Source organism: Scyliorhinus torazame, chromosome 9, assembly GCF_047496885.1.
Source record: "Scyliorhinus torazame isolate Kashiwa2021f chromosome 9, sScyTor2.1, whole genome shotgun sequence".
Taxonomy (NCBI): Eukaryota; Metazoa; Chordata; class Chondrichthyes; order Carcharhiniformes; family Scyliorhinidae; genus Scyliorhinus; species Scyliorhinus torazame.
In genome coordinates this window covers 267,709,959-267,854,137 of record NC_092715.1, presented here as the reverse complement: position 1 = coordinate 267,854,137, position 144,179 = coordinate 267,709,959, and positions in this window count along the sequence as shown.

Below are 144,179 nucleotides of genomic sequence, written 5' to 3'. Positions count from 1 at the left end.
GTCAGTACTGAGGGAGTGCCGCACTGTCAGAGGGTCAGTACTGAGGGAGTGCCGCACTGTCAGAGGGTCAGTACTGAGAGAGTGCTGCACTGTCAGAGCGTCAGTACTGAGGGAGTGGTGCACTATCAGAGGGTCATTTCTGAGGGAGTGCTACACTGTCAGAATGTCAGTACTGAGGGAGAGCCGCACTGTCAGAGGGTCAGTACTGAGGGAGTGCTGCACTGTCAGAGGGTCAGTACTGAGGGAGTGGTGCACTGTCAGAGCGTAATTTCTGAGGGAGTGCTGCACTGTCAGGCGGTCAGTACTGAGGGAGTGCCGCACTGTCAGAGGGTCAGTACTGAGGGAGTGCCGCACTGTCAGAGGGTCAGTACTGAGAGAGTGCTGCACTGTCAGAGGGTCAGGACTGAGGGAGTGGTGCACTATCAGAGGGTCATTTCTGAGGGAGTGGTGCACTATTAGAGGGTCATTTCTGAGGGAATGCTACACTGTCAGAATGTCAGTACTGTAGGAGTTCTGCACTGTCAGAGGTTCAGGACTGAGGGAGTGCTGCACTGTCCGAGGGTCAGTACTGAGGGAGTGCTGAATTTTCAGCGGATTTTCAGAAGGTCAGATCTGAGGGAGTTCTGCACTGTCCGAGGGTCAGTACTGAGGGAGTGCCGCACTGTCAGAGGGTCAGTACTGATGGAGTGCTGTACTGTCAGAGCGTCAGTACTGAAGGTGTTCTGCACTGTCAGAGGGTCAGTGCTGAGGGAGTGCCGCACTGTGAGAGGGTCAGTACTGATGGAGTGCTGCACTGTCAGAGCGTCAGTACTGAAGGAGTTCTGCACTGTCAGAGGTTCAGGACTGAGGGAGTGATGCACTGTCCGAGGGTCAGTACTGAGCGAGATCTGAATTTTCAGCGGATCAGTACCGAGGGGGTGCTGCACTGTCAGAGGGTCAGGACTGAGGGAGTGCTGCATTGTCAGAGGGTCAGGACTGAGCGAGTTCTGCACTGTCAGAGGGTGAGGACTGAGGGACTGCTGTACTGTCACAGGGTCTGTACTGAGGGAGTGCTGCACTGTGAGAGGGTCAGTACTGAGGGAGTGCTGCACTGTCAGAGCATCAGTGCTGAGGGAGTGCTGCGCCGTCAGAGGGTCAGTACTGAGGGAATGCTACACTGTCAGACCATCAGTACTGAGGGAGTGCTGCACTGTCAGAGGGTCAGTACTGAGGGAGTGCTGCACTGTCAGAGGGTCAGTACTGAGTGAGTGGTGCACAGTCAGAGCGTCATTTCTGAGTGAGTGTTGCACTGTCAGAGGGTCAGTACTGAGGGAGTGCCGCACTGTCAGAGGGTCAGTACTGAGGGAGTGCCGCACTGTCATAGGGTCAGTACTGAGAGAGTGCTGCACTGTCAGAGGGTCAGTACTGAGGGAGTGGTGCACTATTGGAGGGTCATTTCTGAGGGACTGCTACACTGTCAGAATGTCAGTACTGAGGGAGTGCTGCACTGTCAGAGGGTCAGTACTGAGGGAGTGCCGCACTGTCAGAGGGTCAGTACTGAGGGAGTGCTGCACTGTCAGAGGGTCAGTACTGAGGGAGTGGTGCACTGTCAGAGCGTCATTTCTGAGGGAGTGCTGCACTGTCAGAGAGTCAGTACTGAGGGAGTGCCGCACTGTCAGAGGGTCAGTGCTGAGGGAGTGCTGCACTGTCCGAGGGTCAGTACTGAGGGAGTGCCGCACTGTCAGAGGGTCAGTAATGATGGAGTGCTGTCCTGTCAGAGCGTCAGTGCTGAAGGAGTTCTGCACTGTCAGAGGGTCAGTGCTGAGGGAGTGCCGCACTGTCAGAGGGTCAGTACTGATGGAGTGCTGCACTGTCAGAGCGTCAGTACTGAAGGAGTTCTGCACTGTCCGAGGGTCAGTACTGAGGGAGTGCTGAATTTTCAGCGGATCAGTACCGAGGGGGTGCTGCACTGTCAGAGGGTCAGGACTGAGGGAGTGCTGCATTGTCAGAGGGTCAGTACTGAGCGAGTTCTGCACTGTCAGAGTGTGAGGACTGAGGGACTGCTGTACTGTCACAGGGTCTGTACTGAGGGAGTGCTGCACTGTGAGAGGGTCAGTACTGAGGGAGTGCTGCACTGTCAAAGCATCAGTGCTGAGGGAGTGCTGCGCCGTCAGAGGGTCAGTACTGAGGGAATGCTACACTGTCAGACCATCAGTACTGAGGGAGTGCTGCACTGTCAGAGCATCAGTGCTGAGGGAGTGGTGCACTGTCAGAGGGTCAGTTCTGAGGGAATGGTGCACTGTCAGAGAGTCAGTTCTGAGGGAGTGCTGCACTGTCAGAGGGTCAGCACTGAGGGAGTGCTGCACTGTCAGAGGGTCAGTACTGAGTGAGTGGTGCACTGTCAGAGCGTCATTTCTGAGGGAGTGTTGCACTGTCAGAGGGTCAGTACTGAGGGAGTGCCGCCCTGTCAGCGGGTCAGTACTGAGGGAGTGCCGCACTGTCAGAGGGTCAGTACTGAGAGTGTGCTGCACTGTCAGAGGGTCAGTACTGAGGGAGTGGTGCACTATCAGAGGGTCATTTCTGAGGGAGTGCTGCACTGTCAGAATGTCAGTACTGAGGGAGTGCTGCACTGTCAGAGGGCCAGTACTGAGGGAGTGGTGCACTGTCAGAGGGTCAGTACTGAGGGAGTGCTGCACTGTCAGAGGGTCAGTACTGAGGGAGTGGTGCACTGTCAGAGCGTCATTTCTGAGGGAGTGCTGCACTGTCAGAGAGTCAGTACTGAGGGAGTGCCGCACTGTCAGAGGGTCAGTGCTGAGAGTGTGCTGCACTGTCAGAGAGTCAGTAATGAGGGAGTGCTGCACTGTCAGAGGGTCAGTACTGAGGGAGTGCTGCACTGTCAGAGGGTCAATACTGAGGGAGTGCTGCACTGTCAGAGGGTCAGTACTGAGGGAGTGCTGCACTGTCAGAGGGTCAGTACTGAGGGAGTGCCGCACTGTCAGAGGGTCAGTACTGAGGGAGTGGTGCACTGTCAGAGAGTCATTTCTGAGGGAGTGCTGCACTGTCAGAGAGTCAATACTGAGGGAGTGCTGCACTGTCAGAGCATCAGTGCTGAGGGTGTGCTGCACCGTCAGAGGGTCAGTACTGAGGGAATGCTACACTGTCAGACCATCAGTACTGAGGGAGTGCTGCACTGTCAGAGCATCAGTGCTGAGGGAGTGGTGCACTGTCAGAGGGTCAGTTCTGAGTGAGTGGTGCACTGTCAAAGAGTCAGTTCTGAGGGAGTGCTGCACTGTCAGAGGGTCAGGAGTGAGTGAGTGCCGCACTGTCAGAGGGTCAGTACTGAGGGTGTGCTGCACTGTCAGAGGGTCAGTACTGAGGGAGTGGTGCACTATCAGAGGGTCATTTCTGAGGGAGTGCTGCACTGTCAGAATGTCAGTACTGAGGGAGTGCTGCACTGTCAGAGCGTCAGTACTGAAGGAGTTCTGCACTGTCAGAGGGTCAGTACTGAGGGAGTGCTGCACTGTGAGAGGGTCAGTAGTGAGGTAGTGCTGCAGTGTCAGAGCAACAGTACTGAGGGAGTGCTGCACTGTCAGAGTGTCAGTACTGAGGGAGAGGTGCACTGTCAGAAGGTCAGATCTGAGGGAGTTCTGCACTGTAAGAGGGTCAGTACAGAGGGAGTGCTGCACGGTCAGAGGGCCAGTACTGAGGGAGTGCTCTACTGTCAGAGGGTCGGTACTGAGGGAGTGCTGCACTGTCAGAGGGTCGGTACTGAGGGAGTGCTGCACTGTCAGAGGGTCAGTACTGAGGGAGTGCAGCACTGTCACAGGGTCAGTACTGAGGGAGTGTTGCACTGTCAGAGGGTCAGTACTGAGGGATTGCTGCATTGTCAGAGGGGCAGTGCTGAGGGAGTGCTGCAATGTCAGAGGGTGAATACTGAGGGAGTACTGCACTGTCAGAGAGTCAAGACTGAGGGAGCACTGCACTGCCAGAGGATCAGTACTGAGGGAGTGCTGAACTGTCAGAAGGTCAGTACTGAGGGAGTGCTGCACTGTCAGAGCGTCATTACTGAGTGAGTGCTGCACTGTCAGAGGGTCAGTTCTAGAGGAGCGCTGCACTGTGAGAGGGTCAGTACTGAGGGAGCGCTGCACTGTCAGAGGGTCAGTACTGAGGGAGTGCTGCACTGTCAGAGGGTCAGTACTGAGGGAGTGCTGCACAGTCAGCAGATTAGTACTGAGGGGGTGCTGCACTGTCAGCGGATCAGAAATGAGAGGCCGCTGCATTTTCAGAGGGTCAGTACTGAGCGAGCGCTGCACTGTGAGAGGGTTCGTACTGAGGGAGTGCTGCACTGTCTCAGGGTCAGTGCTGCGGGAGTGCTGCACTGACTCAGGGTCTGTGCTGAGGGAGTGCTGCACTGTTAGAGGGGCAGTGCTGAGGGAGTGCTGCACTGTCAGTGGATCCGTATTGAGGGAGTGCTGCACTGTCAGAGGGTCAGTACCGAGGGAGTGCAGCACTGTCAGAGGGTCAGTACTGAGGGAGTGCTGCACTGTTAAAGGGTCAGTACTGAGGGAGAGCCGCACTATCAGAGTCTCAGTACTGAGGGAGTGCTGCACTGTCAGATGCTCAGTACTGAGGGAGTGCAGCACTGTCAGAGGGTCAGTACTGAGGGATTGCTGAATTTTCAGCGGATCAGTACCGAGGGGGTGCTGCACTGTCAGAGGGTCAGTACTGAGGATATGCTGCATTGTCAAAGGGTCAGCACTGAGCGAGCGCTGCACTGTGAGAGGGTTCGTACTGAGGGAGTGCTGCACTGTCTCAGGGTCAGTGCTGGGGGAGTGCTGCACTGACTCAGGGTCAGTGCTGAGGGAGTGCTGCACTGTTAGAGGGGCAGTGCTGAGGGAGTGCTGCACTGTCAGTGGATCCATATTGACGGAGTGCTGAACTGTCAGAGGGTCAGTACCGAGGGAGTGCAGCACTGTCAGAGGATCAGGACTGAGCGAGCGCTGCACTGTCAGAGGGTCCGTACTGAGCGAGTGCTGCACTGTCAGAGGGTCAGTACTGAGGGAGTGCCGCACTGTCAGAGGGTCAGTACAGAGGGAGTGCTGCACTGTCAGATAGTCAGTACTGACGGAGTGCCGGACTGTCAGAGGGTCAGTACTGAGGGAGTGCTGCACTGTCAGAGCGTCATTACTGAGGGAGTGCTGAATTTCCAGCGGATCAGTGCCGAGGGGGTGATGCACTGTCAGAGGGTCAGTTCTGAAGGAGTGCTGCACTGTCAGAGGGTGAGGACAGAGGGAGTGCTGCACTGTAATACGGTCACTTCTGAGGGAGTGCTGCACTGTCAGAGGGTGACGACAGAGGGAGTGCTGCACTGTCAGAGGGTCAGTACTGAGTGAGTGCTGCACTGTCAGAGGGTCAATACTACGCGAGCGCGGCACTGTCACAGGGACAGTACTGAGTGAGTGCCGCACTGTCAGAGGGTCAGTACTGAAGGAGTTCTGCACTATCAGAGGGTCAGTGCTGAGGGAGTGCCGCACTTTGAGAGGGTCAGTACTGATGGAGTGCTGCACTGTCAGAGCGTCAGTACTGAAGGAGTTCTGCACTGTCAGAGGTTCAGGACTGAGGGAGTGCTGCACTGTCCGAGGGTCAGTACTGAGGGAGTGCTGAATTTTCAGCGGATCAGTACCGAGGGGGTGCTGCACTGTCAGAGGGCCAGGACTGAGGGAGTGCTGCATTGTCAGAGGGTCAGTACTGAGCGAGTTCTGCACTGTCAGAGGGTGAGGACTGAGGGACTGCTGCACTGTCACAGGGTCTGTACTGAGGGAGTGCTGCACTGTGAGAGGGTCAGTACTGAGGGAGTGCTGCACTGTCAGAGCATCAGTGCTGAGGGAGTGCTGCACCGTCAGAGGAGTCAGTACTGAGGGAGTGGTGCACTGTCAGAGAGTCAGTTCTGAGGGAGTGCTGCACTGTCAGAAGGTCAGGAGTGAGAGAGTGCCGCACTGTCTGAGGGTCAGTACTGAGGGAGTGCTGCACTGTCAGAGGGTCAGTACTGAGGGAGTGGTGCACTGTCAGAGCGTCATTTCTGAGGGAGTGCTGCACTGTCAGAGGGTCAGTACTGAGGGAGTGCCGCACTGTCAGAGGGTCAGTACTGAGGGAGTGCCGCACTGTCAGAGGGTCAGTACTGAGAGAGTGCTGCACTGTCAGAGCGTCAGTACTGAGGGAGTGGTGCACTATCAGAGGGTCATTTCTGAGGGAGTGCTACACTGTCAGAATGTCAGTACTGAGGGAGAGCCGCACTGTCAGAGGGTCAGTACTGAGGGAGTGCTGCACTGTCAGAGGGTCAGTACTGAGGGAGTGGTGCACTGTCAGAGCGTAATTTCTGAGGGAGTGCTGCACTGTCAGGCGGTCAGTACTGAGGGAGTGCCGCACTGTCAGAGGGTCAGTACTGAGGGAGTGCCGCACTGTCAGAGGGTCAGTACTGAGAGAGTGCTGCACTGTCAGAGGGTCAGGACTGAGGGAGTGGTGCACTATCAGAGGGTCATTTCTGAGGGAGTGGTGCACTATTAGAGGGTCATTTCTGAGGGAATGCTACACTGTCAGAATGTCAGTACTGTAGGAGTTCTGCACTGTCAGAGGTTCAGGACTGAGGGAGTGCTGCACTGTCCGAGGGTCAGTACTGAGGGAGTGCTGAATTTTCAGCGGATTTTCAGAAGGTCAGATCTGAGGGAGTTCTGCACTGTCCGAGGGTCAGTACTGAGGGAGTGCCGCACTGTCAGAGGGTCAGTACTGATGGAGTGCTGTACTGTCAGAGCGTCAGTACTGAAGGTGTTCTGCACTGTCAGAGGGTCAGTGCTGAGGGAGTGCCGCACTGTGAGAGGGTCAGTACTGATGGAGTGCTGCACTGTCAGAGCGTCAGTACTGAAGGAGTTCTGCACTGTCAGAGGTTCAGGACTGAGGGAGTGATGCACTGTCCGAGGGTCAGTACTGAGCGAGATCTGAATTTTCAGCGGATCAGTACCGAGGGGGTGCTGCACTGTCAGAGGGTCAGGACTGAGGGAGTGCTGCATTGTCAGAGGGTCAGGACTGAGCGAGTTCTGCACTGTCAGAGGGTGAGGACTGAGGGACTGCTGTACTGTCACAGGGTCTGTACTGAGGGAGTGCTGCACTGTGAGAGGGTCAGTACTGAGGGAGTGCTGCACTGTCAGAGCATCAGTGCTGAGGGAGTGCTGCGCCGTCAGAGGGTCAGTACTGAGGGAATGCTACACTGTCAGACCATCAGTACTGAGGGAGTGCTGCACTGTCAGAGGGTCAGTACTGAGGGAGTGCTGCACTGTCAGAGGGTCAGTACTGAGTGAGTGGTGCACAGTCAGAGCGTCATTTCTGAGTGAGTGTTGCACTGTCAGAGGGTCAGTACTGAGGGAGTGCCGCACTGTCAGAGGGTCAGTACTGAGGGAGTGCCGCACTGTCATAGGGTCAGTACTGAGAGAGTGCTGCACTGTCAGAGGGTCAGTACTGAGGGAGTGGTGCACTATTGGAGGGTCATTTCTGAGGGACTGCTACACTGTCAGAATGTCAGTACTGAGGGAGTGCTGCACTGTCAGAGGGTCAGTACTGAGGGAGTGCCGCACTGTCAGAGGGTCAGTACTGAGGGAGTGCTGCACTGTCAGAGGGTCAGTATTGAGGGAGTGGTGCACTGTCAGAGCGTCATTTCTGAGGGAGTGCTGCACTGTCAGAGAGTCAGTACTGAGGGAGTGCCGCACTGTCAGAGGGTCAGTGCTGAGGGAGTGCTGCACTGTCCGAGGGTCAGTACTGAGGGAGTGCCGCACTGTCAGAGGGTCAGTAATGATGGAGTGCTGTACTGTCAGAGCGTCAGTGCTGAAGGAGTTCTGCACTGTCAGAGGGTCAGTGCTGAGGGAGTGCCGCACTGTCAGAGGGTCAGTACTGATGGAGTGCTGCACTGTCAGAGCGTCAGTACTGAAGGAGTTCTGCACTGTCCGAGGGTCAGTACTGAGGGAGTGCTGAATTTTCAGCGGATCAGTACCGAGGGGGTGCTGCACTGTCAGAGGGTCAGGACTGAGGGAGTGCTGCATTGTCAGAGGGTCAGTACTGAGCGAGTTCTGCACTGTCAGAGTGTGAGGACTGAGGGACTGCTGTACTGTCACAGGGTCTGTACTGAGGGAGTGCTGCACTGTGAGAGGGTCAGTACTGAGGGAGTGCTGCACTGTCAAAGCATCAGTGCTGAGGGAGTGCTGCGCCGTCAGAGGGTCAGTACTGAGGGAATGCTACACTGTCAGACCATCAGTACTGAGGGAGTGCTGCACTGTCAGAGCATCAGTGCTGAGGGAGTGGTGCACTGTCAGAGGGTCAGTTCTGAGGGAATGGTGCACTGTCAGAGAGTCAGTTCTGAGGGAGTGCTGCACTGTCAGAGGGTCAGCACTGAGGGAGTGCTGCACTGTCAGAGGGTCAGTACTGAGTGAGTGGTGCACTGTCAGAGCGTCATTTCTGAGGGAGTGTTGCACTGTCAGAGGGTCAGTACTGAGGGAGTGCCGCCCTGTCAGCGGGTCAGTACTGAGGGAGTGCCGCACTGTCAGAGGGTCAGTACTGAGAGTGTGCTGCACTGTCAGAGGGTCAGTACTGAGGGAGTGGTGCACTATCAGAGGGTCATTTCTGAGGGAGTGCTGCACTGTCAGAATGTCAGTACTGAGGGAGTGCTGCACTGTCAGAGGGCCAGTACTGAGGGAGTGGTGCACTGTCAGAGGGTCAGTACTGAGGGAGTGCTGCACTGTCAGAGGGTCAGTACTGAGGGAGTGGTGCACTGTCAGAGCGTCATTTCTGAGGGAGTGCTGCACTGTCAGAGAGTCAGTACTGAGGGAGTGCCGCACTGTCAGAGGGTCAGTGCTGAGAGTGTGCTGCACTGTCAGAGAGTCAGTAATGAGGGAGTGCTGCACTGTCAGAGGGTCAGTACTGAGGGAGTGCTGCACTGTCAGAGGGTCAATACTGAGGGAGTGCTGCACTGTCAGAGGGTCAGTACTGAGGGAGTGCTGCACTGTCAGAGGGTCAGTACTGAGGGAGTGCCGCACTGTCAGAGGGTCAGTACTGAGGGAGTGGTGCACTGTCAGAGAGTCATTTCTGAGGGAGTGCTGCACTGTCAGAGAGTCAATACTGAGGGAGTGCTGCACTGTCAGAGCATCAGTGCTGAGGGTGTGCTGCACCGTCAGAGGGTCAGTACTGAGGGAATGCTACACTGTCAGACCATCAGTACTGAGGGAGTGCTGCACTGTCAGAGCATCAGTGCTGAGGGAGTGGTGCACTGTCAGAGGGTCAGTTCTGAGTGAGTGGTGCACTGTCAAAGAGTCAGTTCTGAGGGAGTGCTGCACTGTCAGAGGGTCAGGAGTGAGTGAGTGCCGCACTGTCAGAGGGTCAGTACTGAGGGTGTGCTGCACTGTCAGAGGGTCAGTACTGAGGGAGTGGTGCACTATCAGAGGGTCATTTCTGAGGGAGTGCTGCACTGTCAGAATGTCAGTACTGAGGGAGTGCTGCACTGTCAGAGGGTCAGTACTGAGGGAGTGCTGCACTGTCAGAGGGTCAGTACTGAGGGAGTGGTGCACTGTCAGAGGGTCAGTTCTGAGTGAGTGCTGCACTGTCAGAGGGTCAGTACTGAGGGAGTGCTGCCGTGTCAGAGGGTCAGTACTGAGTGAGTGCCGCACTGTCAGAGGGTCAGTACTGAGGGAGTGCAGCACTGTCAGAGAGTCAGGACTGAGGGAGTTCCGCACTGTCAGAGGGTCAGTACTGAGGGAGTGCCGAACTGTCAGAGGATCAGTGCTTAGGGAGTGCTGCACTGTCTGAGGAGCAGTAATGAGGGAGTGTTGCACTGTCAGAGGGTCAGTACTGAGTGAGTGCTGCACTGTCAGAGGGTCAGTACTGAGGGAGTGCTGCACTGTGAGAGGGTCTGTACTGAGCAAGTGCTGCACTGTCAGAGGGTCAGTACTGAGGGAGCACCGCACTGTCAGAGCGTCAGTACTGATGTAGTGCTGCACTGTCAGAGGGTCAGTACTGAGGGAGTGCTGCACTGTCAGAGGGTCAGTACTGAGGGAGTGCTGCACTGTCAGAGGGTCAGTACTGAGGGAGTGCTGCACTGTCAGAGGGTCAGTACTGAAGGAGTGCCGCACTGTCAGAGGGTCAGTACTGAGGGAGTGCTGCACTGTCAGAGGGTCAGTACTGAGGGAGTGCTGCACTGTCAGAGGGTCAGTACTGAAGGAGTGCTGCACTGCCAGAGGGTCAGTACTGACGGAGTGGCGCACTGTCAGAGGGTCAGTACTGAGGGAGTGCTGCACTGTATGAGGGTCAGTACTGAAGGAGTGCTGCACTGCCAGAGGGTCATTACTGAGGGAGTGTTGCACTGTCAGAGGGTCAGTACTGAAGGAGTGCTGCACTGTCAGAGGGTCAGTGCTGAGGGAGTGCTACACTGTCAGAGGGTCAGTACTGAGGGAGTGGCGCACTGTCAGAGGGTCAGTACTGAGGGAGTGCTGCACTGTATGAGGGTCAGTACTGAAGGAGTGCTGCACTGCCAGAGGGTCAGTACTGAGGGAGTGTTGCACTGTCAGAGGGTCAGTACTGAGTGAGTGCTGCACTGTCAGAGGGTCAGTACTGAGGGAGTGCTGCACTGTGAGAGGGTCTGTACTGAGCAAGTGCTGCACTGTCAGAGGGTCAGTACTGAGGGAGCACCGCACTGTCAGAGCGTCAGTACTGATGTAGTGCTGCACTGTCAGAGGGTCAGTACTGAGGGAGTGCTGCACTGTCAGAGGGTCAGTACTGAGGGAGTGCCGCACTGTCAGAGGGTCAGTACTGAGGGAGTGCTGCACTGTCAGAGGGTCAGTACTGAAGGAGTGCCGCACTGTCAGAGGGTCAGTACTGAGGGAGTGCTGCACTGTCAGAGGGTCAGTACTGAGGGAGTGCTGCACTGTCAGAGGGTCAGTACTGAAGGAGTGCTGCACTGCCAGAGGGTCAGTACTGACGGAGTGGCGCACTGTCAGAGGGTCAGTACTGAGGGAGTGCTGCACTGTATGAGGGTCAGTACTGAAGGAGTGCTGCACTGCCAGAGGGTCAGTACTGAGGGAGTGTTGCACTGTCAGAGGGTCAGTACTGAAGGAGTGCTGCACTGTCAGAGGGTCAGTGCTGAGGGAGTGCTACACTGTCAGAGGGTCAGTACTGAGGGAGTGGCGCACTGTCAGAGGGTCAGTACTGAGGGAGTGCTGCACTGTATGAGGGTCAGTACTGAAGGAGTGCTGCACTGCCAGAGGGTCAGTACTGAGGGAGTGTTGCACTGTCAGAGGGTCAGTACTGAGGGAGTGCTGCACTGTCAGAGGGTCAGTACTGAAGGAGTGCCGCACTGTCAGAGGTTCAGTACTGAGGGAGTGTTGCACTGTCAGAGGGTCAGTACTGAGGGAGTGCTGCACTGTCAGAGGGTCAGTACTGAAGGAGTGCTGCACTGCCAGAGGGTCAGTACTGAGGGAGTGGCGCACTGTCAGAGGGTCAGTACTGAGGGAGTGCTGCACTGTAAGAGGGTCAGTACTGAAGGAGTGCTGCACTGCCAGAGGGTCAGTACTGAGGGAGTGTTGCACTGTCAGAGGGTCAGTACTGAAGGAGTGCTGCACTGTCAGAGGGTCAGTGCTGAGGGAGTGCTACACTGTCAGAATGTCAGTACTGAGGGAGTGCTGCACTGTCAGAGGGTCAGTCCTGAGGGAGTGCCGCACTGTCAGAGGGTCTGTACTGAGGGATTGCTGCACTGTCTGAGGGTCAGTACTGAGGGAGTGGTGCACTGTCAGAGCGTCATTTCTGGGGGAGTGCCGCACTGTCAGAGAGTCAGTGCTGAGAGAGTGCTGCACTGTCAGAGGGTCATTTCTGAGGGAGTGCTACACTGTCAGAATGTCAGTACTGAGGGAGTGCTGCACTGTCAGAGGGTCAGTACTGAGGGAGTGCTGCACTGTCAGAGGGTCAGTACTGAAGGAGTGCCGCACTGTCAGAGGGTCAGTACTGAGGGAGTGCTGCACTGTGAGAGGGTCTGTACTGAGGAAATGCTGCACTGTCAGAGGGTCAGTACTGAGGGAGCACCGCACTGTCAGAGCGTCAGTACTGATGTAGTGCTGCACTGTCAGAGGGTCAGTACTGAGGGAGTGCTGCACTGTCAGAGGGTCAGTACTGAGGGAGTGCCGCACTGTCAGAGAGTCAGTACTGAGGGAGTGCTGCACTGTCAGAGGGTCAATACTACGCGAGCGCGGCACTGTCACAGGGTCAGTACTGAGTGAGTGCCGCACTGTCAGAGGGTCAGTACTGAAGGAGTTCTGCACTATCAGAGGGTCAGTGCTGAGGGAGTGCCGCACTTTGAGAGTGTCAGTACTGATGGAGTGCTGCACTGTCAGAGCGTCAGTACTGAAGGAGTTCTGCACTGTCAGAGGTTCAGGACTGAGGGAGTGCTGCACTGTCCGAGGGTCAGTACTGAGGGAGTGCTGAATTTTCAGCGGATCAGTACCGAGGGGGTGCTGCACTGTCAGAGGGCCAGGACTGAGGGAGTGCTGCATTGTCAGAGGGTCAGTACTGAGCGAGTTCTGCACTGTCAGAGGGTGAGGACTGAGGGACTGCTGCACTGTCACAGGGTCTGTACTGAGGGAGTGCTGCACTGTGAGAGGGTCAGTACTGAGGGAGTGCTGCACTTTCAGAGCATCAGTGCTGAGGGAGTGCTGCACCGTCAGAGGAGTCAGTACTGAGGGAGTGGTGCACTGTCAGAGAGTCAGTTCTGAGGGAGTGCTGCACTGTCAGAGGGTCAGGAGTGAGAGAGTGCCGCACTGTCTGAGGGTCAGTACTGAGGGAGTGCTGCACTGTCAGAGGGTCAGTACTGAGGGAGTGGTGCACTGTCAGAGCGTCATTTCTGAGGGAGTGCTGCACTGTCAGAGGGTCAGTACTGAGGGAGTGCCGCACTGTCAGAGGGTCAGTACTGAGGGAGTGCCGCACTGTCAGAGGGTCAGTACTGAGAGAGTGCTGCACTGTCAGAGCGTCAGTACTGAGGGAGTGGTGCACTATCAGAGGGTCATTTCTGAGGGAGTGCTACACTGTCAGAATGTCAGTACTGAGGGAGAGCCGCACTGTCAGAGGGTCAGTACTGAGGGAGTGCTGCACTGTCAGAGGGTCAGTACTGAGGGAGTGGTGCACTGTCAGAGCGTAATTTCTGAGGGAGTGCTGCACTGTCAGGCGGTCAGTACTGAGGGAGTGCCGCACTGTCAGAGGGTCAGTACTGAGGGAGTGCCGCACTGTCAGAGGGTCAGTACTGAGAGAGTGCTGCACTGTCAGAGGGTCAGGACTGAGGGAGTGGTGCACTATCAGAGGGTCATTTCTGAGGAAGTGGTGCACTATTAGAGGGTCATTTCTGAGGGAATGCTACACTGTCAGAATGTCAGTACTGTAGGAGTTCTGCACTGTCAGAGGTTCAGGACTGAGGGAGTGCTGCACTGTCCGAGGGTCAGTACTGAGGGAGTGCTGAATTTTCAGCGGATTTTCAGAACGTCAGATCTGAGGGAGTTCTGCACTGTCCGAGGGTCAGTACTGAGTGAGTGCCGCACTGTCAGAGGGTCAGTACTGATGGAGTGCTGTACTGTCAGAGCGTCAGTACTGAAGGTGTTCTGCACTGTCAGAGGGTCAGTGCTGAGGGAGTGCCGCACTGTGAGAGGGTCAGTACTGATGGAGTGCTGCACTGTCAGAGCGTCAGTACTGAAGGAGTTCTGCACTGTCAGAGGTTCAGGACTGAGGGAGTGATGCACTGTCCGAGGGTCAGTACTGAGGGAGATCTGAATTTTCAGCGGATCAGTACCGAGGGGGTGCTGCACTGTCAGAGGGTCAGGACTGAGGGAGTGCTGCATTGTCAGAGGGTCAGTACTGAGCGAGTTCTGCACTGTCAGAGGGTGAGGACTGAGGGACTGCTGTACTGTCACAGGGTCTGTACTGAGGGAGTGCTGCAATGTGAGAGGGTCAGTACTGAGGGAGTGCTGCACTGTCAGAGCATCAGTGCTGAGGGAGTGCTGCGCCGTCAGAGGGTCAGTACTGAGGGAATGCTACACTGTCAGACCATCAGTACTGAGGGAGTGCTGCACTGTCAGAGGGTCAGTACTGAGGGAGTGCTGCACTGTCAGAGGGTCAGTACTGAGTGAGTGGTGCACAGTCAGAGCGTCATTTCTGAGTGAGTGTTGCACTGTCAGAGGGTCAGTACTGAGGGAGTGCCGCACTGTCAGAGGGTCAGTACTGAGGGAGTGCCGCACTGTCAGAGGGTCAGTACTGAGAGAGTGCTGCACAGTCAGAGGGTCTGTACTGAGGGAGTGGTGCACTATTGGAGGGTCATTTCTGAGGGACTGCTACACTGTCAGAATGTCAGTACTGAGGGAGTGCTGCACTGTCAGAGGGTCAGTACTGAGGGAGTGCCGCACTGTCAGAGTGTCAGTACTGAGGGAGTGCTGCACTGTCAGAGGGTCAGTACTGAGGGAGTGGTGCACTGTCAGAGCGTCATTTCTGAGGGAGTGCTGCACTGTCAGAGAGTCAGTACTGAGGGAGTGCCGCACTGTCAGAGGGTCAGTGCTGAGGGAGTGCTGCACTGTCCGAGGGTCAGTACTGAGGGAGTGCCGCACTGTCAGAGGGTCAGTAATGATGGAGTGCTGTACTGTCAGAGCGTCAGTGCTGAAGGAGTTCTGCACTGTCAGAGGGTCAGTGCTGAGGGAGTGCCGCACTGTCAGAGGGTCAGTACTGATGGAGTGCTGCACTGTCAGAGCGTCAGTACTGAAGGAGTTCTGCACTGTCCGAGGGTCAGTACTGAGGGAGTGCTGAATTTTCAGCGGATCAGTACCGAGGGGGTGCTGCACTGTCAGAGGGTCAGGACTGAGGGAGTGCTGCATTGTCAGAGGGTCAGTACTGAGCGAGTTCTGCACTGTCAGAGTGTGAGGACTGAGGGACTGCTGTACTGTCACAGGGTCTGTACTGAGGGAGTGCTGCACTGTGAGAGGGTCAGTACTGAGGGAGTGCTGCACTGTCAAAGCATCAGTGCTGAGGGAGTGCTGCGCCGTCAGAGGGTCAGTACTGAGGGAATGCTACACTGTCAGACCATCAGTACTGAGGGAGTGCTGCACTGTCAGAGCATCAGTGCTGAGGGAGTGGTGCACTGTCAGAGGGTCAGTTCTGAGGGAATGGTGCACTGTCAGAGAGTCAGTTCTGAGGGAGTGCTGCACTGTCAGAGGGTCAGTACTGAGGGAGTGCTGCACTGTCAGAGGGTCAGTACTGAGTGAGTGGTGCACTGTCAGAGCGTCATTTCTGAGGGAGTGTTGCACTGTCAGAGGGTCAGTACTGAGGGAGTCCCGCCCTGTCAGCGGGTCAGTACTGAGGGAGTGCCGCACTGTCAGAGGGTCAGTACTGAGAGTGTGCTGCACTGTCAGAGGGTCAGTACTGAGGGAGTGGTGCACTATCAGAGGGTCATTTCTGAGGGAGTGCTGCACTGTCAGAATGTCAGTACTGAGGGAGTGCTGCACTGTCAGAGGGCCAGTACTGAGGGAGTGGTGCACTGTCAGAGGGTCAGTACTGAGGGAGTGCTGCACTGTCAGAGGGTCAGTACTGAGGGAGTGGTGCACTGTCAGAGCGTCATATCTGAGGGAGTGCTGCACTGTCAGAGAGTCAGTACTGAGGGAGTGCCGCACTGTCAGAGGGTCAGTGCTGAGAGTGTGCTGCACTGTCAGAGAGTCAGTAATGAGGGAGTGCTGCACTGTCAGAGGGTCAGTACTGAGGGAGTGGTGCACTATTAGATGTTCATTTGTGAGGGAGTGCTGCACTGTCAGAATGTCAGTACTGAGGGAGTGCTGCACTGTCAGAGGGTCAGTACTGAGGGAGTGCTGCACTGTCAGAAGGTCAATACTGAGGGAGTGCTGCACTGTCAGAGGGTCAGTACTGAGGGAGTGCTGCACTGTCAGAGGGTCAGTACTGAGGGAGTGCCGCACTGTCAGAGGGTCAGTACTGAGGGAGTGGTGCACTGTCAGAGAGTCATTTCTGAGGGAGTGCTGCACTGTCAGAGAGTCAATACTGAGGGAGTGCTGCACTGTCAGAGCATCAGTGCTGAGGGTGTGCTGCACCGTCAGAGGGTCAGTACTGAGGGAATGCTACACTGTCAGACCATCAGTACTGAGGGAGTGCTGCACTGTCAGAGCATCAGTGCTGAGGGAGTGGTGCACTGTCAGAGGGTCAGTTCTGAGTGAGTGGTGCACTGTCAAAGAGTCAGTTCTGAGGGAGTGCTGCACTGTCAGAGGGTCAGGAGTGAGTGAGTGCCGCACTGTCAGAGGGTCAGTACTGAGGGAGTGCTGCACTGTCAGAGGGTCAGTACTGAGGGAGTGGTGCACTATCAGCGGGTCATTTCTGAGGGAGTGCTGCACTGTCAGAATGTCAGTACTGAGGGAGTGCTGCACTGTCAGAAGGTCAGTACTGAGGGAGTGCTGCACTGTCAGAGGGTCAGTACTGAGGGAGTGGTGCACTGTCAGAGGGTCAGTTCTGAGTGAGTGCAGCATTGTCAGAGGGTCAGTACTGAGTGAGTGCCGCACTGTCAGAGGGTCAGTACTGAGGGAGTGCAGCACTGTCAGAGAGTCAGGACTGAGGGAGTTCCGCACTGTCAGATTGTCAGTACTGAGGGAGTGCCGAACTGTCAGAGGATCAGTGCTGAGGGAGTGCTGCACTGTCAGAGGAGCAGTAATGAGGGAGTGTTGCACTGTCAGAGGGTCAGTACTGAGTGAGTGCTGCACTGTCAGAGGGTCAGTACTGAGGGAGTGCTGCACTGTGAGAGGGTCTGTACTGAGCAAGTGCTGCACTGTCAGAGGGTCAGTACTGAGGGAGCACCGCACTGTCAGAGCGTCAGTACTGATGTAGTGCTGCACTGTCAGAGGGTCAGTACTGAGGGAGTGCTGCACTGTCAGAGGGTCAGTACTGAGGGAGTGCCGCACTGTCAGAGGGTCAGTACTGAGGGAGTGCTGCACTGTCAGAGGGTCAGTACTGAAGGATTGCCGCACTGTCAGAGGGTCAGTACTGAGGGAGTGCTGCACTGTCAGAGGGTCAGTACTGAGGGAGTGCTGCACTGTCAGAGGGTCAGTACTGAAGGAGTGCTGCACTGCCAGAGGGTCAGTACTGACGGAGTGGCGCACTGTCAGAGGGTCAGTACTGAGGGAGTGCTGCACTGTATGAGGGTCAGTACTGAAGGAGTGCTGCACTGCCAGAGGGTCAGTACTGAGGGAGTGTTGCACTGTCAGAGGGTCAGTACTGAAGGAGGGCTGCACTGACAGAGGGTCAGTGCTGAGGGAGTGCTACACTGTCAGAGGGTCAGTACTGAGGGAGTGGCGCACTGTCAGAGGGTCAGTACTGAGGGAGTGCTGCACTGTATGAGGGTCAGTACTGAAGGAGTGCTGCACTGCCAGAGGGTCAGTACTGAGGGAGTGTTGCACTGTCAGAGGGTCAGTACTGAGTGAGTGCTGCACTGTCAGAGGGTCAGTACTGAGGGAGTGCTGCACTGTGAGAGGGTCTGTACTGAGCAAGTGCTGCACTGTCAGAGGGTCAGTACTGAGGGAGCACCGCACTGTCAGAGCGTCAGTACTGATGTAGTGCTGCACTGTCAGAGGGTCAGTACTGAGGGAGTGCTGCACTGTCAGAGGGTCAGTACTGAGGGAGTGCCGCACTGTCAGAGGGTCAGTACTGAGGGAGTGCTGCACTGTCAGAGGGTCAGTACTGAAGGAGTGCCGCACTGTCAGAGGGTCAGTACTGAGGGAGTGCTGCACTGTCAGAGGGTCAGTACTGAGGGAGTGCTGCACTGTCAGAGGGTCAGTACTGAAGGAGTGCTGCACTGCCAGAGGGTCAGTACTGACGGAGTGGCGCACTGTCAGAGGGTCAGTACTGAGGGAGTGCTGCACTGTATGAGGGTCAGTACTGAAGGAGTGCTGCACTGCCAGAGGGTCAGTACTGAGGGAGTGTTGCACTGTCAGAGGGTCAGTACTGAAGGAGTGCTGCACTGTCAGAGGGTCAGTGCTGAGGGAGTGCTACACTGTCAGAGGGTCAGTACTGAGGGAGTGGCGCACTGTCAGAGGGTCAGTACTGAGGGAGTGCTGCACTGTATGAGGGTCAGTACTGAAGGAGTGCTGCACTGCCAGAGGGTCAGTACTGAGGGAGTGTTGCACTGTCAGAGGGTCAGTACTGAGGGAGTGCTGCACTGTCAGAGGGTCAGTACTGAAGGAGTGCCGCACTGTCAGAGGTTCAGTACTGAGGGAGTGTTGCACTGTCAGAGGGTCAGTACTGAGGGAGTGCTGTACTGTCAGAGGGTCAGTACTGAAGGAGTGCTGCACTGTCAGAGGGTCAGTACTGAGGGAGTGGCGCACTGTCAGAGGGTCAGTACTGAGGGAGTGCTGCACTGTAAGAGGGTCAGTACTGAAGGAGTGCTGCACTGCCAGAGGGTCAGTACTGAGGGAGTGTTGCACTTTCAGAGGGTCAGTACTGAAGGAGTGCTGCACTGTCAGAGGGTCAGTGCTGAGGGAGTGCTACACTGTCAGAATGTCAGTACTGAGGGAGTGCTGCACTGTCAGAGGGTCAGTCCTGAGGGAGTGCCGCACTGTCAGAGGGTCTGTACTGAGGGATTGCTGCACTGTCTGAGGGTCAGTACTGAGGGAGTGGTGCACTGTCAGAGCGTCATTTCTGGGGGAGTGCCGCACTGTCAGAGAGTCAGTGCTGAGAGAGTGCTGCACTGTCAGAGGGTCATTTCTGAGGGAGTGCTACACTGTCAGAATGTCAGTACTGAGGGAGTGCTGCACTGTCAGAGGGTCAGTACTGAGGGAGTGCCGCACTGTCAGAGGGTCAGTACTGAGGGAGTGCTGCACTGTCAGAGGGTCAGTACTGAGGGAGTGGTGCACTGTCAGAGAGTCAGTACTGAGGGAGTGCCGCACTGTCAGAGGGTCAGTGCTGAGAGAGTGCTGCACTGTCAGAGGATCAGTACTGAGGGAGTGCTGCACTATCAGAGGGTCATTTGTGAGGGAGTGCTGCACTGGCAGAATGTCAGTACTGAGGGAGTGCTGCACTGTCAGAGGGTCAGTACTGAGGGAGTGCTGCACTGTCAGAGGTTCAGTACTGAAGGAGTGCCGCACTGTCAGAGGGTCAGTACTGAGGGAGTGCTGCACTGTGAGAGGGTCTGTACTGAGGAAATGCTGCACTGTCAGAGGGTCAGTACTGAGGGAGCACCGCACTGTCAGAGCGTCAGTACTGATGTAGTGCTGCACTGTCAGAGGGTCAGTACTGAGGGAGTGCTGCACTGTCAGAGGGTCAGTACTGAGGGAGTGCCGCACTGTCAGAGGGTCAGTACTGAGGGAGTGCTGCACTGTCAGAGGGTCAGTACTGAAGGAGTGCCGCACTGTCAGAGGGTCAGTACTGAGGGAGTGCTGCACTGTCAGAGGGTCAGTACTGAGGGAGTGCTGCACTGTCAGAGGGTCAGTACTGAAGGAGTGCTGCACTGCCAGAGGGTCAGTACTGACAGAGTGGCGCACTGTCAGAGGGTCAGTACTGAGGGAGTGCTGCACTGTATGAGGGTCAGTACTGAAGGAGTGCTGCACTGCCAGAGGGTCAGTACTGAGGGAGTGTTGCACTGTCAGAGGGTCAGTACTGAAGGAGTGCTGCACTGTCAGAGGGTCAGTGCTGAGGGAGTGCTACACTGTCAGAGGGTCAGTACTGAGGGAGTGGCGCACTGTCAGAGGGTCAGTACTGAGGGAGTGCTGCACTGTATGAGGGTCAGTACTGAAGGAGTGCTGCACTGCCAGAGGGTCAGTACTGAGGGAGTGTTGCACTGTCAGAGGGTCAGTACTGAGGGAGTGCTGCACTGTCAGAGGGTCAGTACTGAAGGAGTGCCGCACTGTCAGAGGTTCAGTACTGAGGGAGTGTTGCACTGTCAGAGGGTCAGTACTGAGGGAGTGCTGCACTGTCAGAGGGTCAGTACTGAAGGAGTGCTGCACTGCCAGAGGGTCAGTACTGAGGGAGTGGCGCACTGTCAGAGGGTCAGTACTGAGGGAGTGCTGCACTGTAAGAGGGTCAGTACTGAAGGAGTGCTGCACTGTCAGAGGGTCAGTACTGAAGGAGTGCTGCACTGTCAGAGGGTCAGTGCTGAGGGAGTGCTACACTGTCAGAGCGTCATTTCTGGGGGAGTGCCGCACTGTCAGAGAGTCAGTGCTGAGAGAGTGCTGCACTGTCAGAGGGTCATTTCTGAGGGAGTGCTACACTGTCAGAATGTCAGTACTGAGGGAGTGCTGCACTGTCAGAGGGTCAGTACTGAGGGAGTGCCGCACTGTCAGAGGGTCAGTACTGAGGGAGTGCTGCACTGTCAGAGGGTCAGTACTGAGGGAGTGGTGCACTGTCAGAGAGTCAGTACTGAGGGAGTGCCGCATGTCAGAGGGTCAGTGCTGAGAGAGTGCTGCACTGTCAGAGGATCAGTACTGAGGGAGTGCTGCACTATCAGAGGATCATTTGTGAGGGAGTGCTGCACTGTCAGAATGTCAGTACTGAGGGAGTGCTGCACTGTCAGAGGGTCAGTACTGAGGGAGTGCTGCACTGTCAGAGGGTCAGTACTGAAGGAGTGCCGCACTGTCAGAGGGTCAGTACTGAGGGAGTGCTGCACTGTGAGAGGGTCTGTACTGAGGAAATGCTGCACTGTCAGAGGGTCAGTACTGAGGGAGCACCGCACTGTCAGAGCGTCAGTACTGATGTAGTGCTGCACTGTCAGAGGGTCAGTACTGAGGGAGTGCTGCACTGTCAGAGGGTCAGTACTGAGGGAGTGCCGCACTGTCAGAGGGTCAGTACTGAGGGAGTGCTGCACTGTCAGAGGGTCAGTACTGAAGGAGTGCCGCACTGTCAGAGGGTCAGTACTGAGGGAGTGCTGCACTGTCAGAGGGTCAGTACTGAGGGAGTGCTGCACTGTCAGAGGGTCAGTACTGAAGGAGTGCTGCACTGCCAGAGGGTCAGTACTGACGGAGTGGCGCACTGTCAGAGGGTCAGTACTGAGGGAGTGCTGCACTGTATGAGGGTCAGTACTGAAGGAGTGCTGCACTGCCAGAGGGTCAGTACTGAGGGAGTGTTGCACTGTCAGAGGGTCAGTACTGAAGGAGTGCTGCACTGTCAGAGGGTCAGTGCTGAGGGAGTGCTACACTGTCAGAATGTCAGTACTGAGGGAGTGGCGCACTGTCAGAGGGTCAGTACTGAGGGAGTGCTGCACTGTATGAGGGTCAGTACTGAAGGAGTGCTGCACTGCCAGAGGGTCAGTACTGAGGGAGTGTTGCACTGTCAGAGGGTCAGTACTGAGGGAGTGCTGCACTGTCAGAGGGTCAGTACTGAAGGAGTGCCGCACTGTCAGAGGTTCAGTACTGAGGGAGTGTTGCACTGTCAGAGGGTCAGTACTGAGGGAGTGCTGCACTGTCAGAGGGTCAGTACTGAAGGAGTGCTGCACTGCCAGAGGGTCAGTACTGAGGGAGTGGCGCACTGTCAGAGGGTCAGTACTGAGGGAGTGCTGCACTGTAAGAGGGTCAGTACTGAAGGAGTGCTGCACTGCCAGAGGGTCAGTACTGAGGGAGTGTTGCACTGTCAGAGGGTCAGTACTGAAGGAGTGCTGCACTGTCAGAGGGTCAGTGCTGAGGGAGTGCTACACTGTCAGAATGTCAGTACTGAGGGAGTGCTGCACTGTCAGAGGGTCAGTCCTGAGGGAGTGCCGCACTGTCAGAGGGTCTGTACTGAGGGATTGCTGCACTGTCTGAGGGTCAGTACTGAGGGAGTGGTGCACTGTCAGAGCGTCATTTCTGGGGGAGTGCCGCACTGTCAGAGAGTCAGTGCTGAGAGAGTGCTGCACTGTCAGAGGGTCATTTCTGAGGGAGTGCTACACTGTCAGAATGTCAGTACTGAGCGAGTGCTGCACTGTCAGAGGGTCAGTACTGAGGGGGTGCCGCACTGTCAGAGGGTCAGTACTGAGGGAGTGCTGCACTGTCAGAGGGTCAGTACTGAGGGAGTGGTGCACTGTCAGAGAGTCAGTACTGAGGGAGTGCCGCACTGTCAGAGGGTCAGTGCTGAGAGAGTGCTGCACTGTCAGAGGATCAGTACTGAGGGAGTGCTGCACTATCAGAGGATCATTTGTGAGGGAGTGCTGCACTGTCAGAATGTCAGTACTGAGGGAGTGCTGCACTGTCAGAGGGTCAGTACTGAGGGAGTGCTGCACTGTCAGAGGGTCAGTACTGAAGGAGTGCCGCACTGTCAGAGGTTCAGTACTGAGGGAGTGCTGCACTGTCAGAGGGTCAGTACTGAAGGAGTGCTGCACTGCCAGAGGGTCAGTACTGAGGGAGTGTTGCACTGTCAGAGGGTCAGTACTGAGGGAGTGCTGCACTGTATGAGGGTCAGTACTGAAGGAGTGCTGCACTGCCAGAGGGTCAGTACTGAGGGAGTTTTGCACTGTCAGAGGGTCAGTACTGAAGGAGTGCTGCACTGCCAGAGGGTCAGTACTGAGGGAGTGTTGCACTGTCAGAGGGTCAGTACTGAGGGAGTGCTGCACTGTCAGAGGGTCAGTACTGAAGGAGTGCCGCACTGTCAGAGGTTCAGTACTGAGGGAGTGTTGCACTGTCAGAGGGTCAGTACTGAGGGAGTGCTGCACTGTCAGAGGGTCAGTACTGAAGGAGTGCTGCACTGCCAGAGGGTCAGTACTGAGGGAGTGGCGCACTGTCAGAGGGTCAGTACTGAGGGAGTGCTGCACTGTAAGAGGGTCAGTACTGAAGGAGTGCTGCACTGCCAGAGGGTCAGTACTGAGGGAGTGTTGCACTGTCAGAGGGTCAGTACTGAAGGAGTGCTGCACTGTCAGAGGGTCAGTGCTGAGGGAGTGCTACACTGTCAGAATGTCAGTACTGAGGGAGTGCTGCACTGTCAGAGGGTCAGTCCTGAGGGAGTGCCGCACTGTCAGAGGGTCTGTACTGAGGGATTGCTGCACTGTCTGAGGGTCAGTACTGAGGGAGTGGTGCACTGTCAGAGCGTCATTTCTGGGGGAGTGCCGCACTGTCAGAGAGTCAGTGCTGAGAGAGTGCTGCACTGTCAGAGGGTCATTTCTGAGGGAGTGCTACACTGTCAGAATGTCAGTACTGAGCGAGTGCTGCACTGTCAGAGGGTCAGTACTGAGGGAGTGCCGCACTGTCAGAGGGTCAGTACTGAGGGAGTGCTGCACTGTCAGAGGGTCAGTACTGAGGGAGTGGTGCACTGTCAGAGAGTCAGTACTGAGGGAGTGCCGCACTGTCAGAGGGTCAGTGCTGAGAGAGTGCCGCACTGTCAGAGGATCAGTACTGAGGGAGTGCTGCACTATCAGAGGGTCAGTACTGAGGGAGTGGTGCACTGTCAGAGAGTCAGTACTGAGGGAGTGCTGCACTGTCAGAGGATCAGTACTGAGGGAGTGCTGCACTATCAGAGGGTCATTTGTGAGGGAGTGCTGCACTGTCAGAATGTCAGTACTGAGGGAGTGCTGCACTGTCAGAGGGTCAGTACTGAGGGAGTGCTGCACTGTCAGAGGGTCAGTACTGAAGGAGTGCCGCACTGTCAGAGGTTCAGTACTGAGGGAGTGCTGCACTGCCAGAGGGTCAGTACTGAGGGAGTGCCGCACTGCCAGAGGGTCAGTACTGAGGGAGTGCCGCACGGTCAGAGGGTCAGTACTGAAGGAGTGCTGCACTGCCAGAGGGTCAGTACTGAGGGAGTGCTGCACTGTCAGAGGGTCAGTACTGAGGGAGTGCTGCACTGTCAGAGAGTCAGTACTGAGGGAGTGCTGCACTGTCAGAGGGTCAGTACTGAAGGAGTGCTGCACTGCCAGAGGGTCAGTACTGAGGGAGTTTTGCACTGTCAGAGGGTCAGTACTGAAGGAGTGCTGCACTGCCAGAGGGTCAGTACTGAGGGAGTGCCGCACTATCAGAGGGTCAGTACTGAGGGAGTGCTGCACTGTTATCTTTCTGATGGGATGTTAAATTGAGGCCCTATTTGTCTGCCCTCTTATGTGTGTTTAAAATGTTCCATGGCACTATGTCAAAGAAGAGGAGTGTCATCCCTGATATTGTGGCCAATACTTAACCCCCAATTAATATTGATCCCTCAATATCTTTATCCCTCAATCAATATCGGAAAGAAGCTGGATGAAATGGTTGTTAGCACATTGCTATGTTCTCATTGACAATGGCTTCATAGACTGTAAGGTGCTTTGGTCTATCCTGGGAGCATGCAAGGCGCTATGTAAATGCAAGTCTGTTTCTTTTTTTTTCTGTGCAGGGCCCCTGATTAGTAAATATCCTTCGGCACTGTGGTGACGGTAATCGCGTAGCTCGTGGATTTCCTCTTGGTTACATGCAATGTTCCTCCTCAGTTGTTTGGCAGGACCAGATGAATCAAGCAGGGCCAGTTGAATAATGATCCTTGCCCAATCCCATCCCCCTCGCTCCAGATGGATCGTCTTGCTTTACATGTGGCTCTCGCAGGCCAGCTCAGAAATTACTCACTCAAGCGAAAGGGGCTGGTTCAAGTGTCAAGCCGCTTTTGGGACAAGCTTGTGATCTTCTGAGTGCAACGCTCGCGCTGAATGCCTGGAGCTGCTGCATTACATCTGCCCGCAACTTTCCCCCCCCCCCCCACCCCCATCCCTTTGATGACGTTAACTCAACACGAATGTGATCATTCTCAGTGATCTGTAATCGGGTGATTAATTTCCCTGTTCCAAATGTAATTCATCTGGCAGAGAGAAAGGGTGATTTTCAGCACGCCCATCTATAGCATGGTAATATGAGTACTTTGACCTGTTTTTCCTACCTGCTTTTGGTGATTTCAGATGAGGTCAGGGTCTCAATATAAGCTGTTAGGAAGACATTGAGGATTTGACTGACCTCAGACTGGCTAATGTACATTGTATTAACTCACTATTGTGTCAAGAAGCCATGACAGGCCTCACATGCATTCGAGCTGATGATTTTATTTTTCAACTGTTGCACTTCAAGCAAATGAATAACGTAACTCAGATTGCAAGGATTTCAAGGATAATCTTACCGTGCATTAAAGGTAGTGTACTTTGAAGAGATGAATTTGCCTTTGTACTGTCGGCCTGGTGTGCAGACCTGAAGACCTCAGGTTTGATCCAATTGACAGACAGTGAGAAGTCTTCCACCACCAGGTTAAAGTCCAACAGGTTTGTTTCAAATCACTAGCTTTCGGAGCGCTGCTCCTTCGGAATGCCATTCGTCCTCTGTCAGCTCTGCCATTCAATGAGATCATGGATGAATTGACCGTGGCCTTCACTATAATTTCCTGACCACTTCCTCGTAGATCAGCAATCTGTTTAACTCAACCTTGAATATATTCAATGGCCAAGCCCCCTACTGTTCGCTGGAGAAGAGAATCTCAAAGACGAATGACCCCCCGAGAGGAGAAATTCCTCCTCAACTCCATCTTAAATGGGATGCCCCTCATTTTGAATTGGTGCTGCCCCAGTACCACTTTCCCCCAAGAAGATAAATATTTTCACAGCATCCACCCTCTCCAGCCCCCTCAGAATGAAACCACAGAATCCCGACAGTGCAGAAGGAGGCCATTCGGCCCACCGAGTCCGCGCCAACTCTCTGAAAGAGCACCTTACCTAGGGCCACCCTATCCCCGTAGCCCCACCTAACCGGCACATCTTTGGACGGTGGGAGGAAACCGGAGCACCCGGAGGAAACCCACGCAGACGCGGGGAGAACGTGCAGACTCCGCACAGACAGTGACCCAGCGGGGAATCGGATCCAGGTCGCTGGCGCTGTGAGGTAGCAGTGCTAACCACTGTGCCGGTCAACATCTTGTGTGATTCAGTTGGATCACACCGTATTATTTTACATTCTGATGAGATAGGTTCAACCTGTTCAGCTTTTCTTCATAAGACAAGCCTTTCATTCCTGGAATCAACATCGGAACACAGCAAAGAGGTGCAGGAGCAGGCCATTTGGCCCTTCGAGCCTGCACCACCATTCAATATGATCATGGCTGATCGTGCAAATTCAGTATCCCACTCCTGCTTTCTCTCCATACCCCTGGACCCCTTTAGCCGCAAGGGCCACGTCCAGCTCCCTCTTGAACATATTCAACAAACTGACCCCAACAGCTTTCTGTGGGAGAGAATTCCACAACTTCACAACTTTCTGAGAGAAGAAGTTCCTCCTCACCTCCGTCCTGAATGGCTGACCCCTTATTCTTAGGCTGTGACCCCGAGTTCTGGACAGTCCCCAACATCGGAAATATTCTTCCCACATGTAGCCTGTCCAGTCCCATCAGGAATTTAAATGTTTCTATGAGATCCCCTCTCATTCTTCTAAACTCCAGTGAGTACAAGCCCAGTCGATCCAGTCTTTCTTCATATGTCAGTCCTGCCACCCCGGGGATTAGTCTGGTGAACCTTAGCTGGACACCCTCAATAGCAAGAATGTCCCTCTTCAAACTAGGAGATCAAGTCTGCCACAATACTCAAGTTGTGGCCTCACCAAGACCCTGTATAACTGCAGCAAGACATCCCTACTCCTCTACTCAAATCCTCTCGCTGTGAAGGCCAGGATGCCATTAGCTTTCCTCACCGCCTGCTATGCCTGCATCCCAACCTTCAGCGACTGTTCCACCATCACACCCAGGTCTCGTTGCACTTCCCCTTTTCCTAAACTGCCACCATTCAGATAATAATCTGCCTTCCTGTTTTAGCCACCAAAGTGGATAACCTCACATTGACCCACATTATGTTGCATTTGCCAAGTATTTGCCCACCCAGCCAGCCTGTCCAAGTCACCCTGCAGCCTCTCTGCATCCTCCTCACAGCACACACTGCTGCCCAGCTTAGTGTCGTCTGCAAGTTTGGAGATATTGCAATTCCTTTGTCCAAATCATTAATGTATATTGTGAAGAGCTGGGGTCCCAGCACTGAACGCTGCTACCTCACTAGTCGCTGCCTGCCACTCTGAAAAGGACCCGTTTATTCCCACTTTCTGCTTCCTGTCTGCCAACCAGTTCTCTATCTACGTCAATACATTACCCCCAATACCATGAGCTTTATTTTTGCTCATTAATCTCTCGTGCGGGACCTTTTCAAAAGCCCTTTGAAAGTCCAGGTACAGAACATCCACCGGTTCACCCTTGTCCACTCTGCAGGTCACATCCTCAAAAAATTCCAGAAGATTTGTCAAGCATGATTTCCCTTTTGTGACCCCATGCTGACTTGGACCAATCCTGTCCCCACATTCCAAATGAGCACTTATTTCATCCTTAATAATTGACTCCAGCATTTTGCCCACCGCTGATGTCTGGCTCTCTGAACTGCTTCCAATCCAGATATACCCCTCCTTCAGTCAGGAGGCCTCCACAGCACTCCAGGCGTGGTCACACTGATGTCCTGTAGAGTTGTAGCAAGATTTCCCTACTTTTACACTGCATCCTCCTTGTCATAAAGGCCATACCTGACCTCACCTTATTGTCAGAACCAGTTCCACATTCTCTGGGTAAAGGGGTTTCTCCTCACTTCCCGACTGGATTTATCAGTGTCTCTCTTATCTGATGGTCTAATTTTGGAAGGCAAACCTTGAGCACACAGTGCAGTATTGGCGAAGGATTTGCTGATATAAAAGGGCAGAGAAAGTGAATTCAGTCTCCTGTTTAACTACATTTCATTATCCTCGTTCTGATATTCTAGTCCAACAAATTCTACTGCCAATAGTCCACCTTAGTCCCAATTGTTTTGGGCCCAGAATCATTACTGACAATGTATCTTTGCCGTGTGGGTGACGAAGAGCAGAAACTAAGGGTAACAAGATTTCATCGAATTTACAGTGCAGGAAGAGGCCGTTCGGCCCATCGAGTCTGCACCGGCCCTTGGAAAGAGCACCCTATTGAAACCCAGACCTCCACCCTATCCTTTTTTGGACACTAAGGGCAATTTATCATTGGCCAATCCACCTAACCTGCACATCTTTGGACTGTGGGGGGAAACCGGAGCCCCCGGAGGAAACCCACGCAGTCACGGGGAGGACGTGCAGACTCCGCACAGACAGTGACCCAAGCCGGGAATCGAACCTGGTACACTGGAGCTGTGAAGCGACAGTGCTAACCACTGTGCTACTGTGCCGAGGATCTCTGTGCTCATCTCGTGGTAACCTCTGTATCTGGAGGCAGAGGCAACCAGATTTTGTTTTGGAAAATTGGTGCTGCGATGCCATAAGGAGACTGGAATGACCACATCAATAACACTCGGATACGTGAACATAGAACATTACAGCGCAGCACAGGCCCTTCGGCCCTCGATGTTGCGCCGACCTGTGAAACCACTCTAAAGCCCATCTACACTATTCCCTTATCGTCCATATGTCTATCCAATGACCATCTGAATGCTCTTAGTGTTGGCGAGTCCACTACTGTTGCAGGCACGGCATTCCACGCCCTTACTATTCCCTGAGTAAAGAACCTACCTCTGACATCTGTCCTATATCTATCTCCCCTCAATTTAAAGCTATGTCCCCTCGTGCTAGACATCACCATCCAAGGAAAAAGGCTCTCACTGTCCACCCTATCCAATCCTCTGATCATCTTGTATGCCTCAATTAAGTCACCTCTTAACCTTCTTCTCTCTAACGAAAACAGCCTCAGGTCCCTTAGCCTTTCCTCATAAGATCCTCCCTCCATACCAGGCAACATTCTGGTAAATCTCCTCTGCACCCTTTCCAATGCTTCCACATCCTTCCTAGAATGCGGCGACCAGAATTGCACGCAATACTCCAAATGCGGCCGCACCAGAGTTTTGTACAGCTGCAACATGACCTCATGGCTCCTAAACTCAGTCCCTCTACCAATAAAAGCTAACACACCGTACGCCTTCTTAACAACCCTCTCAACCTGGGTGGCAACTTTCAGGGATCTATGTACATGGACACCGAGATCTCGCTGCTCATCCACACTGCCAAGAATCTTACCATTAGCCCAGTACTCAGTCTTCCTGTTATTCCTTCCAAAATGAATCACCTCACACTTTTCTGCATTAAACTCCATTTGCCACCTCTCAGCCCAGCGCTGCAGCTTATCAATGTCCTTCTGTAACTTGTAACATCCTTCCGCACTGTCCACAACTCCACCGACTTTAGTGTCATCTGCAAATTTACTCACCCATCCTTCTATGCCCTCCTCCAGGTTATTTATAAAAATGACAAACAGCAGTGGCCCCAAAACAGATCCTTGTGGTACACCACTAGTAACTGGACTCCAGTCTGAACATTTCCCATCAACCACCACCCTTTGTCTTCTTCCAGCTAGCCAATTTCTGATCCAAACTGCTAAATCACCCTGAATCCCATGCCTCCGTATTTTCTGCAGTAGCCTACCATGGGGAACATTATCATGCGCTTTACTGAAATCCATATACACCACATCAACTGCTTTACCCTCATCCACCTGTTTGGTCACCTTCTCAAAGAACTCTATAAGGTTTGTGAGGCACGACCTACCCGTCACAAAAACGTGTTGACTATCTCTAATCAAATTATTCCTTTCCAGATGATTATACATCCTATTTCTTATCAACCTTTCCAAGATTTTTCCCACAACAAAAGTAAGGCTCCGTATGTTCTGCAGTAGCCTACCATGGGGAACCTTATCAAACGCTTTACTGAAATCCATATACACCACTGGTCTATAGTTACCGGGGTTATCTCTACTCCCCTTCTTGAACAAGGGGACAACATTTGCTATCCTCCAGTCTTCTGGCACTATTCCTGTAGACAAAGATGACTTAAAGATCAAGGCCAAAGGCTCAGCCATCTCCTCCCTAGCTTCCCAGAGAATCCTAGGATAAATCCCATCCGGCCCAGGTGACTTATCTATTTTCACACTTTCCAGAATTGCTAACACCTCCTCCTTATGAACCTCAAGCCCTTCTAGTCTAGTAGCCTGAATCTTAGTATTCTCCTCAACAACATTGTCTTTTTCCTGTGTGAATACTGACGAAAAATATTCATTTAGCACCTCTCCTATCTCCTCGGACTCCAAGCACAACTTCCCACTGCTGTCCTTGACTGGCCCTACTCTTACCCTAGTCATTCCTTTATTCCTGACATAGCTATAGAAAGCTTTAGGGTTATCCTTGATCCTACCTGCCAAAGACTTCTCATGTCCCCTCCTTGCTCTTCTTAGCTCTCTCTTTCGGTCCTTCCTAGCTAACTTGTAACTCTCGAGCGCCCTAACTGAACCTTCATGTCTCATCTTTACATAAGTCTCCTTCTTCCTCTTGACAAGTGTTTCGACTGCTTTAGTAAACCACGGTTCCCTCACTCGACCACTTCCTCCCTGCCTGACAGGTACATACTTATCAAGGACATGCAGTAGCTGTTCCTTGAACAAGCTCCACATTTCCATTGTGCCCATCCCCTGCAGTTTTCCTCTCCATCCGATGTTTCCTAAGTCTTGCCTCATCGCATCATAATTGCCTTTCCCCCAGATATAACTCTTGCCCTGCGGTATATACCTATCCCTTTCCATCACTAAAGTAAATGTAATCGAATTGTGGTCACTATCACCAAAGTGCTCACCTACCTCCAAATCTAACACCTGTCCTGGTTCATTACCCAGTACCAAATCCAATATGGCCTCGCCTATCGTTGGCCTATCTACATACTGTGTCAGGAAACCCTCCTGCACACACTGGACAAAAACGGACCCATCTAATGTACTTGAACTATTTCCAGTCAATATTTGGAAAGTTAAAGTCCCCCATAACAACTACCCTGTTGCTTTCGCTCCTATCCAGAATCATCTTTGCAATCGTCTCCTCTACATCTCTGGAACGTTTCGGAGGCCTATAGAAAACCCCTAACAGGGTGACCTCTCCTTTCCTGTTTCTAACCTCAGCCCATATTACCTCAGTAGACGAGTCCTCATCAAACGTCCTTTCTGCCACCGTAATACTGTCCTTGACTAACAATGCCACCCCTCCCCCTCTTTTACCACCTTCCCTGCGCTTACTGAAATATCTAAACCCCGGCACCTGCAGCAACCATTCCTATCCCTGCTCTATCCATGTCTCCGAAATGGCCACAACATCGAAGTCCCAGGTACCAACCCATGCCGCAAGTTCACCCACCTTATTCCGGATGCTCCTCGCATTGAAGAAGACACACTTTAAACCACCTTCCTGCCTGCCGGTACACTCCTGCAACTTAGAAACCCTACTCATGACCTCACTACTCTCAACCTCATGTATACTGGAGCTACAATTCAGGTTCCCAAGCCCCTGCTGAATTAGTTTAAACCCTCCCGAAGAGCATTAGCAAATTTTCCCCCCAGAATATTGGTACCCCTCTGGTCCAGGTGCAGACCATCCAGTTTGGAGAGGTTCCACCGACCCCAGATTGAGCCCCAATTATCCAGAAATCTGAAACCCTCCCTCCTGCACCATCCCTGTAGCCACGTGTTCAACTCCTCTCTCTCCCTATTCCTCGTCTCGCTATCACGTGACACGGGTAACAACCCAGAGATAATAACTCTGTTTGTCCTAGATCTAAGTTTCCACCCTAGCTCCCTGAATTCCTGCCTTACATCCCCATCCCTTTTCCTACCTATGTCGTTGGTACCTATGTGGACCACGACTTGGGGCTGCTCCCCCTCCCCCTTAAGGATCCCGAAAACACGATCTGAGACATCACGCACCCTGGCACCTGGGAGGCAACACACCAACCGTGAGTCTCTCTCGTTCCCACAGAATCTCCTATCTATCCCCCTAACTATGGAGTCTCCAATGACTAATGATCTACTCCTCTCCCCCCTTCTCTTCTGAGCAACAGGGACAGACTCTGTGCCAGAGACCTGTACCCCATGGCTTACCCCTGGTAAGTCGTCCCCTCCAACAGTATCCAAAGTGGTATACTTGTTACTAATGGGGACGGCCACAGGGGATCCCTGTACTGACTGCTTCCTCCCAGCCCCTCTCACCGTCACCCATCTATCTTTATTCTTCGGAGTAACTACATCCCTGAAGCTTCTATCTATGACCACCTCTGCCTCCCGAATGATCCGAAGTTCATCCAACTCCAGCTCCAGTTCCCTAACGCGGTTTCTGAGGAGCTGGAGATGGGTGCACTTCCCACAGATGAAATCAGCAGGGACACTGACAGCGTCCCTCACCTCAAACATTCTGCAGGAGGAACATTGCACTACCTTCCCTGTCATCCCCTCTAGATAAAAAAAAAAGAAAGAGCTTACCTGTTATTCACTCCCCTTCTCGGCAAGCACTCACTCAGCAACCTCTGCCCCCCGCACGATAACACCTGAGGGAACATAAATAAAAAATCCTTACCAGTCACCAGCCAATCCCTTACCTGCAGGCTGTGACATCACGGTTCAACTTTCCACTTCAACCTGCCCTCGAGCCTTCCTCTTGATCCTTACAGCGGTTGGGTTTTTTTGGTTAGAGGAGGGGGTAGGGAGGGAAACACTGAAGAAGTGTTTCCGGTTTAAGTGTCACTTGACAAGTGCTCCTCCACAAACCACCTCCAAGTTAGGCTGAGCCCTCGGACGTATGCACATTTCCCCTGCAACGGCCAATCAGCAGCTCTGCTCTACTGCCCTCTGCTGGATGCTTGTCTTCACTTGAACAGCTAGGGTCTCTTGTTCAGTTACGCCTCCAAGTTAGGGTGAGCACACGGACGTATGCAAATGAACACCTGATTAACTGTAATGTTGGAAGCTTCCGCTGAAGCATCTCAATCATAGCGTGTCCTGATTTCAGCCGCACTAAGAGGGCGTTCAATGTTACCTGACTGGCTTCAACGTGCCAACGTGCTGCCAATCTATTCTGCAGCCCCCATTGCTCCTGTCTGACAATGATGGTGGGGACTTGCAGTTAGATGTCAGCTGTGATTAAATGGGTGGCAATCTCACCTCTGTATTGGGAAGGTTATGGGGTCCAAGGCTTGGGTCAGAGCCTGTGAGCACACCATTCAGGGCAATGCTGGGCGAGCGCGATGCACTCAGGGATGCATCCGCTTTGATGAGTAGCCACTGAGATGCAATATTGGATGGGGTGTACAATCAGCACCCTTGGGTGTCCCACCCAGTGAATTCGGGTAGGATTATACCCCATGTCTCTGCAATTAGAATTTTAAAAAGACTGGCATTTGAAAATCACCTTTCGTTGAGCACTGATGCATTTATATTCAGTGAGGTACTTTATGAAATGTAGTCACTGTTGTAATGGAAATACAGCAGCTAATTTGTGTACAGCAAGATCCCATAAACAGTAATGTGATAATGCTCAGATAATCTTTTTTTAAATTTTGTGGTCATTGAAGGTTGGTCAGGACATTTTATTCACAAAATGTTCATAGAATAGGATCATAGAATCCCTACAGTGCAGACGGAGGCCATTTGGCCCATCCAGTCTACGCCGACCCTTTGAATGAGCACACTACCGAGGTCCAATCCCCCGCCCTATTCCTGCAACCCCATCCTGAGGGCTAATTTTACCACGGCCAATCCACCTAACCTGCACATCTTTGGACTGTGGGAGGAAACCGGAGCACCCGGAGGAAACCCACGCACACACGGGGAGAACGTGCAGACTCCGCACAGACAGTGGCCCGAGGCCGGAATTGAACCTGGGACCCTGGAGTTGTGAGGCAGCAGTGCTAACCACCGCGCTGCTGCTGCCTGATGAATGTTGCAGCATCTTTCACACCCACCTGAGAGCGTCTCAGTTCAACATTTCAGCTGAAAAGAAGCAGCGCCTCCAACAACACCGCACTCCCTCAATGCTGCACCGTATCGGCCCAGAGGTTTGTGCTCAAGTACTGGACTGGAATGTGTACCCAGACCTTTACTCACAGGGGACTGAACCGCAGCTGACATGCCTAAACTCCTACAAGGACAGTGTGTGCATGTCATCTAGTTTTACTGCCATGGACAAGGGTGAAGCAGGTTTCCATAGTCAACAGCATCAAGTCCACTTAGAAACCTCAAGGCAGATACCCCTCCACCTCTCAATCTTCCTTTACATTGAGGAGCAAACTGCATCCATTATGGGAAATGTAAGGACACACTGACAGTCGAGTGTCAATATCAACAAGGCATTGAATTACAGAAATGACTCATTAAGAGATTGTTGAGCACAGTTCCTATAAATGGAAATAACCAGCAGATTTTGTATAAACCACCTGCACATTTACAAGTGTCAGTCACTGCGGGTCACGTTCACCATACACAAGTTTCAGTTGCTTCAGTGGGAAGCTGCCGGCCAAAGTATTCCGAGGAAAAATTAGGATTGCCATTCATATTGATCAGTTCCACTGATGCTGCACACTATTTAATGGAATTGATTGATTTTGGACTCCAATCAACTTTTCGATCACTCAAGGCTTACAGTTGAGATGAATAAGCCAACAGGGTTGCACCAAAGTAGAGTCCACAAACAAAGGCACCATCGCCACAACAGTTGACTAGGGAGGATAGCGTGTGCCAGCTGGGTCTCAGTGGGTTGCCTCTGAGCCACAGATTTGTGCGTTCAAGTCCCACGCTGGAGAATTGAAACAAATGTCGGCCGGTGCTCCCAGAGTGACACTGGGAGTGTGATGTACCGGTGGGTGGGCTGATCTTCAGATAAGATGTTGAACAGATGTTTCCCCCAGATAAATGTCACCAATTCCACAGCCACTATTTCAAAGGAAGAGGAAGGTAGTTGTTCCCAGTGTCCTGCTTCAACGTTAATGTCTCTCAAACAACATCACTAAAACCTGATTACCTGGCGCACTGCTGCGTGCAAATTGGTTGCTGCAAATCTTATTTTACAACTGAAATGGCGCTTTCTCAGCTGTAACAGACATTGGGACATCTTGTGGTCATTGGGAGATGCTACAGAAATGTTTTTTTATCAACTTTCTTCTTTGAAATTTCACACTAACTCATTCGTAAAACTCTTTCTGATTTAGAACATAAAACATACAGTCCAGAAGGAGGCCATTCGGCCTGTCGAGTCTACACCGACCCACTTAGGCCCTCACCTCCACCCTACCCCTGTAACCCAATAACCCCATCTAACCTTTTTTGGACACTAAGGGGCAATTTAGCACGGCCAATCCACCTAACCTGCACGCCTTTGGTCTGTGGGAGGAAACCGGAGCACCCGGAGGAAACCCACCCAGACACGGGGAGAACGTGCAGACTCCGCACAGACAGTGACCCAGCGGGGAATCGAACCTGGGACCCTGGCGCTGTGAAGCCACAGTGCTATCCACTTGTGCTACCGTGCTGCCCAAGTATCTTGACGGGACACGTAATTCTTCCAGGCATCGTGTCCATCCTAACCAGAATGACCAAACCGGCTTCATTGTGACACCTCCTTCTCAACAAAGACACTTAGTTAATAAGATAGGAGTCTGCTCCACCATGCGATCATGGCTGATCTCACCCTGGCCTCAACTCCACCGTCCTGCCCGTTCTCCATAATCCTTCAACCCATTCCCAATTAAAAATCTGTCTAACTCCTACTTAAATTTACTCGCTGTCCCAGCATCCACTGCACTCTGGGGTAGCGAATTCCACAGATTCGCAACCCTTTGGGAGAAGTAGTTTCTCCTCGACTCGGTCTTAAATTTGCTACCTCTTATTCTAAGACTATAACCTCTCGTTCCGGAATGTTCTAGAATGCCCCACACGAGGAAGCATCTGCTCCACGCCTACTTTCCCCACTCCTTTCATATCTTTCCAAAAATGATTCTAGAACATAGAACAGTACAGCACAGTACAGGCCCTTCGGCCCACGATGTTGTGCCGACCATTTATCCTAATCTAAGGTCAACCTAACCTCCAGCCCTTCAATTTACTGCTGTCCATGTGCCTGTCTAAGAGTCTGTATTCATGTTCTTTCCAAGACAATGGCCTGGATTTTTCCGGCCGCGGTGCCAGGTCAGAGCTCACCGCCTCCTCACTGGCAGCTGTCCAGCCTTTCCGCGCGGTCTGCGTAGGCCAATGGGATGCCACTGGGGAGCAGGGGGAGCATCAGGTAATGAAGAAATTTCAATACGTTTGCAGAAGTCGACGGGTGGAATTTTATCATAATTTGACCACGTGCCAGTTTGGGGGGGGGGGGAAGCGATGTGTAGGACCGGACTCCACGGCCAGCTTAGGGAGGAATGGGGGCGGGGGGAGGAAGCGATGTGTAGGACCGGACTCCACGGCCAGCTTAGGGAGGAATGGGGGCGGGGGGAGGAAGCGATGTGTAGGACCGGACTCCACGGCCAGTTTTTCCACCATATTTTTTGACACTTAGTCGAAAATATTCAAGAAGCGGGACCCACGATTTCACGCTGGCGGAGCGGGCTCTGAGTAACAGGTCGAGTCTCCATTTTCAAAGGGTGATCTAAAAAAAACTAGGGACCCCCCTCCCCCCCCAACGAAGACACAGGGATGCCTCCCCGACACGGACATAGGGAATTCCCTCCCACACAGGGACACAGGGAATCACCCTCCACACTGAAGCAGGGACTACCCCCCACAACAGTCACAGGCCCCCCCACTCCCCTTCCCTACTAAGGCTGTGCGCCCCCGGTGGATTCTCTTTGGCAGGTCCCTGTCGTCAGGGCATTTTGTAAACCCTGGGGAAATCCCAACGTGGAGGGGGGCAGGGAAACGGTACAGCAGGGAGGCTCACTAAGCATTTGGTAATGTATGCTAATGAGGTTTCCCACTTTTCATGGCAAGAACCCCATAATGTAATTGGTGGTGGTGGGGTCGGGGGGGGGGGGGGGGGCGCGCGGGAAGAATCGATTCGTCCGTTCATAGATGTTCACAGCACAGAAGGATGCCATTCAGCCCATCATGCCCATAGTCAACAAAATTCTGACGACACTAATCCGTTTTCCGACAGTGGGCCCATAGCCCCGAAGGTTATGTACCACAAGTAAATATCTAAATACTTCTGAAATGTCCCGGGAGTTTCGGACTCAGCAATCCCTTCAGGCAGTCGCTTCCAGACCCCCGCACCCCCTTTTGAGGGGAAAACTAAGTGAGGAAATCCCGCTGGCGTGAGAGTCGCTTTGGGGCTCCCCCTCAATTTCCCGCCGAAAACGGCGATGAAAAATCCCTCCCGATGTGCCCGGCATTTAGCTGGTGACGGGCAAGGGGCAGCTGGAACAAGCTCTTCATCCTCAAACGCCCGGTACGGAGCTGGTGGGCTGAATGGCTTGCTTAAGTACTGTAACTGTTCCCTTAACTGTCCCAACCGGATTTACAGGCAAAGAAAATAATGGAGAGAAGACCAAAAGCGCAGAAAAGAAAAAGACAAAAGAGAAAGTCAAGCGCGTAAATAACCCCAGTTTAATTCAAAAAGCCAAAACGCCCTCGCCCTCACAATTCAACATTCTTTAAAATTCCCTGCGCACCCACGCGGCTCAGAGCATTGAAATCTGGAACCCTTTCCGCAAGGCGTGCCTGAGAACCACTCCAGTGCAGCAATGCCTTGGGATGTTATATAAATACAGACAGGGCAGCACGGTGGCCCAGTGGGTTAGCCCTGCTGCCTCACGGCGCCGAGGTCCCAGGTTCGATCCCGGCCCTGGGTCACTGTCCGTGTGGAGTTTGCACATTCTCCCCGCGTCTGCGTGGGTTTCGCCCCCCACAACCCAAAGATGTGCTGGGTAGGTGGATTGGCCGCGCTAAATTGCCCCTTAATTGGGAAAAATGAATTGGGTACTCTAAATTTATAGGAAAATATATAAATACAGACCATTGTTCTGTGCTGCTGCCCTCATGGGTCAGCACTGCAGCCTGCCTGGAAGGAGCTGGAGGCAAACATAGATCATAGAATTTACAGTGCAGAAGGAGGCCATTTGGCCCATCGAGTCTGCACCGGCCCTTGGAAAGAGCACCCCACTTAAGCCCCACGCTTCCACCCTATCCCTGTAACCCGACCTAAAGTTAGGACACTAATTTATCATGGCCAATCCACCTAACCCGCACATCTTTGGACTGTGGGAGGAAACCGGAGCACCCGGAGGAAACCCACGCAGACACGGGGAGAACGTGCAGAATCTGCATAGACAGTGACCCAGCGGGGAATCGAACCTGGGACCCTGGCACTCTGAAGCCACAGGGCTAACCACTGTGCTACCGTGCTGCCAAGAGGTGCAATTTGATCAGTGGTCGAGCAGACTCGGTGAGAATGGAAATTAAGGACATTCTATCTCAGTTGAATATTTTAATGTTGAATATTTTAATTTTAGAAAGAGAGTGGCGGGGTTTGGGTGGAATTTGATATAACCACAGCAGTTGGGGAATCAGGAGGAAGCCCGTGTCGCTTCTGATGGGGAGGCTTGAACAGATTAACTGGCCCACGCCGGGCCTTCCCAGGGACTAAGGCCCCCAGGGTCAGAGATCACACCCGCTGAGAGTTTTCGGCTCTTAGAGGGAGCAGTGGCCAGTAATGCACCCAGGGAGTGGCCGAGGATCACCACGGGACCCAGGCCACAGGTGAGTGAGGATGCGATGGGGGCCGTGGGCCCCCCGGCAGCCCCCCCCCCCACCCCAAACCATTTTGGTTAGTGTGTGCTGGTTGTGTACAATCTATTGTGAATTCGATCAAGATGCCTCAGGTCAGACTTGTTGATTGTCAGACACACAAATGGGGAGGCGGTGGCGAAGTGGTACTTCGCTGGACCTGTAATCCAGAGACCCAGAGTCATCATACTCTCTGGGGATCCAGGTTCGAATCCCGCCAGGGCAGATGGTGGAATTTGAATTCAAGGAAATTCTGAAATACAAAGCCTAATGAAGACCATGAAACCATTGTCGACGGTCGTAAAGACCCATCCGGTTCGCTCATGTCCTTTAGGGAAGGAAATCTGCCGTCCTTACCTGGTCTGGCCTACATGTGACTCCAGACCCACAGCAATGGGGTTGACTCTTAAATGCCTCAGGGATGTGCAACAATGCTGAATCGGCAACTCCCACATCGCATGAACGAATAAAACAAAATGCAAAGGGAATTAGAGTCTGTTTTAGTTCTAACTAATGAGGACATTTTGCATTCAATTATGAATGTCTCAGCGCAATTATCGGACTTAATGGAAGCGTGGATAACTACTCTGTTTCAGCTTTCAAATTAATATAAACAATCAGTTGCAACTTATGCAACTTGTGGAGTCCTTGGCAGATCGGGTGAGCGTGTGAGGCATTAAGTGTTAGACTTGTCCACTGACTGACTATAGTGAGATGTTAATGAGACCAAACTGTATAGCACAAGGTAAATCACCCACCCAGGAGACTATCAAGGACAAAATCCTCCCTCCATAAGGCAGCTGAATCACTTATAGAAATTACTGAAAGCAAATAAATAGTGACAGGGAAAATCCTGCAAGGGGAGGGATTGGTGATGGAGTGTGCATATTCTCACTCCATAGTGATCCGAATTGAAATACTAACCTAAACACAAATCTCTGGTACACCTATTAGGCGGATTGGCCATGCTAAAATGCCCCTTAGTTTCCAGAGATATGCAGGTTAGATTATGGGAGGTAGGGCTGGGTGGACGGGGGAGTGGGCCTAAGAAGGCTACTCTTTTGGGGGGTCAGTGCAGATGTGATGGGCCATGTGACCTCCTTCTGCACAGCAGCGATCCAATGAGTCTATGATCACCAATATAAGGTTGAATAAGTCGGCACAAAATTATATACAGCCGAGGATAAACCTCATGCAATTGTAACCTTATCGAGCTCCATATGATCACAATGAGGCCATTTGTGTTTTTAATTTCTGTATTGACTCCAGGATTAAAGTTAAAATGTGTTGGAATGGGCTGAGAGCCCAGACATCCATAAGAATAACAGAACACCTGCTCACCAGAGAAAACATTTTGACTAACAGCTCAGGCTCTCTGGTCTCTGTGGTCAATTTCACAATGTTTGTTGACATAAGTCAAGTGGTTTGAAGTGCTTGTGGTTTTTGAAATGCTAGAGAGCCTGGATGATTGACAATTTTATTAGCTTGCTGTCCAGATTTTTGGCACAGGAGAAAGTGATCAATGGATTATATTTTTTCAAAGCTTTCTTTTACACATGGCACTTTATACGGTTGTGTTCATAGAATCATAGAATTTACAGTGCAGACGGAGGCCATTCGGCCCATCGAGTCTGCACTGGCTCTTGGAAAGAGCACCCTACCCAAGGTCCACACCTCCACCCTATCCCATAACCCAGCAATCCCACCTAACACTAAGGGCAATTTTGGACACTAAGGGCAATTTAGCATGGCCAATCCACCTAACCTGCACATCTTTGGACTGTGGGAGGAAACCGGAGCACCCGGAGGAAACTCACACAGACACGGGGAGGATGTGCAGACTCCGCACAGACAGTGACCCAAGCCGGGAATCGAACCTGGGACCCTGGAGCTGTGAAGCAATTGTGCTAACCACTATGCTACCGTGCTGCCTGTTCATTGGTTCGAGAAAGTGCCAGAGGTTCACATAGGGTGCATGAGGGGCCTGAGGGATTGGGTGGGTAAGTCTGGCTTAGGAGGCATAATGGGCCTGAGTAGTGGGTAGAATGGCAGAGCTTGGCGTAGGAGGAATGGGACATAGAGGGTGGGTATGAGGAGAGAGCCCAGCGTAAGGGGCATTACGGGACATAGGGGATGGATGGGAGGCATGAGGTTGCATGGATGGGTAATGGAGAGTGTTTTGGAGGGTTGAGGCAGTGTGAGGGGTGAGGGGTGAGGGCTTGAGGGTACTTGTGTTTTCTCTTCACTGAGGCAGGCATTTTTAACAACCCCCCTCCCCAAGCCGGGTTGCCAGTTGGTAGTGTAGCAAACGTGAATTGGTAAGATGCATCGTCCTGCCATGGTATGTCATTGTACTGAGCTGAGCAGTAACAGTGTCCCTCATTGGCAGAGTTGTACCATGTCGTACCAGTCGTAGTCCCATTGTTGTTGTTTTTGTCGTGCTTGTTGTCGATGTTGTTGCCTCTGGTACGCTTCTTGTTATTGTCTTTGATGTTGTTGTTGGTTTTATTGCCGTGTTTGCTGCGCTCAAGGACCACACTCTGTAGATAATACGAGTCCTTCACACAGTTACTCGTGTCAGCGTCCTGTGTGGCATCTGCTGTTTCCTTGAGCATGCCGTCGCTGAGTTTGCGGCGCTCCCCGTCTGGAGTCATGTCCAGCTTACTTGAATCAGTTTTGGCTTGTCGATGCTCACCGCCTGGAGCCCTTTCTGGTTCACTTGAATTAGCTTTGGTTTCTTGACGTTCCCCATCCGGAGTCATTGCAGGTTCTCTTGCACGTTCTGAGGTTTCTTGATGCTCCATGTCCGGAGTCAAAACGTTCAGGAATGCATTTGCTTGTGGAGAGGCTCGAGCGGATGAGGTTTGAATTAACGTGGTGTCACCGGAGTCACCAGTAGTCTCACTGTGATTGTCAAGTGCCTCTGTACATTCTAGCTGAGGTCTGTCATGTTGCACATCTTGGATGGGAAGTGGGATGCCGTCGTCACTTGTACCACATACAGTGGGTAGAGCCTCAGTGTCTTCCTGTCGTTCATTTGAGCTGGGTAGACCGTCAGAGTCTTCTTGTTCACTTGAGTGTGGCAGACCTGCATCGTCTGCTGCTGGTTGCTCAGAGGAGGTTGCTAGACCCTCATGGTCTTGTTCATGCAAGGACTGCGCTCTGGAGTCTTGCGTTCCTTCCATCGTGGAGTCTGTCCACGAGCTCGCTGTGGGACCCCACTACTGGTACCATGTTGTGTTACGCACTTGACGTCGCATAAGCTGCCTCCTTGATGTGCACTCTGACAAAGGAAGATTCAGACTTGGAGATAGCTTTATCTATCACAGCACAGGCAGAGCAGGGCATTCTCCCAACTCCCCCTATCCGCCTCCAAGATGAAAATCCAGGCCAACGTTTCCATCGATGACCTTTCATCAGGACTAGGAAACATTAAAAATGTACCAAGTTTTAAGCCAGGCAAAGAAAAGGAGGGGGAAGGAATGCATTTACATCTCTTTGATGTGGTTGATGTTTGTTAACATTGGCGTTTCAGCACTTGAGAGTTACTCATCCATGAAGGGAGATGAATGAATCAAGGCTACTTTGGTTTGTGGAAACTGTTAATCAGAGCCCACTGCTAGAAAAGAATGAAATTGGAACTAACGGATGTGAGGAGTTGAAACACACGTCACAGCTGTTCTCCTGTGAGGAATGGACACATGGAGTTTCCAGCTGAGTGTTACAGTTGTAATTTTTCACTGCCCCTGTCTGAACTGCTCTCTAGATTCCAGACAGGGGTCTCCTTTCTGGGGGATGGGGGGGTGGGGGGCAGGACGAGGGCTTCTGTGGGAGGGTCCCTATAGTCAAGAGGTCCCTGTGGGGGGTCACTTTAGTTAGGGGGTCCCTGCGGAGGAGGTTTCTCCATTTGTGGGGTCTCAGGGGGGGTCTCCCTATTAAGGGGGCACCTGAGGGTGTCTCCCTAGTTAGGGAGTCCCTGCAGAGGGGGGGGGAGTCGGGTCACCCCCCGTACTTGGGGGAAGGGGTGGGCACCCAGGTATTCGGAGGTGGGGGGCTGCTTTGCGGTGCAGAGGGTGGGACTGATTACGGTGCGGGGGTGTGGCCGGCCGTGGGTCCTTGCTATCGTGCCACCCTCTCGAATTGGCAGCCCGATAGCGGGATTCCCTCGTATTCCTCACCACCTGCATTGCAAAGGATACGGAATTACCTCCCGATTTGTGCTCCCAGGGAGAATGTAAATTTGTTGCAATTCTCCTCCGGCGGTAGATCATAATCTCGCAAACGGAAAATCTCGCCCATGATTCTTCATGACTTCCGCTACAATAGAATGTCTGAACACCTAAAACCTTCTCAAACAAGTAAGAATGAAGTGAGCTGTGAAGATGGCTGTGGGAGCGAGAGCGGTCATCCCCATGCCTGGCAGGATGTGGTTCCTTGTGAAATTACACAGCAGCCGCCCAGGTGTATCCAAGCTGAAAATGTTGGAGACACCTACGTCTGGTGGCCTGGGATAGATGCAGACATAGAGAGCATCGTTAAACTGTGCAACAAATTCAAGGCGCAACAAACGTTATCATCCGCAGCCCCATTGAACCCTTGGGAATGGCCCAGTCGGCCGTGGGAGAGACATCATGCAGAGTTTACCGGCCCATTTCTGGGCAGAATGTTGCTGGTTATAGTGGACCCACACTCAAAATGGCCGGATGACTTCCTTTGCAACAGTGGAAAAGTTAAGGCAAAGCTTTGCCCATGGGTTGAAGGAGATGTTGGTTTCAGACAAGGGAACAGTATTTACCAGAGAGGTAACATATACATTACACACGTACATACCACACCTTGCCAGCCCTCATCGAGTGGGCTCACTGAGAGAGCTAGACAAACCTGCAAGGCAGCCATGAGGAGGCAGCCGCCAGCGTCCCTGCGGACAGAATTGGCACGTTCTCTCATTCACTGCAGGATGACGCCACACACGACCACCGGAGTTATTCCTGCCGAGTTGCTGATGGGTGGCGTTTGAGGACTAGGTTGGACCTGCTGTGTCCCAACTTGGCGGAGAGGATGGAGGCAAAGCAAAGTGTTCACAAAAAGAATCAGAGGGCGGCATATGGCGCAGTGGTTAGCACTGGGACTGCGGCACTGAGGACCCGGGTTCGATCCCGGCTCTGGGTCACTGTCCGTGTGGAGTTTGCACATTCTCCCCGTGCCCCGTGCCTGTGGGTTTCGCCCCCACAACCCAAAGATGTGCAGGTTAGGTGGATTGGCCACGCTAAATTGCCCCTTAATTGGAAAAACAATAATTGGATACTCTAAATTTATTTTATAAAAGAGGAACCAGAATTGAACAGGAATTGAGAGGACATTGGAAGTAGATGGTTTAAGTGAATGGAAAAGACTTTGGGACCAGCTCGAGTTGGGTCACACGTGTTGCCGTGACCACAACGGGCCCGGTATCCTACGAGGTGGAAGTTCACGATAAAATCCTAAACAAACATTTAGGCCACTTGAGAAGGAAGGGGGTCATGCAGAGAACCAGTGGAGCAGTCCGACCAGATTCTACCCGACGGTCATGATATTGTGAGTGAAAGGAGTGTAGTCAACCTGAGGAAGGGCCAAGTGGTGTCCCGAAGGGAACTGACGTAGTAAGAGGCACAGATACACCGTTCCAAGTTGAGAGTCCAATTTCTGAAAGTCAAAACGAAGCTACCACAGCTGTGGGGACACCACCTGCTGAACTATGTCACTCCCAGCGGAAGAGAAAGTCCTCTGACAGACAGAGTTTATGGTGGAATATGCCAAAGAACTGCGGCTGGTTTCTCCGTTCTGGGGACTAAGTCCCCACGCCGGCGTGAAAACGGTGGTGATAACACCAGGAAAACTGGCGTACACCTGCCACCGATTCCCTGCTCGACGGGGGGTGGGAGGGGGGGGGGGCGGTGGCTATCAGCCAGGCAGCGTAGAGCTCCCAACTCTAGCTGCTGATATGGCCCGGAGCATTGCCGGGTCCGTGGCCCCGCAAAAATAGTCCCTCCCTTCGGCCGGCTCGCGTGCCCCGGACTGCCCCCCTACAGCGCCCCCAGCCCTGAATAGTGCTCCTCCTGCCCGCGGATCGGCTCTCCCCCGACTGTGGTGGCACTGGACTGAGTCCGCAGCCGCCACGCCGAGTTTCCGACGGGTGAGACCATGGGACACCCACGCCGTTGGGGGGCGGGCCTCAGACAATGTCCTGAAGCCCTCGATACATGGCGTGGCGTACTCCCATAGTACGCCGCTTTCCAGGGGGTGGAGCCTCGTGAATGTGGCGCCGCCCCCGATTTGGTGGGAAACTTGGACTCTCCGGCCTGTCGCCGAATGCGATTTCGACATTGGCGTCCAGCCCCTTGTCCCTGGAGTTGCTCAGTTTATCATTTTGGTAAATTCTGTATATTCGGCACACAGAGAAAATCTTTTGCATTGCGGCAAAACAATGATTTTGAAAAAGAAGAGCAACTGTGACATGATTGATGCTTAATTAATTTCACGTACAGGAGATCCAACATGTTGTGCCTGGTAATTGGGTTTATTTTGCAGAGGTAAAGAACAGTAAGTGGCTCACCACAAAAGAAACAGGCAGTTATCTGGTTAATTGTATACATATTATCCCTGAACACACACCAAACAAAAACTCATCTGTAGCTGTAATGAGTCATTGTTTGGAAGGACTTTCCATTTGCTGAAAGATTTTGTGCAAATTACAAATCAAATCGGCAGGTATTTCTGTGAGTATTTGCCTCAATTAAACTGATCTCAAATCCTATTCTGGCAGATGATAGGATTACTTCTTGTTCTGTCAACGGAAGCTTTGCATCTCTGTCTTTCATGCCCCCAGGCTTGCTCCAAAGCGATTCACAGCCAATGAACCACTTTTTGCAGTGGGGTTATTGAGATTATTCACGAAGGTCCCAGCTTCTGGGCCTCGCCCCTCGCCTGAGGTGTGGTGACCCTCAGGTTAAATCACCCACCAGGTCAGCTCTCGCTCAGAAGGAAAGAGCAGCCGATGGTCCTCGGGGACTGTGGCGTCTTTCATTTCCATCCCATTGTTATATAGTTGAGAACATGGCAGCCAATTTGCACATGATGTTTGCATAAACAGCAATGTGATAATGACCAGATGAGGAGTTTCAGTGGTGTTGGTTGGGGGATAAACATTGCTCGGTCATTGAGGGAAACCCTCCTGCTCTTTTTCAAAATAGCACATGTGATTTCGACATGCACCTGAGCGATCACACAGGGCCTTGATTAAACACCCAAGACCACCCGGAGAAAATGCTGTAATGGAGGGGAACATATAAACAGATGTAAATTTCAACAGAGTAAAGCTGAGAGTTCCAGCGGCCAGGTAATATTGGAAGCGCTTGAAGCAGAACCATGCATGAATGGAATGGGCAGGAACCCAGACCTGAACCACTGCTCAGTTCCTGCAAGTATCGACACGTCTGCACCTTCTGTTTTCGTTCCTAATGATACGGAGGCCAGATTAGTTAGGCTGCCCGAGTAGGTCACGCCTCTTGCTTACAAATTTTAATACTTTTCAAATCCTACGTCTGTGCTTAGCTATTTTTTACCTGAGCCGCGATCTAACGGAAACATTTCCAAATGTCACTGGTGGCGGGTTTTGCTGGGGGTTTCCTGCTGGCCCAGTTGACGGGATCCCCACCGCTATCTAACCGCGCTCGGTCACTATTTTGGGCCGTGAGGAGATTTGCCCTGGTCAGGCCCACACTATTTTCATCACGGGGGGGGGGGGGGCTCCTCAGAGATAGGATGCCATTTTGAAAGGGTGTTCCGATCTCCAAGAGGGCTTGTGGGTCACCCACACCCCCACCCATGGACAATGTCACCTGTCCCACACATATGGGCATTACCTCCCCTCCGCCCCCCCCCCCAAGCATTGACACCCCCCTATGGGGTCGCTGAGGCCCCCCTTTTTGAGGCCTTCCCATACCCCCTTTTGGGACGCCCTCCTTCCAGGACCCCCACCCTTAACCTTCTAGAGGCTCCTTCATGCCCGCCCTGTACCTCCTCACCCTTCATAAACCCCCCCCCCCTTCCCCCTCCTTTCATGGGCATGGTATCCCACTGAAATGCTCCTGGTCATTGAGGCCAGGCTCTCAGGGGTGTAGCAGTGGGTGGCTGGCAGCTCAAGTTAGGAGGCTCGTTTGATCTGCAATCCGTGAAAACTGAGGGCAGGAGGTTGAAATCCATGGGTGAAGCTAACTGAAAATTGCAGTCTTGAAATGAATAATGTGTGACTCGCCTGTCACAGGAGGAAGTCAGTTATCTAATCAGATCCCTGACCCATCCTTGATGAGTCAATTATGCCAATTGAGTCAGTATTGCAATGCATGAGTGTGCCACTGATTGGCACTCAATAGTTAACCCTTTGGGAGCTGCGATAGACAACCTTCTATTCATGAGTAACTCTGCTGCCGAGCTACCATGTGACAATGGTGACGCTCTGTAACTCAATAGTGCGAGATGTGGACCAGATTGGCTATCCATTGCTTTCTTCAACAATTGCTGAACAATATATACACCTTTATCAGCTTTTCCATTTCCAACGGACCCGACGTGACGTGAGTGAAATCATACGTGACTGCGAAGTGTTGCCACTCTTTACAGTTAAAACACGGACCGTTGTCATTCATGGCGACTTGCGGAATTCCGTGTCCTGCAGAATTTGACAAGGTATGCAGTATTACACAGCTTGCCATTGTGCTTGACAGTACAGCCATTTCGGGATAGTTTGAAAAATAGTCTATGATCATTAAATAATCTTTCCCTTGTGGGTGAAAGAGATCAGTAGCTACTCTCTGCCATGGTGCCGTATGTAAATCAGATATTTGCATAGGTTCTCTAGTTTGCTTCCAATGATGCATCTGGCATGTGTCACAACATCCTGTCAATATCCTGGTTTATTCCTGGCCAGGAAACAGAGTCACGAGCTCTCCGTTTACACTTCTCAATCCTGAGATGTCTTTTGTGTATCCTCTTTAGTACATCCTTGCAAAGAGATTGAGGTATGACTATAGTGTTCAAACAAAGCACCATTAGTGACACTGAGTTCAGATGTTACATTGTACAACTCCAGACATTGTCCTCTGGGCCAGTGTGAGTTGATGTTCCTCATAATCTCCTGAAGAGTCTGATCCTTCTTGGTCTCTTCTTGGATCTCATGTAGTTTCGCACCTGATACTGGTAGTGGTGTGGAAATAAGATTGACATGCAGTTGAGATTTATTTTGATGATGTTAACCAAAGGACGATGATCTGTCTCAACTGTGAAAGTTGGAAGCCCATACACGTAGTGTCTAAACCTACAACTAAACCCAGGCATCCTTTTTCGATTTGAGCGTACCTCTGTCCTGTTGTCGTCATGGATCGCGATGCATATGGTTCCCCATCGTCATGCTCGAGTTGTAAAAGAACTGCTCCTGGACCCTCTTTCGATGCGTCTGTTGACACTTTAATCTGCTGAAATGGGACAAAAAATATGAGAACTGGCGCGGTGGTTCGTGAAGTCTTGAGCTTCTTTCTCATGTTGCTCAGTCCAAGTGAAATCCGTTGTCTTGTGCAGGAGATCACGTCGATGTGTTGTTTTTGCCGCCAGGTTCGAAATGAATTTCCCTATAAAATTGATCATACCCATCCATCACTCTTCAGGTGGTTTTCTTGTTGTGTGGTTTTGGCATGTTGAGAATTGCTTGGATTTCGTCCTTGTCGGGTTCAATGCCGTGCGATGAGAGCTTGTCACCTCGGAATGTGACCTCAGTTACTCCCCAATTGGCACTTTTCCTTCTTGAGCGTTCAGCTTCCAACTTTCAGCTTCTCCTGACCCTCGTTGGAACTTTCAGCAACTTCGTATTGTGCTCTTCTATGGTTGAGGCCCAAGCGATGATGTCATCCATGTCCACACGTACACCTTCAATTATGTGCTCCATGGCGCGGTGAAAAATTTCTGATGCTGAAATTCTGCCAAACGGCATTCTCAGAAAGCAATACTGTCCAAATGGCGGATTCAAAGTGCAGTATGTTGTACTTTGTTCCTCTAGCCTCAATTGCCAGAAACTCTGAGATGTGTCAAGTTTCATAAAGAATTGTGCACCAACCATCTCAGATGTGATTTCCTCACGCTTCGGTATTTGGCAATGATCTCTTTTGATATTCTCGTCAAGATCTTTAGGATCCATGCATATGTGAATACTGCTATTCTTTTTCTTAACACAAACCATGGAGTTTACCCAGTTGGTAGGTTCCTTTATCTTTCTGACTACTTTTAATTATGTCATTCTGTTTAGCTCCTTTTTGAGGTGATCCCGAAGAGGTGCAGGTACTCTTCTTGGTGTCTGTATCGCAGGCTTTGCATCCTCTTTGAGTCATATTTTGTAGATAAAGAGTAGTGTGCCAAAACTTGTGAACACATCGCTGAATTTGCTGATAATGTTCTCAGAATGGTTGGAGTGTTGATCCAATCCTTTGTGGGTGCTCTATACCAACTGCACTAGACCTAATTCTTCACAGGACTGATCAACTAATAATGAATCCACGCCCTCGGAGACAATATAGAAATGGACGTAATAGGCTGTGTTCTTCACCGCCACACTCAGGTCACAAGCACCATAACATTTAATGCTTGAACCATCATAATCTCTCAGAGATATTTTATGATTTCTTCCAATCGGCTGAATTTTTAGATTTTTAAAATCAGTCACGCTGATTAAATTGGCTTTGGCACCAGTGTCTAACTTCAATCGGACCACTGCACCATTCACTTGAAGTGGTAGCAGCCATTTGTCCTCATCAACCGCATTTATTTTAAATGGAGTATCAGTTTGCATTTTTTTAAGTGCTGGAGAATCTTTGGACGTCTCCAAAAAGTTCTCCTTCTTTGTTATTATTCCAACAAACAATGATGTTTCATCACTGGAGACTGTCTTCCACTGTGCTGACTGATCTGGGGTTGAGCTTAGAGTAACAATTCTGAGCAAGGTGACTTTTCCTTTGCATCTGGAACAAAACTTGCCAAACGCTGGACACGGCCTTAATTTGTGCCTTTGAACACATCTTTTACACAGAAATACTTTGTCCTGATCCTTAACCTGTTTGTTGGTGTGCGAGGAGCTGCAGGAAATTTCCCGCCTTTTTGGAAAAAGGGCGGCAACTGGAGTTTTCTCCTCCAAGAAGACGCCGCCTGTGGTGATATTCATCACAGTAAATACACAAGGGGTTAATGTAAATACACGTAGGCTAGCTAGACACTAGAGGGAGCACCAGAGACATGACACACAGACAGTCAACCAATAGGTCAGTAAAATAGGACACGACCAATGGGCAGTCACGATACACACAGAGGTGACACTACCACAGGAGGGCATTACACCAACCCATATAAAAGGACACATCACACATGCTCAGTCTCCTTTCAGTGGAGGCTCTCAGTGAGTACAGACACAGGGTTGATTGAACATCACACCCACCATGTGGATTGTAGCAGACTTGTTCGTCAGTCTGAGTAGCTATAGCAGGATTAACAGTAGAGTCGAATCCAAGTAGGAGAATTGTTAACAGTAATAAACGTGTTAAAGCTATCTCCAAGTCTGACCCTTCCTTTGTCAGAGTGCACATCAAGGAAGCAGCTTATGCTACATCAAGAGCATAACAAGACAATTACTGGGAAACATTTCAGAATGCTGTGCTGCTAGCTCGTGAGCCTGACAAATTTTAACTGTTTGTTCCAAAGACAGCTCCGATTTCCTCAGTAACCGTTCCCTCAGCTTATCTTCATTCGCACCAAACACAATCTGGTCCCGAATCATGGAAGATTCCACCGCAGAGAAATTACAGGTTTTAGATGTTAACTTTAAGTCAGTGATGAAATGATCTATGGACCCTTCTGTCTTCTGTAAACGTGATCTAAACACATAGCGTTTCTAAATTTAATTCTTTCTGGGGCTGCATAGTTCATAGTTCATAGAATTTACAGTGCAGAAGGAGGCCATTTGGCCCATCGAGTCTGCACCGGCTCCACCCTATACCCGTAACCCCACCTATCCTTTTTTGACACTAAGGGCAATTTAGCATGGCCAATCCACCTAACCTGCACATCTTTGGACTGTGGGAGGAAACCGGAGCACCCGGAGGAAACCCACGCAGACACGGGGAGAACCTGCAGACTCCGCACAGACAGTGACCCAAGCGGGAATCGACCCTGGAGCTGTGAAGCAACAGTGCTAACCACTGTGCCACCGTCCCGCCCTGCAATGGGCACCAAATCTTCGAATTACTTCATTAGATTTTCTACTATCTTCATCGTTTGCAAATTTAAACGTATTAAACACAACAATTGCTTCGGTCACTGCCGCTGTTAGGAGCATCGCTCCCGTGCATCAATCTGATTGATCTTCTAAACTTACTGCAGTAAGAAACAGATTAAATTGTTGTTTAAAAACTTGCCAGTTGCTGTCCACATTACTGTGAAAGCTGAGACCCTGTGGTGGCTTCAATGACTCCATGCTGTTAATTCTGCAGTCTGCAAGATCTTCAAATCTCTGTGCCAGACTTTCTCAGTGTTCAATACCATCCAACCCTGGTGCCATGTAATGTTCTTGTCAGATGGTCCGATATATTACAAGAACACTTGCAGCTAAAGCTAAAAACTATTTATTAACATTGACTGTGAGTTAACTATATACAAGACAATAGATGAATAACAGTAAAATCATGCACAAGCAACCTCTCTCTTTAACTTCCTCCAGTTAGTCCCTGGTCAGCTGACTTAAACATTAATTTATATACTAGTGAGACTACTAGTGGTCAGTCAGTGAATTACAACACAACCATGATATCACTACAATAGGTAGGGCTGCTCACACTGGGTGCTGTGGGAGTGAGGCAGGGCTGCTTACACTGGGTGCTGTGGGGGTGAGGCAGGGCTGCTCACACTAGATGCTGTGGGGTGAGGAAGGGCTGCTTACACTGGGTGCTGTGGGACACAGACAGTGCTGCTCACACTAGATGCTGTGGGGTGAGGCAGGGCTGCTCACACTGGATGCTGTGTTATTGGGGCATTGGTTGATGCAGTGGGGGTGGGTTTGTTGTTTTTGATGTTTTGCATTGTTTTGTTTTATGTATAAAGTGTTCACATCCGAATAAAAATATTTCCAAAAAAGAATGAAATTGGAATAGAATCGCCAGAGGAGGGTCTGAGGTCGTCTGGGGGGGGGGGGGGTCTGAGGTCGTCTGGGGGGTCTGGGGCCGTCTGGGGGGCCTGAGGCCGTCTAGGGGGGTCTGAGGCCGTCTGGGATGGTCCGAGGCAGTCTGGGGGGTGGGCAGAGGCAGTCTGGGAGGGTCTGAGGGGGTCTGGAGGGTCTGAGGCAGTCTGGAGGGTCTGAGGGAGGTTGGAGGGTCTGAGGCAGTCTGGAGGGTCTGAGGGACGTTGGAGGGTCTGAGGCAGTCTGGAGGGTTTGAGGCAGTCTGGAGGGTCGAAGGCAGTCTGGGAGGGTCCGAGGCAGTCTGGGGTGGACAGAGGCAGTCTGGGAGGGTCTGAGGGAGGTTGGAGGGTCTGAGGGAGGTTGGAGGGTCTGAGGCAATCTGGAGGGTCTGAGGGAGGTTGGAGGGTCTGAGACAGTCTGGAGGGTTTGAGGCAGTCTGCGAGGGTCTGCTGCAGTCTGGAGGGTCGAACGCAGTCTGGGAGGGTCTAATGCAGTCTGGGAGGGTCTAAGGCAGTCTGGAGGGTCCGAGGCAGTCTGGGAGGGTCCGAGGCAGTCTGGGGTGGACAGAGGCAGTCTGGGAGGGTCTGAGGGAGGTTGGAGGGTCTGAGGGAGGTTGGAGGGTCTGAGGCAATCTGGAGGGTCTGAGGGAGGTTGGAGGGTCTGAGACAGTCTGGAGGGTTTGAGGCAGTCTGCGAGGGTCTGCTGCAGTCTGGAGGGTCGAACGCAGTCTGGGAGGGTCTAATGCAGTCTGGGAGGGTCTAAGGCAGTCTGGAGGGTCCGAGGCAGTCTGGGGGGGGGGGTCTGCAGCAGTCTGGGAGGGTCTTAGGCAGTGTGGGAGAAATCTGAGGCAGTGGGTGGAATCAGAGACAGTGGGAGGGGCCTGAGACAGTGTGGGACAGGCCTGAGTCAGTGTGGGTGGAGTCTGAGACAGTTGGAGGGGTCTGTGGCAGTGTGGGAGGGGTCGATGAAAGTGTGGGAGGAGTCTGAGACAGTGTGGGAGGTGTCTGAGACAGTGGGAGGGGACTGAGGCAGTGGGAGGGGTCTGAGATAGTGTGGGACGGGTCTGAGACAGTGTGGGAGGGGTCTGAGACAATGTGGTAGGGATCTGAGACAGAGTGGGTGGAGTCTGAGACAGAGTGGGAGGAGTCTGAGACAGAGTGGGAGGGTCTGCGACAGTGGGTGAAATCTGAGACAGAGTGGGAGTGTCTGCGATAGTGTGGGTGGGGTCTGAGACAGTGGGTGGGGTCTGAGATAGTGTGGGAGGGGTCTGAGTAAGAGTGGGTGGAGCCTGAGACAGTGTGGGAGGGGTCTGAGAGTGTGGGAGGGATCAGAGGTAGTGTGGGAGGGGTCTGAGACAGTGTGGGAGGAGTCTCAGACAGAGTGGGTGGAGTCTGAGACAGTGGGTGGGGTCTGAGACAGTGTGGGAGGGGTCTGAGACAGAGTGGGTGGAGTCTGAGACAGTGGGTGGGGTCTGAGACAGTGGGTGGGGTCTGAGACAGTGGACAGGGTCTGAGAGTGTGGGAGGGGTCTGAGACAGTGTAGGAGGGTCTGAGACAGAGTGGGTGGAGTCTGAGACAGTGTGGGAGGGGTCTGAGACAGTGTAGGAGGGTCTGAGACAGAGTGGGTGGAGTCTGAGACAGTGGGCGGGGTCTGAAACTGTGAGAGGGGTCTGAGACAGAGTGAGTGGTGTCAGAGACAGTGGGAGGGGTCAGAGATAGAGTGGGTGGAGCCTGAAACAGTGGGTGGGGTCTGAGGCCATGTGGGAGGGGCCAGAGGCAGTGTGGGAGGGGTCAGCATCAGTGTGGGTGGTGGTGGAGACAGTGGGAGGGGTGAGAGTCAGTGTGGGTGGAGTTGGATACAGTGGGAGGGGTCAGGGTCAGTGTGGGTGGAGTTGGAGACAGTGGGAGGGGTCAGAGGCAGTGTGGGAGGGGTCAGCATCAGTGTGGGTGGTGTTGGAGACAGTGGGAGGGGTCAGAATCAGTGTGGGTGGGGTTGGAGACAGTGGGAGGGGTGAGAGTCAGTGTGGGTGGAGTTGGAGACAGTGGGAGGGGTGAGAGTCAGTGTGGGTGGAGTTGGAGACAGTGGGAGGGGTCAGGGTCAGTGTGTGTGGGGTTGGAGACAGTGGGAGGGGTCAGGGTCAGTGTGGGTGGAGTTGGAGACAGTGGGAGGGGTCAGGGTCAGTGTGGGTGGAGTTGGAGACAGTGGGAGGGGTCAGGGTCAGTGTGGGTGGAGTTGGAGACAGTGGGAGGGGTCAGGGTCAGTGTGGGTGGTGTTGGAGACAGTGGGAGGGGTGAGTGTCAGTGTGGGGGGTGTTGGAGACAGTGGGAGGGGTCAGGGTCAGTGTGGGTGGAGTTGGAGACAGTGGGAGGGGTGAGTGTCAGTGTGGGTGGTGTTGGAGACAGTGGGAGGGGCCAGGGTCAGTGTGGGTGGTGTTGGAGACAGTGGGAGGGGTCAGGGTCAGTGTGGGTGGGGTTGGAGACAGTGGGAGGGGTCAGGGTCAGTGTGGGTGGAGTTGGAGACAGTGGGAGGGGTCAGGGTCAGTGTGGGTGGAGTTGGAGACAGTGGGAGGGGTCAGGGTCAGTGTGGGTGGTGTTGGAGACAGTGGGAGGGGTGAGTGTCAGTGTGGGTGGTGTTGGAGACAGTGGGAGGGGTCAGGGTCAGTGTGGGTGGTGTTGGAGACAGTGGAAGGGGTCAGAGTCAGTGTGGGTGGGGTTGGAGACAGTGGGAGGGGTGAGAGTCAGTGTGGGTGGAGTTGGAGACAGTGGGAGGGGTCAGGGTCAGTGTGGGTGGAGTCTGAGACAGTGGGAGGGGTGGGTGTCAGTGTGGGTGGTGTTGGAGACAGTGGGAGGGATGAGAGTCAGTGTGGGTGGTGTTGGAGACAGTGGGAGGGGTCAGGGTCAGTGTGGGTGGTGTTGGTGACAGTGGGAGGGGTCAGGGTCAGTGTGGGTGGGGTTGGAGACCGTGGGAGGGGTGAGAGTCAGTGTGGGTGGGGTTGGAGACAGTGGGAGGGGTCAGAGTCAGTGTGGGTGGGGTTGGAGACAGTGGGAGGGGTCAGGGTCAGTGTGGGTGGAGTTGGAGACAGTGGGAGGGGTCATGGTCAGTGTGGGTGGTGTTGGAGACAGTGGGAGGGGTGGGTGTCAGTGTGGGTGGTGTTGGAGACAGTGGGAGGGGTCAGGGTCAGTGTGGGTGGTGTTGGAGACAGTGGGAGGGGTGAGAGTCAGTGTGGGTGGTGTTGGAGACAGTGGGAGGGGTGAGAGTCAGTGTGGGTGGTGTTGGAGACAGTGGGAGGGGTCAGAGTCAGTGTGGGTGGAGTTGGAGACAGTGGGAGGGGTCAGGGTCAGTGTGGGTGGGGTTGGAGACAGTGGGAGGGGTGAATGTCAGTGTGGGTGGAGTTGGAGACAGTGGGAGGGGTCAGGGTCAGTGTGGGTGGAGTTGGAGACAGTGGGAGGGGTCAGAGTCAGTGTGGGTGGTGTTGGAGACAGTGGGAGGGGTGAGTGTCAGTGTGGGTGGTGTTGGAGACAGTGGGAGGGGTCAGGGTCAGTGTGGGTGGTGTTGGAGACAGTGGGAGGGGTCAGGGTCAGTGTGGGTGGTGTTGGAGACAGTGGGAGGGGTCAGAGTCAGTGTGGGTGGAGTTGGAGACAGTGGGAGGGGTCAGGGTCAGTGTGGGTGGTGTTGGAGACAGTGGGAGGGGTCAGGGTCAGTGTGGGTGGTGTTGAAGACAGTGGGAGGGGTCAGAGTCAGTGTGGGTGGTGTTGGAGACAGTGGGAGGGGTGAGTGTCAGTGTGGGTGGAGTTGGAGACAGTGGGAGGGGTCAGCATCAGTGTGGGTGGTGTTGGAGACAGTGGGAGGGGTGAGTGTCAGTGTGGGTGGAGTTGGAGACAGTGGGAGGGGTCAGGGTCAGTGTGGGTGGGGTTGGAGACAGTGGGAGGGGTCAGGGTCAGTGTGGGTGGGGTTGGAGACAGTGGGAGGGGTCAGGGTCAGTGTGGGTGGAGTTGGAGACAGTGGGAGGGGTCAGAGTCAGTGTGGGTGGGGTTGGAGACAGTGGGAGGGGTCAGGGTCAGTGTGGGTGGGGTTGAGACAGTGGGAGGGGTGAGAGTCAGTGTGGATGGGGTTGGAGACAGTGGGAGGGGTCAGGGTCAGTGTGGGTGGGGTTGGAGACAGTGGGAGGGGTCAGGGTCAGTGTGGGTGGAGTTGGAGACAGTGGGAGGGGTCAGAGTCAGTGTGGGTGGGGTTGGAGACAGTGGGAGGGGTCAGGGTCAGTGTGGGTGGGGTTGGAGACAGTGGGAGGGGTCAGGGTCAGTGTGGGTGGAGTTGGAGACAGTGATGGTTGAGTCAGTGACAGTGGGAGGGGTCTGAGGCAGTGATTGACGATGTATGCAGGAAGCTCGATCAAACCCCACAAACTTCGTTGTCCATTTGACGTGTGTCACAGGGCACAAGACATTTAATTATCACAAACATTCCACACAAGGAATCCAAATTAGTCAGGGGATGAGTTCCTTCATTGAACCACACAATGACATCGCTATGACCAGTTGTTGGGGTGGGTCCTTAGACAAGCTATGATTGTGCGGAGAGCACGTAAGCAACAAGGCTGGAACAGGGAGAGGCAGCTGGTGTGAACTCGGCCTAAAGGATGACAGTGTCTTCCTGACTTGGAGTGAGAGGTCGGTGAGTGTTGGCTCAGATACATTCACCTCTTGGCTCTCTCTGTCCACAGGAAGTGAATGGATTGCAGAGTGGAGGCTGCGCTCAGTGCTGCCTGCTTGATGGTTGTGCTCAACTTGTAGAGGAGAGGAAGGGCCTGGCACAGAGAAGAATCTCAGCCTGAGTGCAAGGTTCAGGGGCGCCCAGGAAGACCAAGAGGCTGAGAAGGCCAGACCCATCCAACGGAGGTAACTATTGCGACCAAGGATCTACCATAGACACCCGTCCTATTTGGAGATGAGGGACCGACAAGCTGCGCGTGTCTACGTTTGTCAAGAGATGTGGGTGGACCTCCTGGTTCCATCCCTCAGGAAGAGGACATCACGGCATTTGTGGATACCATTGAGAAGAGCTACCAGATGTCACGGCTGAACTGTGGGCCACATGGCTTCTTTTTCCTGCCATCTCAGGCTGTGCAGGCCACACAGTTTATGGGTGGTGTTTAAGTATGGAGCCTGCAGTGTCCACCCCATAGGTGCCGACGGGACAGACGGATAAGTGCCCCACCCCACCGTGTGAGTCAGAGAACGCCGCGCTGATGCAGAATTAATGAGGTTCCAAGCGTACAATCGACCACGGGAGCCCGCCCCGCTGCCCAGCAGGAATGTGCCGCCAACCCCACCCATCACAACAATTCATCTCCAGAATGGAAAATTCCACCTTCGTGACTCAAGCTGATGACAGACATACAGAGTGCATCGCCGTACAGTCAGAAGATCTGTCCTGTTTGTAACTTCCATTTAATGTGTAATCTATAGTCTATGGCCACTTGCAATTTGCCCGTTAACATGCCTAACTTACATTGATTCTGGGTTGTACATAGGAACATCGGAGCAGAAGTCAGCAATTCAGCCCTTCGAACCTGCTCTGCCAGCCAACCAGATCCTAATCTCTTCCTGGTCTCAAATCCACCTCCCCATCCGTTCCCCATATCCCTTTAACCCGTATTTTAAAATCAGAAATATATCTATCTCTTTCTTGAAACCATTTAATGACTCAGACTCCACCGCACTATGTTCCACAAATTCACCCCCCTCTGCGAGAAGCAGTTCCTCCTCATCTCAGTTCTAAATCTACCACCTCTCAACCTATATCTTGTTCCAGATTGCCCCACAAGGGGGAACATTTGGTCTACGTTTACTTCATCAATCCCATTTAGTATTTTATACACCTCGATCAGACCCCCTCTCATCCTTCTAAACTCCAGCGAGTATAAACCCAAACTGTTTGATCTCTCCTCATACATCAACCCTTTCACCCCCGGAATCAATCTGGTGACCCTCCTCTGAACTTCCGCCAATGCCCCCACATCCTTCCTCAAATAAGGAGACCAAAACTGGACACAATACCCCAGATGTGGTCTCACCAACACCCTATACTATTGCAACAACACTTCTCTACTTTTATACTCCAGTCCTTTTGCAATAAACGCTAAAATTCCAGTTGTTTTTTAATTACTTTTTTGAAAATAAATTTAGAGTACCCAATTCATTTTTTCCAATTAAGGGGCAATTTAGCGTGGCCAATCCACCTACCCTGCCTTTGGGTTGCGGGGGCGAGACCCACGCAGACACAGGGAGAATGTGCAAAACTCCACACGGACAGTGACCCAGAGCCGGGATCGAACCTGGGACCTTGGCGACGTGAGGCAACAGTGCTAACCCACTGCGCCACCGTGCTGCCGTTCATTGACAAATTTTGCTATTTTACACCCTGTCACTGCTTGCAGATCATTTATATAGATTGTAAACAGTTGAGATCTGAGGACTGACCCCTGCGGCACCCCACTAGTTACAGTTTACCAGCCAGAGAAGGACCCATTTATCTCGACCCTCTGCTTTCTGTCAGTCAGCCAATCCTCAATCCAATCTAGCACTCTACCCTCAATCCCCTGCGATCTTATCTTCTGGGCCAGTCTTTCATGCGGTACCTTATCAAACGCCTTCTGGTAGTCTACATATACCACATCCACACGTTCCCCATTATCCACCTTTCTTTTCAAATTTAGAGTACCCAATTCATTTTTCCTATTAAGGGGCAATTTAGCGTGGCCAATCCACCTACTCTGCACATCTTTAGGATGTGGGGGCGAAACCCACACAAACACGGGGAGAATGTGCAAACTCCACACGGTCAGTGACCCAGAGCTGGGATCGAACCTGGGACCTCGAAGCCATCAGACAACAGTGCTAACCATTGCACCACCGTGCTGCCCATTATCCACCTTGTTGGTTACATCCTCAAAGAACTCAGGCAAGTTTGTCAAGCTTACCCTTCATAAAGCCATGGTGACAATTGTGGATTGAGCTTTGTGTTTCCAAATGAGGGAGTTAATTAAGGTATTTGCTTTTTTGACTCTTGTATAGTAAACACTCTACTGTGTTAAACTGCGAAAAGTTAAGCTTCATTCTTTCAGTAAATAACTGGGATTTCATATTTTTTAAAACAGTTACTGGTCCTTATGAGATTAGAACAAATGGCAGAAATATCTCATTTGTAAATTGGCTAGCTGGTCCTTTAGATAATGCTGATGGGTCCCTTATGTTCAGATTACTACAGGCTGTTTGATGTTACAATCTCTCCGCTACTGCCACTTCAGTGCATGTACGGCAGGCAGAATCCGCAACTCCATTGACCTTCCAAAAGGGGTTCCCCCTCCGCCCCCAAACCTATGAATTTTTTTTTTTAAACCTGTCTCTCAGAGGCTGGAAGTCTCTTGCATTCCTCAGACCGCCTCACCAGGTGGCGCTACCGAGGCTTCAGAGCTGCCTGCCCTTGGACTGGCCAATGAGAAGGGCTCCTGCGATGGATTTGCCGAGCGGGTCCCACCGCCGGCAAGTGCAAGCTCAGGATCTGCATTTTACTCCCCCCATCCGGTAAACCTCACACCGAGACACGGCACTGCAGGACTCCCACAGTGCTGCACTGGAGCAGTCGCCAGAATTACAAGTACAAGTCTCCAGAGTGGGAATTGAACCTGCAACCTTTGGACTGAGAGGCAAGGGCACGCCCCATGGAGTCCTTAAGATAGCCAGAAATCCAAATTACAAGATTAACATAGAGGGCACCTCAAGAGAACAATTTTGCATAAGCTCCATAAACCTATCCACTTTGTCAGTACCAATTCAAGCACACTCACCACCTGGCTATTTTGCAGAGGCCTCTATTCATCAAGTCACCACATTTGTCTTCTAGAATTCTTTCCATATTGCTTTAAGCTCAGTTTCTTAACATTTCAACTTCCACTTTACTAATGACTCAATTTCCTATTCCCTGGAGTTAAAGGAACACACATTGTTTCGCAAGCCAAGGATAGGGAAACAGGTCCGTTTCCAACTCAGCGTTTACCCTCTGCAGTTGTGTATTCGGGTTTTTTTTTTCTCCATCTCTCGGCTCGCTAACATTTCAGGGAATTTCCTTTGACTTTCACCTCGGTCGAGAAAGGAAACGCTGAATTTTTTGGCTTTGTGACAATAGTATATTCTGCCGTGTTACGCCTGCCCAATGAGCAACAATGAATGACCGGCGGAACACAATGTTCAGCACAAAGCAGCTTGTTTAGGTGAACGTCTTCACAGCAACTGCATCATAAAGCTCGAGTCTTCTGGGAGTGAAGAGGACAGAAGTGAAGAGCTGGAAGCAGTTTCATTTTGTGAGTAGAACTTCCGCTGCAGACGTTAGGTGAATTTCTGCACACACTGGAAAATTCTTCTTCCCTTTAACAAAAACAACATTCTTAGATTTGAACAGATGAAGAAACGTTTAATCAGAAGGACCACAATATACATTGAGAATTAAATATAATGTGCTTATATTCTCTGAGCTTTATCGATAAGTGGTCACGTTGAAAGATATGAAATTCTTCGAGGCCTTGACATGCAATCACTGTTTTCCGCAGCTGGAGTCCAGAACTGGGAGGTCATAGTTACAGGATAAATGGCTTCGTCCTGCTCAAATTCCTTACTTTATATTCTAACAACACCAGTTTAAAGTCCAACAGGTTTATTTGGAATCACTAGCTTTCGGAGCGTAGCTCCTTCATCAGATGAGTCACTCACCTTATGAAGGAGCAGCGCTCTGAAAGCTAGTGATATCGAAACAAACCTGTTGGACTTTAACCTGGTGTTGTAAGACTTCTTACTGTGCTCACCCCAGTCCAACGCCGGCATCTCCACATCATTATACTCTAACATCAGCACTAACCTTTCAAAATGGCAACTGGGTATGATACAAATCATTAGATATTTTTATAAACCTATAGATAGCTGGGACTGCTGGTTAAAGAATCCCAAATTCACACATATTCTAGGATCGGGTCACATTTCAACTGTGTACAGTTCTGGTCATCCTATTATAGAAAGGATATTATTAAACTAGAAAGAGTGCAGAAAAGATTTACTCGGATGTTACCAGGGCTTGATGGTTTGAGCTATAAGGAGAGGCTGGGACTTTTTTCCCTGGAGCGTAGAAGACTTAGGGGTGATCTTATAGAGGTCTATAAAATAATGAGGAGCATCGATAAGGTAGAGAGCCAACATCTTTTCCCAAAGGTAGGGGAGTCTAAAACTAGAGGGCGTAGGTTTAAGGTGAGGGGGGAGAGATACAAAAAGGACCAGAGTGGTAATTTTTTCACAGAGGGTGGGGGGTGTCTGAAACGAGCTGCCAGAGGCAGTAGTAGAGGCGGGTGCAATTTTGTCTTTTAAAGAGCATTTAGACAGTTATATGGGTAAGATGGGTATAGAGGGCTATGGGCCAAATGTGGGCAAGTGGGACTAGCTTAGAGGTAAAAACTGGACAAGTTGGGCCGAAGGTCCTGTTTTCATGCTGTAAACCTCTACGACTCTATTGTGGTTGGAATGAATGCTTGATACATTTTGTGTGGTTTGCCACATGGATACCAGGAATCTATCCAACCATTGAAATATATTCCAGAGTTTTCCTGAAATCATGCCATGAGAGCTTTTGATATTGTTGTTGCTTATTTGCGGGAGACCCATTATTGCATATCCTGCTTGAAGATTATTTGGCCATCATTAGATTGTGGTTACAGTTAAAGTCCACATCCAGACTGACTGGTTACAAACGGGCGGATTTCCAACACAATCAGCATCAATAAAAGGTGACACTATCCCGGCTGTGTGAGTAAACTGTTATAACCTGCCTGCTTACCACTGGCTGGGGACTAATGGCAATCTCACAATCCTTAGGGAGGATGAGCTACCCTAATGAGGGGGGCGGAGAAATCATTAGCAGGTCCCTGCATAAATAAAGCTGGCCAGTATGGAACCAGCTAGAGAGGAGTGAGCAGCAAGGGAGTTACTGCTGCTGTTGTATATATATGTTATTGTAAATAAAATTTTCTTTCTGTTCTACAAACTCGTGCTGGATTCTTCGTGGCCCTCACAAAACTGGCGACGAGGGTTAAAGTGAATAGCTGTCTACGCTGCTGAAGCCACCTCCCTGGATTTTTGTTGGATACAGGTTGGAAGTTGTTTTCTGTTACACCATGCCTCTGTACGGACGTTTGGATGTTTTTGATGCTGCGCTGGAAAGCTGGAACCAGTACGCACAACGGATGCGTTACTATTTCCGGACAAACAACATCACCGAAAACGAGCACCGGGTGGTCATTTTGCTCACCGCCTGCGGCCCGCATACGTTTGGGGTGATTAGGAGCCTTACGTACCCAGCTGCGCCGGACACCAAGGCGTTTGATGAACTTAGTGGGGCAAAATTTTACCCTAACCCCGTCCACGATATTCCAACGTTACCGGTTTAATACCGCTGAGAGTACCCCTGGAGAATCCCTTGCCGACTTTCTATCCAGGCTACGCAGGATGGTGGAGTACTGTGACTATGGTAAGACCTTGTCAGAAATGTTACGCGACCGTTTGATTTGCAGTATTAACAATGCGGCCACCCAGAGAAAGTTGTTAGCTCAGCCAACATTGCCTTTTCAACAGGCCATTCAGATAGTATTGGCCTGAGAGAGCGCAGAACGGGGAGTGCAGGAGCTACAGGGAATGGAGGTGCACGCCCTGAAGGGAGCCTTCTCCAGACCCGATGGATGAGGAGCCATGTCAGTGTTGGACTTGTGGACGCCGACCCCATCGCGGACGACGGTCCTGGGGGCGCCAGAGGTGCCGTCATTCTGACAGAAACTGGGACCAGCCCAGGGGCTGTACCTTCCTTTTGGATGAACCTGCAGCGACTACTCCTGAGGACGTGGAGACGGAGGACGACTGCCTGCAGCTGCATTGTGTGGCAGCTCTCCGTGTGGCCCCCATTAAGGTGACAGTACGGGTCAATGGTCACCCGCTTGAGATGGAGTTGGACACTGGCGCAGCGGTCTCCGTGATCGCCCAGAGGACATTTGACTGCATCAAGCAGGGTATACAGACCCTTACATTAACCGACACACAGGCCAGGTTGGACACCTACACGGGGGAACCATTGTACATCGCTGGAACTACGATGACTCCTGTTGTTTATGGAGGCCAGGAGGGGCGTTTCCCATTTATCGTGGTGCGCGGCCACGGGCCCAGCCTGTTGGGTCGAGACTGGTTGCGCCATTTGCGGCTGCAATGGCAGCACATCCTCCAAACAGGTTCTGGAGGGTTGACGGAGGTACTTGGCCTTGGGCACGCTTGCATGCGGATTTCACCGGCCCTTTTCAAGGATTCCTGTTCCTTCTATTAATCGATGCCCAGTCTAAATGGTTAGAGGTGCATAAGATGGTAGACACAACGTCCTGCGCAACAATCAAGAAGATGCGTTTGTCTTTCAGTACGCATGGCCTCCCCGAGGTGCTGGTCACGGACAACGGCACTCCGTTCACAAGTGAGGAGTTTGCGAGGTTCCTGAAGATGAACGGCATACGCCATATCCGCACTGCCCCTTACCACCCGGCTTCCAATGGGTTGGCGGAGCGCGCAGTGCAGACATTCACACGGGGCCCAAAGAAGCAGTTTTCCGGGTCTATGGACACGAGGCTGGCTCGTTTTTTGTTTTCATATAGGACCACCCCCCATGTGGTGTCTGGGGTAGTTCCCGCGGAACTCCTAATGGGCCGGAGACTTCGCACCCGCCTTAGCATGGTTTCCCCGGGTATTGGCGCAAAAGTACGCCGCACACAACAGTGGCAGGGACATGGCCTTTCTCGGCATCGGCCAATTCGGCAGTGTGCGCCCGGTGAACCGGTGTCATTCGGAATTTTGCTGGTGGTGCCCAGTGGGTCCCTGGCGTTATCTTTCGACGAACGGGCCCGATCTCTTACCAGGTGCAAGCCCAGGGTCGTCTCCAGCGGCAGCATGTAGACCACGTTCGGTCCAGAAGGCCGCCTCTTCCAAAGATTCCCTGCCCCCGGAGCTCACTTCGACAGCCGCAGAGACCAGAGACAGTGGAGAATATTTGTCACGATCTTCCTCTGGCGCCTCACTCGAAGCCTGCAGTGGTCGTTGCAGAGCCGCGTGGAGATGGAGACGCCGAGGTGACAGAGGCAGTGGACTCCGACTCCAAGATGGAGACACAGGACGCCTCAGAAGGTGAGTCCTCGGTTCCAAGGGCTGTGTCTATGAAGTAGAATCCTGAAACAGCTGCATGAGAACCCTCCACCGGGATGGTAGTTAGAATGGAGGAGTTGGTGAGAAGCTATTTCTGGTGGCTGGGATCAGATGGCCAAATAGAGAAGACGGGGTCATGCGCATCCTGCACTGTGTTGAGAATCCGCTGCATCCATTTATTTATTTATTTTTAAATTTAGAGTTCCCAATTTGTTTTTTCCAATTAAGGGGCAGTTTAGCGTGGCCAGTCCACCTACCCTGCACATCTTTGGGTTGTGGGGGCGAAACCCACGCAGACACGGGGCGAATGTGCAAACTCCACACGGACAGTGGCCCAGAGCCGGGATCGAATCTGGGACTTCGGCGCCGTGAGACAGCAGTGCTAGCCCACTGCGCCACCCTGCTGCCCAACGTCAGGACATCTTGATGCGCTTGACAAAACACATCTGATGGTGCAGCGCGCCCTCAGTGGCTGACTGTGAGTATCAGTGCAGCTCACGTGTTCCAAGTCTCTGGGCCAGATCTTGAAGCTACCATCTTCAGAGGAGGGAGTGCTTCCCACTGGAGAGAAATTATTTGCTGCTCTTGCTTTGAAGAATATGGATAATGAGTTGGTTAATGTCTGCCAGCTGAAATACATCTGATAAGCAGGATAAGAGCATCATTCTCATACTGTTACATTGTCTTACTGAACCCGCCTTCAGGATTAGCGCCCCGTGATGTTCCAGCCATATTAAGACAAATACTCCGATGCTGTTCACTCTCAGCTATTAGTCCTCCCACACTCTCGATTTTGACAGTCACGATTCCTTAACAACGAACATTTTAAAGCTGATCTTGGCTTTACATGAAAATATGGAATCTTTTAAAAATTCCATGGATATATTAAGAATTCTATAACTGGCAATCAAAGTATTTCTGCTAAACCTCAGTGACAAAGCTAAATTTGCCAGCTGTCATATTAAGATGAAATTCAAACAGGAATTCTATTCTAAACCTACTGAATAACCAACTTATTGGCTAATCACCCCATTGCTATAGCCAACAATCAATGTTCTACAAAAGGTCATTTTGAAACAAAATGCAATCCTGCTTTTAACAGATATGTCATTGAAGGAAAATAATTTGGATCCCACATAACCGATTGAAAGCAAAGAACTCTCTTCCTCCCAGCGTTAAATCACCTTCAAATTAATTTTGGCTCCACAGGAAGGAGTGAATATGGTCCTTTTGCTAAAAAAAAAAGCCAACGACTATTTTAGAGTTGGTCACAACAGACATTCTTTGCTCCCTGGGTCATAACACTGAACTGCTATGATTGGTAGACAGTGCATGGAATCCAGATGTTCTGGGGCTATTGTGGAACTCTCTCTTCTTTCACTGGTCAAGACCAGAATAACACCATAAGATGTAGAAGCAGATGTTGGCTATTCGGTCCATCAAATCTGCTTCGCCATTCAATGAGATCATGACTGATCTGATGTGATAATCCTCAACTCCACTTTCCCGCCTTGTCCCCATAACTCTTGATTCCCTTACTGATTAAAAATCTATCTCAACCTTGAACATATTTAATGACGAATCTCTACAGCCCTCCACGGTAAAGAATTCCACAGATTCACTACCCTCAGAGAAGATATTCCCTCTCATCTCTGGCTTAAAATGGTTGAACCCTTACTCTGAGATTCTGCCCTCTGGTCCTGGACTCCCCCACAGAGGAAACAACCTCTCAGCATCTACCCTGTCAAACCCCACTGAGAATCCGATATGCCTCAATAAGGTCACCTCTCATTCTTCTAAACTCCAATGAGCACAGACCCAAACTACTCAACCTCTCCTCATAAGAAAATCCGGGGTCAACCTCGTGAACCTTCTCTGGACTTCCTCCAATGCCAGTATATCTTGCAATGGACTGGAATGGTCAATGGAATGATCAATTTGCGGAGCTCTCTACATTGACGTTTGCAGAGTTTCGTTATGTGTTTCTACCAACGGTGCGTTTTCACCAGCCCACTTGCTTTCAATAAGTAGAAAACATTCTCTCCATGTGTCGATGAAATTAATATATGCTCGGAGAGTATTTTACGTTGATCAGGGACTGCCTTGAGCTTTATATTTGCTGTATTGAAGACCGAATGTTCCTGAAAGAGCAGAGAACTTCAATGAACTTCAATGTTTTACAAGGACAAGCCAGAATGATGTTGTGCTTGGCGCTGGTTTCTCTAAAAATTGCCTCAGCATGCGACGCTAGAAGGTTCAGACAAGAAGTTCCATGTCACAGATCTGGGGCAGGATTCTCCGCAATCGGCGCGATGTCCGCCGACCGGCGCCAAAAACGGCATGAATCAGTCCGGCATCGCGCCGCCCCAAAGGTGAGGAATTCTCCGCATCTTGAGGGGCCGAGCCCTAACCTTGAGGGGCTAGGCCCGCGCCGGACTGATTTCCGCCCCGCCAGCTGGCGCGGAAATGACTTTGTCGTGCGGCGCATGCGCGGGAGCGTTAGCGGAAGCTCATGGCATCCCCGCGCATGCGCAGTGGAGGGGGTCTCTTCTGCCTCCGCCATAGTGGAGACCACGGCGAAGGCGGAAGGAAAAGAGTGCCCCCAGGGCACAGGCCCGCCCGCGGATCGGTGGGCCCAGATCGCGGGCCAGGCCACCGTGGGGGCATCCCCCGGGGCCAGATCGCCCCGCGCCCCCCCCAGGACCCCGGAGCCTGCCCGCCGCCTTGTCCCGCCGGTAAGAGAGGTGGTTTGATTCTCGCCGGCGGGACAGGCATTCCAGCAGCGGGACTTGGGCCCATCGCGGGCCGGAGAATCGCCGGGGGGGGGGCGGGGGCAGAGAATTTGGCAAACATATCCGGTGCCAGAGAATTCGGCAAACGGCGGGGGCGGGATTCACGCCAGCCCCCGACGATTCTCCGACCAGGCGGGGGGTCGGAGAATCCCGCCCCTGAACTCTAACCAAACAATCACAAGAATTTGGGACATCATTAATGGATGAAATCTCAGACACAACAGACGGACTAAAAGCAAATTGCTGTGGATGCCGGAATCTGAAGCAAAAACAGAAAGTACCGGATAATCTGAGCAGGTCTGTCAGCCTCTGTGGAGAGAGAAGGAGTTTCGAGTCTGGATGACTCTTTGTCAGAGCTGGAGATAACTGGAAATAGGGTCAGATTTATACTGTAGTGGGGGAGGGGGTGGAGCGGTGGGGCTGGATAGGGGGCCACGATAGGTGGAGATTGACAAAGATCTCGTGGACAGAAAGACAAAGGGGATGTCAATGGGGGTGATTAAGGCTGAGAAGGGGCTGATAGCGGCACATTAAGAGATTAGAATGTGTGAATGGCAGAACGAAGGTGAGCAGTGTGTCAAAGGACAACGAGGAACAGGGAACTGAAGGCCCAAGTGGGCAATGGCGAGGGGAAAATGGATCAATGGTAGAAATGAAAATGAATTGATAGAAATACCAATGGGGTGAAGGTGGGGGAGAGAGTTCACAGTCTGAAGTTGTTGGACTCAGTGTTAAGTGCGGAAGGCTGCAACGTGCCTAATCGGAAGGTGAGGTGCTGTTCCTCCAGTTTGTCCTGGGCTTCATTGGAACATTGCAGCAGGCCCAGGACGGACATGTGGACGTGAGAGCAGGACGGGGAGTTGAAATGGCAGCAACAGGAAGGTCTGGGTCCTGCTTGAGGACAGACTGGAGGTGTTCTGCAAAGTGGTCACCCACTCTGCGTTAAGTCTCTCCAATAGGGCGGTACGGTAACACAGTGGTTAGCACTGTTGCTTCGAGGCGCCAGAGTCCCAGGTTCGATTCCCGCTTGGGTCACTGTCTGTGCGGAGTCTGCACGTTCTCCCCGTGTCTGTGTGGGTTTCCTCCGGGTGCTCCGGTTTACTCCCACAAGTCCTGAAAGACGTGCTTGTTAGGTGAATTGGACATTCTGAACTTTCCCTCTGTGTACCCGAACAGGCGCCGGAGTGTGGCGAGTGGGGGATTTTCACAGTAACTTCATTACAGTGTTAATGTAAGCCTACTTGTGACACTAAGAAAGATTATTAGGTCGAGTAGACTGAATTGGGAGGAGCAAATGCAAAGACCAGATAGAAGGAGGTGCATGTGAAGCGCTGCCTCACCTGAAAAGAGTGTTTAGGCCTTTGGATGGTGAGCAGGGAGGAAGTAAAGGGGCAGGTGTTACACTTTCTGAGATTGCATGGGAAGATTCATGGCAAGAGGGTGAAGTGATGGAGGAGTGGACAAGGATATCCCAGAGGGAATGGTCCCTGCGGAATACTGACAGGAGGAGTGAGGGGAAGATGTGTTTGGTGGTGGCATCATGCTGGAGTTGGCGGAACTGGTGATTCGTTGAATGCGGAGGCTGGTCGGTGAAAGGTGAGGAGAAGGGGGGCCTGGTTCTGGGAGGGAGGCTAGGGAGTGAGGGCAAAGGTGAGGGAGAGGGGTCGGACACGGCTGAGAGCCCTGTCGACCGCAGTGGGTGGGAAACCACGATTAAGGTAGAATGAAGACATGTCAACAGCACCGATTTGGAAAGTGGCGTCGTGGCAACGGAGGCGAAGGAGTTGGGAGAATGGGATGGAGTACTTACAGGATGTGGAGTGTGACGAGCTGTAGGCGAGGTAGCTGCGAGAGTTAGTGGGTTTGTGATGGATATTAGTGGACAGTCTATCTCCAGAAATGGAAATGGAGAGGTCAAGGAAGGGAAGGGAAGTGCCAGAGATGGGCCTTGCGAAGGTGAGAGAGGGGTGGAAATTGGAAACAAAATCGAGACATTTTCCCAGGTCCAGACGGGAACATGAAGCGGCACCAAAACTGTCATCGATGTTCCGATAAAAGAGTCGTGGGATGGGGCCGGAGTAGGACTGGAACCAGGAATGGTCGACATATCCCATAAAGAGACAGGCAAAACTGGGACCCATGCGGGTATCCATAGCAACACCTTTGGGGTGGAGGAAATGGGGCTCGTTAAAGGATAAACTGTTCAGTGAGAGGACAGGGTCAGCCAGGCAGAGGAGAGTGGTGGTGGACGGGGATTGTTTGAGGAAGAAGTGGACAGCCCTCAGACCATCCTGGTTGGGAATGGAGGTATAGAGGGATTGGACATCCTGGTGGGGAATGGAGGGAGAGATGGGATTGGACATCCTGGTGGGGAATGGGGGTATAGAGGGATTGGACATCCTGGTGGGGAATGGAGGGAGAGATGGGATTGGACATCCTGGTGGGGAATGGGGGTATAGAGGGATTGGACATCCTGGTGGGGAATGGAGGTATAGAGGGATTGGACATCCTGGTGGGGAATGGAGGGAGAGAGGGATTGGACATCCTGGTGGGGAATGGAGGGAGAGAGGGATTGGACATCCTGGTGGGGAATGGGAGTATAGAGGGATTGGACATCCTGGTGGGGAATGGAGGTATAGAGAGATTGGACATCCTGGTGGGGAACGGGGGTATAGAAGGATTGGACATCCATGGTAAAGAGGAGGCGGTTAGGGCTAGGGAACTGGAAGTTGTTGATATGATGTAGGGCAGTGGAGGAATTACGAATGTAGGTGGGAAGGGACTGGACAAGAGGAGAGCGGATGGAGTCACGATAGGAAAAAATGAGTTCAGTGGGGCAGGAACAGGTTGATATGATGGGTCTACCAGGACAGTGGATGTTGGGGAGGAGGTAGAAGCGGGCTGTCCGAGATTGGGAGATTATGAGATTATAAGCTGTGCAGGGAAGTTGACCAGAGGGGATGAGATCAGTGACAGTCTTCTATCCAGCCCCACTGCTCTACGCTTCCTCCCCCCTCCCCCGACAGCAGTATAAATCTGACCCCAGTTCCAGTTCTCCCCAGGTTTGACAGAGTCATCCAGACTCGAAATGTGAGCTCCCCTTTCTCTCCACAGACGCTGTCAGACATGCTGAGATTATCCAGATTTTCATGTTTTTGTTTTACAATAGACTGACTATTGAGTTGATACCTAAATAAATTAGCATCCAGTACGCAGCCAGGAATGGTGGTGGACAATTAAATAACTCACTGGAGGAGGAGGCGCCACAAATATCCTCCTCCTAAATGATGGAGGAGCCCAGCACATCTGTGTAAAAGACAAGGCTGAGGCATTCGCAACAATCTTCAGCCAGAAGTGCCGAGTGGATGATCCGTCTCGATCACCAGCATCAGCCTTCAGCCAATACGATTCACTCCACATGATGCCAAGAAAGAGCTGAAGGCACGGACATTGCTAAAGCTATGGGTCCTGACAATAGTACTGAAGACCTGTGCTCCAGAACTTGCCGCGCCCCTCGCCAAGCTGTTCCAGTACAGCTACAACACTGGCATCTACCCGGCAATGTGGAAAATTGCCCAGGTGTGTCCTGTACACAAGAAACAGGACAAATCCAACCCAGCCAATTATCGCCCGATCAGGCTACTCTCCATCATCAGCAAAGTGATGGGAGGAGTCATCAACAGAGCTATCAAGCGGCACTTACTCAGCAATAACCTGCTCACGGACACTCAGTTTGGGTTCCGCCAGGGTCACTCAGCTCCTGACCTCATTACAGCCTTGGTTCAAACACGGACAAAAGAGCTCAATGCCAGAGGTGAGGTGAGGGTCACTGCCCTTGACATCAGCATTTGACTGGGTATGGCATCAAGGAGCCCGAGCTGCCCTAGGCCAGTGGGGCTGAATAGAAGACTGTCACTGATCTCATCCCCTCTGGAGAACTTCCGTCCACAGCTTCCAATCTCAATGGGAATCAGGGGGGAAACTCTCCGCTGGTTGGAGTCATACCCGGCACAAAGGAAGATGGTTGTGGTGGTTGGAGGTCAATCATCTCAGCTCCAGGACATCACTGCAGGAGTTCCTCAGGGTAATGTCCTCGGCCCCAACCATCTTCAGCTGCTTCATCAATGATCTCCCATCCATCATAAGGTCAGAAGTGGGGATGTTTGTGGATGACTGCACAATGTTCAGCACCATTCGCCACTCCTCAGATAATGAAGCAGTCCCTGTCCAAATGCAGCAAGACCTGGACAATATCCAGGCTCGGGCTGACAAGTGGCAAGTTATATTTGCGCTACCCAAGTGCCAGGCAATGACCATCTCCTTCAAGAGGGACATCAGTAATGTTTTAAAAATAGAATGGCAGTACGGTAGCACAGTGGTTAGCACTGTGGCTTCACAGCGCCAGGGTCCCAGGTTCGATTCCCCGCTGGGTCACTGTCTGTGCGGAGTCTGCATGTTCTCCCCGTGTTTGCGTGGGTTTCCTCCGGGTGCTCCGGTTTCCACCCACAGTCCAAAGACGTGCAGGTTAGGTGGATTGGCCACGCTAAATTACCCTCAGTGTCCAAAAAGTTTAGGAGGGGTTATTGGGTTACAGGGGTAGGTTGGAAGCGAGGGCTTAAGTGGGCCGGTGCAGACTCGGGCTGAATGGCCTCCTTCTGCACTGTATGTTCTTTGTAAGAGATGATCTAACCATCACCCATTGACATTCAATGGCATTACCATCACTGAATCCCCCACGATCAACATCCTGGGGGTTACCACAGATCAGAACTGAACTGGACTAGCCATATAGCTACTGTGGCTACCAGGGCAGGTCAAAGGCTATGAATTCTACAGCGAGTGACTCACCTCCTGACCCCCCCAAAGCCTGTCCCCCATCTACAAGGCACAAGTCAGGAGTGTGATGGAATACTCTCCACTGTCCTGGATGAGTGCAGCTCCAACAACACTCAAGAAGTTCAACACCATCCAGGACAAAGCAACCCCGCTTGATTGCTCCCCCTTCCACAAATATTCAAACCCTCTCTCATCGATGAATAGGAGCAGCCGTGTGTACCATCCACAAGATGCCCTGCAAAAACCCACCAAGGTTCCTACGACAGCACCTTCCAAACCTACAACCACTACCATCTCGAAGGACAAGAGCAGCAGATACCTGGGAACCCCACCACCTGGAGGTTCCCCTCCAAGTCACTCACCACCCTGACTTGGAAATATATCGCTGTTCCTTCACTGTCGCTGGGGCAACATCCTGGAACTCCCTCCCTCACAGCACAGTGGGTGTACTTACACCCAAAGGACTGCAGCGGTTCAAGAAGGTATCTCACCACCACCTTCTGAAGGGCAGCTAGGGTTGGGAAATAAATGCCGGCCTAACCAGCGACGCACACATCTGTGAAATGAATTAAGAAAATTAATAAACGGGGGAGCTGCCCAAAGCCACACCTTCTGCTTCTAAAATGTTACGGATGGGACCAAACACGGGGGTTTTCAAACTCCTTTCAGCTTCACTCAGAAGAGGTACTACCGTGTGAACCTTTCGACAAAAATAATGAATTCCTGAGATTTCCTTTATTAGTGACTACCTCGCACAGATATTCTCTGCCGCCACCCTGTCCCTCCCCAGCAGAGGAAGCATCCTTTCTATCTCTACTGTCATGAACCACTTCATAATTTTAAAGTCTGCAGTTAGATCTGCTCTCAGCCTTTTATTTCGAAAAGCAGATTCCCAGCCTATTCCGTCTTTCCTGATAATTATAACCTCTGAGATTATCCTTGTGTGTCTTTCCCGCACTTTCTCCGGTGCCTGTATAGACTTATTGCAAGACAGAGACCAGAAGGTAATCCCCCAAGGGTCATCGAGGCCCGTTTTGGTGTTAGTTTTTACATAAAATAATCCCACATTGTTATCAGGATTCTTAGATATTTATGCTTCGAATGAATCTATTCCTCACAGCAATGGAGCCCATGTCGGTGGCAAAGACCATTTTAAAGATCACTGAAGAGTAAGGAAGAGAGTAACTTGAGAAGACAACTTTAACTGGCGCCAGCTTGTGCATGTAGGAAGATGCCACTGCAAATGATAAGAAATTCCACAGTTTGGAAGTTCTGAGAAAGAATGTGTTAAATAAGAACTTCAATCAATCTTAATTTTAACGCGTTCAAGATAGTGGAGATGAGTAAAAATCCAAACATCTCAGTGGAAAAAGAAGACAATTTGCCTCATAACTGACCAGTGCTCACATTTGTTAGTGATCTATTAATCACAGGTGCTGACTTCCACAGTGGAATATTTACACAATAACTTGGCACAAAACCTCGATCAAGAATGAACAGGTTTCTCAGTTACTTCCTGGTTGACTGATTTCTGTCGTCCCAGGTTTTTAAAAAAAACGTTAACTAGTTCTGTGGACCAGCAATGAGATATTTATTCAAAGTCTCCTGGGGAGAAGATGGAAATTGTTTTGCGGACAGGCTGCTCTGTCCTCGGCGTTACTCAAACCACATTCAACACGAGCACAGCAGTCACCGGGGTTCAATGGCAACTCCTCCCAACTCTGAGTCAGGAGATTGTGGGTCAAAGCCCATTGCTGACACTTGAGCCCAAACTTCAGGTTGACTCTTCAGTGTAGTACTGAGGGAGTGCTGCACTGTCAGAGGGTCAGTACTGAGGGAGTGCCGCACTGTCAGAGGGTCAGTACTGAGAGAGTGCTGCACTGTCAGAGGGTCAGTACTGAGGGAGTGCTGCACTGTCAGAGGGTCAGTACTGAGGGAGTGCCGCACTGTCAGAGGGTCAGTACTGAGGGAGTGCCGCACTGTCAGACGGTCAGTACTGAGGGAGCGCTGCACTGTCAGAGGGTCAGTACTGAGGGAGTGCCGCACTGTCAGAGGGTCAGTACTGAGGGAGTGCCGCACTGTCAGACGGTCAGTACTGAGGGAGCGCTGCACTGTCAGAGGGTCAGTACTGAGGGAGTGCTGCACTGTCAGAGGGTCAGTACTGAGGGAGTGCCGCACTGTCAGAGGGTCAGTACTGAGAGAGTGCTGTACTGTCAGAGGGTCAGTACTGAGGGAGAGCTGCACTATCTGAGGGTCAGTACTGAGAGAGTGCTGCACTATCAGAGGGTCAGTACTGAGGGAGTGCTGCACTGTCAGAGGGTCAGTACTGAGGGAGTGCTGCACTGTCAGAGGGTCAGTGCTGAGGGAGCGCTGCACTGTCAGAGGGTCAGTACTGAGGGAGTGCTGCACTGTCAGAGGGTCAGTGCTGAGGGAGCGCTGCACTGTCAGAGGGTCAGTACTGAGGGAGTGGTGCACTGTCAGAGGGTCAGTACTGAGGGAGTGCTGCACTGTCAGAGGGTCAGTACTGAGGGAGTGCTGCACTGTCAGAGGGTCAGTACTGAGGGAGTGCTGCATTCTCAGAGGGTCAGTATTGAGGGAGTGCGGCACTGTCAGAGGGTCAGTACTGAGGGAGTGGTGCACTGTCAGAGGGTCAGTACTGAGGGAGTGCCGCACTGTCAGAGGGTCAGTACTGAGGGAGTGCTGCACTGTCAGAGGGTCAGTACTGAGGGAGTGGTGCACTGTCAGAGGGTCAGTACTGAGGGAGTGCTGCACTGTCAGAGGGTCAGTACTGAGGGAGTGCTGCACTGTCAGAGGGTCAGTACTGAGGGAGTGCTGCATTCTCAGAGGGTCAGTATTGAGGGAGTGCGGCACTGTCAGAGGGTCAGTACTGAGGGAGTGCTGCACTGTCAGAGGGTCAGTACTGAGGGAGTGCTGCACTGTCAGAGGGTCAGTACTGAGGAAGTGCCGCACTGTCAGAGGGTCAGTACTGAGGGAGTGCCGCACTGTCAGAGGGTCAGTACTGAGGAAGCGCTGCACTCAGGGAGTGGAGTTTGTCGTGGTTAATATTTACCTGTTAACTAAATTGCTAAAGAACTGATTATCCTGTCAATAAACACAGTTTACTGTATAAATTGGTTGTTGCATTGTTTCCAACTCTTCATTGGTTGCAAAGTGATGTCCTAACGTTTTGAAAAGTGCTATAAAAATGGAAGCAAAAACAAATAAAGAATGGACGAGTCTGGGTCATTAATCCATCTGTGTAGATATATGTAGCCGATGTGCTGTATACCCTTAATGCCCTTAATTATATCACAGCCACTCACATTTATGTGCCTTCAAGAATCTTTCCAATTGTGGCATTATATTGATCACAGTTAACGGTGTAAAGTATGTTCTCTGCTTGTGTTATAATAACAAACCCAGCATGAAAATAACACTGCAGCTTTAGTGTAAGATTTTATTTCACACTCCATGTTCTCTAAGGGCCAGAAATTCCCAAATTAAAACTCTGAGCCAAGTTTCACCCAAACCTGTTTCACGTGGAGATCACATGGAGTAAAGGAAGCAGCCACTTTACATTTTTGCTCACAAGGGTTTTGTGGCTGTGCCAGTTCTAAGGGCAGTGTAGGCCTAACAGGTGCTGACTCTGACTGCAAGCAGAACGAGGTGTGGTCGGGTGTCACGTTCCAACAGGAGGAGCAACATGTGCAATGGGGGAAGGAAGGATTGGGAAGACTGGTGGGGGTGGGGACACACAGTGGTGCGGTGTTGCAGGACCGCGTGTTCAGAGGAAAAAAGACGGGAAGAACTTGTTCCTGCTTTTGCTGTGCGGATAAAATCACTGAATCTGACCCAGGAATTATGCTTATTGGAAAATTCACATTCTCTTCCATCGGATTACATCGCATGTCCAGCACGGACTCAGCCATTCGGCCCATCCAGTCAATGTCGGTGCTCGTGCTCCGTTCAAGCTTCCCCCCATCCTTCCTCCTCTAACTCTCCAGGCGTAACCCGCCATTCAAGCTCCCTCCTGTTTATATCTGCCCTCCCCCTTCGATGCGTCTACACTATTCACCTCAACTATTCCCTGTGGCAGCGAGTTCCACATCCTTCACCACTCCTCGGGCGAAGGAGTTTCCCCTGAATTCCCCATCAGATTATTTGGTGAGTGCCGTACACTGATGGCCTTTGTTTTTGCTCCTCTCCTCATAGAAACACCTTCTCAGCCACTTATTCCTGTGCTCCGTAATATACCTTCAATTCACCAAGAGGCCGAGAGAGCGAGTGAACATAAGGCTTTATTAGTCGTGAACTTGCACCGACCCTTTGAAAGAGCACCCTACGTAAGCCCACACCTCCACCCTATCCCCCTAATCCAGTAACCCCACCTAACCTTTTTGGACACTAAAGGGGACTGACGTGAATCCCGCCCCCGCCGTGTCCCGAATTCTCCGCCACCCGAGAATCGGCGGGGGCGGGAATCGCGCCGCGCCGGTCGGCGGGAATCGTGCCGGTCGGCGGGCCCACCCCCGGCAATTCTCCGGCCCGCGATGGGCCGAAGTCCCGCCGCTGTCAACCCTCGCCAGCCGGCGTGGATTAAACCACCTACCTTACCAGCGGGACAAGGCAGCGCGGGCAGGCTCCGGGGTCCTGGGGGGCGGCGCGGGGCGATCTGGCCCCGGGGGGTGCCCCCACGGTGGCCTGGCCCGCGATCGGGGCCCACCGATCCGCGGGCGGGCCTGTGCCGTGGGGGCACTCTTTTTCTTCCGCCTTCGCCATGGTCTTCACTATGGTGGAGGCGGAAGAGACCCCCCTCCCCTGCGCATGTGCGGGGATGCCGTGAGCGGCCGCTGACGCTCCCGCGCATGCGTCGTCTGGCGAAGACCTTTCGGCCCCGGCTGGCGTGGCGCCAAAGGCCTTTCCCTCCAGCCGGCAGATCGGAAACCACTCCGGCGCGGGCCTAGCCCCTCAAGGTGAGGGCTTGGCCCCTAAAGGTGCGGCCCGACGCCAAGTGGTTCCTGCCACTCCATTAAGCTGGAACCCCCCGCCCCGCCGGGTAGCGGAGAATCCCGCCCCTGCTTGCTGTTTGTGGGAGCTTGCTGTGCACAAATTAGTTGTTACATTCCCTACATCACAATAATGATTACTAATAATAATATTTACTGTCACAAGTAGGCTTACATTAACACTGCAATGAAGTTACTGTGAAAAGCCCCTAGTCTCCACTCTCCGTCGCCTGTTCGGATACACAGAGGGAGAATTCAGAATGTTCAAATTACCTAACAAGCACGTCTTTCGGGACTTGTGGGAGGAAACCGGAGCACCCGGAGGAAACCCCCGCAGACACGGGTAGAAAGTGCAGACTCCGCACAGACAGTGACCCGAGCCGGGAATCGAACCTGGGACCCTGGCGCTGTGAAGCAACAGTGCTAACCACAGTGCGACCGATTACACTTTAACATGAATGTCTTGAGGTGGTGAAAGGTGCTATATAAATGCAGGTCTTTCTTTTTTTTTCTTTTCATTGTAAAGGGCAAGGAGTTTACATCCCTACCATGTTGTGTCTCCCCCCGGTGGACAGGGCGGGTTATTTAAATTGCCGTTTAGTTCAGAGGGACTGGAATATCACAATAGGTGGGTGGGGCTCTCAAATCCTGACCAAGGTGTTCTTTTTATGAGGGTTATTTTATGAGGATTTCAGATTTATTTTTCAATGATGCTTTCTTTAAAAAAGTTACAAGCTACACGGATCTTGACATACATTTAACCAGCTGTTTCTGCCGCCTTAGGGTATGTGTGCTGAATATATTCACCAGGCTCGATTTTCCTTTTCGGGGCAAGAACATGGTCAGGGAATGTTCCCAAATCTGACCCAAGCTCCCAGATAATTAAAAAATGCGGAGGGCTTGAACATATTCTTTTTGTTTGCAGAGACCGGGTCCCTGTGTGTTGATGTATGCCGCTTCGAGCAAACATAAGTATGCCATGTTAACAATGTGACTGATTATCCAACATTGGTTGTTTGCGCAGCTATCAGCACGCTCAGGATTGTTCATTTAGTAACTGAGGAAGCCAGGGGGAGAGGAACAAGGATTTATTTTAAAGCATGTCCATTCACTGTCCACGACAATAACTCTCTCCCAATCCAGTCCCACTGGGACAACCAACAGCCCTGGGCCCTGCTTGGGCCGGCTTTTATGTTTCGATCTAACGAGCTCCAGCTGAGTGGCGTCCTCTCCCTACCTGGGAAGCTCGTACTCCACACTTCCCACGGGGAGATTGGCAATGGTTTCTCCACGGTCGGCTTCACCTCCACCTTCCCGCTGAGGTTCGGAATAATGAGGGTCATCCAGGGTCGAAGCCTGTGGCCCATCAGCCGTTCTGCAGGGGCTACCCCCGTCGTCACGTGTGGCGCTGTGCGGTAGTTAAAAAGGAACCACGCCAGTCGCGTGCCCACGGAGCCTGCGGGTTGCTGTTTATGCCCGTTTTGAAAGTCTGGACCTCCCCCTATGCCGGGCCATTGGATGAAGGATGGTGCGGGCGGTTCTGATGTGTCAGATGTCATTCCATTTCGCACATATGGCAATCTCCTCACTGGTGATGAGCCCCAGCTGGGGAAGTGCCTCTGGTGTTGCCCTTTGGGGGGGGGGGGTGATCTGGTCTGACCGCCATTACCCCATGATGTAGCGGGAGTTCGAAATGGAGGGTGGGCCAAACTCTGGACGCCATAGTCCATGGGCCCCTGCAGCTCCTGCAGCCCTTTCTCTGCGTGCTCCCGGGACAGTGACAGCTCGATGGCCCGTTTTAAACCTAAGGCGGGCTCCGCCAACAGCTTCTTCTGAGTGGCCGCGTTGTTTGTCCCACAAAAGTCGGGGTCCCGCAGGCGGTCAGGAGGATGAGTTTCTGATTCCACTAAAATACCGTTAGCCTGGAAGACGTACCTCATGCATTCAGCAAACTGGCTCCAGTCCTCCAACCCTGCATTGAAGGCTTCTAGCTTACTGAACAGTGGCATCTTGAACTTTTATGTCCATACATTCCGGGATAGTAATTGTCCGGGGAGGCTGGGCGGTTCCACAAGCGAGTCCGGAGTCTGCTTTGTCCTCATCGCCAGTTTAGTAACTGAGAAAGCTAGCGGTAGTGGAACAAGGATTTATTGAGCTGCGTACACTACTCTGTCCATGGCAGTAACTCTCTCCCAATTCAGCCCCCATTGGGACAACCAACAGCTCCGGGCCCTGCTTGGGCCGGCTTTTACATGTAAGTCTAATAAACTCCAGCTGGGTGTCCTCCGCCAGCTCCCTGGGAAGTTCGTATTCCATGATTCCCACGGGCAGATCGACAATGGTTTCCCCGTTGTCCTTGTGGGAGTTAAGACAGTTTAATAAGTGATGCCCAATCACAGGGTCACATCTAGCAGCAGACGTTTTGTTTTGGGCTTTGCAAGCGCGAGCTGGTTGAGGTACAATCTGTACCCTGCCTATTGCAAACAAGCAAAGGAGCATGCTGTCCCCCACTGCCCCCACTTTCCCTCCCAACTGCGCCTCCCACGTTCCCTTCTGCCCCTATTGCCCCTACTCCCCTCCCCTGCTGACCCCTTCACTCTCCCAGCCTTCCCCCATGGCCAAGGGATAATGGGTGGAACACTGACAAAAAGTAAAACTGCGTTGGAAGAAACCATTTGCATTTATGGTGCACATTTCACAGTCTCAGGAAAGCATAAAGTGTTTTTTAGAATATGAATTGTTTCTGAGAGGTAGCCACCGCTGGAATGCTGGGAATGTGGCAACCAATTTACGCACAGCAAGTTCCCACAAGTAGCAAATTGGTAATGACCAGACAGTGATGTTGGTTGAGGGATAAATATCGCCCCAGGACACCGAGGAGAACTCGCCAACCTTTCTTCAGAATCGTAGGCATACCACTCTGATTTGCATGGGCTAATGCAGTTCCTGCCTACTTCAAAGCTGTCACATAAAACACTTTAAGCATTGAACACACGCACGCAGAAACATGGAAAGACAAATCCTTTTTGTAACAGCCGTCAGATCAGGATTACAGCATGCAAACATTTCAGCATATCGATTCAAAGCCTCGCTTCTTAGTCAGAAGCCCTCAAGTCTCAGACCAGGCCTCCGGCGTGTAACCTATGCTGACATGTCCGTTGCAGAATTGACAGGTCGTTGAATTGTTAAGAGGTGGATCTCCTTCTGACGAGAAATTCAATTAACCCTGGAGCACAGTCCCTGCGTTGCAGGTAAATGCTGAAATTCCTGTCTCATGCTCTGAAGGAGAGCAATGTCCCTTCCTCCATCACCAAAAAAAGCACAGTCATCACTCATTATCGCATGGGTGTTTGTTGGATCTCTCTGTGCAAAATTTGGCTGACCTGTTTCGAATATTATAACGCTTCCTACACTTCGAAAGTACTTTGGCAGTGAACTTGTATTGGATTGTCCTGAGGTTGTAAAAGGTCCTGAGACCAGATAAATGAAAGCTTATTCTTTGCAAATGACTGTTTTTTACTTCAGTGATTTAGATCACTCGTGCAATAATCTGAAGTGCTTTAAATGCCTAAAGTACTTTTGGAATGAAAAAAAATCATCAGCTGCCTAATAAAAAAAATCCACCTGCTTCAGGACTGCTTTGATTGACAGACAATCTAGTGTTGCTTTAAAAAAAGTAGCCATTTGTTTTCACATTTTCAATAAGGCCCATTGTCCATGAACTAGAATGGTTTATTATGGCAGCTGTAGTTCTTATGAAGATTTGGCTGAGTTTCAAAAGGCCCAGAACTACTTATCTCAGCAGGAACCTCTATAGTCATTTCGATTGATAGTTTAAAGAGGTTATTAAAGTATTGGTTGTTCTTAAAGTGCATAGTGAAATAGATGTGTGTTGGTTTTGAAAACAGATTGACCACGAGGCAATTTCGTTATTTTAAAATGGCTTTTTTGAAGGAGAATGTTTTTCAGTACGAGATGTTTGAATGAGCTTAGATTATTAGAAATATATTTATTTTTAAAGCCCATTTCAATGGCATCCTGAGGTCTGCACAGTGGTTAGCACTGTTGCTTCACAGGGACCCGGCTTCGATTCCCGGCTTGGGTCACTGTCTGTGCGGAGTCTGCACGTTTTCCCCGTGTCTGCGTGGGTTTCCTCCGGGTGCTGCGGTTTCCTCCCAGAAGTCCCGCTTGTTAGGTGGATTGGACATTCTGAATTCCTCCTCTGTGTACCCGAACAGGCGCCGGAGTGTGGCGTCTAGGGGATTTTCACAGTAACTTCTTGCAGTGTTAATGTAAGCCTTCTTGTGACACTAATAAAGATTATTATTTATAAAAAATGGATACTGGGTGAATGACGATGGAGGGTATATTGGGCGCATGAAGAAGGCATTGGAGGTATGGAGAGGCCATGGGAGAGATGAGGGGGTCTGGAGGGGGTATGGGTATGGAGATATTAGCAGTGTGGAGGGGGCATGAGGTTGTTTGGGGGAATGAGGATAATAGGCAAGGGTTTCATGGCCTACTTGCGACAGTAAAGAAATTATTATTAAAATCTGTCATTAAAATTGGACTGACACTCCAGTAGAGGAAGATGGGCGTTCTAGCCTTCCGCCCTGACTGCCCCCACTTCTATTGCCACCTTGGGCCTGTGCCAGGAGACAATAGGTCCAATTCCAACCTGCCCCCACCTTCCTAACATAGAAATATGGTGGGCGGGGGGCCCTTTTCAAGGAAATGGCTCTGGTGGGTTGGGAGGCTTGGAAATATAATCCTTAAGTGTTGCACGTCACTGGCTATTGGATGAAATAAAATGCTAAAATGTCTTTTGTTTCTATGTATTTAGAAATCCCACTTCGAGGGATTTTAATTATTTAAACAGTTTGAAAGGAATTGGTGGCTCAGGAAATCGTGCAACTTCTTTTGGGAATGATTAAGACATTTCTCAATTTCCATTACTAGTGATACTCCTCAGGCAAGGGAATTTTATTGGACAATCTCACATGATTTACTGACAGATACCAAGGTTCAGTCTGTCCAGGCAGGTACTGAATGGTATCTACAAAGTTATTACATAAATCATTGCCAATGACAGCTACATTCACTCTTCATTCATCCTTCACCATTAAAACCATTTTTAAAAAGTTAATTTGTTTGATGTGGGCACAGCCAGAGTTAATTGTCAATGCTGAACTGCCTTTGTTTGACCTTCCTGACTGTGTTGTGTCGATGTGCCAGTGCTGTTAGGGAGGGAGCTTTAGGGCAGTGAAGGAATGGCAATATATTTCCAAGTCAGGATCTGTGTTTGATGGCAGGGGAGTCTTGGGGGTAATGGTGTTTGCAGGTGCCTGCTTCCTTGATGTTCTTGCGAGTTTGGAAGTTACTGATGAAGGAGACCAGATGAACTGCTGCAGTGAATCTTGTACATCACTCACCTCACTACCAATGTGCACCAGTGGAATGAATGAAAATCGCTTATTGTCACAAGTAGGCTTCAAATGAAGTTACCTAACAGGCGCCACATTCCACCGCCTGTTCGGGAATTGAGCCGTGCTGCTGGCCTGCATTGGTCTGCTTTCAAAGCCAGCGATTTAGCCCTGTGCTAAACCAGCCCCTCCGCTAAACAGTGGTGGAGAAAGTGAATGTTTAAGGTGATGGATGGGGTGCCAATTGAGCGGGCAGCTTTATGCTGGATGCTGTGGAGCCTCTTGAGTTGCGACGACTGCACTTATCCAGGCTGGTGGGGTGTATTCCATCACATTCCTGACTTACGTCTTGTAGATGGCGGACAGGCTTTGGGAAATCAAAGGGCGAGATTTTCCGAGCAAACTGCCATGCGTTTGCAGCAGCGGGAGGCGGCCTGTCATCGGCTGGTGGCTGGATTTTCAGGACCCGCTGTTGTCAAGGCGATTTCCCGTTGGATGCGTCCCTCTCTGCCGGGAACCCTGCAGTGGGGATATGCTGTTGACGGAGCTGGAAGATCTTTCCTGGGGCAAACAGAAAGAAGGTGAGTTACTTGCCTCAGAATTCTCAGCCGCTCTTGTAGCCACAGTATTTATGTGGCTGGGTCCAATTCAGTTTCTGATCAATGGTAACCCCCAGGATGTTGATAGTGGGGGATTCAGCGATAGTAATGCCAGTGAATGTCAAGGGGCGATGGTTTGATCCTCACTTGTTGGAGATGCTCATTTGTGTCGTGTAGCTGTTACATCCCACTTGTCAGACCAAGCCTGGATATTGTCCAGGTCTTGCTGCATTTGGACAGGGACTGCTTCAGTGCCTGAGGAGTCGCGAATGGTGCTGAACATTGTGCAGTCACCCGCAAACATCCCCACTTCTGACCTTATGATGGAAGGAAGAAGCACAGTAAGAGGTTTTACAACACCAGGTTAAAGTCCAGTAGGTTTGTTTCGATGATGAAGCAGCTGAAGATGGTTGGGCCTAGGACAATACCCTGAGGAACCCCTGCAGTGATGCCTTCAGACTGAGATCACATAGAACATAGAACAGACAGTGCAGAAGGAGACCATTCAGCCCATCGAGTCCGCACCGACCCACTTAAGCCCTCACTTCCACCCTATCCCCGTAACCCAATAACCCCTCCTAACCTTTTGGACACTAAGGGCAATTTATCACGGCCAATCCATCTAACCTGCATGCCTTTGGACTGTGGGAGGAAACCGGAGCACCCGGAGGAAACCCACGCAGACACGGGGAGAATGTGCAGACTCCGCACAGCCAGTGACCCAGCGGGGAATCGAACCTGGGACCCTGGTGCTGTGAAGCCACAGTGCTAGCCTCTTGTGCTAGCGTGCTGCCGGTAAAACCGATCAACAACAATCACAAACATCTTCCTTTGTGTCAGGTATGATTCCAACCAGTAGAGAGCTTTCCCTCTGATTCCCACTGACTCCAATTTAGCTCGGGTTCCTTGATGCCGTACTCGGTCAAATACTGCCCTGATGCCAAGGGACATAGTTCCCTTTTAGGTTAGATCGCGCCTATAATAACCAGGGCAGGACTAAAGATGCATATTGGGCTCACCCTCTGACCCTTCAAAACCTACCCACCATCTTCAAAGCTCCAGTTAGGAACATAATGGCAGATCCATCTCTGTCTTGGGGGGGGGGGGGGGGGGCGCACAGCTGCAACAACACTCAAGGAACTCAACAACGTTCAGCTCAGAGCAGTTTTCATGAATTGAAGGCAAGACTGAAAACTCTAAACGAAGGGTGTTGATGGAGCAGCAGCCCAATGGAGGTCCGCGAGCAGAGGGATTGATTGGTGAGCAGGGAATTGGTGCGATTTAAGATATGAGTTTTGAGTGACCTCAAATGAATGGAAAGTGAAAGATGAGAGGATGGCCAAGACTGCATTGGAATAATCAAATCTAGAGATGATAAAAACACGTACGAGGGTTTCAGTGGCAGCCCCAAGGATCCAGTCGTTAACATTTGTGAGTCCAGGTTAAACGTCTTTCCAATTTATGTAGAGGTTGCACCAGAGTTGACAGCTCCATCCCTCACCCATAAGTTAGAGTATTCATGTAGCAATGTAACTTCTTTATAATTACTTCGAAGATGATTCTATTGTGTTGCTTGTTTGTTTGGTTAATTAAATTACTCTAATGATTAACTAAATCAAAGTAGAAAGACCAATGAAGGAACCAAACTGCAGTTAATGTGCAGTCTTCCCCAGGGGTTGCTGCATTTAGCTATCTGTTCAAAATATATTTCTGTGCACAGTTGGCAATGGTGTTGGAGAGAGGACAAAAAGAGTGTCAAGCGAGTTGGGGTGGGGGGCATCTCTGACCTGTTCTTGATGATTTGTAAGATCCACATGCTTACGTTTTGACACCAACAGCATAGATATCATCAGAGACAAAATAATGTGAAATAAAATATGCGCATTGAAGAGAGAGGGGGGGTTTAATTGCTATTAATTATTACAACATCAACCCCTCAATATTCAAAAAGGTCCCACTTCGGGAAATTGAATTTTAGTACCAGCAAGTCCAGGAATTTACTTTTTTAATGAGTTTCTTATAATAGAGACTAATTAACTGGATTGCTGTGTGTCTGCGATCACAGTTCAGTATGCTCGAATGTTATTAATAGATGGACAAAATTACTCTAAATGTGTAAAAGATTCTGGAAGGGACATTATCTGATTTTGATGCATTTACATCTTTATGGACAGATATGTGCACTCTATAATTAAGTATTGCAATGCAGCTTAACGTCACGGTTAAATAGTTTAGGGGCTGTTTAGCACAGGGCTAAATCGCTGGCTTTGAAAGCAGACCAAGGCAGGCCAGCAGCACGGTTCGATTCCCGTAACAGCTTCCCTGAACAGGCGCCGGAATGTGGCGACTAGGGGCTTTTCACAGTAACTTCATTGAAGCCTACTCGTGACAATAAGCGATTTTCATTTCATTTCATTTCATTTCATAGTTGAGGCAAATTTCCTTGTCGGGAATAACTGCGATCAGTGCAGTCGTGGGTAACATCTTCATTCCATACTTGATGGCATCGGCAACCAACAACAACTTATATTTCTATAGTATTCTGGATGTAATAAAACATCTACAAGGTGCTTCACATGAGTATTATCAAACTAAATATGACATTGGAGCCACATACGGATATATAATAATGATAATCTTTATTGTCACAAGTAGGCTTACATTAACACTGCAATGAAGTTACTGTGAAAAGCCCCTAGTCGCCACACTCCGGCACCTGTTCGGGTACACAGAGGGAGAATTCAGAATGCCCAAATTACCTAACAGCAGGTCTTTTGGGACTTGTGGGAGTAAACCGGAGCACCCGGAGGAAACCCACGCTGACACGCGGAGAACGTGCAGACTCCGCACAGACAGTGACTCAAGCCGGGAATCGAACCTGGGACCCGGGCGCTGTGGAGCAACAGTGCTAACCGCCGTGCTACCGTGTCGCCCATATTGGGCCAAATGACCAAAAGCTTAGTCAGAAAAAGAATGTCTTAAAGGACGAGTCTTAAATGTCTCTGAGACAGAGAGACACAGAGGTTTAAGGAGAAAATTCCAGGACTTAGGGCATCGGTAACTGAAGGTGAAGCTATGAGCGGCGGAGGGATTAAAATCAGGGATGTACAAGAGGCTGGAATTAGAGGAGTGCAGAGTTGTGGGGCTGGAAGAGACACAGGGGTAGGGATGTCAAAAGAAGTGGAATAACTTGGGACTTAACTTTACTTCTATCTGTGATAACAGAATTTGCTGAGGCAAGTTAGAGGCAAGTTGTTTCTCAATGGGACTGGTGGGGGGTACTGATAACACAGGAAATAAGAGCACCATTGATTCACCAACTTGTTATATGGCTTAAAGATGTCCTCAGAGATTAGCCCTCTCTGCTGCAATCACAAAAGGACTTTATTTTCCCCTTACGTCATGGGAGCCATGATTACAATCCCCAATCTTTCCTGTAATAAGACTCACTTCATGGTGCTTTTGGTGAAACTCAGCATTACACCCTAGTTCAGCTGTAGTTTTGGTCCAGTTTCTTTTCTCTTTTTCATGGAAGTCTGTGCTTAGCTGAATAAAACGTTAAAGAGAAGTTCGGAACATTAGAACCAGGAGCAGGAGGTGGCCATTCAGCCCCTCCAGCCTGCTTTGCCACTCAGTAAGATCAAGTAAGATCTGATTTTAGGCCTCAACTCCACTTTCCTGCATGTTCCCCATAACCCTGGAACTGCTGCCCACAGTTCAAGTCTGTCTAACCCCAGCCGTGAATATGGTCAATGGCCCCCGCCCCCCCGTTGCTTGCTGGGGACAAGAATCCCAAACATTCATGAGCTTCTGGGTGTGTGCGGGGCTTAAGCCAGGTGGCTGAGAGAAAATAAATTCCTTCTCGCCGCCATTTGAAATAGGAGACAAAACTGTGTGCTAGATTCCCTCCACATGGTCCTTAGACTCTTGTATGCTTCAATAAGGTTACCTCTCATTTTTCTAACCTGCAATGGGTTCAAGTCCAACCTGCAAAATCTGTTCTGATAAGATAACCCCTTCACCCAGAAATCAAGCTGATGAACCTGAACTTCCTCTGATACAAGCACATCCCCCCTTCAATAAGTAACTATGAATCCGGCTAAATGACTAGACTGAGCCACAGGTGACCACAATTCTACTGAGCAGCAGTTGCAAAAAATGTCCAGTCGAACACATATAGACCACAAAATACGGCTCCTCAGTGTATTTCAGTGCTGTCAGTCCTGTCTGCGGATCAAGACGTCGACCTCCCACACCTCTGATGAAAACCTGGCTGGCAGCGTTTGGGGAAGAATGTTCAAATCAGCATGCAATATATTGAGGTTCAAAGCTCCAACTAATGCAGTCTCTTAAGGAGGCACAGTTGAACATGCAATGTGTGCAAGCTGTGAGGTACGGATGTCATACGGTTTAGCTCAGTTGGCTGGGCAGCTGGTTCGTTCCGCACAGCGAGGCCAACAGTTGCGGGTTCAATTCCCGTACCGGCTGAGGTTATTCATTAACCTGGCCCCTCGCCTGAGGTGTGACGATCTTCAGGTTAAATCACCACCAGTCAGCTCACCACCCCCCCGCCAAAGGGGAAAGCAGCCTGTGGTCATCCGGGACTATGGTGACTTTACTATGGGTGTGAAGCTTGCAGCAAGTGTGTGAATGTGAAGCGAAGCTTGTTATATTACAGAGATGTAATATATATATTACTCATTTGTCTTGCCGAGTTGTATTTAACTTGATGATAAATAGTCAAAATCTTCCAGTTGATGACAAATTATTTATTGAGTAACAAAATAATATACTTGTAAGCTCTTTTACTTTAATACTTTGACTAGTAATAGAATTAACTAAGATCAGATTAAGTTAACAATTAATATAATACACTACACTCTGAGCTGGTCACGTCTATCCTCTAGTTGCACTACACACACACTAACCTACAGAAAGAGCGGGAAACTCCTTATATAGTTCCTGTTAGTGTTGCCATCTAATGATCATCTGACTGTACTGACTGCATATTAAGTAATCATGTATTAACATATACAGAGATCACTACATCCCCCTTTTTTTGTGTTACATTTTTCTATATACACGATAATGAAAATTGTACATAAGAAATGAAGTTTTCTGTCATACATAGTACATCAGTTATGCATCAATCAATCAAATGTTCATAACTTCAATCAATTCAGTTTTCTTCTTCGTCTAGTTGATCTTCTTAATTTGTTTGGAGAAGTCGACACTTTAATATTCTTCTGTTCACTTTCAACAGGTTGTTTGATATTCACATGCTGACTTAAAGATTGATTTAAATTCAAATTTGGAAAGACAGGTTGATGAATTTGCACTTTCAAAAGGTCACGCCTATTCCTTCTAAATCAATCCACCTTCTGCAGTTTTGATTATGTAGGGGTGTGGTGATATTTGCCCAATAACCATAGCAGTATCAGACCATCCTCCATCAGGATGTCTGATTCCAACAATGCCATCAGCTGTTAGCGGTATCAGTGCTTTTGCGTGCATGTCATAATAACTTTGCTGTTTTTCACGTTGCTGTTGAATCCTTTTCAGCTCACCCAGTTGATCTGGATCAGCAACATGAATTTTCGGTAGAGTTGTTCTTATTTCACGATTGTACAACATTTGAGCTGGAGGTAAACCTGAATTTAACGGAGAGGCTCTGATAGTAAAGCCAAGTAAAAATCCGATTGTGAATCTCTTGCGTTGCTTAACAATTGCTTCACAATGTGGACACCTTTCTCCACTTTTCCGTTTGATTGAGGAAAATGGGGACTTGAGGTAATGGGGTTGAAGTTATATGTTCTTGAAAATACCGTCCATTCCCAGCTTGCAAAGCACGGACCATTATCTGACATAACAATTTGCGGAATGCCATGTCTCGCAAAGGTTTCCGAACATGCTTTGATCACTGCTGTAGAGGTGAGATCAGATAGTCTCATCACTTCTGGAAAGTTGGAATAATAATCTATGATAGGAACATAGTCTTTTCCACTTGCATGGAACAAGTCAATGCCTACTTTCACCCATGGCGACGTAGCAATGTCATGTTGTTGGAGTATGTCTTTACATTGTGCCGGTTGATGCCGTTGACATGTCGAGCACAACATCATCATCTCCGCGATGTCTTTGTTTATTCCCGGCCAATACACAGCTTGTCTAGCTCTTCTTTTGCACTTCTCGATGCCGAGATGTCCTTCATGAATTTTGCTGAGCATTTCTGACCTGAGATTTGATGGAATGACAACCCTGTCATTTCTTAATAGTATGCCAACTACCACAGTAAGTTCTGCTTGAATACTTTGATACTGAGGACAGTGTCCTTTTTTCCAATTAAGGGGCAATTTAGCGTGTCCAATCCACCTCCCCTGCACATCTTTGGGTTGTGGGGGCGAAACCCACGGAAACATGGGGAGAATGAGCAAACTCCACACGGACAGTGACCCAGAGCTGGGATCGAACCTGGGACCTCTGCGCCGTGAGGCAGCAGGGCTAACCCACTGTGCCACCGTGCTGCCCGGATTCTCAGTATTTATAGATCTTGAAAGTGTATCTGCAATTATGAGATCTTTGCCAGGAGTGTAGATTAATGTAAAATCATACCTCCTCAACTTCATCATCATTCTGTGTAATCTTGGTGTCATATCATTGAGGCTTTACTCTATGATATTTACTAGCGGTCGATGATCAGTCTCAACTATGAACTTAGGTAGACCATACACATTTTCATGAAACTTTTGATGCCTGTATTAATCTTAGACATTCTTTTTCTATTTGCGCACACCTGCACTGTGTGGCGGTCATCGCTCTGAGAAGCGTATGCTATAGGAATCCAAATTGTCTGGTTGTCTTGCTGAAGTAAGACTGCACCAATTCCATCTTGACTTGTGCCTGTCGAGATTTTTGTGGGTTTGTTTGGCTCAAAGAAATTTAAACTTGGAGCTTTTATTAATTGCTGTTTGAGGTCCAGCCATTCTGCCTGGTGGCGTGGAGTCCACGCAAACTCAGTATTCTTTCTGATCAAGTTTTGTAGAGCAACAGTTCTTGAAGATAAGTTGCAGACGAATTTCCAGAGTGTGGTGTTGGGTGCTCTGGTGCACAGATGAGCCAACACAGTTGTATGTGGTACAACTCTATTTTATTTTAACTCTTGTATACAGTTCGTTCTGGATACTCTGCACGTTGTGTCTCCCTGAGTGTGTTGTGTAGCAGGTCTGTCCTGGTCCTCGTCTCCAGCTAATACTGACCACCAGGTGTCGTGTTTGTGCTTTTATATCTTTCTGTGATTGGTTGTGGTGTTGTGTGTTCTGATTTGTCTGTTGGTGTGTCTATCGTGATGTGTGTGTTTGAATATCATGACACAGAGGACATTTACGAGTCCAAGAAATCTAAGTACAGCTTTCTTGTCTTTTGGTTGCTGCATTTTCTGTATGGCTGAGATCTTTTCTTCATCTGGTCTGACACCTTTAGCTGAAATGGCGTCACCTAAACATTTCAACGATGAGGTAGCAAATGTGCATTTAGATTGGTTCAATTTTAAACCATATTGATGTATTCGGTGAAATACTTTCCTTAGCCTTGCAATGTGCTCTTCCTCAGTAGTTGACCATCTAATGATGTCGTCCACATAGGCTCTCACACCATCTATGTTTTCCGTCATCTGCTCCATAATTGGGTGAAAAATCTCTGAGGCGGATGATGATCCCGTAGGGCATTCTATTAAAACAGTACCTTCCAAAAGGCGTGTTGAATGTTGCTGGAGTCATCGAGCTGCATCTGCCAAAAACCTTGTGATGTGTCTAACTTTGCAAAAATGCGTGCGTTTGACATTTCAGAAGCAATTTCTTCTCTTTTGGGAATAGGGTAATGTTCCCTACGTATGTTTTTATTTGGGATCCATACAAATTCTAAGATCTCCTGAAGGTTTTTTGCCACAAACCAATGAGCTGACCCAGTCAGTCGGTTGTGTGACTTTGGAAATTATGTCTTGAGATTGCAATCTCTGCAATTCATCTTTTAATCTCTCTCACGTAGAGGTGCCGGAACTCTTCTTGGTGGATGTATGATTGGTTTTGCATCCTTTTTGAGCAAAGGCTTGTACTAGTATGGCAATGTGCCCACACCGCGAAATACCTCAGGGTATCCACTTAGTAATTGTTGAATGTCTTCTTCCAGTCGTGGTGTCTTATTTGTGTGCATAAAGATTCTTTGAATTAACTGCAACTCCTTGCATGCTTGAGCACCTAATAAAGAAGCTTTGTGATCATCCACAATCTCAAAACGAAGTGTTTTCTACACTTCTTTGTTGACAACTTTTAAGTGGCACGATCCATGTGACACAATTTGGTGACCATTATAATCTTTTACTTGCATGCGCAGGTACAATCTCGTAACCTCCTTGGATTGATGAGAGATCCTTGCAATTCATCAAGTGGGCGAGAGCAGCAGTGTCAAGCTTGAATAATATCGGGCTGTTATTCGCATGCACTGCCTTTGCCCATTCATTGTTGATGTCGATGATGTTAATTTGATGAGGAGCCTTTGTTGTTGATTGAAGATCCTTTGATGGTGATTGAAGATCCTCCACTGTATCAATAATGCCAACAAAAAAACGTATTTTCAAGAGAAACATTTTCATCACCTTTTGAGAAATTCTTTTGTGAATTTTTGTTTTCTGTTTTATCGATGGGTACAACATTGAAATGCTTTTATATGCTGTATTGGGATAAATTGCTGTTGATTTACACTGAGAAGCGAAATGGTTAAGTTTTGAGCACTTTAAACACCGCTTTCCTGAGCAGGACAATTCCCCTTTAAGTGGGCGTTACCACATCTGGAACACGTCATGACGTCGTCTCTCTGACTCATGAGTGACGTTCCTGCATGCGCAGACTTCTTCTGTTGCGTCTTGCGAACTGCGCATGTCCGGAGTTGGAATGTGCGCGTGTAAGCTAGCTGCCGTCCCGAACGTGCTTCTTTTTAACATTTTCAACCTTGTGGTGGACTTTCACACCCTTTTCTCGGTGGTAAAATTCCAAGTCTTGATTTCTACTCTGCTCATGTGAAATGCATATTTCTATTGCTATTTTGAGAGTTAAATTATTCTGTCTTAGTAATGCTTCCCTTAGGCATTCATCATTTAGTCCAAAAACAATTTGATCTCTTATTAAAAGGTTGTGTAAATCAGCAAAATTACATGTCTGCACTAGTCGGCAGTTTTAAGTCGGTGACAAAGCTTGTGATCGGTTCACCGTTTTTCTGTAACCTCTTATGAAACCTGAAATGCTCCAGTATTTCGTTTGTCTGCATTTTGCAGTGGTCATCAAATTTTGCAACAATCACTCCAAATTTGCTTTTGTCTTTGCCTTTGGTATATATAAATGAATTATATATTTCTATACCTTGCTGACCAGCCAGTGACAGTAGCAGTGCTATTCTTCTAGCTTCAGAGGCTGTATTTAAGTCTTGAGCTTCCAAATAGAGTTGGAACTGCTGTTTAAATAATTTCTAATTTAAATTTAAGTTATCAGTAGTTTCCAACTGACGTGGAACTTGAACGTGGTCCATCGAATCGATTTGTTGTTGAGGATCTGTTTCCTGCAACAACTTCCACAGTCGAACAGTCTGTATCGGAAATTTTTCTTTTCTTTCCTAGTCTTTTTTTAAAATTTAGAATGCCCAATTATTTGTTTTTTTCCAATTGAGGGGCAATTTAGCGTGGTCAATCCATCTAACCTGCATGCCTTTGGGTTGTGAGGGTGAAACCCACACAGACACGGGGAGAATGTGCAAACTCCACACCGACAGTGACCCAGGGCCGGGATTCGAACCCGGATCCTCAGTGCCGTAGTTTCAGTACTAACCACTGCTCCAAGTGCTGCCCCTTCTTTCCTAATCTTACTACTAGTTGTTCTTAAAGCTTTTATTACCTGGTACCATGTTATATTACAGAGATGTAATATATATATTATTCATTTGTCTTGCCAAGTTGTATTTAACTTGATGATAAATAGTCAAAACCTTCCAGTTGATGACAAATTATTTATTGAGTAACAAAATAATATACTTGTGAGTTCTTTTACTTTAATACGTTGACTGGTAATAGAATTAACTAAGATTTGATTAAATTAATAATTAATATAATATACTACATTCTGAGCTGGTCACTTCTATCCTCTAGCTGCAATACACACACACTAACACAAAGAAAGAGCGGGAAACGCCTTATATAGTTCCTGTTAGTGTTGCCATCTAGTGATCATCTGACTGTACTGACTGCACATTAACTAATCATGTATTAACATATACAGAGATCACCACAAAACTATGAATTTTGAATGATAGAGAATGTTGGTAGGTGAGTAATGAGGGTGTGGTGCAGTGTCTAAGGGTGTTGGTGCAATACAGTACTTGAAGATTCATTCAATGACCTTGGCCACTCCTGTGAGGCCATTGACCCCTTTTGCAGGACTGCATCCAGAACCTCAGAGCTCGACTCCTGGCAACGACCCCCATGACCTTCTGCTCTCGTTGCTTTTGTCTGAGAGGCCTCTGCGCCCCACCATCCACCCGCACCCCCACCCAGCAGATAGAGGTCACGTCTCCTTCTCTGCATCTTCTTGGCCAAGATCATTAATGCATCATCAGAAAATCTTGGAACCCACTCACTCCCACACGTGTCCCCCAGGTCAGAATCTGTTATAGAGTGGCTTCACAAACCTTTTCGAAGAGGTGCATGCTGCTTTCGGGTGCTACAGGCTCCGGTCGAGCAGCATTAGTCTCTCACCATTTTGGGTGCTCTGTACCCACATTGTGATTAGTGCTGGCTGCTGACATGTTAAGGTATGAACCATGTATGCTGCCTGCAACAGGCAGGGGTTAACCACACATTGTGATTCCAGGACCCTTTCCCAGGGACTTACAAATGTTATCCCCATAAAGATGTGCATTCCTGTTGGATTTATATATATTTTACCCCTCAGTTCTCTCTTGTTTTCACCTGTCTGGTGAATATTAGCTTACATCAGTGCCATGACCAGATGATAATGTATTTGAGGATGAATGCTGTCTCGTGATATGACGTGGCTGCGGAATAAAAAGGTTTGCAGCCCTGAAAAACAGCTGTGACTGATTACTGTGTTTATAGGTATCGATGCTGAGTGCTGTACAAGTGGCTTCATTCTGGCTCCGATTAGGCACAAGTTATGGAAAGAGTTTTGACTACTTCCTCTGTGCAGAGAGACCAGAGCAGCCGGAGTTGTTGTCCGATGAACAGAGAAGGTTAAGGGGAGGTTGAATTGAGGTGTTCAACATCATGAAAAGGTTTTGACAAATGAAATAAGGAGAAAGTGTTTCCACTGGCAGGGAGATTCAGTAACGCAGAGGACACAGATTTGAGATAATTGACAAAGAGCCCGAGGGGGAATTTATATATTTCTTTCTCACAGCGAGTTACTGCGACCTGGCATCAGCTGCCTGAAAGGGTGGCGGAAGCAGATTCAGTAATAACGTTCGAAACGGAATTGAATAAATACTTGGAAGGGAAGAGAATGTGCCGAGTTTGGGGGGGTGAGCGGAGGTGGGGGGGGCGGGTCCGGAGCGGAGTGGGACTAAATGGATAGCTCTTTCAAAGAGCGATGGGCCGAATGGCCTCCTTCTGTTTTCTGCGAATCTACGCTCCTTTGGGATTCTAGTGGGGCGCCGATTATGCCTGAGGATGTGACTCGTCAGTTCTTGAACGTGCCGTTGTGAGGAGAATAGAAAAGGTCTTGTAAAATGGTCAAATACCTGAATCAACCTACGACGGTATAAAGTGCAAATGTAGTGCGTAATGGTCGGATGAAAAAATATAATCAAGACCACACGAGCAAGCTGTAGATAAACTGGCTAAATTAAGCCCCGGGCTGGTTTAAAGCCTCTCCAACTTCATTGACGTTTGTTCCACTCAAAGTGTCCCTTTTTTTCTAATGTGGGAGCTATCTTTCAGCGAAGATCACGGCACATCGATGGGTCACGGGTTGAAAGCAGTTTGTACCAAATTGAACCTTGACCACTGCAAATGGCCATTTTCCCTCCAGTCAAGATGTGGAGACGCTTATCACCGGAGAGCAAATTAACGCAAGCGGTCTTATCATTTGCACAGTCCTGTTTCTTTTTCTCTGCCAGCACATCCCGTTTTGTGCAAGACTGTCTGTGCAATGAAGGAGAAGGTGTGTGCAAACCCGGCACTGCCAAGCTTAACATCTCATGAATCTTCATTTAATCTAGCCACTTGTCGTGGAGAGCTCTGTGCTTGCTGAAACATGCCTCTGCCTACCTTCATTCTAGCTTCGATTCCATGTGACACCACTTAGCATTCAACGTAAGCTGCTATCTGTCTGTCTAAGGTAGCAATTGATAAACAGTGTCTGTTCTCCAACCATACCCTGTCCTTTACAGTTTAAAAAAAAAATCTTCAGTCCAATGTATGTGCGCTGATGGAATGCTGGGACCTCACTGCTTCACATCCCAGAGTGAAAGCTTTCGAATGTAGGTCATGAGCAGTTGGGCTTTGCACACTGGGTTAAGGTATGTTGAGAATCCTGGTTTCTGGCATTCAAAAGAGATTTGTGTAAAAAAAAAAATGGGTGTAACAGATGGCTGCTTGTGCAAGGCTTCAGAATGGTCAGATCAGGCCGTTCTCATGGCAACCAGCGAACCAACTCCAAGGGATTTGAGATCTGAGCGGCAATCATTTCAAACAGTCTGTCTAGAAGTGTAAATGCAATACAGCGAGGATGAAGTGGCATGTCGGCTGGTTTACATTGCCTGACATGATTTTGAAAAAAAAAAACTGGCCGCCATTTTCAGATCCCTTCCTCATTCTGCCCGGGCTTTAATTAGTTGTTTACTGCCCGGGACCCTATGCGTTTGCTTGAATGTAATTGCTTTAATTAATACGTGAAGCAAGGCCTTCCCTTAATTCTTGAGAGATTTTTTTTATTGCTTTACTCAGAACCAGAAATAATGTTACTTTTTTGATCTCTTCTTTCCTTGGGGGGGGGGGGGGGGGGGGGGGGGGTATTATTTATATATTTTCCAATTCCCGCCTTCAAACTGCTCAACATAAGTCAAGGGGGACAATCTACCAAAAGCGTCTTGCTTTGAGTGTTGTGGAAAAAAGATTCATCCCAATCTCCAGAACATTTGCTTTGTTCCTGGAATTGGCTTCAATTAGTTCCATTGTGGGATTCAGGCTGAGGTCAAATTACCCTTCAACTTGCCAGGTCTCTGTAGACTGTTTTTTTTTTAAAGCTAAGCCAAGGCTCTGAGAACATTTGAGAGTGTTTTATTCAGGAATGCCGGCCTTCATATTCCTGGCTTATTTCACAGAGAAGACAGGGCGAACCACCATCGCAGTAACATATCCGTAATGCAGACCACATTGAAGCTCTCTTTCCCCGACAGTTTGGTTCTCAGCGAGGAGAATGGTCTACAAATGAAATTAACACCTTCCTATTCTGTGGTTAAATGTTTGTTTGTGCTCCAAGAACAATGCAGTGAGTATTCCACCCCATGGTTTAGGAATATGACAATGGAGCCAGCAGGGAAACACATAGTGCAAGATGTGCAAATCTATTATCAAATCCTTCTGACAATGTAGTGCAACCCTTGTGAACCACTTATTGGCCCCTCTGCTCCTTCTGTGCGTTTAGAAGCTTTTTACTGAAAAAACCATTCATGCAGCATATGGTGGTCTAATGTTTACAATAGTTCACATGTGGGATTATACTGAGCCATGTTTCTATAACTTTACCCGGTGTTGACATCATTAATCAGCCGAGGTCCCAGGTTCGAATCCCGGCCCTGGGTCACTGTCCATGTGGAGTTTGCACATTCTCCCCGTGTCTGCGTAGGTCTCACCCCCACAACCCAAAGATGTGCAGGGGTAAGTGGATTGTCTACACTAAATTGCCCCTTAATTGCAAAGAGTTTTTAAAAAAGATGTAATTAATCAAAATTTTTGATTGTTAAAATCCAATATTGTAACTCAGAGAACATTACATAATGTACACAGACGCACGCAGCATGATGGCAAAATGGGCTGCACGGTGGCACAGTGGTTAGCACTGCTGCCTTACATCGCCAGGGGCCCAGTTTCAATACTGGCCTTGGGTCACTGTCAGTACGGAGTCTAGATTTTCTCCCTGTGTCTGTGTGGGTTTCCTCCGGGTGCTCCGGTTTCCTCCCACAGTCCAAAGATAGTAATAATCTTTATTGTCACAAGTAGGCTTACATTAACACTGAGCCCGCCAAGCTCGGTCTCTGTGCTCATCTAACTCTGACTTCCCGTGCAACTCCCGTTTTATTTGTTGCACTATTGCTGACCCTAAGCTTTGGAATTCACTCCCTCTAACACAGTGGGCTAAACAGCTGGCTTGTAATGCAGAACAAGGCCAGCAGCGCGGGTTCAATTCCCGTGCCAGCCTCCCCGAACAGGCTCCGGAATGTGTCGACTCGGGGCTTTTCACAGTAACTTCATTGAAGCCTACTTGTGACAATAAGTGATTATTATTAAACCCCTCCACCTCTCACTCCTTTAAGGCCCTGATTAAAACCTACCTGACTCACCGAGTTCTTGTCGACCTGCCTTAAGATCTTCTTGTGTGGCCCGTGTCTAATTTTGTTTTATAATGCTCGAGTGATGGGCTACGATTCAAAGAAACGATGGGCATGATTTAACGGAAATGAACCAGAGTCCGGTGTTGAGCGCGTTTAGCCGGGTGTTTCCTGATACTTGCAGTGCCAAGGAAGCCCCCGCTATCCAATGGGATATGTTTCATTTCGGAGCCTCTGCCGAGACCGCATTTAGCCCCATTTCCTGTGCTGAGAATCTCCGCTCAGCTGTGCAGGAGGAGAGCCCCCATCTCAAGCCCCTCCAACGCACCCATTGGATCCCCCTCCCCAATCATCCATAAGGGGGTCATTAGGCCCCCGCGCACGTCACCTAATAAAGGCAGGGCACCCACGTCCCGATTCCCGGTGTGGGCAAAATGCCACCTGGGCACATTGGCACTACCACCGAGATATCCTGGCACTGCCAGGGTGCCGCGGTGGCACTGCCAGGCTGGCAATGCCAAGACGCCCAGATGCCAGGTTGTCCATGCAAGGGAACGGGTCTGGGGGGTGCGGCAGGCTGAGGAGGGGCTCAAGGATGCCGGAACAGGTAAATTGGGGCATGTGGGGGGTGGGGGGGGGGTCCGGAAGCCGCAGTGGGGGGGGGGTTGAGAGATCAGGGCGCAGTGACCAGCTGAGCTGGTCAGTGTAGGAAATTAAGGAAACTGCGGCCTTGGCAGGGCATTCCTTGCAGAAGTCTGAAACAAATACAGAGTCGTGATTGGGAGTCATTCTCGGCCCTGCCAACGCCAAGAAACACCCTGGTAACCGTGCCCTTTGGCTTGGTTCTTTCAAGAGGAAATCTCACTCATCTTCTAGATTTAACTGGAATTTACAGTCATTTGGCCCAACTGGTCATTGCTGATGTTTCTGCGCCACACAAATCTCTTCCAACTCCTCTTTACCTCACCCTGTCAGCATTTCCTTCTATTACTTGCCCCACTTGTGCTTATTTAGCTTCCCCTTAAATACAATTGGACTCAACCGCTCCCGCTGGGAGCAAGTTCCGCATTCTCAACGTTGTGTATGAAATTAATGAAAATCTGGCCAAGTTCCATCCTCTATGGGTGAACTGTCAACATCGTGCTTGTATCACGATTGTCATCCATGTACTTCATTGAGCCTGGTCTCCACAAAGTCCTCGTAAAGGGGAATTTCCATTTGGAACTTTTTTCCCATGTTGCCTCTCTCGCGAGTATAGAACATGATTTGTTTGGTAGATAATGAATGAGGTGTGAAAGGGATAAGGTAATATAGAAGCAGCACGGTAGCACGGTGGTTAGCACTGTTGTTTCACAGCGCCAGGGTCCCGGGCTCGATTCCCGGCTCGGGTCACTGTCTGTGCAGAGTCTGCCCGTTCTCCCCGTGTCTGCGTGGGTTTTCTCCGGGTGCTCCGGTTTCCTCCCACAAGTCCCGAATGACGTGCTTGTTAGGAGAATTGGACATTCTGAATTCTCCCCCTTGATTAGTAAGGGGATAATGGGTTAAGGGGAGAAGGCAGGGGAATGGGGATGAGAAGAATATCAGCCATGATTGAATGGCGGAGCAGACTCGATGGGCCGAGTGGCCTAATTCTGCTTCTGTGTCTTATGGTCTCATAGTCCGATGTACCCAAACAGGTGCCGGAATGTGGCGACTGGGGAATTTTCACAGTAACACCATTGCAGTGTAAGCCTACTTGTGACAATAAGATAGATTATTATTATTATTATTATTATTAAAAGGCAAGTGGTGTTTGATAACCCAAACACTCGCTCACACACAACGGATTTGAGTGTTTGGGTTCGATTATATTGATTTCCAATTTTGAGATTTTATCATGAAGGTTTTGCTTAATTATCTTTAAGATGTGAAGAGAAGTTACACTATCTGCTTGCTAGTTTTTACGCCTGTGCATATTTATCTCATTAAATAAGTGGAAAAGGATCCACAGTTTTGTGAATTGTACACGGTCCATTTGAAGGAGTTGGATAGATTAAGATCATTCCACTGAAATAAGCAGAATACTGCAGATGCTGGAATATGAAATAAGAACACAGGATTTTGGGAAAAACCATCAGGTCTGACAGCATCTGGAGGGAGGGAAAACCGAGTTAGCGTTTTGAGGGCGTTTGGCTCTCCATCGGAACTGAAGAGAGGGAGGATGTGTTGGATATTAAACTGTAGAGATTGCAACAAGATGTAGCAACCTTAAGAACAAAAGACATGTGGCCCTGAGGTTTTTGTATTTGAGATAATAGGTGTGCGGGATATTTTATTAAAAAGGGTTTAAGATGGAGGAGAAAGATCACAGTCTGGAGTTGTTGAACTCCATGTTGAGTCCTGAGGGCTGTAACGTGCCCAGCCGGAAGACGAGATGCTGTTCCTCCAGTTTGCTCTGGGTTTCACTGCAGCAGGCCCAGGACAGAGATGTGGGTGTGGGAGCAAGGCGCTGAGTTAAAATGGCAAGTGACAGGAAGGTTGATGGTCAAGCTTGCGGACTGAGCGAAGGTATTCTGCAAAGCAATCACCCAGCCTGCGTGGAGTGTCCCCACTGTAGAGGCTTGTCGATGAGATGAGAATCCTGCTAAAAACTTGGATGGAATTCTCCCATCCAGGACTAAGCCCCGTGGCCGGTCCCGGGAGTGTCTCCTGGAAATCACGCCATATCTGCCGTCCTTGGTGTAATTAATAATGCTTATTTTAGCGTCATCTTCTGTGGTGGGGCGGGCTTGATGGGTGCATTCCACCATCATATCTGGGTGCCAAATTGAAAAGGCCCCTGACAATACTGACCCACTATTGAAGAAAGAAGATCGAACTCCTGAAGAAAGATCTCCAGGAACACCCTTGAAGGCACTGAGGGTGGTAGGTGCACAGGATTGAAACCTCCCCCCCCCCCCACCCCCCACCCCCACCTCCTGGTGTGGTGTCTCAGGGTCGAGGGTTATTGGTGGCCTCCATCCTGAACTTCGCAGGCAACCCCAGGCCTTCTTCAGCCAAGTCCTAACTTTTGGACACCATACTGGTCCAGATGTGGTCTGGACTGGCGTGTTTTCCCATTGGCGTTGCAGAGAACCAGGCAACGGTGGACGTTTTATCTGCATCCCATTAGCTAGATGCAGATTGGCTTCATTCCAGCCTCCAGTGGGATTCCCGATCCGCCATGGTGCGCACCAGCGGAAGATCCCACTATAATGTGCGCAGGAGAAGGTCATGGCCCTTGCCTGACACCTGTCTGCGCAGGGAAGTTGCAGAGATATCTATTTGCGTGGGCCGCCCCTGACATGAGCAAAATGGAGGTGGGGGCAGGATGAGGCCTTTAAATAGTGTTTAATTGGTCTCTTTATGACCTCAACGGGCCCAAAGGAGGTTGGACGCCTGTGTGGAATGTACTTCCCTTCATCTCTACATCCCATGATGCTCGACCCTGGGGCCACGCTTCATTGCCTAGATCTCGCCCGACCTTCCAACTCAAAGTCATCTGGATTTTAAGTTAACAACTCTCGAGCAGAATGAAACTTGAGTCAATGGCCACGCCATCGGAGGTCACAGCCCAAAGTTGGGTGAAAGGAGAAACATACTCCCCAACATGGACCAGATGGGACAAATGGACAATTCTGGGGTGTACAATTTATGTCGCTCAATGTAAACACAGACACGAGCTGGCAGAATGGTGCACCTTGCATTCCGAGAGGATAAATGTCTCTAACTCTCTATGACACCGCTTTGTACTCCAGCACTGCTGGGTCAGAATCCTAGCTTTGCATCTAACAGCACTATCACCTTTTGGCACATATGTGATGCAAATGTTATTTGCCACTCTCGGAACCCAAACAGAGCGTCGGTGACAGATCATTGCTGAGTAAGTGTCGTTTCAGAGCACTGTTGACGACATCTTCAATCACTTTGCTGATGGTTGAGAGTAGACTGATGGGGCGATTATTGGCCGGGTTGGGTTTGTCCTGCTTTTCATGTATAGGCAATGCCTGGGCAGTTTTCCACATTGCCGGGTAGATGCCAGTGTTGTAGCTGTACTGGAACAGCTTAGCTAGGGGTGTGGCAAGTTCTGGAGCACAGGTCTTCGGTACTATTGCCGGAATATTGTCGGGGCCCAGAGCCTTTGCAGTATCCAGTGCCTTCAGCCGTTTCATGGCATCATGTGCTCAAGCGGTCAGAATTGGAGGTCACAGGTACACAGGTACGGTGGAGGGTTGTAATTCTGGTGTAAGTTACAGAGATGGTGCGGGGGGTGGCAGGGAGGAGGCTTTGCTGTGATTTGAACACAGGGGGCGGAATTCTCCCGAAACGGCGCGATGTCCGCCGACTGGCGCCCAAAACGGCGCCAATCAGGCGGGCATCGCGCCGCCCCAAAGGTGCGGAATGCTCCGCATCTTTGGGGGCCGAGCCCCAGTATTGACGGGCTAGGCCGACGCCGGAGGAATTTCCGCCCCGCCAGCTGGCGAAAATGGCCTTTGTTGCCCCGCCAGCTGGCGCGGAAATGACATCCCCGGGCGGCGCATGCGCGGGAGCGTCAGCGGCCGCTCACAGTTTCCCACGCATGCGCAGTGGAGGGAGTCTCTTCTGCCTCCGCCATGGTGGAGACCGTGGCGGAGGCGGAAGGGAAAGAGTGCCCCCACGGCACAGGCCCGCCCGCGGATCGGTGGTCCCCGATCGCGGGCCAGGCCACCGTGGGGGCACCCCCCGGGGTCAGATCGCCCCGCGCCCCCCCCAGGACCCCGGAGCCCGCCCACGCCGCCTTGTCCCGCCGTTCAAAAGGTGGTTTAATCCACGCCGGCGGGACAGGCAATTTATCGGCGGGACTTCGGCCCATCGCGGGCCGGAGAATCGAGCGGGGGGGCCCGCCAACCGGCGCGGCCTGATTCCCGCCCCCGCCGAATATCCGGTGCCGGAGACTTCGGCAACCGGCGGGGGCGGGATTCACGCCGGCCCCCGGCGATTCTCCAACCCAGCGGGGGATCGGAGAATGACACCCAGGAATTTGAATTTAGAAAATTGACGTGTTGCCAGACCTGGGGCCAATGTAAATCACTGAACATTGGGTCGATGGGACAACAGAGAAATTTATTGCACCAAACATGAAAGTGGGTGAATAAATTGTAGAAAAAAAAAATCATCAAAGTCAGCCGGTTATAAGATATCCTGAAACAATAACGAAAACACTTCCTAAAACATGAGTGGTACTGTAGCATAATGCAGAGATTCTGACCTTTACAAGGGTAGTGAGTCACAACCAAATATCATCAATATTATGTGCATCAGTTGGTTCTATGACAATAATAAATTATTGAACAAGGTAAACATGCTTTCAATCCTCCCAAGAAACTGCTACGCAACTCCTAGATCACATCAGAACAAAGCTCCTTTCACTCCATTTTAATCAGTTAATTGATCTAACCCCCGTCCTCATCCTCCCCCTAAGCTATTCAGGATTGAGAAAATCTGCAGAGCCAGACACAAATGGAACAAAAAGCCCCACTCTGCTGATTTCTAAAATGCTTTTTCTTGAGCGAATGCGCTGCATGAAGAAAGGGAGATGTGAGGTTCAGCATCTCAGGGAGTTTCAAGAAATAACCAAGGTTACTTCACTCTCTGACCCTTGATTCAAGTTCCATACCATAAGGCCATGAGACATAGGAGCAGAATTAGGCCACTCGGCCCATCGAGTCTGCTCCGCCATTCAATCATGGCTGGTATTTTCTCATCCCCATTCTCCTGCCTTCTCCCCATCCGACCAGTAAGACCAGAAGACAGAGGAGCAGAATTATTGGTGCTTACTTCCTGGGCTGTGTGTGTGTGGCGGGGGTGGAGGGGGAGTACCCAGTAGTAAATTCCTAATTAGCACCTGTCTTGGAACAAAGGTGCTTAAGAAAGCAAATGACTTTATTAGTAGAAGCACTGACTACACAAACAAGGACAACCTGATGAACAATGTGGTTAGGCTTCATTTGGATTACTGTGTACAATCCTGGGCACCACACTTAAGAAAGGGCAGCAAGGCCTCGGAAGAACTGCAGAGGATATTTACCATGAAGATATCAGGGGCGGGGGACATTAGTTCCAATTGGCGGAGAGTTTGGAGAAGCTGTGGTTATTTTCCTGTGAACTGAGAGAGTTAAGGGGAGGCCCAATAGTGTGGTGATATGCATCACTGTAAGTACACAAAGGGTTAATGTACATACACTACACCTAGCTAGACACTAGAGGGAACACCAGAGACATGACACACAGGCAGTCAACCAATAGGTCAGTAAGATAGGACACGACCAACGGGCAGTCACGATACACACAGAGGTGACACTACCACAGGAGGGCATTACACCAACCCATATAAAAGGACACATCACACATGCTCAGCCTCTTTCCAGTGGAGGCTCTCAGTGAGTGTAGACACAGGGTTGATTAAACATCACACCCACCACGTGGATTGTAGCAGACTGGTTCGTCAGTCTGAGTAGCTATAGCAGAATTAACAGGAGAGTCGAATCCAAGTAGGAGAATTGTTAACAGTTTAATAAATGTGTTAAAGCTATCTCCAAGTCTGAACCTTCCTTTGTCAGAGTGCACACCAAGGAAGCCGCTTATGCTACGTTAAGAGCATAGCAAAACAAATAGAGGAGCTCAAAATGGAGGTGTTTTGATGGAGCAGGTCGAGATAAACTGTGTCCTCTGGCAGTGTGGGTAACGAAAGGCCAGAGATTTATCATCATTTTTTATTTTTCTTGTAAATTTAGAGTACCCAATTCATTTTTTCCAATTAAGGGGCAATTTAGTGTGGCCAACCCACCTAACCTGCACATCTTTTGGGCTGTGGGGGTGAAACCCACGCAGACACGGGGAGAATGTGCAAACTCCACACGGACAGTGACCCAGGGCCGGGATCGAACCTGGGACCTCGGCGCCGTGGGGCAGCAGTGCTAACCCACTGCGCCGCCGTGCTGCCCCGAGAGATTTATAATACTTGACACAAGAAGCAGAGGCGGGATGAGAAGAAATGTCTTCACTCGAGGGTTACGATGCGGACTGCCTGGCAGGTTGGGGATATCAGATTCCATGGGATCTTTCAAAAGGCAAATGGACATGGGCTGGAAGAGGATTAATTTTCAGGAATATGGGGAAAAGCTGGGGAACCCTGTGCTTGAGTTATACATTCAGAGCCATTCCCAGAAAGGGGCGATTTAGAAGCAGATTCTATTTGACCCCGACTCAATGACTGAATTGGTTATTTCCTGTAACAGATAAAGGGCATTTGTCTCAATGTTACAACGTGCATTCTGAAGAGATATTGGCAAATCTAACAGGACTTATTTAATTTTTGAACTTGGAGAATGAAAGCAGTCACTGGAGTGATATTGATTTGCTTTTTCCCTTTAGTAAACATCTTCCCCTGGGCGTTAAAGTAGCCACGCAAAGGTTTGAACAAAATCAACAACAAAAAAATCCATCCCAGCAAATGGCTTTGCTCTTTGGTAACAATACTTCGAAATAAACGCCCATCGAAACTGACTTCTTCTGAGAGCCAAGAATGTGAGGGAAACCAAGCATACAGTTAATCCATTCCTTGGTCCATTCTGTACAATAAAATTAATCTATCCATTTTTAAAATTAGTAATACAAAGCTAAATATCCTCTTCATTTCAACTTTCCTCCCTGACTCAGTGGCCTACAATCCCTGAGCCAGATACCTGAGCAGATCTTGGCCAACACTCCCAGCATGGTACTGAGGGAGTGCCGCACTGTCACCTTTCACATGACGTGTTAAACCAAGGACATCACCTGCCCTATTGTAGATCCCCAACCGGTACAGTCCCTCTTTCCATTCTGGTCTCGCCCTTGAAACATCTTTGCACCTTCAATGACCCTTCGTTACTCTTTGAATTCAGTGGAGATGAAAGCTATGCACAATACTCCCAAGTGTAGTCTAACCAGGGTTATGTACAAGTTTAATCTGACTCCCCTGCCTTTCAATTCGACCCTTGAGAAATGAATCCCAGTGCTTGGGCTGGTTTTGCAATGCCCTCAGAGGGTCATGGGTCTGGGGAATTCTCTCTGACAGAGATATGTTTTGGATATATTCCGAAGAAGACCAGGAGAGTTCTCTCTGGTGTCCAGGCCACTGTTTATCCCTCAATCAACATCGCAAAAACACATAATATGGCTGTTGTCACTTTAGTTTGTGGGCTCTTACTGTGCACATTGTCTTCATTGCAACAGTGACTACAAGTTCAAAAAGTGCTTCATTGGCTGTTAAGCACCCATTAACGTTCGCATGTTGCTGTAATGTCGCACTTTCACAGATTTCATTTGTGAATACGAGAAGGGTTTTTTAATAAGAAAACAGCAGCTTTGTGGCTGCACAGAGCTCCCTACATGTCTCCTGCCCAAGAGAGGACTCTACCCCCTGGGGTGATTCCCACTCCCAGTTCCAATTGGTCCCCCAAGTCAGGTGACCCTTACTCTGCTGTGTTGCCCTTAAATAACCACCAATCACCACATCCCCACCCCCTTTAACTCCTTCACACAATCTTCACTTAGTTACTCAACCCTAAATTCTAACTAAAAGTTATGACTATGAGTTGGACAATTATAAATCGAGGGCTAAGTTCTCCACCTCGTGCCGCTGGGAGCGGAATTCCCGGTGAGACGGTGAATCCAGCGGTTGTGAAGAAAACGGGATTGGCACCGGGTGCTGACCTGTTTCTGATGCTCCGGCCCCCTCTCTGGCATCGGGATCGGGGTTCACACCCAGCCCCAGCGGGGGGATGCAAATGGGTCATGAAGAAGACCTCGCGGTGGGCCAAGGAGGTAACCTTTTAAGGGAGTTGCCCCAAAGCCCATCCGAGGGACCCCCTCTCCCCAACAATGCAAGACCTGCCCACCTCACACCCACCAGACTCCCTCACTCCCCCCCCCGCCAGTGGCCCCATATTTAGACAAACCCCCATTAGAGACCCTCCAATTAAAGAGACCCCACCAGCGACCCCCAGAAGAGAGACCCCTGCCTGGAAGCTAGAGAGCAGTCCAGACAAAGATAGTGAAAAACATTATTGTTTTAACACTCACCTGGACAATACACCTGCTGGCTCAGGCACAGGAAGTGGCACTTGTCAATTCCTGAAAAGAGAAGACAGTCAGCTGGGTTTAAACCCCCTCAGATCTTTGAGCTGAAAGCGAATAATTAATTTCTCTTTTATATTGATTTTACTAGGCTGTGATTGACAGCTTCCCCACCCACCCAGCTGTCAATATTGCTCCGCTCATCTTCCTTCACAGTCGAGTAACTCTGAAGTGCTCTAACTGCAATGTTTATAAACATCAAGCTTTGATTGACAGCTCCTGGACCACTTCAAAATCACTCGACCATGGAGGTAGATGATTGGAAAGCTCTTAATGTTGACAGGGATTTAATTTTGGGGGGGCTTCCTGACAGGGGTTACTTTTCTGGATGGGTCTGTGGGGTGCTCCATAGTAGGGGTTTCTGTGGGGGGTCGTTTCATTTAGAGAGTCTCCTTGCACGATCTACAGGCCACACTGCGCCCAAAAAGCAGCGCGCTGCAGGGCGATGTGGCCGGTAAATGATGTGAGACCCACTCCCGGGATCTACCCAGCTCGCCACATCCTGTGAGATCTAACGGGATCTCGCGAGTCATCGCACTCTGAACCCTGCCCGTTGTGGGCTGGATCACGTCTTGGCGAATCTGCTTATTAGATCGAGGCAGCTAGTCTCACTCTAATAGGCAGTTCCCTCAGGTAACCAGGACGCTGGGATCTATCGTCACCTCGGCGACCTTGGCCGAGTGCCATTCATTGCTGGTCTCCAGAAACGAGGAGCAGATGAAAGAGCACTTATGGGGCTCTCCCAGGGGATTTAAGGCCCCTCTGGGCAGGGTGGTACCCTGGCACTGCTGGTACCATCTGGGCATCTTGTACTGCCAGCCTGGCACCCTGACACTGCCACTTGAGTGTCAGCCTGGCACTACCAATGTGCCCCTGTGGCACTGACAGCTGGCAGGGGCACTGCTAGGCTGGCACTGCCAAGGTGCGCCATGGTTGGCATTTATTGCATGATGATCAGGCGAGGGGGTGCCCTGCGAGGGGCTGCCATGCACGGGTGTGGGGGGTTTGGGGGGGGGGGCCAAGAAGTCCCTTACAGGGGGTTGGGGCTGGGGTATATCGTGTGTCACATTGGGGCTTGAGAAGTGAGGACGGCATTTAAAAATGGCGTTCCGATCTCTCCCCGCACTGAGTTTGGGTGAGCGGTGTTTCTCAGTGCAGGAAACGGGACGAAACGCTGCCTTGGCCACGCCATACCCGCTGGGCCCCTGTATCTAACCGGAGTCACGTTAGATAGCGTTGCGTTTCCCGGCATTGCGAGTGCCAGGAAGTACGCAGCCAAACACGCCCACTATGGGACAAAGTTCCCATTTGGTTAGACCGCGCCCTCTGTGGGGAACTCTTTATTTAGAGGGTCTCTGTGGGGAGGGGTGCGTGTCGGGTCACCCGCGTATTGGGGGGAGGTAGGACCGAGAAAATTCAGCGGTGGGGAGGGGCTGAATTTCGATGTTGGGGGTGGGCGGCCGTGGGATCTTGTTACCGGGCTGCAAAATAACGGCCAATAGCCGATTCCCTCGGGAATCCCTCGCAATCCTCACCATGTCTAAATTGACATGGCCAAGGATTGGGAATCGGGAACGCGAATCAGGTGCAATTCAGCTGCGGCGGGAGAACAAAATGGAGAATTACGCCCCGAGTCTTTGAGGTTTTCCTGCTCCTTGTCGAGCAGCAAAATTCTGTTTTCTGAGATGCTTCCACAGGACCGATGCTAACAGGAACTGCAATAACGGGTCCCTTTTCTGGCACAGGTGAATCATCGGCATTTACTTCCACAGACACCAGTTATCTCGATAACAGGTCGATCAGGTGCTTACGGGTTCGGAAACAGTTCACGATGGAGACACCGACGGCTGGAGCGTCTCTCTGCTCCTCAAGCGGTCCACGTGTTTATGAACGACCCATCCCTCCATGTCTACGTGATGCGACAGGTGTCCGATCTTAGAGACCGTGGGCGGGAGATTCTGGCCAATCACCCTGGCGGGATCTTACACTCCCGTCAATGGCGCACGTTTGCCACGGGGTCCGCAGCAGTGACGGGTGTGTTCATCCGGAAACCCCGTTGACAATGGTGGATGAGAAGATCCCACCGCCAGCCACTGACGACCTGCCTGTGGCGATCGTGTGGGGGGGGGGGCCTGCACAGCTGTTGCTCCTGGGTGGACAATGGCACATTGACGGACCGATCACTTCGACCACAAAGCTTTGGGAACGAAAGCACATTCTCCGTCTTAACCTCCGTCTTTCTCGAACACACCGCCGAGGGGGAGGAAATTCCTGCCCAATAATTCCAGGGATCTAACTTGATCCACTCCCGCAGTTTCATGTTACGACAGCATGTTATTATGGGCCCGATTTATTGGCCGCGTTGCGCCCGGCGCAGATCCCTGTGCGTCGGTTTGATCGCAGGAGAGGCTGAAGTGGATATCCATGCCGGACGCTGATTGGTTTGCAAGCTAACCGGCCCGCTCCCGTTGGTAGGTTCTGGATGCTGCCTAGATGTGGCGAGAAACCAATTGACACTAATTCAGGGCAATCTGATTGGATTGGATTGGATTTGTTTATTGTCGCGTGTACCGAGGTACAGTGAAAAGTATTTTTCTGCGAGCAGCTCAACAGATCATTAAGTACATGGGAAGAAAAGGGAATAAAAGAAAATACATAATAGGGCAACACAAGGTATACAATGTAACTACATAAGCACTGGCATAGGATGAAGCATACAGGGTGTAGTGTTAATGAGGTCAGTCCATAAGAGGGTCATTTAGGAGTCTGGTGACAGTGGGGAAGAAGCTGTTTTTGAGTCTGTTCGTGCGTGTTCTCAGACTTCTGTATCTCCTACCCGATGGAAGAAGTTGGAAGAGTGAGTAAGCCGGGTGGGAGGGGTCTTTGATTATGCTGCCCGCTTTCCCCAGGCAGCGGGAGGTGTAGATGGAGTCAATGGATGGGAGGCAGGTTCGTGTGATGGACTGGGCGGTGTTCACGACTCTCTGAAGTTTCTTGCGGTCCTGGGCCGAGCAGTTGCCATACCAGGCTGTGATGCAGCCCGATAGGATGCTTTCTATGGTGCATCTGTAAAAGTTGGTAAGGGTTAATGTGGACATGCCGAATTTCCTTAGTTTCCTGAGGAAGTATAGGCGCTGTTGTGCTTTCTTGGTGATAGCGTCGACGTGGGTGGACCAGGACAGATTTCCGGAGTCTCCATCTCATTAACAACGTGAACGCCCCAGCTAACGGCCTCCAGTTAGACTAACTGGCTCCCCAGCGAGTGGTCACGTGGGCGCCCTTTAGCACACCTGTTTGAAAACAGGAAGCGAGCTCAATGGCTGCTGAGGGAATTGGAGGAGGTGAGTAGCCATTTTGATTTTGGGCATGCACCCAGGGCCACTAGAGCTCCTGCCCCAGTGCTCGGGATGGGCAGGGGAGTGGGGCGGGAGGGGAGGATGCTAGTCGGGAGGCTGGGTGCCATCGGTCGGAGGTTGCCCCTGGGCTGGGCGTTGAGGGTCCTACAGGCCATCCCCCAAATTGTGTATACCCATAACCGGGAAAACTACAGCAGCTGCATGCCTGTCCAACCAAACACCTCCAGGACAGAGTCCTGTTCGTGGTCAGCTGGTGAGGTCACTTTAACTCCCTCTGACTGTGAGCAGCCTCTGGCTGCACAGCTGAAGGCTATTACTAATGAGGAGTTACCCTTGTTAGTTGTGAGAGCACTTCACAGCTGCAGGTTGTGTTCGCTGCTCGCTCCTGCTGGTGGTGACAGATGCCTGGAGGCTGCTGTTGCTGTTTCCTTCCTTCTCTGCAGCCCGAAAGAAGGACCATTTCTTCTAAGATACCTGGGTCCTTGAACACCGGTTTCAGGGAGATGTATGATTCCAGAAAACAATCTGGTTCGAAGCAAGGAAACTCTGTGGTACCTGGTGCTCGATGTTCTTCGAAACTGACCACCTGATGACGCCGTTGAAGAAATGCTTTTGCAGATCGTTGATGCTTCTGTTGCTGGTGTGGTGAGTGCCGCGTGTAACTGGCACGTCACCGCGGGTTCAACACGCTGGAAGTCAAAGATGTTCAACTGAACCTTGAGCACTAGTGGAATGTGTGGATGACAGGATTTGTTTGCGGTGAGATTGGGCCGTGTGGGAGGGGCCTGCACAGCAGCGGCTCCTGGACGGAGAATGACTCTGATACGTGGAACAAGTCGCACATTGATGGACAGATCATTTCTGTGACAAAGTTCTGGACTTGTTGACACATTCTCAGACTTATCCTCCGTTTTTGTTGAGGAACCTGCGAGGGGCGATACCGTGTGTTTGGGTTCTTTGTGATAATGAGCTGAAATATCTTTGTATTGGTACCAATATGGAATAGTGATGTTTCCTTGTTGTTTAATGGTTTGTGCGATATGTCGAATGTTACGTAGCTGATTTTCAAACCTTTGTTACCGTTGACCATTCAATAAACAGAGTACTTTCAAGCGCCTTCACGTGGGTACACAGCCGTGACTCAGACAAATGTTATCGCCGAGCATTTCAGTCAAACGGTGAAGCCTTTGCCTGAACTCTGGAAGCATCAGCGCCACCGGGGCAGCAGCCACCAATCACACGCCCGATTCTCCGGCGGTGGGATCCTCTGCTTCGCTGGCAGCGCACCCACACCCGGGGATTTCCCGACGGCGGGAGGGTGGCCACAATGGGACACTCCATAGGCCGGACGGAGGGCCCCACTGCCGGCGCCCCGCGCTGCGCCAGAAAACGGGAGCGGCGGCACGGAGAATCCCGCTGAATATTTTTACCTCTTCAGTTAATTCCTCATTGCTCCTTCCAGCTCTGATTCTCCAGATTCAGCTCTTCACTGGACTTGCCTCTCGTTGCCTTTCTGTGGATTTCACCTCATTCTATATTGTCTCAGTAACTTTCCCTTCTTCTTAACTTCATTTTCTAAATTTTTGCAACTTTTCTTTTAATGTTTCCTCTGGAGTTTGAATTCGTTTTGCTGGTTGCTCTTTATGTACAATAGTTCCTAGTTTCTTTTGAAGTCTCTAATTTCTGCGTTTATTCCGAGAGGAATCCATCATGTTCTTACTGGACACAAATGGAACCTTTGAGAACATACAACATACAGTGCAGAAGGAGGCCATTCGGCCCATCGAGTCTGCTCCACTTAAACCCTCACTTCCACCCTATCCCCGTAGCCCAATAACTCCTCCTAACCTTTTTGGACACTAAGGGCAATTTAGCAAGGCCAATCCACCTAGCCTGCATGTAGATACATCGATACATGGAAGATAGGAGCAGGAGGAGGCCTTTTGGCCCTTCGAGCCTGCTCCGCCATTCATCACGATCATGGCTGATCATCCAACTCAATAGCCTAATCCTGCTTTCTCCCCATAGCCTTTGATCCCATTCTCCCAAGTGCTATATCCAGCCGCGTTGTGAATACATTCAATGTTTTAACATCAACTACTTGCTGTGGTAATGAATTCCACAGGCTCACCACTCTTTGTGTGAAGAAATGTCTCCTTATCTCTGTCCAAAATGGTTTACCCTGAATCCTCAGACTGTGACCCCTGGTTCTGGACACATCCACCATTGGGAACATCTTCCCTGTATCTACCCTGTCTAGTCCTGTTAGAATTTTATAAATCTCCATGAGATCCCCCCTCATTCTTCTGAACTCCAGCGAGAACAATCCCATCCTGGTCAATCTCTCCTCATATAACAGTCCCGCCACCCCTGGAATCAGTCTGGTAAACCTTCGCTGCACTCCCTCGAGAGCAAGACATCCTTCCTCAGAGAAGGAGACCAAAACTGCACACAATATCCCAGGTGTGGCCTCACCAAGGCCCTGTATAATTGCAGCAACAGACCCCTGCTTCTATACTCGAAACATCTCGTAATGAAGGCCAACATACCATTAGTCTTCTCTACTGCCTGCTCCACCTGCATGCTTACCTTTGGACTGTGGGAGGAAACCGGGGAACCCGGAGGAAACCCACGCAGACACGGGGAGAACGTGCAGACTCCGCACAGACAGTGACCCGAGCCGGGAATCGAACCTGGGACCCTGGTGCTTTGAAGCCACAGTGCTAACCACTGTGCTACTGTGCTGCCCATTTCTACTTGTCTTAACTCCAGCCACATCCTTTTGACTTGTTTCCATCATCATGAATGTGCCTAGCACCAGCAGTTAAATGGTTAAATGAATTTAACAAGACACGCTAGGGTGTGAGATGTCCAGCCACAGGTAGAAATCTGCCTGGAGATAACAGTATCCAATATTCAAAAGGCCTCAATGATACACGTCTCTCCCAACAACGAGTCTGGGTGGCAGTTTAGATAAGAATCAGATGCGAATAGTTTCTGAGCAGAAACAGCTTATGGACATTTGGGAACATCAATGAGGTACACATGGGTTAGATTTTCCATTTCATAACGGCGAAATGTAAACAAATCCATTTTGTGCCTGCCGCTGATTCCGACGTCATGCTCCGCTCCCTCACCGATATTGAAAGTTGAGTCCCACTCTGGCAGATCCATGCAAAACCATCATTTACATAGATTTTAATATCATGAACGGCTTGGACGCGTCATGCTCCACCCCCTCTGCGATACTCCACCCCTCTTAGGCGGAGGTCACGCGGGCACGGATCGGTACAAGTATTTAGAAGCGGGGTCGGGGAGCCATGGCCGTGGAGGGGGAGCGGGAGGCTAACATAAACTCTGAAAAAGCCTCAAAAAAGTATTGGGCTTGCGGGGGAAAGCGGGGGGGGGGGGGGGGGGGGGGGGGGGGGGGGGAGTGACTGCCCCCGCCAGGGCAGTAGCGGGGAATGACGGTGCCAAGTCTATGGACTTCGAGTGTCGCCCTTGGGATTGGGGTGGCCTGGCTCAGACCTGGATCTGGCACAGCAGGTTCCTTTAGGGCCAAATGGCCTACTCCAATACTTATAATATTATGATCCCCTGTTCTGATGGTAACAGAGGCAGAAGAGATAATTACCGTGGATTTGCCAACTCTTTATTGGAAGCAGGTTATAGGTCCATTGTTGTTGAGCTTGGTGTTGCAGAGGGAACTCCCCATTTGTTAAATTGTGGGATTATTTCCCCTTGTGGAAGAACCAGAGTAGAGGTGAGAATGATATTTTGCGCAGCGAGTTATTCTGACCTGGAAGGCGTTGCCTGAAAGGGCAGCAGATTCGATAGCGACTTCCAAAAGGGAATTGGGTAAATACTCGAAGGGAAAGCATTGACGGGGCTAATTGGAGAGCTCTTTCAAAGAGCTAGCAGAGGCACGATGGGCTGATTGGCCTGCTTCAGTGCTGTACGATTCTGTGATGCGGCAACATGTTGGCAGGACAGCTGTGCACAAGCCGCCAGGCAGCTAACTCGCTGCGTCCCATTCCTACCTCAATGTCGCACAGGTGGGAGAAAGCTTACTCAAACATTTCAAGAGTTGTAAGCTCCTGTTGATGTGTCATTCAAGGTTACAGGAACAGGAGGAGGCCACCTGGGAGAGGCTGCTCCTTCTTGTTAGCCCTGACACTGTTCGTATGAGTGGCAGGTGAAAACCATGAGCTCTATTATCTGCACAGCAGGCTGGTGGGTACAATAGTTACAACAAGGCTGTTTGAGTGTTAAACACACTGGGGGAGGGAATTAAATCCCTCGGTTTGCACTGGGGAAAGTCAAACAGCAGTTTACTGGGAGGAATTGCTGTAAAATGCAGCCACCCAGAGCTTGTGAGAAATGCTCCGATATGCCCCAGTGTTAGAAATGCTGACACGTGAAGAGAAATTACGAGACAGCGGAGCAAATTCAATATGGAGCTGAAGGACGCCTGGCTGAGAGGTATCTGAGCGAGCAGATTGGAAAGAGCAGCCAGGATTGATGTACACTCCACGACCCGGAGGACAGGGAGAGGCTGTGAGGAAGAAACAGCTATAGGAAGCAGCTCTGATTCCGTTTACAATGTCAGTGCTCAAATGCCACGCCACATTGCGCCCCTCTGCATTGTTGGACATTATTATCAGAACCGTTGGTGACATTTTGTCAGGCCCGCTGTGTGTCAGCTGTGCCTCAGTGGGTAGCCACAAGGCTGCTGGTTCAAGTCCCATTCCAGAGACTCCGACGTGTCGTCCTGGGTGTGGTACTGAGAGAATGCTGCACTGTTGGAGATGCTGTTTCTCAAACGAGATATTAATCAAGGCCCCGCTTGCCCACTCGCGCGGATACGTTAGATCCTGCAGCCACAATAAAGGGACGGGATATTCCTCCTGGTTCCCGAGTCAACCAGCATTTTTAAAACAGATGGCTTGGTTGTTTCTCATATTGCTATTAGTGGGAGCTTGCTCTGTATTCTTCGATGCTCCATATCCTACACCCTCAACAATTGACATAAAAAGGACTCTTTTAATTGCAAAGCACCCTGGGACACCCTGTGACTGTGAAATTCCTTCGTAATCCTTCGAGATCACGGCCAGCATTCCATTAGCCTTTTCAGCAAGCTTTTAGTTGATTTGTTTACCAGGACAACTAAATGCCTTCTCTACCTCCAACAAGTGGTGGAAAATTATAGGCGCACCCACCATTTGCATTTCCCTAATATACTGTTAATATTTAAAGCAACTGATTTATATTTGCATTCTTAAATTATCAGTACATATTTATTTTCGTATTATTTTATATTTTAACTCACTTTCGGTTATTTGCAGTTTATCATTCCCTCAGCGCTGCACCGTGTGTGTCGACCCAGAATTTTGTGCACAGGTTTGCGGTGTGCGATTTGAACCCACAATCTTCTGACGCAAATGTCCAAGGATCCGCAGCGAACACCATGCATGCCGTTGGAAAAGAGGGCAGCCCTCTGACAACTGGGATCAGGCACCTGAACTCGAGGGAGGGGTGACCGAATTGGGTTTGTTGACACGGAGGGAGAGGTAACTGAGAGAGTTTTCTCAGGGGGGGGGGGGGATGGTTCAAGATTCCTAATGGCATGGACAGCTTGAATCATGAGAATCTCTTTACCTCGCCCCCAAGGATTTTCTATTGCCTAATATTTGATTGGTTGATGATGTCCTTTACCATGAGGTGAGTAAGTTAGATGTACTTAAGGGGAAGCTGTAAACTGAACGAGAGGGAAAGGATTGAGGAGAAGCTGGAAGTGCGAACGTGAGTGGCAGAAGGTTCCAATGGAGCGCGCACACTGGCATGGACTGAATGGCCTATTTCTGTGCTTTCGATTCCGGGTAATGCAGCTCTCACACATTCTGTTTGAAAGCAAAGTCCACGACAGCCAATAGAATTTGGAAGGCAGACTCTGGGCAGAGTTTCCAGCCTTTCCAGCCAATGGAATCTTCCAGTCCCATCAATGTAAATGGAGGTTTCAATTATTCGCTGGCCCCCGCGGGAGGAACCCATGGCGGGGTGGAGTGGGGGTGGGGGGTGGGGGGGGATTGGGGTTGAGGGTGGGCGTGGGTTGGGGGGGTGGGCTGGTACTGGAAACATCCGGCCACTGTGAGCATTGTAAGCAAAGACCTGGTGGATTTTGCAAGTCTTGATTTTATGGATTCACATTGTCTCCAGTGGGTCAGAACTGGTTGGTCACAATATTTATCGTCAAAAGTTTTAATCTCCTCCCTCTGTACGAACACCTCCACTTGTTTCTTGAGCTGGTTTCCCTGGCCTTCCCCCTCATGGGGACGGATGGAGTTGAGATACAGGTGATCGCTACAATGCTGGTCCAGCTGCTGAGGCCATTTAAAAAAATCAATACTGTTAAATACTTCTGATACTTTTAAAATGCCACTTGAAAATGCCCCCTCCGTTAATGAACTGTAAGCTCCTCCTAAACTGGAGAGCCTTGTATTGGGCCTCCAGTTTCAGGTCGTTGCCAGCTGTCCTTAATTTAAATCTGTGATCTATCCGGGAAGACTGAATAAGCTGGAGGCTTCGGTGTAGAAAGGTGAAGGAGGAGGGGGGGTGACCTGGATCTTAAAGTTATGAAACGGTTTGGTAGGGTAGACGTAGAGAAGCTGTTGTGAAAATTGTGGTCTTTTACGCCAGGAAAACTGGCATCAAAAGGTCACAGATTCCCCGCCTTGCAGGGGGCTAGCAGGCAGCTGTCGTGGAGCTCGCAGCTCCAGCTGCCGATATGGCCCCTGCACTTCCGGGTCAGAGGCCGCGCATGTGCACGGCGGTGGCCTCCAGCGGCCGGGCCGTGCTCCGTGGCGGACTCAGCCCGTGGACCTGGACCGCCGAAATAGTGCCCCGCATCGGCCGCGCTCCTGACACGGGCCGCCCGCATACATAGCCCCCAGTCCCGAATGAGGCCCCTCCCCCGCCCTCTGATCAGCCCGCCCCCGACCGTGGCGGCCCCGGACTGAGTCCGCAGCCGCCCCGCGAGGATCACGGACGGTGGGACCATGTTAGACCCACGCCGTCGGGAATTCGGCCGGCTGGAGACAGAGGATAGCGGGGCAGGCCTCAGGCAACGGCATGAGGCGGTGGATACTCGGCGTGGCGTACTCCCTGAGTGCGCCGATGTTCGGAGGGGGGGGGGGCAGGGAATAGTGTAACCGGCGCCGGTCCCGATTTCGGGCGGGGAAACGGATTCTCCGCCCCGTCGCCGAATGCGATTTTCGTCGTCGGGGTGCGATGAATCCAGCCCAAGATGTTTCCACCTGTAGGAGAGATCAGGACCAGGGGCCACCACTAGAAGACAGTAGCCAATCCCGTCGAGAAATGTCTTTACCCAGAGAGAGACCAGCATGTTGAACCCTCTACTGCATGGAGTGATTGAGACGAGCAGCAGAGATGTATTTTAGGGGAAGCTAGATAAACGCTTGGGGGAGAAAGGAAGAGAAGGCTATGCTGATGGAGTGAGATGAAGACGGGGGAGTGGGGTGAGGGGGTCATACATGAACACCAGCACAGAGCAATTGGCCCGAGTGGCATATTTCAGTTGCTGCAAGTACTTGGTCATCGTTTTTTTCTTTTCAAATTATTAATTCTTTATTAAGGTTATCAAGCAAGTTTTTAAAAAAATGCAATGAATCTGAGTTGAAATCTGTTAATCTTGGCTTTGATTGCATATAATTATTGCATCCATCTCGTGTGACATTGTTTGATTATCGATATTATTTTCAGAATCTTGGAGCAGAATCCTGTTGTTCTGAGAGAGGAGCTACAACATTGGATCAGGCCACTGGTACAATTCGCACGCTCCTGCCTCCTTCAACGCAAGGACTTTGATCGTATAACGATGGAGTTCGATTCATTACTATACGATTTGTGCATGGTGCGGCCACATGAGGCCGTGAGTGGCATTGTTACATCGATACATAGATACATAGATGATAGGAGCAGGAGGAGGCCTTTTGGCCCTTCGAGCTGGCTCCGCCATTCATCACAATCATGGCTGATCATCCAACTCAATAGCCTAATCCTGCTTTCTCCCCATAGCCTTTGATCCCATTCTCCCCAAGTGCTATATCCAGCTGCGTCGTGAATACATTCAATGTTTTAACATCAACTACTTCCTGTGGTAATGAATTCCACAGGCTCACCACTCTTTGTGTGAAGAAATGTCTCCTTATCTCTGTCCGAAATGGTTTACCCTGAATCCTCAGACTGTGACCCCTGGTTCTGGACACATCCACCATTGGGAACATCTTCCCTGTATCTACCCTGTCTAGTCCTGTTAGAATTTTATAAATCTCCATGAGATCCCCCCTCATTCTTCTGAACTCCAGCGAGAACAATCCCAACCTAGTCAATCTCTCCTCATACGACAGTCCCGCCATCACTGGAATCAGTCTGGTAAACCTTCGCTGCACTCCCTCGAGAGCAAGAACATCCTTCCTCAGAGAAGGAGACCAGCAACTCAATGTGATGTTGAGGTAATCCAATTCCTATAGCAGCCTGCCAAGGAACATAGGAACAGGAGGAGGCCATTCAGCTCCTTGAACGTGTTGGAACATCGGAATAGAACACCTTACGCTTGTTAGGAGCAGGTGAAATGTCCTTCACGTGGGGAAGTTCAGCCCTCAATGGCCTGGCTGTGTTTACATTTTCTCAAACTTAATAAATAGTTTCTACCAACTCCTTTGACCATTTTAAACCCCTCAATTAATTCAATAATTTTCATTACTCCAGGGAATATGAGCCTCGTCAAGTTTGTCCTCATAATATAGCCCCTTCCACCCTGGTTTCATTCTGGTCATTCTGAGCTGCACCCCTTCCAAGGCCAGTACATCCTTCCTGAGGTGCAATGCCCAGAACTGAAGACCTCGAGATGGGCCCTGCCCAGAGCTCTCTACAGCTGTAACATAACCTCTCCCCCTCAAGATAAAGGCCAGAATTCCATTTGCCTTTCTAATTACCTTTTGTATCAGCAGCTAACATGTTAGTGATGTCCAGGAATGGTAGGCCTAACATACGATGAACGTCTGAGGATCCTGGGATTATATTCATTGGAGTTTAGGAGGTTGAGGGGAGATCTAATAGAAACTTACAAGATAATGAATGGCTTAGATAGGGTGGATGTAGGGAAGTTGTTTCCATTAGCAGGGGAGACTAGGACCCGGGGGCACAGCCTTAGAATAAAAGGGAGTCACTTTAGAACAGAGATGAGGAGAAATTTCTTCAGCCAGAGAGTGGTGGGTCTGTGGAATTCATTGCCACAGAGGGCGGTGGAGGCCAGGACGTTGAGTGTCTTGAAGACAGAAGTTGATAAATTCTTGATTTCTCGAGGAATTAAGGTCTTATGGAGAGAGAGCAGGTAAATGGAGTTGAAATCAGCCATGATTGAATGGTGGAGTGGACTCGATGGGCCGAATGGCCTTACCTCCGCTCCTATGTCTTATGGTCTTATGGTCAGTACTTTGGACCCCAAAATCTCTCTGCTCCTCCACCCTTTCCCGCTTCTCACTGTCTCAAAATCATTCTGGTCTCTCCTGGGTCCAATGTGGACAATCTCGCACTTTCAGTGAGACAAGGCCAGACTTCTGGTGGTTTGTTTTCAAGCCTTCGTAAAGCAGATCATTAATAACTGATCCAAACATGTCTATTATTTATTTTACCAGAATTCAGGCTCGGACTATAGGCTGGTGTGTAACCGTGCAGTTTTCTCTCCAGATATTGATGCTCTTGGAAGAAAGACAATGAGCGGGCAGAGTTTACGCCATCACCCTAATGGGGTCGATGCCTGTTTGGGCCGGCAATCGGCTCCACAGAGATCGGGGCGCCATCTTTAAAGGGAAGTATTGCCGCGGAAGTATCATAGATCATAGATCATAGATCGTAGATCATAGAATTTACAGTGCAGAAGGAGGCCATTCGGGTCTGCCCCGGCTCTTGGAAAGAGCACCCTACCCAAGGTCAACACCTCAACCCTACCCCCATAACCCAGTAACCCCACCCAACACTAAGGGCAATTTTGGACACGAAGGGGAATTTATCATGGCCAATCCACCTAACCTGCACATCTTTGGACCGGCAATCCCCCCCCCCCCGCCGTACCTATGCTCCCCCCCTCACCACACATAAATCACCCCCCCCCCCCACACACACACACAGTGGGGCTCCCACTAGGACCCGCCCTGAGCACAGCCCCCTGGCACACTTTGGCAAACAGAGGTTGACACTGTACCAAATTGGCAGTGCCAACCTGTGCCAGGGGAGTGCCAGGGCACTGCCCGGACATGTTCCTCTCTCCCAGGAGACTAGACTTACCTTTGCGCCCCTGGAGGGAATCCCCTCGACTGACTCACGTTTGACCAAATCTCTTGTTAACCTCGTTGATGTGATGTCACCCCCCAGTGAGGTTTGAATATTTAGTGGGGCGGGGGGGGGGGGGAAATCATGGGCCAGTTAATGATATTTAAATGCATTACAATCTACTTAAATGAGGTGACCGCCCTTTGTGGGCAGGAATTTTGTGATATTGCTGAGAGGGTCAGGGAAAATCGAGCTCTCTCCAGAGAGAATCACGTTTCCCCATCGCTCCGAACCTTCTGCCCGCGATGCCAATCCCGTGGACGGCTAGTGCGGGCTCAAAATCACCTCCCATTTCTCTATTGCCTGCTGCCCCTTTCTCACCCCCATCTTCCCCATACTTCCGTACATCCATTTCAATCTGCCCATCCAATTGTTATTTGTTTTTTAATTTAGAGTACCCAATTATTATTTACCCAATTAAGGGGCAATTTAGCGTGGCCAATCCACCTACCCTGCTCATCTTTGGGTTGTGGGGGCGAAACCCACGCAGACACGGGGAGAATGTGCAAACCCCACACGGACAGTGACCCGGGGCCGGGATCGAACCTGGGACCTCGGAGCCGTGAGGCAGTAGTGCTAACCACTGTGCCACCGTGCTTCCAATTGTTATTTTGATGCTGAAGTGGACGACATTTTCAGATGGAATTTCAAGGGAAGTTACTGTTGTTAAGCTGAGCTCTGTTAAGCTAGGGCACCTCATTGTAGGAAGGAGGCTGCTGAACTTAGTCAGAGTTCAGGGTGCTACCTGTTTTGAAGGGACCTCGCTGAGAGATTGGGTAATCACAGGTTATGCTCAATGTTTAGGTGTGAAAAAATAGAAAATGTACAGGGTGCTTGAAGTGTGCAAATCCCTCCCGCAAAAGCTGGAGATGCTGGACCTCAATTAATAATTTTTAATCGGGGAACAATAGAGGTTCACGCATCGTGGATTTGGAGCCAAGGCAGGTGATGGAAGCCAGGCTACAGATCCCACCCCCCCCCCCGGGGCCTCATTGAATGGTGGAAAAGACTGGAGGGGCTGAATGGTCTCCTCCAGTTCCCATGTTGCTTTTGGATTGAGCTGTTTACTCATGAGTGTAACCCTTCACTCCAGTGGGACTATACGGGTCAAGGGATGTTGGCTGTGTGTTATGGGCCAGGGTTTAGAGAATCCCAAAGTGTATCATGGAGTTCACCTGACCCATAACTTTTACTAGATTGTGGTATGGGGAGCACACGGCCCACTCTACAGGTGTGGTACAGCAGAAATGGAAAAGTATTTTTTAAAGCAAAACAATGTTTATTCTATGAACCTTTTTAAAACATACAGTGAACATCTTAGCAAGCATTAATTCAAATACAACCCCCAAAGAATACAACACTAAGTAATCATTTAGCTGTCCTTTTAACATCCATAAGACTTAAAAAATAACTTTTAACAGAAGCACATCAGGTTAAAGACACTACTGAGAGCAGTTATTAGTTTTAAATCACCAAAGAATCGATTTACAGTTTTTAAATTACAGAGAGAGAGAGACTAATACCCCTTCTGGCTGTGACTGCAGCTATCCAGCTCTGAAAACGAAACTAAAACACACCCTGCAGCAAACACCCTAATACGAAAGTAAAAAGCTGACAGGCAGCCCAGCTCCACCCACACCCAGACATCACTAATAAACACCCATTTCTTAAAGGTACATTTCTTAAACACCCATTTCTTAAAGGTACATTTCTTAAACACCCATTTCTTAAAGGTACTCTCACATTACATGTGTTAAACCTACATCAGGAAAATTGGCATTGACATCGAAACCACAACAAATCATATTCACCATCAAAGGTTTCTGTCCTCAACAGGCAGCAAATGGGCTTCAAAATGATCGGCAATCTGAAAATAGGGATTAGAGTGTCTGATTTGCAATCCCAAATTCGGTCTTTGACCCAGAAGCAAGAGTCAACACTCTTGCCTCATGAATTCTTCTGGGAAATACAATAAAGATCAACTGGTTCAGTATCTTTGTTCCCTTGAGATCTGGGCAGAGTTTCATGGCTGGATTTCCCGCACAGATGATTGTTTGTTTTGGGCTGCTGGAGTTGACAATGAAACCATTATCCAGACCTATTTTCAGATCTGCCGAGTCCTCCATTCCGAGCTGCATTGGGCTTCATCGAAAGGCTGTTGACAGGATTCACTGGAGTCTCTCGGTACCAGCTACACCTCATTGTGTCTTTCCGAATCGATTTAGGTTTCCAAAGCATTTGGAAGAAAGCACATGTTCTGTTTTAAGGATAAAGTGAACCAGTAAATATAGACATTATCCCATTGGTTACATGTAGTGGAATAAGACAATCATACTGTCAAGTCGGATTAGTAAACTTAGAATGGTCTCATATTACCGACGATACACAGACTAATAGGTTTGCCCATGAGATTGTCCATTTTTGTGAAACAGAAACTGCTCGTAGCAATTATGAAGAATCTTCCTCAGACATTGATATCACCCATCAGCCCCTTGGCTCTCTGAACTTCATTCGATCCCAATCAGCTAACACCTCAATTTGAACATTGTCATTCTCCTATTGAAATGCCACCATGGCTTCGTCCCGCCCATCTCTATAAACTCCTCCAGCCCTACACCGCTCTGTGATCTCTGTAACCTCCTCCAGCCCTACACCGCTCTGTGATCTCTGTAACCTCCTCCAGCCCTACACCGCTCTGTGATCTCTGTAACCTCCTCCAGCCCTACACCGCTCTGTGATCTCTGTAACCTCCTCCAGCCGTACACCGCTCTGAAATCTCTGTAACCTCCTCCAAAACCTGCACCACTCTGCAATCTCTATAAACTCCTCCAGCCCTACACCGCTCTGTGATCACTGTAACCTCCTTGTGGTAAACCACGTTATTGTGTTCATTGTATTATATTCACTGCGCTGTGTTGTACATGCCAGGGCTTGTCCAGGCTGGCTCTGCCTGTGGCTCCTCCCCTCAGGGCTTCTGTATAAAAGTGGCAAGTCTCACCTCCGGACCCAGTTCGGGTCCAGAGGCAGGAGGCTTGCTGTTTAGTGTATTAAAGCCTCAGTTACATTTATCACTCGTCGTCTATTATTGATGGTGTATCAATTTAATACACTAAACTTCAAAAGATGGACTCTTCACTCAAGATGAGCTCCTCACTCAAGCCTGATCGCTTGCAACTGGACCCACAAGCAGCTGACGCTACAGAGACTTTTGAACACTGGCTAAGCTGCTTCGAGGCGTACCTCGCATCTTTCAACGAAGACTTCACAGACCTCCAGAAGAAGCAGGTCCTCCACGCACGGGTGAGCCCAAGAGTCTTTAACCTCATCAGGAACTCCTCTTACGCGGAGGCGGTAACGCTGCTAAAAGGACATTACGTGAAATCCGTTAACCAGGTATATGCTAGGCACCTCCTCGCCACGAGACGCCAACGCCCTGGGGAATCACTCATGGAATTCCTGTGCGCCTTGCACATCCTCTGTCGAAACTGTGACTGCCGGGCAATAACGGCTACCCAGCACGTGGAGCTGCTGATCAGGGACGCCTATGTCGCGGGCATGCACTCGAACTATATCCGCCAGCGTTTATTAGAAGGGGGGACACTCAGCCTCCCTGAGACAGTCCAACTCTCCAACTCACTGGACGTGGTCTCCCAGAACATAGGGGCCTACACCTCCGACCGCGCGGCACCCTCGTGGGCCTCATGGGCGCAGCCATCAACCGACCCAGGCGCGACGCAAGCCTGCGCCGCGCAACTGCCTGCCAACGTCAGAGGCCCGAAGTTCTACTTCTGCTGCCAGGGTACTCACCCCGGACAACACAGCACGGCACGGGACACTACTTGTAACGGCTGTGGGAAGAAGGGCCACTTCGCAAAAGCCTGCCAGGCCCGACCCCCCCCCTTAAATCTTCTAGGCCCAGCAGCGCTGCCTGCTGCCTGTCTGGGCCACCCCCAGCTGCCGTGCCACCCGCCATGTGCGACCTGTGGGCGCCACCATCTTGGGCGCCATCTTGCACCTCGTCCGCCACGTGCGACTCATGGGGGCCGCCATCTTGGGCGCCATCTTGCACCTCGTCCGCCACGTGCGACTCATGGGGGCCGCCATCTTGGGACCCCTCCGCTGCCTCCCGGGAACCCAGCTCGCCCGACCGTACCCTGGCCGCCGCTACCGCCGACCGATCCGCCGACCGTCTTCCGAAACTCGCCTCCGTCACACTGGACCAGCCCCGGCCACACCACCTCGCAAAGTCTCCAGTGACTGTCCGGATCAACAGGCTCGAGGCGCCCTGTCTTTTCGACTTCGGGAGCACGGACAGCTTCATACACCCAGATACGGTAAGGCGCTGCTCCCTCCCCATCCTACCCGCGACCCAGAACATCTCCCTGGCTTCCGGATCCCACGCAGTGGAGATCCGGGGGTACTGTGTCGCGACCCTCACTGTGCAAGGCGTAGAGTACACCAACTTTAGGCTCTACGTCCTCCTCCATCTCTGCGCTGCTCTATTACTGGGGCTCGACTTCCAGTGTCACCTCCAGAGCCTTACCCTAAAGTTCAACGGACCCCTGCCCCCCCTCACCATCTGTAGCCTCGCGACCGTTAAGGTCGCCCCACCCTCCCTCTTCGCAAACCTCACCCCGGACTGTAAGCCCGTCGCTACCAGAAGCAGATGCTACAGTGCCCGGGACAGGGCCTTTATCAATTCGCAGGTCCAGCGACTCCTGTGAGAGGGGATCATTGAGGCTAGTAACAGCCCCTGGAGAGCCCAAGTGGTGGTCGTCAAGACTGGGGAGAAGCACCGGATGGTTATCGATTATAGCCAGACCATCAATCGGTACACGCTGCTCGATGCGTACCCCCTCCCCCGCATATCTGACATGGTCAATCAGATTGCGCAGTATCGAGTCTTCTCTACAGTCGACTTGATGTCTGCGTACCACCAGCTCCCTATCCGCCCGGAGGACTGCCAATACACTGCCTTCGAGGCAGACGGCCGCCTCTATCACTTCCTCAGCGTTCCCTTCGACGTCACCAACGGGGTCTCGATCTTCCAAAGGGAAATGGACCGAATGGTTGACAAGTACGGGCTGCGGGCCACGTTCCCGTACCTAGACAACGCCACCATCTGCGGCCGTGACCAGCAGGACCATGACGAGAACCTCCGGCGCTTCCTCCACACCGCTGAACTCCTGAACCTAACTTATAATAGAGAGAAATGCGTCTTTCGCACAACCCGCCTGGCCACCCTCGGCTACGTCGTGGAACACCGAGTCCTAGGGCCCGACCCCGACCGCATGCACCCCCTCCTGGAACTCCCCCTCCCCCACTGCCCCAAGGCTCTGAAGAGATGCCTGGGGTTCTTCACTTACTATTCCCAGTGGGTCCCCAACTACGCGGACAAGGCCCGCCCACTGATCAAGTCCACCACGTTTCCCCTGGAGACTGAGGCCCGACTGGCCTTCGATCACATCAAAGCAGACATCGCCAAAGCCGCGATGCACGCTGTGGACGAGTCCATCCCATTCCAAGTGGAGAGCGATGCGTCGGACTTTGCTCCGGCCGCTACACTCAACCCGGCGGGCCGGCCCGTGGCTTTCTTCTCCCGTACCCTCCATGCCTCCGACATTCGACACTCCTCCGTCGAAAAAGAGGCCCAGGCCATAGTAGAAGCTGTGCGACATTGGAGGCATTACCTGGCCGGCAGGCGATTCACTCTCCTCACTGACTAACCTTCATGTTTAACAATACACAGCGGGGCAAAATCAAGAACGACAAGATCCTGAGGTGGAGGATCGAGCTCTCCACCTACAGCTATGACATCTTGTATCGGCCCGGGAAGCTCAATAAGCCCCCAGATGCCCTCTCCCGCGGTACATGTGCCAGCGCACAAGTAGACCGACTCAGGGCCCTCCACACCCGGGGGTCACCCGATTTTTCCACTTTATCAAGGCTCGCAACCTGCCCGACTCCATCGAGGAGGTCAGGTCCCTGACCAGGGACTGCCAGGTCTGCGCGGAGTGCAAACCGCACTTCTATTGCCAGACAGAGCACATCTGGTAAAGGCCTCCTGCCCTTTTGAGCGCCTCAGCATGGACTTCCTCAACATCGTTGATGAGTATTCCAGATTCCCCTTCGCCATCCCCTGCTCTGACCTGACCTCTGCCTCCGTTATCACGGACCTGCACAGCCTTTTCACCCTGTTCGGGTTCCCCGCCTACATCCACAGTGATCGGGGCTCCTCCTTCATGAGCGATGAGTTGCGCCAGTTCCTGCTCAGCAAAGGCATCGCCTCCAGCAGGACGACCAGCTATAACCCCCGGGGAAACGGACAGGTGGAGAGGGAGAATGCGACGGTCTGGAAGGCCGTCCTCCTGGCCCGATGTGCTCCACTCCATCCGGTCGCTTCTATGTTCGGCCACTAACCAGACACCTCATGAGCGTATGTTCGCCTTCCCCAGGAAGTCCACCTCCGGGGTCTCGCTTCCGTCCTGGCTGGCAGTCCCGGCTGTTGCCGCTATTGACTGGATTGTGAAGGTTGCCATGATAATAACGCCAAGGTTAAAATTATAACACACAAGACAGTGTGGTCCGGACTTTCACAGGGCTGGGCGATCGGGGTCAGAACCTGGGGTGCGATTCTCCGAACCCCCACCGGGTCGGAGAATCGCCGGGGGCTGGCGTGAATCCCGCCCCCGCCGTGTCCCGAATTCTCCGCCACCAGAGATTCGGCGGGGGCGGGAATCGCGCCGCGCAGGTCGGCGGGCAAACCCCCGGCGATGGGCCGAAGTCCCGCCGCTGTCAATCCTCTCCCGCCGGAGTGGATTAAACCACCTTTTGAACGGCGGGACAAGGCGGCGCGAGCAGGCTCCGGGGTCCTGGGGGGGGGGGGTGATCTGGCCCCGGGGGATGCCCCCACGGTGGCCTGGCCCGCGATCAGGGCCCACCGATCCGCGGGCAGGCCTGTGCCGTGATGGCACTCTTTTTCTTCCGCCTTCGTCATGGCGGAGCGGAAACCAATTCGGCGCGGGCCTAGCCCCTCAAGGTGAGGGCTTGGCCCCTAAAGGTGTGGAGACCCTGGCGTCGGCGGGATTTTAAAATCCCGGTCCTCAAGGTAATTTTGGGATCCCAATGCCTCTGGGACATTCCTTGAATGGGCTGGGTTTGCGGGGGCGGGGAGCATCGAGGAATGCACTTGTTGATGGTTCTCGGCCCATCGAGCTCTTCACGGAGCTTGTTAAAGCGCCTGCCCATTCTCACATTTGTTTTCAATATTTTTACGCATCGTACCCAAACCCTATTTCGGGTTCGCCAGCAGGACAAAACTAGCACTGGCATGAACCCTAGCTCTCACCAGGCTATTGTCCGCCTTGTTCCAGCTGTACGTCAGCCCAATAGGCACCTGCTCAACCCAACAGGGCTGCGACAGCCCTCAGCTTGGCTGCCACCTTCCTTTACTGCTGGCACTTGTCAGGCAGCTCCAGCTTCTCAGCCGCTATTTAATTGGGCGCCAATCTCGCCTCCTGGCCAATTAGGCCATTCACATTTTTAAAACAGCTCAAGAGCGAGGTCGGGGCCTGGAATTCAGCCGGGAGTCGGATTTCAAACCACATTGGAAATCTGGCCCCTTACAGTAAACGCACCCTGCGATGCTTTGTGATGTGATATAAATTGGTGCAGTTTTTTTAATTGTAAATCTCAGTTGGGTTGACAGCATCTGTATGAATTCTATTTCATTCATTCCGGAAAACAACTTCATCCATCAGCAAGTTACTGAAGCTGTTCAGATCACAGCAGTGAAGCATCTGCATTTGTTAATCATTTTTGGCTGTGAATTCATGGAAATATTCCTGTAGCCGTCACGCCCGATGACTACAGCATCATGACTGGAGGTATTCTCATTCCCCCCGACCTTCATTCCATCAGCAATCATTTAATCTCCAGGGAGAGGGAGGAAAATTAAAAAAACAGAGCCAATAAGGGAAAAAGTTGGAAAATCTCTTCACCATCCTCTCAGTCAACTGGACCAGCCACATAAATACAGGCACTGTGGCTACAAGAGGAGGTCAGAGGCTGGGAATCCTGCGGTGAGTAACTCACCTCCTGACTCCCCCCAAGGCCTGTTCACCATCTACAAGGCCCAAGTCATAGAATTTGCAGTGCAGAAGGAGGCCATTCGGCCCATCGAGTCTGCACCGGTTCTTGGAAAGAGCACCCTGCCCAAGGTCAACACCTCCACCTTATCCCCATAACCCAGTAACCCCACCCAACACTAAGGGCAATTTTGGACACTAAGGGCAATTTATCACGGCCAATCCACCTAACCTGCACATCTTTGGACATGTGGGAGGAAACCGGAGCACCCGGAGGAAACCCACGCAGACACGGGGAGAACGTGCAGACTCCGCACAGACAGTGACCCAAGCCGGGAATCGAACCTGGGACACTGGAGCTGTGAAGCAGTTGTGCTAACCACTGTGCTACCGTGCTGCCCACAAAGTCAGGAGCGTAATGGAATACTCTCCACTTGCCTGGATGAGCGCGGCTCCAAAAACTTTCAAGAAGCCCAACGCCATCCAGGATAAAGCAGCCCATCCTCCAACTTCAACATTCATTCTCTCCACCACCGACACACAGTAGCAGCGTGTGCACCATCTACAGGATGCACTGTAGCAACTCCCCAAGGCTCCTTCAGCAGCACCTCCCAAACCCTCAACCTCTACCACCTAGAAGGACAAGCACTTCAGATGCAGGCGGACATCCACCACCTGCGAGTTCCCCTCAAAGTCATCACCGCCCTGACTTGACACTATATCACCTTTCCTCCACTATCGCTGGGTCAAAATCCTGGAACTCTCTTTCACAGCAGTGTGGGTGTACCTGGAGCATGTGGTCTGCAGCAGTTCAAAAGGGTAACTCGAGCTGGGCAACAGTACTCGGCTCTCTTGAAAGAATAAAGGAAACTTGAAACCAGTGCAGGTGATCAAAGGGACCGAGTATTCTCTATGAAGACCTTTAAGACGCGATCACGGAAAAAAACAAAGACTTGCATTGATAGAGCACCATTCATCACCACAGGATATCCCAAAGCACTTTCAAAGTGTAATTACTCTGCCCTAGTGAGGACCAGGTCCAGTTTTGTTTTGCAGGCAGTGAGTGAACACGTCACAGCACCAGCCAGAAAGACAATCCACAGATTTGACAAGAGGACCTCTGCTCAAACGTGATGTTCAGTGTTGCGCTGGTGTGAGGGCAACCTCAAATTAGAATGGATATGTGGTCTCCGCCAGAGTTCAGGATGCCCCCTGCTCTGTGGAGATGCTCTTGCGATGGAAGACTGGACAAAGGTTCAGCTTTCTAGTTGTGTGGAGGCTACGTTGTGGACTTTCAATCTCCGTTCCTTCACATCGGCGGGGTCCTCCATGCCCGCTGCAGTGAATGGAGATTTGGTCGATCGCCAAATTCTCTGTCCTCGCTGGCAGTGGTCGCGAGGCGAACTCGCAACAGAGGATTCCGTCCACAATTGAGAATTCCCAAGACCTAGGAGTAGGAGCTGGCTGTACAGCTCTGTTTTGTTTGTGGACGTTTACTTTCATTTACAGTAAAAGCAATTGATAACTAGGCTCCCACACCGTAAGTTACTTAACCAGTTGTCAGAGTCCATATGGAGGGTGTTGTTTGCTCAAGGTCTCAGGTGGAAGTTGGGAATCTCCCAGGTGTCTCTGATGATCTCACCACATAATCACTGTACTCTATACAGAAGGGCATTCGTTACAATTCAAAACATCCCTTCCTCTTTACTCCTGTAGTATGACAACAAATATTAACTTAACCTTTTACTCATGGTGAATAGTGATTATTTAACCAAGTATTATTATAATAGTTATACATACATACATCAGTATGAAAGTCTATTAGGTGGACTTGTGCAGAATCTGCTGTTTTCTTTTTAAAAATTTAAAGTACCCAATTAATTTTTTTTCTCCAATTAAGGGGTAGTTTAACCTGGCCAATCCACCTACCCTGCACATCTTTAGGGTTGTGGGGGTGAGACCCACGCAAACACGGGGAGAATGTGCAAACTCCACACGGAAGGTGACCCGGGGCCGGGATTGAACTCTCTTCTTAACAGCAGTGTGGGTGTACCTACACCTTGTGGTCTTAGCACTGCTGCCTCACGGCGCCGAGGACGACCCTGGCACATGGCAGGAACGCCAACTGTCCCCGATCAATTACACGGCCAAGATAGCTTATTGATGACTGGAAAAATTCTCATTTCTCTCTCTTTACGTGATTGTCTTTTAAGACTCTCCAATGTGTCTTCTAAATTCTTTAGGTGCTCTGATCAGTCCTGCTGGTAATTAAAATGTTGTCCAAATAACATTGAAACACTGTTAAGGCCACTAAGGATTTGGTCCATGGACGTTTGGTAAAGGACCGTGCAGACGGTATTCCGAATGGTCGGTGCTTGTAACATTCTAATGTCATTTGGAATCTGGTTTTGGGCGGCGCGGTAGCACAGTGGTTAGCACTGTTGCTTCACAGCTCCAGGGTCCCAGATTCGATTCCCGGCTTGGGTCACTGTCTGTGCGGAGTCTGCACGTTCTCCCCGTGGGTTTCCTCCGGGTGCTCCGGTTTCCCCCCACAAGTCCTACACCCCAGGGTCCGAAAAGAGATAGCTGGGGAAATTGTGGAGGCATTGGTGATGATCTTTCAGGAATCACTGGAGGCAGGAAGGGTCCCAGAGGACTGGAAAGTGGCTAATGTAACACCCCTGTTAAAGAAGGGAGGGAGGCAGAAGACAGGAAATTATAGGCCGGTTAGCCTGACTTCGGTCATTGGTAAGATTTTAGAGTCCGTTATTAAAGATGAGATTGAGAAGTACTTGTAAGTGCATCGTAAAGAAGGACTGAGTCAGCACGGCTTTGTCAAGGGAAGGTCATGTCTGACAAATCTGTTAGAGTTCTTTGAGGAGGTAACAAGGAAGTTAGACAAAGGAGAACCAGTGGACGTGATTCATTTAGATTTCCAGAAGGCCTTTGACAAGGTGCCGCATAGGAGACTGTTAAATAGGTTAAAAGCCCATGGTGTTAAGAGTAAGATCCTGGCATGGATAGAGGATTGGCTGATTGGCAGAAGGCAGAGAGTGGGGATAAAGGGTCTTTTTCAGCATGGCAGCCGGTGACTAGTGGTGTGCCTCAGGGGTCTGTGCTGGGACCACAACTTTTCACAATATACATTAATGATCTGGAAGAAGGAACTGAAGGCACAGTTGCTAAGTTTGCAGATGATACAAAGATCTGTAGAGGGACAGGTAGTATTGAGGAAGCAAAGGGGCTGCAGAAGGATTTGGACAAGCTCGGAGAGTGGGCAATGAAGTGGCAAATGAAATACAATGTGGAAAAGTGTGAGGTTATGCACTTTGGAAGGAGGAATTTAGGCATAGGCTATTTTCTAAATGGGGAAATGCTTCGGAAAGCAGAAGCACAAAGGGACTTGGGAGTCCTTGTTCACGATTCTCTTAAGGTTAACGTGCAGGTTCAGTCGGCAGTTAAGAAGGCAAATGCAATGTTAGCATTCATGTCAAGAGGGCTAGAATACAAACCATGGATGTACTTCTGAGGCTGGAGAAGGCTCTGGTCAGACCCCATTTAAAGTATTGTGAGCAAATTTGGGCCCCGTATCTAAGGAAGGATGTGCTGGCCTTGGAAAGTTCCAGAGGAGGTTCACAAGATTGATCCCTGGAATAAAGAGCTTGTCGTATGAGGAACGGTTGAGGACTCTGGGTCTGTACTCGTTGGAGTTTAGAAGGATGAGGGGGGATCTTATTGAAACTTACAGGTGTAGCCATCTGGGATGGCCACGTCCCGATTACAAAATGGACACTTGCAAAGACTGCAGGGAAAATTGGAAATACTGAGAAACAAGCAGGTGCAAGGCCTGTCTTTTGATTAGAGCCTTAGCTCTCAGACAGGTCAGAAACTGCTAAGCCATCTACATACTAATGAGCCATCTCCGGGGACAAAGGGGAAACATTTAGATAAACAATGTTAAGGCAGACACCCCGGCGCCAGAGGAGACTCAAACAAAGCAAACCAACGGCCACCTAGGACACGCCCAGCAGCCAGGGAACCCACCCCTCTATTGGAGGAAGATCGATACGACTGACTGGGAAAGGTCCAATTAATTGAGGCCAAGTTCAAGGCCCGCCCAAAAGCGTGCGAAGCCCTTTTGGGTATAAATGGTATACCCCAAGGGAGAATCTTTCTTCTTTGGCCTTGGCTCTCAGCAAAAAGAGAGACCTGCCTAGCAGCTACAGCAGACCAAGTAAGTTCCAAGTCAACGCACGCTACGAGATAGACGCTCCTCGTTGCTATCCTGTAAACAGCTCAACCCAGCAACCTCAGAACCGAGAAACGGCCATTGTTCCTCTGACTGAGTGGGCACCCGAAGCTAAGTATAGGCTTTAGTAATAGTGATAGTTTAGTTTGTAGAGTTTATGCATGAGTAGATTTGACTGTGTGTAAATAAATTGAACTTACTAACTGGTGTATCGAGTCATTGATCAGTATTCGGTTTTGAACCTTGTGGCGGTATCGAAAGATACCTGGCGACTCTTGAGCAAACGTAATTAAACAGAGCCAAATTAAGAGACAACACCAAAGAGAGCAACACAGGATACTGCGAAGCCTGGATAGAGTGGACGTGGAGAGGATGTTTCCACTTGTAGGAGAAACTAGAACCAGAGGACACCATCTCAGACTAAAAGGACGATCCTTTAAAACAGAGATGAGGAGGAATTTCTACAGCCAGAGGGTGGTGAATCTGTGGAACGCTTTGCCGCAGAAGGCTGTGGAGGCCAAATCAATGAGTGTCTTTAAGACAGAGATAGAGAGGTTCTTGATTAATAAGGGGATCAGGGGTTATGGGGGGAAAGCAGGAGAATGGGGATGAGAAAATATCAGCCACGATTGAATAGCGGAGCAGACTCGATGGGCCGAGTGGCCTAATTCTGCTCTTATGCCTTATGGTCTTCTGGTCCTGAAAGACGTGATTGTTAGGTAATTTGGACATTCTGAAATCTCCCTCTGTGTACCCGAACAGGCGCCGGAGTGTGGTGACTAGGGGCTTTTCACAGTAACTTCATTGCAGTGTTAATGTAAGCCTACTTGTGACAATAACGATTATTATTATTATACTTGTGACTCACTCTGGGATTATTAATCCCAATAGGGGCTGGTTTAGCACAGTGGGCTAAACAGCTGGCTTGTAATGCAGAACAAGGCCAGCAGCCCGGGTTCAATTCCCGTACCGGTCTCCCCGAACAGGCGCCGGAATGTGGCGACTAGGGGCTTTTCACAGTAACTTCATTGAAGCCTACTTGTGACAATAAGCGATTATTATTATTATTATTATTATTATTAATAATAATGAATGCAATATTAGTCAATTAAACTGTAATTGATTTCCTCAAGCATAGTTTATACTTTTCTAATTCATTGAATCAATACTTTCCTTCAAATAAAAATGCTTTTGTCCTTTCTTTGTGGAATATTTTGGCAATATATTTGTTAAAAGAGAAGCCGTTTGCAGGTTCCACTGACATTACCCCTCCGATATGGTGCATCTTAAAGTGTCGCACACTTCATAGTGATTGGCTGAAACAAGTACTTAAAGTACCAACCAAAAACCCAAGTGTGTTTTTTTTGGCCACTTTAGCCAATCCGGAATTTGAACACGCGTATGTCTACAATTGGACAATTGACATGAGATTAATATTTTTAACCAGCGAAGAATTACTTGACACACAAAGCTCCAGGTCTCCCAATCTGTGGGTGGAATTGCCCTGAGCAGGTTTGTTGGTGGCGGCTGCGGAGAAGCTGGCAAAAGCCCAAAGCTCAGAAACCCGCTGCTGTAAAAACACGCGGCAATTCTCCCAACGGCGGGTTAATGGCGGATCCGTCTTCACGCTCTGGCGCAAATGCTATTTGCATTCATTTGCATTCCCTGAATGCTATTTGCATTCATTTGCATTCCCTGAATGCTCATTAAAACAGCTGCGCGCTGGCGTCCCGTCAATCCTTTCAACTTGCGTCACACCAGAGTGAAATCATGTCGCTGTCAAACTGATAAGAGTGCCGTGCACAAGATACTCCTCGGCTTACCAGAGACTTGGAGGTGAGTGCAACGTGCAACATGCTAGGCCTACCTGCAATAACGCTGCGCCGGACACCAGCCTGCCAGGACAGACCGGTTCCTGCCTCCATCTCCAAACCGAGCTGATCTTCATGGAGAGCACTGTGCTGCTAGACCCAGGGACCCCTCTACGTCACCAACTCAGATCAGTACTGCACCTGGGGTTGGGGAGTACAGGGGTCTCCACCTCCTCCTCCCCTTCCCGTTAGGTACAGGGGATGGGGTGGGAAGACGAAGACAAGGGGGGGGGGGTAATGTGGAAGGAGAGGGGTGGATTGAGGACAAGAGCTCATGATGGCAGGCAGAGGGGCATGGAGGTGGATGAAGAAAATGAACAATGGAAGGCAGAGGGAAGACCGAGAGGGCAGACGCTGGTCCCCAACATGGCTGCATGACACGCAGAACAACAAGAAGGTCGAAGAGCTGTCACATGTACCACTGGAAGGGAATGGCAGCCGACTATGAATGATAGGTTGGGTACTTGTTAGTCTGGCACATTAGCGATGGTTGGCATGAACGTTACACAGGTTGATGCTGCAGTGCTTTGTGAAGGTCACTGTTGTCCATTGTCCTCTTTGGGAAACGGGAACTATGTCAGGGCTCCTGTTTACATTCTGGGGCAGTCAGAATGCGGACATTCCTCTTCTGAAATGGAAAGGAGTCAGAGATCGCAGGCAGTCCAGGGCCATGGGGACCTCAGTCTGAAGGCAGAGAAAGGAAACATTGCAGAAGTGCAGCAGGAATTCAGTCGGAGCAATGGCTGGAGTACACCAACTGCAGGGAGGGGCAAGGACTATGTGCTCCACGGGATAAATGCATAGTCTGGTGTGCAGGGTGTCCTGTAGTTGATGACCATGGGTGTGGGGGGCTCTGTACTGGGCTGCAGAGGGAATGGTAAGGTCACAGGGAATAACCAGAGTCTGTAAATATGGAAGACATAATACAAGGGGATATGAGAAGCTCTTGTGGATGGGGAATTCTCTGTAAGTCACGGTGCACTCGGCCTCCACATTGGGTGGGTACAGGTCCACGTGATGCATGGGTGATTGCAGACGATGTTCTCAATGGGCAGTGTGTCAAATTCTACCAGCGCAACAATGTGATCCAGTATTCCTGGGGAAGGCTGGAGAATTATAGATGGAATCTCCCTGCACATCGTGAGGTTCTGGGCAACCCCGAGGTACATGGACAGTGAGGGAGGGAGGATCAAACCTCGTCCTGTAATAAAGGTGCAGCAACACCACCCCCACACAGGAACAATGGCACCTTCCAAAATGGAAAGGAAGGTGGGTTCTGTCTGGGAGGACTGTGATAAAGTGTGGGAGGACCAGTGAGCTGGGCTCTGGGGCACAATCTCACTTCCTGGTGCTGCTACAGTGGACAGAGTCCGGGTCAGCGACACAGGACCCCCAGCCCGTTGCCCAGGAAGCAGGCGAAAGCCAGATTTCTAATTTTGTGCTTTGAAAGGGGTCAGCACAACTCAATAGGTCCACGTGAAATTTTGGAAAGCTGCACAGCAGAGGGCAGGCATGCAGATTTGGGGGGTGGAGGTTTTAGTGAAGGGGACACAGCTGTTTCCATTCTGCCGTCCCATCAGCGGAGGCCAGTCACGGGTTAACAATTAATGCCATTCATCAATGGCAAACGGATTCTGTTCATTCACCATGGCAACCAAAAGCTCACAGTCACGCCAAGCCAATGAGTGTAATTCCGAGCCACATTGGTTCAATTATGTAATTCACTCCCCTCCCCCCCAGGGCTCCAGATTTAACATCTGTGGAATGGAATGCTATTCACCTCGATGTGTGTGCTGGAGTCCCAGGGGTAAGGCAGCGTGAGGAACAATGGTCATCTAAGGTGGCAAATCTTAACGGCCCAACTTCTCCCATAGCTCTCCCGTTCGCACCTTTGTACTCAGCACCCTGTACCCGTTCTGCTCTTCAATATCGCTTTTCGGAGAGGGACCGGAAGTGAGAATGGATCCAGCGGTCCAGGGAGCTTTTCCACGGATCCTCATTCAAGGCAGGAGGTGAAGGAGGGAAAGGTGTCTGTGCACCCAGCTCCAGCAGGAGGTACTGCGTGTGGGACAAGGTCAGCTGGGGGGGGGGGGGGGGGGGGGGGGGATGGGGGGGGGGGGATGGGGGGGGGGGGGCGTGAGCATCAGCAGGAGGCTGGGGAGCAGAGACCCAAATAGCGGAAAAACCCGCAACACCAAAGGTCTATCCACACGGTAGCACTGTGGTTAGCACTGCTGGCTTTACAGCGCCAGGGACCTGGGTCCGATTCCCGGCTTGGGTCACTGTCTGTGCGGAGTCTGCACGTTCTCCCTGTATCTGCGCGGGTTTCCTCCGGGTGCTCCGGTTTCCTCCCACAGTCCAGAGATGTGCAGGTTAGGTGGATTGGCCAGACTAAATTGCCCCTTGGTGTCCAAAAAAGGTTGGGTGGGGTTACTGGGTTATGGGGATAGGGTGGAGGTGTGGGCTTGGGTAGGGTGCTCTTTCCAAGGGCCGGTGAGCTGAAAGACCTCCTTCTGCACTGTAAATTCTATGATCTATAATTGGGGACCAGTGCAGCATTTCACAGTCAACAACAGATCGCTGCATTCAGGATGTGACCAATACAGGAGGGCCCATCATTCTGGGAACTTTGTTTTGCGTCATACCCTACACCCACACGGGATATACGGGATGGCGTTGACTGTATTCCCCATGTTCCATGGGGAACACAAGCTTCCCCGCCAAGGGGGTAGGCGATGCTCAATTAATTTTGTATAATGAGGTTGGCTGGTTCAGGATCGACCATCTCACACCCGGTTTGGTACCGGGGGCACCTTAAACCTTGGTTGATTGATATTCATTGTCACATGTATCGAAGTACAGTGAAAAGCAACCGAGGGAACGTACACAGTATGTACATAGTAGACAAAAGAATAATCAACAGAGGACATTGACAAATGGTGCATCGACAAACAGTGATTGGTTACAGTGCGGAACAAGGGGCCAAACATAGCAAATACATGAGCAAGAGCAGCATAGGGCGTCGTGAATAGTGTTCTTACAGGGAACAGATCAGTCCGAGGGGGAGTCGTTGAGGAGTCTTGTAGCTGTGGGGAAGAAGCTGGCCCTATGTCTGGATGTGCGAGTCTTCAGACTTCTGCACATGTCTCTGTTAATGCTGTCTGCCTTCCTGAGGCAGCGGGAGGTGGAGACAGAATCAATGTGAGGGTGGCAAGCTTGTGTGATGCGTTGGGCTGAGTTCACCACAGTCTGCAGTTTCTTGCGATCTTGGGCCGGGCAGTTGCCATATCAACCTTGTAAATACATTTTTGTTTCTTTTGTTTCAACTTGGTGTGGACTCCCCGTGTCTGCATAAAGCTCTGGACGAGAATAGCCAGACTCAGAGATTCAGGGGGCTTCGCAACTCTCTCTGGGGTCCGAATAGCAGCATGTGGCCATACGGACTCCCTGGCAACCCTGTAGGAGCCTGGCCTGACAAGGAACTCCTGCCCAAGGCTAAAGGCCCCTCAGCGGCTTGCGCTGTTGGAGTTAGTTCAGGCGCAGGCAGAGGGGACTGTGAGCCGAATACCCTCAGTGGAAGTTCCCAGGGGTGTTTGGCCTACATTCTGATGGTGCTCACCAGGGTGTGTGGCCATGGAGTGCAGGGTTCAGCACAAATTCAAAAGGACCTGCTGCACCAAGGTGTCCAAGGTGGTTGCCTACCCTCCCATGGTGACCTCAAGGTTCTTGCATGTCGGAGCCACGACATCAGACAGAATGCATACAAAGTGGCAAAGATTAGTGGGAGACTAGAGGACTGGGAAATCTTTAGGGGGCAACAGAAAGCTACTAAAAAAGCTATAAAGAAGAGTAAGATAGATTATGAGAGTAAACTTGCTCAGAATATAAAAACAGACAGTAACAGTTTCTACAAACATATAAAACAAAAAAAAGTGGCTAAGGTAAATATTGGTCCTTTAGAGGATGAGAAGGGGAGATTTAATAATGGGAGATGAAGAAATGGCTGAAGAACTGAACAGGTTTTTGGGTCGGTCTTCACAGTGGAAGACACAAATAACATGCCAGTGACTGATAGAAATGAGGCTATGACAGGTGAGGACCTTGAGATAATTGTTATCACTAAGGAGGTAGTGACGGGCAAGCTAATGGGGCTAAAGGTAGACAAGTCTCCTGGCCCTGATGGAATGCATCCCAGAGTGTAAAAGAGATGGCTAGGGAAATTGCAAATGCACGAGTAATAATTTACCAAAATTCATTAGACTCTGGGATGGTCCCGGCAGATTGGAAATTAGCAAACGTGACACCACTGTTTAAAAAAGGAGGTAGGCAGAAAGCGGGTAATTATAGGCCAGTGAGTTTAACTTCGGTAGTAGGGAAGATGCTGGAATCTATCATTGTTGATCCCCAAATTTCTTTCTCTGTCAGTCTGGCCTCAATAAAAGTTGAGATGGATTTGCACGTAAAAAGAAGTTATTTATTTAGCTTGCAAGCTTGAATCATCTTACAGAAACGTAAGAGACATCCAGCCTCTTACACCCCAGAAAACGACTGAACTAAAAGACAAAGGGATCTCTGCAAAATCAATTCAAATGGTATCAAGTTTCACATACTCGACGGACATAGGTCAGCCTATGTCCCTCCTGACCTGTTCGATCTATTCTGATTGGCTCACTTCCAATCCCTTTCTCTGGCCCCTATCAATGCAGCATCACTCTCATAGACACACCTCTTCCTGCTTTTTCCATGCGGTCTCAAACCCCTTTGTCCCTAACTGCCAGAATCAAAGTGGCTTATTTCTACATTACATTAACTAGTATCTCTAAAGTAACTATTTTATATCACATTCGTCATCATCAAGGAAGAAATAGCGAGGCACCTGGATGGAAATTGTCCCATTGGGCAGACGCAGCATGGGTTCATAAAGGGCAGGTCGTGCCTAACTAATTTAGTGGAATTTTATGAGGACATTACCAGTGCGGTAGATAACGGGGAGCCAATGGATGTGGTATATCTGGATTTTCAGAAAGCCTTTGACAAGGTGCCACACAAAAGGTTGCTGCATAAGATAAAGATGCATGGCATTAAGGGGAAAGTAGTAGCATGGATAGAGGATTGGTTAATTAATAGAAAGCAAAGAGTGGGGATTAATGGGTGTTTCTCTGGTTGGCAATCAGTAGCTAGTGGTGTCCCTAAGGGATCAGTGTTGGGCCCACAATTGTTCACAATTTACATAGATGATTTGGAGTTGGGGGCCAAGGGTAATGTGTCCAAGTTTGCAGACGACACTAAGATGAGTGGTAAAGCAAAAAGTGCAGAGGATACTGGAAGTCTGCAGAGGGATTTGGATAGGGTAAGTGAATGGGCTATGGTCTGGCAGATGGAATACAATGTTGACAAATGTGAGGTTATCCATTTTGTTAGGAATAACAGCAAAAGGGATTATTATTTAAATGATAAAATGTTAAAACATGCTGCTGTGCAGAGAGACCTGGGTGTGCTAGTGCATGAGTCGCAAAAAGTTGGTTTACAGGTGCAACAGGTGATTAAGGCGGCAAATGGAGTTTTGTCCTTCATTGCTAGAGCGATGGAGTTTAAGACTAGGGAGGTTATGCTGCAATTGTATTTGGTGTTAGTGAGGCCACACCTGGAGTATTGTGTTCAGTTTTGGTCTCCTTACCTGAGAAAGGACGTACTGGCGCTGGAGGGTGTGCAGAGGAGATTCACTAGGTTAATCCCAGAGCTGAAGGGGTTGGATTACGATGAGAGGTTGAGTAGACTGGGACTGTACTCGTTGGAATTTAGAAGGATGAGGGGGGATCTGATCGAAACATATAAGATTATGAAGGGAATAGATAGGATAGATGCGGGCAGGTTGTTTCCACTGGCGGGTGAAAGCAGAACTATGGGGCATAGCCTCAAAATAAGGGGAAGTAGATTTAGGACTGAGTTTAGGAGGAACTTCTTCACCCAAAGGGTTGTGTGGAATTCCTTGCCCAGTGAAGCAGTTGAGGCTCCTTCACTAAATGATTTTAAGATAAAGATTGTTTTTTGAAGAATAAAGGGATTAAGGGTAATGGTGTTCGGGCCGGAAAGTGGAGCTGAGTCAACAAAAGATCAGCCATGGTCTCATTGAATGGCGGAGCAGGCTCGAGGGGCCAGATGGCCTACTCCTGTTCCTAGTTCTTATGTCCTTATGTTAATGCGGACAGATCCCTCCATTGTTCGCACTTGCCTGCTGGGTGACTGTTGAATCTCTGCCTGATGCCCCTCGCTGCCTCCCTTTGCATCTCCACAATTGAACTGATAGCTGCTTCCAGAGGTTCACTATCTGACTGGGACTGAGTGGGTGTCTGGTCTCCATCAGTCCTTCGAGTGCTGAAGGCCTGGGCTGTCCTTGCCTCTGACTGCTGCGGGGATGTGTCAGTGAGGCGTTCCCCAGAAAGCGACCCCGAGTCTAACCTAGAACTATGCCCCACCGAGGCGTGTGTCTCTGTGCTGGTGGAATGTGCGGGTGAGTGATATGATGGTTCTTCCTGAGCTCCCTCACCCTCAGACGTGCTCCTGGTGTCTGGGAGAGCGACTGGGCTGGCCAGCGGGTGCCTGAAAAATACACAAGGACATTTTTAGTGGGTGACTGAAGCTGATTTGGGGTACCGGGTGTGAATCGCAGGATTGGGCAAAGCGATGGAGCTGAGATCTGCACTAGGTTGTCCCAGGTGGCCAATCCCTGCATGGCCAACAGGAGCGATCCCCGTCCTCACCGGCGAGCTCGCAGCAGTCTCCTCAAACTCGGGGAGGCCGATGATCCCGGCCGTCCCTCCCCAAGCCTGGGCTCATTCTCACTTCTTGTGAGCAAGTTTGGCCGGTATGGAGACGAAAGAAAGTTGTGATAAGAAGGGATGGAGCAGAGATTGGGTGAAATGTTCTGTGTGGGTGGTGAGTTGGTGAGTCCTCCCCAGGAGGGACAGAAACTAGAGTTGAAGCAACAATACTGATAGGATGGTAGTGATGTAAAAGTCTTGTTGAGAGAGTGAGCTTTGATATGTGTCCCCGCTAATGGATGTGAGAGATCTGGAAAGAGAGTAGCCAATGAACACAAGGTGCCATGCTAAGTGTTTGCTAGTGGAGGGGGCTGAGAGAGGACGTACACTGGTGGAGCAAATTAGATCATTCACTCACTCCCTGCGCTGCATGATGCTTCATGGGTGGGTGTTGGCCGCGCTAACCTCCCGGGCAGCGGTCTCCCAGTCTGGAGAGGTGAGGTTTATGAGCTGTCCTTGGGGTAGAAGACATGCCGGTGAGCATGGACTCCTCAAATAAGGGCCTTGGCAGTGAAAGCAGGCGTTGCCTTCTTCGTGAGGCTGTTAGCCTTTCCCCTCTGGGCTGTTGACATCTTGCACCGCCTGGGTGGGCTGGAGAGAGTGAGACGAGTGTGGTGGACTGGTGTTTAAAAATGCAGGTTGGGACCTTCGAACCCGCCAACTGACAGCAGCTGGACAAATTAGCTACCAGCCCACCAGGTGACTTGGAGCCCAACGCACCTGTGCTTAATGAATGACGTTCCCAGTGCAGAACGTGGTGCAGGATCCTGTCATCCTGGTCAGCTGGACAGGCACTGCCAGAGTCACCCCCCACCACACTGCCGACTGGTGACCTGTGATACCCTCTAAACCTCTTCAGGAGCTTGACAGGATGGATGCAGAGAGAATGTTCTCTCCTGGCCGGGAATGCAAAACATGGGGATGTCAATCTCAGAATTAGGGGTCGTCGATTATGAATGAGAGGAGGAGAAATTGCATCGCTCAAAGGATTGTGAATCTTTGGGACTGAATTTTATTCACCAATCGTGGACAGAGAAACATGCAGGTTAGGGTGCCATGCCATTGGGTGAGGGTGGGGGGTGGGGGGGGTGCCCTGTGTCAATCGGAGGCCACCTCGCACAGTTTTGCCTCTCAATGTCTATATTACCTATCCCCGCATGTCCAACACACACCCCCCCCCCCCCTGGGCCCATTGCGGTCTCTGACTTACCTGGATGTCCGGGTTCATCGCTCAATACCATCGTCTTGATCTACCTGCAGTTCCAGTCATGGCCACAAGCCCCCCCTCCCCCTCCCCCCCGCTGGCTCTACCGGTGTGCAGAGCTGCCAACCCCCGAACCCCCGATTAGCAGCAACTCTATGAGGTAGGACGTCCTCCTCGAGGCAGATGGAAATCTGCGACTCAGAAGAACTAAAGGGCGGTCATCTGAAAATCTAAAGCAGGGTGAATCAGGTGGGGTTGAGGAATTTACGCCGGGGATTGAGGAGGACACAGTCAGTGTAAACTCCAGGCCTTGGAGTTCCCTATCCCAGAGAGCTATAGGCGCTCAGACATTGAGTATATTCAAGATGGCGGTCCGTGGATATTTTGGGTACGGAGAGAATGATTGGATATGGGGATGGTGCAGGAAGGTGGAGAGAGGGAGACGAGCAGCCATAACCTTGTTAAATCACAGCACAGGTTTGAGGGGCTGAATGGTCTACTCTTCTTCCTATTTCTTACGTTAAACACCCTTGCAGGCTCTGAAAAGCTCATTTTACATTTGTGTAGCTTCAAATCTTTTTTAAAATAAATTTAGAGGACCCAATTCATTTTTTTTCCAATGAAGGGGCAATTTAGCGTGGCCAGTCCACCTACCCTGCACATCTTTGGGTTGTGGGGGCGAAACCCACGCAGACACGGGGAGAATGTGCAAGCTCCACACGGACAGTGACCCAGAGCCGGGATCGAACCTGGGTCCTCGGCGCCGTGAGGCAGCAGTGCTAACCCACTGCGCCACCCTGCTGCCCTTGAAATTTCAAATCTCTCCACATTTTTAAACGTGTTTATTTTACCTTCTACCTTTTAATACATTTATTTCACAATCTGATCATTCACTTTCCAGGGAAGGATTTTAAGTGCTGCTTTGCTGTGTGTGAATACTTGTAATCTAAATGTTTGCTCTGAACTGTTTGCTGAAGTCACTACTGCTGGATGCCTGCAGGTCCACTTGATGAGATCAGGTTCAACCTGAGGTCGGGAGAGGGGAAATCCGTGCCAAAGAGAACACAACATCTTCCTGGACTGCTTTCTTCGAGGTCAGTAGTGAACATTTTGCCACTGACCACAAAACCCAGGCCTTGGTGAATATTATTTTGTCTTTGGTTGAGATCAGCCACAGGTACGATCTGCTTTAAATTCCAACAGCACCTTCCAAACCTGCGACTTGCGCCATTTAAAAGGACAAGGCCAGCAGGTGCATGGCTGAAACACTGTCCCATGTACAAGGGCAGTCTTCTCCAGTGTGTACTCAGTGGGAGCCTTTATTGAGCTGGTCTGAAGATGTCTGCCTCCAGAGGCAGCCTCATGGCATAGTCACATGACTACCTCATGGCATAGTCACATGACTACCTCATGGCATAGTCACATGACTACCTCATGGCATAGTCACATGACTACCAAAAGACGAAGGTGTCAATCATAGAACATAGAACAATACAGCGCAGTACAGGCCCTTCGGCCCACGATGTTGCACCGAAACAAAAGCCATCTAACCTACACTATGCCATTATCATCCATACGTTTATCCAATAAACTTTTAAATGCCCTCAATGTTGGCGAGTTCACTACTGTAG